The sequence below is a fragment of the Ipomoea nil genome, unplaced genomic scaffold (assembly GCF_001879475.1).
Source record: "Ipomoea nil cultivar Tokyo-kokei standard unplaced genomic scaffold, Asagao_1.1 scaffold1026, whole genome shotgun sequence".
Classification (NCBI taxonomy): Eukaryota; Viridiplantae; Streptophyta; class Magnoliopsida; order Solanales; family Convolvulaceae; genus Ipomoea; species Ipomoea nil.
Genome location: NW_017617454.1, coordinates 2,099,633 through 2,241,605, shown reverse-complemented (window position 1 = coordinate 2,241,605; position 141,973 = coordinate 2,099,633). Strand labels below are relative to the sequence as shown.

Below are 141,973 nucleotides of genomic sequence, written 5' to 3'. Positions count from 1 at the left end.
GGCCGCCTAAGCCGATTTTGCCGCCTAGGCACCCGGCCGATTTTTTGACGCCTAATAGTAAAATTGGAACGGCCTATGGGCGCCTAGGCCGGCGCCTCCGATTTTTACAAAAGTGAATATATATAGAAAACAGATCAAATGAGAACGTGCGCCCATAAGAGAAGTAGGAACCCATTGAAATGGTTTATTTGGATAGACCTAACAAATTATAAACAATTTTTAAAAAATGCGATTACATATTTGTAAATAATTCAAACTTTGAATTGCAAGTAAAATTTGTTAAATGTGCAAGTAACAGTTTCATAAAGTGCACACGTAAGTGTAAGTAAAATGTATTAAAAGTAAAACAATATAATATACACCGAGCAACAATATTAAGTACACCTAACGTTATCATTAAATGCACTATAATTAAGTGCACAAATGTAAAAGGGTAAAGAAATAAGGTCCAAATTGGTCACTAAATGTAATCTGAAAATGCAATTAGGCCACTAAACGAAAAAAATGCAATTAAGCCACTGAACACCCAAATGTATACAATTTCATCGGATAGCAGGTTATCATCCATTTCATCAGGTTACCTGCTTACGTGGATGGTGAATTGGCATTTTTAATAATTTTTAATAATAAATTTTAAAAATAAAAAATAAAAACGTCAGAGCCCCTTCTACCATCTTCCTTTGTCTTCGCGCGGAGACGAAGAAGGGGGAAGGGGGTGGTGTGAGACGAAGGACATGTCTCACGCCACCCCCCTTTCCCCCCTTCCTTTGTATCCGGTTGGAGACAAAGAGATCTCTCTTTGTCTCCAACCAGAGACGAAGAGATTTCTCTTCATTGGAGACGAAGGAGGAGGGGGGCGTTCTCTTTTTATTATTATTATTATTATTAATTTTTTAATTTTTATTGTTATTTTTAAAGTTTATTATTAAAAATGACAATTCATCATCCACATAGGTAAGCTGATGAAATTTGTGGTAATTTGTTATCAGGTGAAAGTGTTCAGTAGTCTAATTGTATTTTTTTTTTGTTCATTAGGGGTTACATTCAGTGGCCAATTAGGTCTGTTATCAGGTGAAAGTGTGAAAGTGTTTAGTAGTCTAATTACATTTTTTTTTTGTTCATTAGGGGTTGCGTTCAGTGGCCAATTAGGTAATTCAGTGGTGGTCTTTTCTTTAGTGACATAATTACATTTTTAGGTTACGTTAAATTACTTGCACTATTAAGTGTAAGTGATTGCACTTTTGATAAAACGAGAAATGTCATTAAACCATACTAGGCATGATCAACCAACAATACATCAAACAAAGCAAGGATTTGAACAATATCCCATTCGATATGACTTGTCTACACTTGAGAAGAAATCTTTATACTATACAATTTAACTTCTTCTTAAAAGGCATTTGTATACATAGTAGTGCAAACCTCATTCCCAAACCAATGTGGGACAAATGCTTTTCCAAAACTTTTTCACCTATATTTTCAAACTCAAATGGGTATATTTTGAAAATCAAATTTTCATTCACTCATTATCCATTTTGAGCATACAATATCAATTTCTTCGCTTTACTACAAAAAGTGCGAATTCACTTTGACCCGACCAAAATTAAAAGTAAAATCACACATATATTTGTACCATAAAATAACCACTTAAATACATTTTTAAGCTAAAAATTCCAACATTACCTTCCACGTACCACTTGATATGAGGGAATCACACGGGTTGAGTTATCCAAGAGTGCATTGTTCGCCTTATAGAGTATGACTTTGTTCATCCGCTCGTATGTAGCCAGCATTATAGCCATCGCTTGCTTTCTTCTTCTGCTTAGTTCATATACTTATACTAAATCAATTTTAGAAATATACTCTATGCGTTTATCCATGCCTTGGGGTAGTCTCTCTCTCTCACACACACACACATGTGTATATATATATATATATATATATATATATATATATATATATATATATATCCAGGATCATGTGCGAAAGACTCTCCAGATGAAAAATATGGACAAATTTTAGCCATTAAAAATTTATCTAGATCTACTGCTTTAAAAAAAAAATACACTTCGAATTACACAAAAATTATGCACTTGAAAGCACAAAAACATTCACTTGAAGACCAAAAAAAAAAGGTGCACTTTTAATGTCAAAATTTTGCACCCATAGGGGCACAAATATGTGCAATCGAAGCAATTTATAGTACCAAAAAAAGAAGTTATTCAACTTAAGTGTTATTGAAGCAATTGCCCATACAAATCATTTGTAAATCTCACAAATTCTATTAAAAATTTTAGTTATAGATTATTGAAAAAGAAGACAAAACATATAATAAACACTTGTTCATAATTGTACACTTGACGACACAAAAATACGCATTTGAAGGCATAAAGTTGTGCACTTGAAGGTAAAAATTATGCACTCGAAGGCATAAATATGTTCAATCGAAGCAATTTATGGTAACAAAAAGAAAAGTTATTCAACTTAAGTGTTATTGAAGCAATTGCACATTCAAATCGTTTGTAAATCTCACAAATTTCATTAGAAATTTAGTTATAGATTATTGAAAAGAATGCAAAACATATAATAAATATTGGCTCATAAATATGCAGTTGAATGCACAAAAAAATGCACTTGAAGGCAATTTTTTGCACTCAAAGTTATAAAGATTTGCTCTCAAAGAGGAAAATAAATTCTGAGACAGAACATATGCACCCGAAGAAGGGAAAGTATGCACTCAAAGAAGTAAAATGTGCATTTGAAGAAGGAAAAATATGCATTCTAAGAAAAATAATATATAAACTTACCTATTCAAAATTACAACAATACCACCACGTGTTTTTTAATTCTTCTTCATTTTGGACTGTTGATTTGGACTAAAGCTATGGTTGCGATTAACCATATTTTGTAATATATATATATACACACACACACACACACACATTAAATTTGATTTAAAAATCATATTATAACTCGACTCATCACGGGATTCGATTCGTACCCCTAATGTGAGAGAGAATCTTTATGCTATACAATTCAAATTCTCTTAAATATGGATTTATATTTATACTAGTGCAAACCACATTTTAATTTATAATATGGACAAACGCTATTTTAAAGCCTTCCCATCACCATTTTTTCAAGTCCAATGAATTTATTTTGATAATCAATTTTTCATTCACTCATTCTCTGTTTTGAGCATACAATATATTGAGTTTTTCGTCTCACTTATATGAACTCAAATCTACTTTGAACTGACTCATGTTAGAAGTCGACCCTACATATATTTGTACAATTGTACTACAAAATAGTCACTTAAAAAGTCATTGTGTGCTAACCTTTTCAACGTAATAAGCCACAACGGGGGCAGCTGCCCCCACTCCTCCCCCCCCCCCCCTCCTCCCCCACCAGCCCATTTATATATATTGTATGTATGTATGTATGTATAGGTGCATTGTATATACATAGTTAACTTATAAATATTAAATTTACATAAATATAACCAAATGATGAGTTAGTTTAGATGGTAAGTTATTTGGTTTTTCTCTAAATGTTATGAGTTCAAATCTTACAATCATGAATTTATATTGAGATCAATTCAAATTGATTTTTTTTTTTTGTAACATTGTGTTTTTTAAATCTCATTTTTTAATAGTAATATTGCTTTATAATATGTTTTCTATTTGAACTATTTTATCTAATTAATTATATTTCATATTTTGTAAATTTTTATTTGTAACATTGTGTTTTTCTAATTAATTATATTTCATATTTTGTTTTGATTATTATTATCTCATTTTGATGTATTTTAATTTTTTATCCCAATTAACAATAATTATGACCCGATCTCTAAGTATTTTTTTTCAAAATATCTCATTAATTTTTAATCTTTCGTTCCTACTGGTAAAGACTTATAGATCCACTTCTACCTTTAAGTCAAATATATATATATATATATATATATATATATATATATATATTTAATCTTTTTACATTTATCAATTTGTTAAATAGTGAATTTTACCTAACACTCTTAATCTACATTAAGTAACTCCACTTAATATATTAACATGGTCTTGACGTAATGATGTCACTTGTAAAATTAATTAACTCAATATATTAACATGGTACGGTGTTGATGTCACTTGTAAAATTTAAATAAGCGCTAGCTACTTTGCTAGTTTTTATTTGCAGTGCTGTAACGCTACAACACTACCCACGTTGTCCAAATGGGAAAATTTAATAGTAATTAATGATCAATAAAATGGTCGTTGTCAATTTGCCATGTTCGCACTAGCTAGTAGCTACATTTTACTAGATTTATTTTATTTTTTAATTTTTTGAAATTTGGGTTAATGTTAGGTAAGCTAAAACGGCAAATTAACACTTAATAGAAAGGACAGCATATTCGTCAAGTGTGGACCGTGTGGTAACATCCCTGATTGGATTTGGGACAACGAGTTGGCAGCGATTCCATCTCATGTATTTTATACTCCATATTTGACGGATATATGGACATAAAAGGGTTCTATCTGCGAAGTTTATCTATGAGAAGTGTGTTAGAGCGATGAGAACTGTAATGAATTGTCTGAGTCAGAAAAGACATGTAGTTTTCTGGATGTAAATTTTCGGATACGCAAATTTTAAGATAGAGTTCCTTTGACATACCTCAATACACGCTTTGCTTGTTCCCAATGGTTACCGTAAGAGTATGCATGTGTTGACAAAGTTGATTGACTGCAAAAGATAAATCTGGTCTGGTGATGGTGAGATACTGAAGGGCTCCAGTCAGACTTTGATATTGTGTAAGATCATCATATAAATCTGTAGAGTGAGCAAGAGATTTCGAAACAGGAATCGGAGTAGGTAGATGTTTACAATCAGACATACCAGCACGTTTTAAAATATCCAGCATATACCGTTGTTGAGATAAAAGGATTTCATCATTGCATTTAATGGTTTCAATACCAAAAAAGAAACTTGGTTCACCAAGATCCCTAATCTTGAAAGTAGCATATAATTTAGATAATAAATAACTTACAAGATTCAGATCACTGCCAATTACCAGAATGTCATCAACATAGACAAGAAGATAGACATAAGTGGAATTTTGGGAGCAATAAAATAGTGATACATCTGTTTTCGATGCCTGGAATCCAACAGATAATAAAAAGGCATGAAAACGGTTAAACTAGGCTCTTGGGGCCTGTTTCAACCCGTACAATGATCTATTTAGCAAGCAGACATGATCAGGAAATTGAGCATCAATATATCCAGGTGGTTGTTGCATGTAAACCGTTTCAGTCAAATTCCCATTAAGAAAAGCATTGTGAACATCTAGCTGTCTCACAGTCCAACCAGAAGATATAGCTAAAGAGAGAAGTAACCTGACAGTGGTGGGTTTTACAACTAGACTGAACGTGTCAAAAAAATCTTGACCGGGAACCTGATTAAACCGCTTTGCGACCAATCTGGCTTTGTATCTCTCAATCGAACCATCTGCTTTCCTTTTGGTCCGAAAAATCCATTTACATCCAATCACATTTTGATCATGTTTAGACGGAACCAGACACCATGTCTGATTCCGTAACAAGGCATTAAATTCCTCATCCATAGCCTGGTGCCATTCCAAGTGTTTGACAACCTGTGTCACTGTGTGTAACAAGTGGGATCAGTGGAGCAAACCTGAGCTGTCAAGACAGTAGGTGGTGCGCGGGACCGGCTTCGTGTTTCCATGTCATGAGTACGGATATTTGGCTGAGTCGCCCGTCCCCGTGGGTGCCCCCGTGGACGAGTAGTCACCGCGGAAGCTTGCTGGGCTGTCTCGGCTTCACCGGGTTCTGCCGGCAGTGTTGCGTCATTCGGCTCAGGCGCTGCTGGCAGCTGTAGTTCGGTCCGAACCAGTGCGGCTTGCTGTACTGGTTCGAACTGAATATTAGTATCGGGATTGGTCACCACGGGATGAAGGATATATGCAACCCACGATTTATCACGAGAAGCTGAGATTTTTGCATAGAGAGTTTAGTAGCAAAAGGAAAAATAGCTTCATCAAATCTGACATGCCTGCATACGAACACTTTATTAGTCTGTAAGTCCATTCATCTATACCCCTAAAGGACTCAGGATAACCAAAAAAGACACATGGAGATGATCTATAAGACATTTTGTGACGATTATAGGGACAAAGATGAGGATAACACAGACAACCAAAGACACGAAGAAACGGGTATGAAGGAGGGGATTTATGCAACAAAGAGTGAGGACTGCTGGAGTTATTTAAGATAGCATATGGCATTCTGTTAATTAAATAAACTGCAGTTTCAAATGCAAAATCTCAAAATCTATATGGAACAGACGCACGAGCCATGAGAGTGAGACCGGTTTCGACAATGTGTCGGTGTTTTCTCTCGACTCGGTCATTTTGTTCATGAGTATATGCACACGAAACTATGATGGATCCCTAATTTTGTGAGAGAGGAATGCAACTTTTTGTACTCGGACCTAAATCAGATTGGAGAGATTTGATCTTACGATTAAACAGTCTTTCAACAAGAACACGAAATTTGTCAAATATATCATAGAGATCAGATTTCTGTTTCATGGGAAAATACCAAGTACACCGAGAAAAATCATCAACAAACATAACAAAGTATCTATAACCATTAGAAGATAAGAGAGGAGTTGGACCCCAAATATCAGTATAGATTAAATCAAGAATATTGGAACTAGAAGTATTAATACGTGGTAATGGAAAACGAGAAGATTTACCCATTTGGCACGCATTACATAATCTAGAATTACAACGAATAGTACTACTAGACCTACTAACCGAACAAAAGGGAAGAATACGACTAAGAACATGATGATGTGGATGTCCCAAACGATCATGCCAGACAGACAGAGACGCACGAGCTGAAAGAAACGCGGAAGGTGATGAAGTAGGAACTCGTAGTTTGTAGAACCCACCAGAACTATTGCCCCGAAGAAGAATCTCCTTGGTGTTGATATCCTTCACAACAAAAAATGATGGGTGAAACTCAAAAAATACTTTATTATCAGCAGCAAATTTTTGAACTAATAATAAAGAGGTAGATAAAGTGGGAACATGAAGTATGTTAAACAAATGAAACGACCTAGAGGGGGTATGAATAGATGCATGACCAATATGACTAATAGGCAAACCTATACCATCACCGACACAGAGTGTGTCATTACCATTGTATTCGTCGAGATAGAGAGTGCTGTTATATATGGAGTTGCATGATTCGTTGCACCTGTATCTGGGAACCAAGTATGAGAGTCCGGTTACGAATCTGAAGGAGCTCCTTGATAAATTATATTGGCATGTGGATCCTGTTCATACTGTTTGTAACACATGGTCGCGATGTGCCCTAGGATCCTATAAAGCTGACACTTAGGTTGACGATTGTCGTTTCTACCTCCACAGCCACGACCACCATTGTCGCGACGGCCCCGCCACCACTGCCACGGGATTGCCCAAACTGACCGTCGGACTGCACGGAGCCACGCCCGCCGCCTCGCGACGAGTCGCCCTTACCGCGATGTTGCTGCCCAGATTTCTGGACGGAGAAAGCCGCCGGTGATGCGTTCGGTCCACCACTGCCGGCAACGAATTCCTCGGCGCCGAGAAGGTTCAAGAGCTCGTGTAGGGTAACCGGTGTGCCGCGAACGTTTAGAGAAGACACGAGACCTCAAAATTTGGGACGTAACCCCCTAAAAACGTATAGATTTTGTCCTTCAAGAGGGACATGTCGGACAACGAGAGTAAGATCTTCTTTGAGAACCTGAGCTCGACCAATATAATCCGCAACAGAGGCATCACCCTGCTGAAGAGTTTGGAGCTGCCCGAGGAGGTTCAATGAGCGAGACCACGATGATGAAGCCAGGGCAGAGGTAACGACTGTCCAAACCGCACAGCTCGTGTGATGCCCGATCGCCAGGGGCATAACTTCATCAGATAAAGAGGACATGAGCATTGAGAGGAGTGCTTGATCCTGACGAACCCATGCGAGGCGGTCAGGGTTCGGCCGCGGCAACGCCCCTTCCTCACCGGTCGAAATCGTGGCCGGCGGACAAGGGTTTGATCCATCAATGAAACTCATTAGAGCATGCCCGTTGAGAAAAGGAACAACCTGAGCTCGCTAGAATAGGAAGTTCCGATAGGTCAGCTTGACGCTGATAAAGTGGTGCGCGGTGGACAGGGTGGTCACGGTGGCAGTGACCGATGAGATAACAGCATTGAAAACGGTCCGTTCAGAGGAATTGACAGAACTGTCGGTCATGGGAATTAAACCCTAGCTAGCTGATACCATATGAGAACTGTAATGAATTGTATTAACCGTAATAGTTTACAAGAGTACATGACCTATGTATATATACAAGAGGAGATAGAGGGAGACTAGGATTGGGAATCATAAGTAGACTCAAATACATAGATAGAGTCCTAATAAGAGCATCTTCATTTGTTGAAATTTTGTGTGTGTTTTTAGGTTGCTAAGTAGGAAAGAGAAGATAGAAGAAATGTGAAAAGAAAAAACAAACAAGTTTGACAACTAAAAAAAAAAAAGATGTTTAACGCGCGCCCAGCTTGGCGTTTCTAGTGCGTCTCGAACCGAACCGAATTGCCATCCTAAAGTTAATTACTGAAATGGTTCCTTAACTATAGAGAAATTATCAATTTGGTTCCAAGTTAACGAAAGTCTAACGGCAAAACTAACGGAGGATCAAATTGGTTAAGATTTTTAAAGTGAGGAATTTAATTGGTTAAAAAAATAATCTAGAACCAAATTGATAATTTCATTATAGTCAAGAGACTATTTTGATAATTAACTCTTCAAAATATATCCAAAAAAAAAAAAAGAAAATGGTACAAGGAACGTTCCAGATTAGACATGGGACAACGTGCTGCTAATTGCTGACTTGCTGTTAGTTGTGGTAAGTGGAACGTGGCTAGGCAGTAGGCTGTAGGTGGTTGGCAGTTAATTAGGTTTCCGACTAACCTGAAAACAACTACAGTACTATCTAATCCATGATAGGAAAATACTTGCTGTACTCCCATTTTAAATTCCCAATTTGCAATCGTTATACCCTACACCACGGCGCACATAGCATTGTGCGCCGCGCGTCTCCCAAAACGACGTTGTTTTGGGGTCGTTTTGGGAGGCGCGGTAGGAAGTTGCTGGGATTATGTGTATTTGTTCATACAGTTATGTGTATTAGTTCATACAGTTATGTGTATTGATTCATACAGTTATGTACATTTTTTATACAATTATGTACATCCGAATCAGAAAATTTATGTGTATTATGTTAATAGTTGATGTGTATTATGTTAAAAGTTTATGTTTATTATGTATTATGTTAGATTATGTGTATTATCTTTTAAAAAGAGTATGTATATTTTGTTATATAACTATGTACATTCATGTATACAATTATGTGTATTCTAGTATAACATTATGTACATTTTTGAACAACGGTTTTTTTTAAAGAAAAAATTACTGCCATTCACTGGGGCGGGAAATTTCAAAAAAAAAAATAAAAATAAAAAATTAAAACGACGTTGTTTTGCATCTGGGCGCATATTGCAACGCGCGCCGTGGTGTAGGATATAAATTGCCCCCAATTTGTACTTCCTCTCACATGTTCTTGATGTAGACATTTTTCTGTGGATCCACATGATGAAAATAACCAATCTTGCTTTGCCACCTCAGGAAATATAAATGAAGGAGTAGAATTTTTGGGAGTCTATGTAGTAGAACTCCCCTTGATAGTGTGGCAAATTATACGTACCATGAACTACGGTCCCTTTGCAATATGAAATATGAATACTGATCCAAAATGTCATTTATATTATATATATTAGAGTTAATTTCATCGGAGATTCATTATTTTTTATGGCCATTTTAAATTTAGTCTCATATTAATTTTTTGCCATGTGACATTACAGATTATTATTTTTTGGACACTTTTAGTCCTTCTCATGACTTTTCATATTTTTAGTAAGAGTATTTTTGTCTTTTCATATTTTTCTTTTGTTATTTTTCGAGTTTCAATCGGTTTAATTAGTTTAGAACTTTAGGTAACCTCTGATTTTTAGTAACAATATTTTTCAACAGTATTTTATTAAAGTTCTAAACCAATTAAACCGGTTGAAACTGGAAAAATAACAAATAAAAAATATAAAAGAGACTAAAATGTCCATACTAAAAATAGAAAAAATCATGAGAAGAACTAAAATTGTTCAAAAAATAATAGTCTGGGATGTTAAATGAGAAAAACAATAGTTTGGGACTAAATTTGGAATTGTCACCAAAGACAAAGGGCTTTTGGTGTAATTAACCCTATATACTATTATGAACTTATAAATAAATTGAATATCTATAACAGGGCGTTTGGTTGGAGGGGGGAAATTATGTGGGAAAAGAATTGTAATTCCATGGGAGTTGAATTACTGGGAATAAAGTGGGAATTTAAATTCCAGTGTTTGGTTGATAGGAATAGAATTACTAGGAATTTCAATTCCAATGTTTGGTATACATGGGAATTGAAAGGGAATAAGTAGTATAAAGTCAAAAATGTCCATTATTGTTGTTAGACATTAATTTTAGGTTAAAAAAGGAAGGGGTAATTTTGACTCATCACTATCTTTTTTTCCCAGGAATTAAAATACCAGGGGGGGGACATGGGATTTTAATTCCATGAAAATGGGGGAATTGCAATTCCATGGAATTGCAATTCCCTCCAACCAAACTACGGAATTTAATGGCCTTTGGAATTAGATGGGAATAAGTGGGAAGGGAATTTAAAATCCCTCCAACCAAACGCCATGTAATATGTTAATTGTAATATATATATCTATATCTATATATATATATATATATATATATATAATTTATTAATTATATATATTATTGTAAAAATCAGTCTAGGCACCTATTAGGCGTCTTGCGCCTTTAAGTCGTCTGGTCAACTTGGCGCCTAACTCGGCTGAGTTTTTTCTATTCGACAAAGAATATGATTTTTTTTTAAATTTTTTAATTAATTAATTAATTATTTATTTATTTTTTATTTTTGATTTGATAGTCTTGAAGTAAATGAAAAGCTTTTTTTTTTTTTTTTTTTTTTTTTTGGAATTTATGTGCCTAGACTATATATTTTATAATTTAGTATTTATGCCTAAAGGAAATGAAAGGTCTTCTATGCTTTGGTATTGAAACATTAAAGTAAATAAAAGGTCTTTTATTCTTTGACATTGAAGTGTAAAATAAATGAAAAGTCCTTTATGCTTTGATATTAATACCTAAAATAAATAAAAGACAAAATATGTTAAGTAAAAGTGCTTTGATATTAAGTAAATTTTATTTATATACCTTAGGCGCCCATTCACCTCCCGATGAGCGCTTAGCGCTTTTTATAATTTTGATTGTATGTACATAATATGTTAATCATATATACATAACTTGGACGGGGATAGTGAACCTTAATCTATAATATAATAACTGCTATCTAATTCCTTGATTGTGTTAGTGATAGATCATTCTTTGGCCCACTTTAGGCCCACAAATTCTTACCAGGAAGACTGTGTTAAGGCCTAGTTCTCTATAATGTTGCCAAGGCTTACGAACTTCCAAAAGGTAAGCCCCAACAAATTAAATCAAACAATCTTTGAAGTTTGAGGCTAATAATATTATCAATCGTTATACCATACACCACGGCGCGCATAGAACTATGCACCGCGCGCCTCCCAAAATGACGTCGTTTTAGGGTCGTTTTGGGAGGCGCGGTAGAAAGTTGCTGTGATTATGTGTATTTGTTCACACAATTATGTGTATTTGTTCATACAGTTATGTACATTTTTTTATACAATTATGTACATTCTTTTTATACAATTATGTACATCCGAATCAGAAAATTCGTGTATATTATGTTAAAAGTTTATGTTTATTATGTATTATGTTAGATTATGTGTATTATCTTTAAAAAGAGTATGTATATTTTGTTATATAACTATGTACATTCATGTATACAATTATGTGTATTCTAGTATAACATTATGTACATTTTTGAACAACGGTTTTTTTTAAAGAAAAAATTACTGCCATTCACTGGGGCGGGAAATTTCAAAAAAAAAATAATAATAAAATTAAAACGACGTCGTTTTGCATCTGAGCGCACAGTGCAACGCGCGCCGTGGTGTATGATATAAATTGCTTTATATTATGGATCATGGTTGACATTAAAATGTGGATCATGGATAAATTTAATTATGGATCATGGTTCGTGTAGTGTAGTTTATGAAGTATGTATTATTTTAATTAGAGCTTTTTGCACTTTTGGTTCCACGACTATGGTGTCACTAACAATTTTCATTCACGACTTTTAAAACTTATAGAATTGGTTCACGACTATAACTTTTTTAGCAAATTTAGTCTTTCCGGTGCATTTTTCTTTCAATTTTTGCCGAAAATTTTTACTCTCCATTTTAACATGATTAATATTGTATTTTCCATCTTACAAACTAATGACATAAATAAATAAATAATTAATTAATTAATTACAGCCAGTGGTATTGTGATTGAAATTACTCCGTAAAAGTCACTTAATTCCAATTCCACTTTCAGTTTCACCCTCCTTGTAAACGCCAAAAATTTTTAGCTGTTTATTTATTTATTTATTTATTTATTTATGTCATTAGTTTGTGAGATGAAAATGACAATATTACCCATGTTAAAATGAGGAGTAAAATTTTCCGGCAAAAATTGAACGGAAAATGCACCGGAAGGACCAAATTTGCTAAGAAAGTCATAGTCGTGGATCAATTCTACAAGTTTTAAAAGTCGTGGATCAAAGTTACTAGTGACATCATAGTCGTGGGACCAAAAGTGCAAAAAACTCTTTTAATTACACTTTAGTTTCATTTGATAATATTGTTTTATTTTCTGTACACACTAGTTTCATTATAGTAATACCAAAGTATAATTTTAATTTTATTACAGTTTCATTTGACAATATATATTATTGTAAGAGTTCTATTTTGTAGTTTCATTTTCCACTCAATAGTTTAATTATAATAATGCTAAAGTATTATTTTAATTACACTCCACGTTCATTTGACAATATATATTAGTGTACGGCTCTAGATTTTAGTTTCATTTTCCATATACACTAGTTTCATTTTAATAACATTAAAGTATTATTTTAATTATACTATAGTTTCATTTCACAATATATGTTACAGAATGATCTCTGTTTTTTAGTTTCATTTTTCACACACATTAGTTTTATTTTAACAACACTAAAGTATCATTTTAATTCTACTAGAGTTTCATTTAACAACCATTGTCCACATAGCACTATGAACCATGGTCCACTACATAACAATTGTAAATATTCATTATATATATATATATATATATATATATATATATATATATATATATAGTGAAGGTTAAATTTTTAATATAATAAAAGTTCAATTCTAAGTTGTATACTAAATAATGAACTTTCAGTACCCCAAAAAAAAAAAAAAAAGGACATTCGAATGTATTAAAAATTAACTTTTCGTATATTAAAAATGAGCTTTATGTCAGTGGTTCATATTACTATGTGAACCATGATTCATGATATAATGATTGGAAGTTTGAACATAAGAAAAGTTTTAGCAAAAGAAGTTTATTCCATAAGTGCATTAAAGAAATTAGGAATTCTTCCTCTCTCAAATGGCAAATTATTACATAGATCAAGGTCCACTTTGCATTATGGATTATGGTTCAAAACGACATTAAGATTATGTATTTACAGTTATCATATTATTTACCTTCAGTTAATCGATTATGTATATGCCAAGCACCTTGTGCTCAGATGGCATGTAATGACCTCTCCTATGTGGGAGGTCATGAGATTGAGCCTCAGTACAGGCGTTGTTGACTTTGTATGCTACATTAGGTTGAGAAAGTATGTTTGAACAGATATTACAATGTAATAGAGTCAGTACACAATTTATTAACTTTACCTAACTGGTATATAACATGTACATTATTTATTAATTGAATGCACATAATACGAACTTCCAAAAGGTGCTTAAGTTTATAGCTTAAGGTGCATCACTTTCTAGTTTAAGGTGCACATCTTACAAACTCTAAGTGCACAAATTTTAAGCTTAAGGTGAATGAATTTAACGCTTAAGGTGCACAACTTTGATTCATTAGGAATATCAACTTCCATACTCTAGGTGCATAAATATAAAGCTTAAGGTGTATTATTTTACAATTTAAGGTGCATAAGTTCGAAGCTTAAGGTGCATCAGTTTGAAACTTAAGGTGCATCACTTCAAAACTTAGGATGCATCAGTTTAGTACTTAAGGTGCATAATTTCGACACTTAAGGTGCATTAGTTCGAGACCTAAGGTTCATAAGTTCAAAGACTTAAGGTGCATTAGTTCGAGACCTAAGGTGCATAAGTTCGAAGATTTAAGGAGCATAAGTTCGAGACTTAAGGGGCATCAGTTCAGAGTTTAAGGTGCTTCAGTTTGAGACACTTAAGATCATTCGCATCGATATTGCTAGGAAGCTAAGCGCGTTTTTTGTTAAAACTTCATTCATTTGAGTCGTTGATCTAGATGAACGGCTCAAATCTCACCCCATTTTTCACCTGGGGAACCCTTTGCATGTGAAGTATGTATGTATGTGTGTGTGTGTGTGTGTATATATATATATATATATATATATATATATATATATATATATATATATAATATAATGAGCATGATTAAATGAGAACAATGTCATCTTGTAAAAAGTAAAAATTGATTCCAATCGTCCATAATGATTTATCAATGGTTGAGAGTTTAAGTAAAAAAAAAAATCACGAGGTTAATTTTATAATTATTGAAAACTTTTAAGAGCGGAGTTTATTTTATAATTATGCAAACATGAAACTCTAGTAATAATAAGATCTTAGCATCATGATTTCTCAAAAGGGACGGTGAGGATATATCCATACTTTTTATATGGGGAGGTGTGCGTGTGTTTATTAGTGGTTGAAGATTTTAGTAATAAAAAAATAAGAGTGAATTTTATAAATATTACAAATTTTGCAATATTTGTAAAACTAATTCTACTATTTTTTTTTTTTTAAAACAACCATCAACTGTTGATCTACGCAAATAGATTGATCAACTTCGTTTTCACTTTTATGTAGGCACATTGATCTTGTTTAAATCAATGTCTAAGATTAACAAAATTAAAAAAAAAAACGTGGTGGTAATTTGGTAATTTTTGCATCTAGGTCAAATTTAAGGTTCGTGGTTTGTGTGCTTAATGTGAGTAGTTGTTGAAACTTAAGGTGCGTGGTTTGTGTGCTTAATATGAGTAGTTGTTGAAACTTAAGGTGCGTGGTTTTTGTGCTTAAGGTGCGTGATTCACTGATTTGTGTGCTTAATGTGAGTAGTTGTTGAAATTTAAGGTGTGTCAACCTGAAGATTAAGGTGCGTGATTTTTCTTCTTAATGTCCGTTGTTTTCATTTTTTAAGGTGCGTGAATTGTTGATACTTAAGGTGCGCCATTTTAAAAACCTTTGGTGCGTGGTTTGTGTTCTTATGGTGCGTGATATGTGTACTTAAAGTGCGTGGTTTGTATACTGAAGGTGCGTCATTTTCATACTTATGGTTAAGTTGTTTGGTTCTTTCCAGAGACACCTTTTTTTTTTCTTTTTTTTTTTTTAATTTTCATTGATTTGAGTAGTTGATCTAGATTTGATCAACGACTCATATTAAACCGCACGTCCGCACTTGAGCAAATTACCGCACCAGAACCCCTCCCTATATATATATATATATATATATATATATATATATATATATATATATATATATATATATATGAAGCATCCAAATGGGAAATTATTTCAAATATTTATTTCAATTTGCATTGCTTCAATTATATTTGATGACTATACATTTGAACTGAGAGATATGTGAATTGTATTTAATTACTGTCATACTTATGGATTATCTTGATCATAGTAAAGAAGTAAAGATTTATTGGAGGCAATTTTAAAGTTAGTAGTTACATATGTGTTTGCATTCCAAAAAAAAAAAAAAAAGGTTATATATGTGTTTAAGCGTTTAAGGTAAATATTCATGAAGCTATCGAATAAGAGGTAATTGTCATGATCGGAGTTATATAATTAGGGCTATATTGAATTCACTTGATCAAAATTAAACTTGTATGATTAAGCATATATATTCACAACCAAACGAATCAAAGTGAATGCGAACAAAATTGCTTAGTATACTCATAACTTCACTACTACCAGGTGTCATATTTTTACACCCCTCCACCTGCCAAAAAATAATTTGTTTTTCTTAGTTTTTTTTTTTTTTTTTTTTTTTTTTTTTTGGAGCAACGGTTGTTGGGCATAATATAGTATAAATAATACAATTTGTAGTTCAATTATCAATGTAAATTTTTAATTGAGACGAAATACATTATTCAATTTGATATTAAATACGTGAAGATTGTGAGACGGAATATTTCGAAGTTTGGCCTGAAGTAATTCAAACTAAGGAGTATATATAACCAATAAGTTTATGTTATCTTACTTGTTTGCCTTTCCTTGGTATGAAATGAAATGCAGAAACTATTATTTATAGAATTAGGTGCTATTATAGTATTAAATCTTTCATTTACGTATAGTATATTTTGAGAAAACATACTTTTATAAAAAGATGCATGTATGTACACGCATGCAAATGAAATTAAAGTGTATATCTTTCTTTTTTTTTTTTTTTTTTTTTTTTGGGGGCATCAGACCAGCTTTTTTTGTGTAATTTTTTTCCTCTTTTTCCTTCTTCTCTTTCCCTCATCTCTTTCCTACTTGACTTTTTAAATATTATGCAAAAAACTAACTCATGTAAATGCTCTTATCCCTTGGTCATCCCCATCTATGGTTTTTTGTGTGTGGAGTCCATTATAATGTGGATGAAAGAGAAGCTAAGAGAGAGAAATTTTGATATACCCAACAAGTAAAGTTTTTTGTGCGCTCGCCAAGAGAAAGAAACATCAAAAGGCAACCGGAGCTCTACGCATAGCAAACGCCAGCCGGCTGGTGCGTTAATATATATATATATATATATATATATATATATATATATATATATATATATATATTTTCGGGCGTTAGATAAGCTTTTTTTTATCCCCTCTTTTTTCTTCTTCTCTTTCCCTCATCTCTCTTTTACTTGACTTCTTAATATTGTGCAAAAAATCAACTGATATATATACTCTACCATAAATAAATATTAGAAACCCTCTTTCAACCCTATTTGCCAACTTTCACTTGGAATTATAGATCACCCTCATAAGCTTGCTTACAAATAGTTTGTGTTTTTAAAAATCATAGTAAGTAAATGTCAAATGTTAAAGCCACTTTTCACAAAACGTATAATTAAGAAGTAAGAAGTGATCATGTGCAGGGGGGATATGAATGATCCATAAAGGCTTTCAATATATTGAGTGAGCTAAAGTCAATTAACTTTTTGTCATTTGGTATAAAAACACACGCTAAAAGGAAATGATTAGCAAACACAAAAGACATAAAACATGAAGCCCACAATCAAGGTCAACTTTTACTTTTGTTCTTTTCATGCTTTTACTTAATGTGATACATTGGATTAAAAGTCATACATTTTGGAGTTAACCATTAGGATATGTGTATATCTTTTACTACAATTTCACTGAGATTCAAGGTAGGGGACCATCCTCATTTTTTTTATTTTTATTATTATTATTATTATTATTATTATTATTATTTTTTTTTTTTATCATTGCCTTTCACAGCATATATAGCTTGTTTACTTTTCCTTGTATTATAAAAATATAGTGGTTAATTGTCCTTACTCCTAAGTCCCCTGGCCACCCACCCCCAAGCACCAATCATTATACTTGGACCATGATTTACCTTACAAAATGAACCACAACCATTGACATAATTAAGATTCACTTTTAGTATATTGAATATTCATTTTTAATTTACTAAATGTTTATGTTTAGTGTATTGGGGGTTTATTATTAAGTATATTTTTAATATAGTAAATTTCATTTTTTGTCCTAAATTTATAGGTGACAGTTTACTTTTAATTTTTTTTTTAATCAAAACATTCTCTTTTGGTCCTAGTATTATTGTGACATGACTAATTTTGGTCCTTTATCAATAAAATTGTTAAAATTTTGATCTTTTTAATACAAAGTGTGTTGACCCGTTATATATTTTATGTTTATTTTTTGAAAAAAAATCATAATTGAAGAGCGAAATGCTATTGTATTTAATGCAATTCAATGATTTTTTTGATAGATGATCAAAATTGGTCATGTCACATAAATACTAGGACTAAAAATGGATATTCTGATAAAAAAGGACTAAAATTAGATTGTCACCTATAAATCTAGGATAAAAATGGAATTAACTCTTCTTAATATACTAACAATAATAATTTATCAATTATCTATATTGCAATGTGGAGTATGGACTATGGTACGGTCCACAATAGAATTTACCGGGCACCACTAAAATTAGTTACCCTACAATTTATGGGAAAAGCATGAAATAAGAAAATCAGTACCAAAATATATACTGGATGAAGCAACTAACTCGGCATGTCAAAACGTAAGATGAGTTGTGGAATGACGTAATTAATATTAGTTTTTCATAATTATTATAGATGAAAATTGTTATTTGCCAACAAATTTTATCACATATCATATTGAGACGTTTCAGAAGATAGTTGTACCATTAGATAAAATGTAATACTTCAATCATTAAACATTGCTGTGAACTTATTGAACAAAATTATAGAGGTTCCATTATTGATGCTTGTAAACTTCTTATTGGCTCTTTTGAATTCATTTCAATTTGACATGTTCTTAGATTAGTGAATTTGACAATTCACTTGTTTGCTCGAGCTTCTGGTTCTTAGTCTGATTTACCACTCCTCCTATTTATATTCAGAATTTATTTTCCCAGTATTAAAAAAATTGGTCACCTTATCTTCGAAAAAAAAATATAAACACTAACAAAAGAATTAACTTTATTATACCAGTAACAAAGGTAACAAAAGGCCGGACCAAATATGTCATTTCTATTTTTTTAAAAAAATGATAACTAAGTGTCTCTTGGGGCTTAGCGTAGTTGATTCGTCGCCTGACTTAAAGTTCATAACGGTAGGCGGCATTAAATCTCGCTCTAGGAGCGAGACTTGTGGGCTTAGGATTAACCTGACGAAATTGGAATTACCTAAATGTTTATTTATTATTATTATTATTATTATTTTTAAAATCATAACGAAGAGACCAATCTTACACCACTTGTAACTACAAGTCACAAAATAAAATAATTCCCATTTTAAAAGTATTGTACTAGGTACAAGTATACAACACAACAACATTATAAAGAAAAACTATATATATATATAATCCGACAAAGTTGGTAAGATTATTGATTGAATAACCACAAGATTATAAGTTGCGACTCTTTATACACCACAAGAGTGATTGACTGACTTTTTTATTTAAGCCTGCTAATTATTGGTAACCCCAAATTCGACTCTCAGGTTGCCACCTTGGCAATCTAAATCTGTTGGTAAATTTCTGTTTAATGCTTTGGGTAAATAGTAAAAAATTGGTTAATATTGTGTGTTGGGATGAAAGAGTGAAAGTGAAAATCATGGGAGAGCATCACGCTGGGTTATGGGTGGGCCTAGGAGGGTTTGGGGCTTAGAGACACAATAACCATCATTACTTTTTACAGATCACCCGTATGGGCCACTAACATATACTGCCGAATACCCCCCCTTCCCCATAAACGCTTTTTGCCCTTTCTTTATTTACCAATATATAAACTTCCAAATTTACAAAATTCCATGTCAAATCATTACCAATTACCCCTCGCAAAATCCTAGAAATATTCTACTCCGCGTTGTATTTTACGAGGCTGTAGTAATTTACTTTATACAGTAATTAATAAAATTAAATTTGATTTTCAAAAAAAAAAAAAAAATTAAATTTGGTACATATTTAGGGTAGATTTAGAAAGTATGAAAATAATTTATGAAAAATATTTTTAAGAAAATGAGTTATTTTTTAAAATTTTTCAGTGTTTGATTGCACATTAAAAAAATTATCTTTATGTATTTAGTTCCGTGAGATGCTAATAAAGATATACATTTTACTTTAAATGTTGTACACTTTAATTTTATTAGGCAAAATTATCCCTACTATACAGTAAGTATATAAATCTAAAATTGTATAGTATACACAATATATATACAAGCGTGTATAGCTGTATGATCGAGCATGCATATAATCATATATTGTGCACTGTCCCATCCCCTAAAGAAGTTTTGGTTCATCAAAGCACAATAAAGATTTTGGCCTTTACAAAAGGGGGTTTACCATATCTTATGGTTATCATAGCTTGTCATCATAAAAATGATTCAAAAAATATTGTAAACCCAATAGCCCCAATCATCATTCTTTTTTCTCATCATTTTAAAATTTAAACCAAAGGGGCGGAGGAGAATCTATAATCCAAAGAAAATAAAGGGGGGAAAAATAAAAAGGTAAAACAAGAAAGATGATGATAGTCGATAGATGATCCATCAATCAATGATATGAAAAAAGGTTACCACCTTTCATGAGATGAACATCACTTCCCCATATATTCATCTCTCTTTTCACCTTTCTGTTTCGCTTTTCCTTTCCTTTCTTACGCTCTTTCTTTTTAGGTAAGTTTTACTGTATTCAAGTTTTTTACCCGATATTATATTGTATTCAATAATATAGATTTGTTTCAAAATATTCATTGGGCCAAATGCCCTTTTAGGAATTAGTTTCACTTTTGTTCCATGATTACTAAGCTGCAAAAACAAATATTTATAAGTTTTATTTGTTTCACATTTGGTACAAGTTTTTCATTTTTTATTGACATATTTAGTTATTTTGAAATCCTTGATAAGAAACAACTTGAATACGTCACATTTTCATATCAAAACTACACATTCTTTTGAAAAGTATAGAGGTATTTGAGCCCGCATAATTCTGAATTGAAAATAATTTGACACCTTATGATTGTTTTCTACGTTAAATTTGATAAAAATAAATTAATATGACAAAAAAAAAAAAAAAGAGATTGTGATGTATCAATTATCAAACGTGGCAAAAATAATATTTGTGGAGTAAAAATGAAAAGAATTCAAAATTATTGTGCCCATCAAAGTTACAAAAGTAGAATAAAATCTATTGCATTTTTGGGATGCTCATAGTGTTTTCATAGATATGCAGTGTGTGACGGTATGTATGTAGCACGCCACGGAACTACTTGTTACTGATGGACAATCATACATACACAATTTGGGAGTACAAGTCTACAACAACACTGTCAAAGTGTTTTTACGGATTTAACTCATTAGTTCAGTAAATAGTATTTGAGAAAAGTGATCAAGATTCAAAACTCATTAATAATCACACTGTGAGAATTATATTTAAAGTAGACAAATTTTTTGTGCTCACGTTACTGTAATCATGGTTGTAGCAGGCGCTAGTGGAACGATAGAGTAGAGGCTAGCACCTAAAATGCCTAGATGCATGGGATATATAATTTTTAAAAATTAGCAAGGCCTACTCGACTGAGTTAACTCGGCTAATTCAATTGAATTTGGCTGATTTCATTGTCAACTCGGCCGAATTGGCCGAGTTAGGTGCCTAGATGGTCAGCTACTTAGACGATCGTCTAGGGATAATTTGCCTCAGTCTAGAAACGCTTAGCGCTTAGACAGATTTTTGTAACAATAACTGTAATTTACATCTTTCTAAATTGTCTATTGAATCGAATTAGATTCAACATTTTGAGGAATTTTACAACAACACATACAATCTCGCACATCGTTGTGCGCCATTCCAACGCAACCTTAATTTATTGTCGGACAACGATCGAGAAGCCTAACACACACGTACGTACAGCATTAAATGCGCCATTCCCTTGGCTTCCTTGCCTCCCCATGCCTTAACCATCCCGACCTAATTTAACGCTACCGTCAAACTGTTTTACCCCATCCTATATATTTATTTCGTACGTACCATGTAAGGTTAAATCCTACTTTACATTATATATATATATTTTTTTTTATATTTTCATACATGACGGATTTTGAGCCAAAGTTAAATATTGTACTTGATATATATATCAAAGACTTTGTGTTTAAACGATATAATTGTAGCTCTCCAAAATAGAATGTCACATGATAATACATTGTAACATAGTAAATAGTATCAAAAAAAATATTATACTTTATATTGTCGATTTATAGTTTGATATGTCTTATATTTTCAATAGAATATTCATAATTCAGAATAGTACGTATGTATATTTATGTCAGTATGACAGTATGTGCAATAGTTAAAGTTAATTTTTGTATTAAGATGACAATATATAATATATTAAACATTTTGGTGTATTTCAACTGGATTTTTTTTCCTATACTAAACTAACATATGAGTCTTACATATACAATGTTTTAACATCAAGGCTAGGCTCCACAGGTAAACATGTAATCCAAAATCTAAGGGCGTGTTTGGTTCGCACATGAGAATCAAATACTTGATAATGGTAATGAGTTTTGGTGAAAGTATTTTACATGTTTGGTAGGAGGGTGGACTTTGATTATTACCAATATTGATGTTTGATAGTGTATGACTCTATAATGTGAATAAATGTTTTACAAATACAAAAACAAAAATTTAAGGTAATTTATCCTAATATAATGACATCCAAAGCATCAATATGAACAAAAATCTAAAAGTGTTAATCCAAACTTAAAAATTAGATTACCAATTGATGGAATGATACTCCCTTTTAATTAGGGAATGAGATTTTTAATTGAAGGCTCCGGGTAATTAAATCTCATAATTGTGTTTTAAAAAGTTGTCAACCAAACACTAAGTATAATTTTAATTCTCATTCCTAAACCCATGAACCAAACACACCCTAAACTTGTATAAAAGCCATTGAAGTTAAAGTTATAACAAAATAAAAAATGTATTGGTGTAATTATTTGAAGTGTTAAGTTGTATATTTATATTATATATAATAAATTAGTTCTATTTTTACATTTCTTCTTTGTTTATTGAATTTATATTGTTATTTTCTCCTCGTATTTTAATTTGTTACTTGTTATTGAATATTTATTTAATTATGTAATGCATGGTCTTTTTTTTTTTTTTTTTGTTTGAAAATAATGCATGGTATTTGACTATTCATATAATATAATATAATAATACACTCAACAACATTTAATATTAAATGTTCGTTATATAAAAAAAAAAAATGATACGGAGTAATTGGCAAGTCACGGATAAATAATAAAGCAATAGGACCAATGTCATATATGTATACCCTATAAGAATTAGTTCAGTACTACAAATCTACAATAATAGGGAGGCCTTTTTCTTTAAGGAAAATTTCTCCTTAAAAAAATGATATAAATAATGTGCAATTAAGGCCACTTCATTTAATTCTGATCTGTTTCATTTACAGTAACAATTGACACTTCACACTTGCCTATGTGAAATTGTGATGTTGGCTAATTATGTTAAGTCTTCGGACTATCTTTTAAAAGACAATGCTATAATTTTTATCATATATATAATATATTTTAAAGTGATGATACATTCTCTTCTAATTTCAAATCTTAATATGCATCTCCTTCCCAGCAATTTGTGATTGGTTTTGTTTATACTTGAGTAATGAGGGTTTCAAAAAAAAAAAAAAAAACTTGAGTAATGAGTAAATTCATTTTTTAATGCAAAATAATATCAACCAATTACAAGTATTAAATAAAGGTTTTTTTTTTTTTTTTTTTTTTTTTTTTTTTTTTTTTTTTTTGGCCAGGTTAGTAGTAGGTGAAATAAGGGTGAAAAACTAGTATTATTCATAATTTTATTTGATAGTCAAGTTTAATATACTTTTGGTCTCTCGACTCTAATAATATTTTCACTTTTAGTTTTAAACTTTAATTTTTGTTATTTGATAGTCAAGTTTAATATACAAGTTGATGCATACCGTGATTTAAAGAGTTAATACCCAATATAGTCATCGATTATAGTGATTTTTCTTGATTTAGTCCTAAACGACTTCCTGTACTTAATTAGGTCATCGAATTTGATAATTTTACTCAATTCAGTCATCTATTAAGATAGTTTGGTAATTTCACATCTATTAATATCCAATTTAGTCTTCAAATATAATAATTTACCCAAGTTAGTCATTGACTATAATAATTTTACCCAATTTAATCATCAACTATAGTGATTTTTCTTGATTTAGTAATTCAATTCATTCTAACAGCCGATAACTCAATTGAGTAAAATCATCAAAATCGAAAACCTAATTAAGCACAAAAAAATTGTTTAAGACTAAATCGAAAAAAACTACTATAGTCGAAGACTAAATTGAATTTTAACTTCTGATTTGAATATTCCTCGGAAGGACAGTCAACGTTATTTAATGCTAATAAAGAGCAAAGCAAGGACGAAGAGCACATATTACTTACAGTATATAAATATAAATAAATACTCCTTTTTTTTTCTGGTAAAATTAAATAAATCCATTTAGATGGTAGAAGCGTTATTAAATTTTATTTTCAGATTTCAGACAAGATATTGCGGCGCAAAATTAACGATCCCACAAATCTCGCCGCCAATCACTCTCCCATATATATTTAATTTCTAGTCTCCGAAAGAAAACCATATGAAATATTGACCAGAAGAAATAATCAGACTACACCAAATCCAGTTTCGGTGGATTTTTCCTAGATTTAAACATAAAATGCATGTATTTATTAAGCATGGTTTCACGGAATGGAAGGTACGAGGAATGATTCCCATTTTTATTTTTTTAAAAAAGATTCAAACTCAATGTAAAGCTAATCAAGAAGAAGATATATATGAATGTAAATAAATAAAGAAATACAGAAAAATAACAGCATTTTACTATTGAAGAAGAGAAGGATGACAAACCAGCTCAAAAGCTCACAATGATCGCTATGACTCTCTTTCTAATTATCTGCCCATAATGCTAATGTATATGATTAGGAATAATAATAATAACAGTAATCACATATTTACATACGGTTAATGAAACAAGAGGTTTTTTTTTGGGGTTTTTAATGATGTTTTGTGATAATTAAGTTATGGTTAAGGAAAATGATGAAGAACATGCACTAGTTAACCTCTTTTTTCTTTTGTTCCTCGTTTTGATCATAACAATCATGATGATGATGATAAATGTGTGTTGCATATAACTTTCAATGGTGCAATCATTTCAAGTCTGAAGAACAAATCCACGACTCCGTCATACCTTCACCTCTGCCCGACACGTTTTCCGGCGCCTTGTCTCCTAGGAAGTTCGAAGAGGCGGTCGGAATATTGTGGTTGCCGTTATTTTCACCATTGTTGGAGAAGTGATGATGAGGAAGTTGATCATCATTAGCGGTTGGTCTCAATCCGCCGCCACCCCAACCGGTTTCGCTCCTCCGGGAACTGGCGGCGACGGCTTGGTCCGGTGATATGAGGCTGGGGAGGCCGGTGAGAGCGGTGTTGACGGAACCGAACTCGTCCAAAATGCCCATTTTGCTTGGCGGGATTTCTAGTGAATCTCGGGGGTATTTTGGGGAGGATTGAAGGAGAGATGAGAGGATGGAGTTGTGTGGAATGGTGAAGAGATTGTTAGTGCTGGATGAAGCCAAAGAATCGAGAGGCGGCGGCGGGAGAAACGGTGGCGGTGGCTGTTGAATCTTCTGGGGAAAAGGCCGTCGGAGATAAGGCGGTTGGGAAGTGTTCAAGTGAGTTCCGGCGGATCTCAGGGCCGATGGAGTGCCGAAAATATCGAACCGGGTTCTCGGGAACGGCGAGGAAGTAAAAGGCGGCGCCGGGATCCCGGTAAATTCCTGAACCATGGCTCGGAAATTGGTGGTGTCCGTGGTTAACACTGTAGTCGGCGCTCTCCTTGAAGCTCTAGACCGTTTCTTGGGGTTACGCATAACACGACCGTGATCTTTCCCCGCCGCCGCCGCATCCGCCGCCGTAACACTGCCACTAGCATGCGCCTCCGCCGTAGACGGGAATGAAACGCCACCCACCCCCACCCCCACCCCCACCTTCTGATGAGCGGAAGAACCCGCGGAGGGCAAGACGGCGGGGTTGATCTGAGGGGAACATGGGTCGGATCTTAGGGTTCTGGACCAAGCCATATCCAAATTGAGAAGCGGGATTGAGTTTTGGTCGGAAAACGTGGGAGGCTGTAAAGTGGGATCGAAATAGTTGGATAATAGCGGGCTGAACATGGCGGTTTGCGGCGGTTGTGAGAGATGATGAGTAATGTGTCCGGCCGCCGCCGTTTTGGTCATGAAAGCCGAGAACGAATCGCCACGTGAATCGTACTCCTCATCGCCGCCGCTCGACGACTGTAGACTCCCACTATTCCCAGAATCCATCTCTCTCTCCTCTCTCTCCTCTTCTCAGTAGACGAAAAAAGCTAAGACCAATAAACAGAAAATCAAAAAACACAAAAAGAAGAGAGAGAGATTCAGAAAAAAGTACTGATAAAAGAGTAATTAAAGCTCACCGAAGATCAGACTGATGATGATGATGATCTGCAAACAAGGTGACAGTACAAAGCAGAAGAACTAGAAGTAGTAGAAGAAGAAGAAGAAGCTACAGTAGTCCTTTCCATGCGCTCTTTTTTCACCTTTGTCTCGATCTCAACAAAAGCATTCACACCTAGACAGATGTATATATATAAATATATATATGTCTGTGCTTCTCCGTTACTGATACTTTCTTTGCCAAATTTGGGTTGCAGTTGAGCTCCCTCGCTAGGGTTTTCTCTTCACCATCAGAGAGAACAAGAGAGAGAGAGAGAGAGAGAGAGATGGGTTTTAATCAATGAACCCTCAAAAAGAGAAAGGGCTGGAGCTCAAAGGGTTGAACTTGAACTCACAGAAAAGAGATCACGGTGGGGTCGCCATGGGAGAGGGAGTGTGTAGGTTTTGAGAGAGAAAATGGCGAAGAGGGTCAAATAGAGAGAGAGAGAGGGGATGGGTTTTGTGGCTTAGAATTGCAGTGTGAAAACTGGGAAAAAAGATCAGAGGTTAAGTATGCGTAGACCTGGATTAGCTTTTTGCGAAATACTGCAAATAAAAAATGGTAGTAGGATAGGGGCAAGCGTCGAATACTAACAAAACCACTACTATTAATTAATTATTAAATTAAGGCTTCAAATTGAGTAATTAGCTTTTCTTTTTCTGCTTTTCTAGCTACGTGATAATGATAGAATGAGGTGGGTATGATGCCATTTTGGACAAGATGGTTGAAAGGTATACGACGCAAATTGCCCAGCCACCATCCATACCTTATACGTATGTATATATATCTCCTGCCCCTCCCAAATACCCTCAACCCCCCCCCCCCCACCCCTCCCTCCTTCACACAATTAATTACAATTTTTTTTATTTTCTCTCCTATATCATATGTACATCTTCAATAAGATTATAGAATAATTCTATAGTACCTTATAATAAGAATGCCAATGGTAATAAATAAAAAAACACTGTCTGAGTGTTTGGTAAATAGTTGTTAACTAGCTGATTAGATTAGTGAGTTTCACTAGTTAATAACATTAGTTGTAGAAAAAGAGTTTGGTAAATTAGTCGATAGCTGATTACATGCAAAATGACTTTTCTAAGAAGCTAATTGAAATAGCTACTCTAACTAGCTTTTTGAATTTTAGTATTTTGGATCAATAAGGTGTTACAAAAAGCTAATTAACCAAACACTTATATAATTATATTGATTGTTTAATCAAGTCAAACAACTAATAGTGGTCAAATAAACTAAAATTAACGCTAACTATGTTACCAAACAAGGCCTGTGACTTTTTATAAATGGTTAAAGTGAAACTATTTAGGGCTCGTTGGTTCGCGGAAAATATTTTAAGGGAAGTGGAATTGAAATTCCATGGAAAAACAATTACTAGGAAGATAAATTTCATTGTTTGGTTGGTGGAAAAAGAATTACTGGGAATACTAATTCTATTGTTTGGTTAGATTTGGAATGGTAAGAAATAACAAATATAAAGACCTATATGTGCCCTTACAAATTAATAAGAGTAATATAATTAAGAAAGAAAATAAGGGTAAAATAGTCAAATCATATCACTTTTTCTTCCTATCTCTTTCATGGAAAACAAAATCCTTGGTCCAACCAAGAATTTTGTTTTGTTCAAATTTGAAGAATTTATTTTCCAATGAAAAATGAATTCTATGAACCAAACACCAAAAAACAACATTTTCCTCCACTTTAAGAAGAATATTTTTTTTGGAAAACATTTTTCCATGAACCAAACATCTCCTTAGTGTATCTACAAAATACTATTGCTATATTTCTACTTATAATAGTTGATATTCTATTATTCGACAATTCTTTTTTGTTATTCAAAATGATGTGCTAAACATTTAGATTATAGTAACTTTTTAAATTGAAAAATATAATTATAATTTCTTCACGTTAATTGTAACCAAATAAATTTTGTCAACCGTACCACAAACTAAATATCTACTACAAAAAGTAGTGTTCAATTGTCACACTGCACATCACAGAGAATATAACTTCACCAAAATATGAGGAAAATAAGAGCAGTATTAGGTGGGGTTTAATTAAGAAAGAGTACGTGTTAAATGCATACATTAAATTAAACAACGGGCGATAGGTTTCAGCAATGACCCTTGAGTTAAGCAGAAAAGATTAGTTGGGTGTACTTGGTATCTTAAATAGGATTAGCAGATGTTTGACCAAGTCAATAATGTCTGTCTGAGAAAGGTTCAAGTGGCCGGGAGGTTATTATTGAGAACCTACAGAGAATCTCTCTTCCAGTCCTCCACTGAAACGTAGGTGGATAAAATGATTATAAACCTGTTGTCTCTTTGCAATTTCTACATAGCCTTCATTTCCCCCTCCAACTTTTTTTTTTTTTTTTTTTTTTTTGGGTGATGTTTTTTGCTTTACTATTTTTTGTTATTCTTTAGATGGATTGGTCGGTTGAATAACATATATAGTGATATAGAATACACACTGAGTAATTATATACTTAGCAAGATGAACCGTTTAGATCTCTCCGCTTGTTTTACCTGACGCCTCTTTTTACTTATTTGAACCCTCTCTCTCACACACTCACACTCTCTCACACTATATATATATATATATATGTGTGTGTGTGTGTTCATATGAGAACACATTTCTATATAAAAATTATTGTGGTTTTATGATTTTTATTTTACTTTTAAAATTTAAATTTTGGTAATTTGCAGAGGGGTAATTAGGGTATTTACGCTTATTTTAAATATGCATAGTATTTTATATGGTTGTTATGCATAATTTAGGAAATGAATTTATGATAGGTTTGTATTATCTTGTTTATGTACTCTTCTTTTCGCATGAAGTTCTTTATCAATTTTACTTCAAATTTTTCTTCTTCTACATATATATATTTTACTCAACCATTGACTGAAGTTCATTTTTACATTTTTTTAATTGTCTATTGTTTGAGTATAATATTGTCTATATTTATAATTGACCTATGTGTAGTTTTCGCGGGCAAGGTACTGATGCGCACTATGGCCACTGTAGGTGTGCATTTGCATTTTGGACTGTCACTCCTCGCTGCTGAGTTTTCATAGTATATGTGTACCTTATCGTGGATTAGTGTGCACTTTGTGTTCATGTGATGTGTGTGCGCATTATAAACTTATCATGTGTTTGTGGTGTACAGGATGTGTATGTGTGTATTTCAATGTGAATGTGTGCATAATGTAATGTATAAGTGTGGCATGCGATTATAGTGATATTCTATGGTGTAACGATGATGTGCATGAGTGCACATAGTCGCCCAAAGCACAACACAACATCTCATGCTACTGTCGTCTGCTCCATATGTTTGTCTCACTAAATTAAAGCACCGAACATTAACAAAACAATCAGATTTTCTTATATTTAATAATAATAATAATTTATTATTTAAATGAAAGTATTTAATAATATAGAAACTCTTATTTTGTCGTAGAAGACTTAAATTTAAAATTTTACTTGGACTAATTTGCCTCTTAATTGATATTTGTGTGGGGATTTGGATTGCTGATTATGCACAAAAATTTAGGGTGTTAACTTTTAATCATAGTCGTTGATCACTTGTTTTTATAGCTAAGATTTATCCAAGTTTTATGTGAGAGGGTGTTTTCATGTGAGCGCAAGTATATATATATATATATATATATATATATATGTGTGTGTGTGTGTGTGTGTGTGTGTGTGTGTGTGTGTGTGTGTGTGTGTGTGTGTGTGTGTGTGTGTGTGTGTGTGTGTGTGTGTGTGTGTGTGTGTGTGTGTGTGTGTGTGTGTGTGTGTGTGTGTGTGTGTGTGTGTGTGATCATATCATAGCCACTTTCCTCATAAGAACATGAGAACTAATCTGGTGCATTAAAGAAGATAGATCTATGGATGAGATTAATTGGGGAATTAAAAATGCACGTGTGCATATTAAGCATGTGTTATGTGTGCATATCCCATTTGCACACAACACATGATTAATATATCCACATGCTTAATATGCACACATCATAACGCTTCATATGCACACGCACGTTTTTATTCTTCAATTAATCTTATCCATAGATTTATCTTTTTTTAATGTACCGGATCGGTTCTCATGTTCTTACGGATTGAGTGGTTCTCATTGGAACATCACCATTTATATATAGAGGCATTATCAAATAAGGGCATGATCCTCTTGTAACAAGCAAAGACCAATCCCACCCGCTCATCATGGTTAATCAACAGATTATGATTTTTGTAAAAAAAAAAAAGATTAATTTTATAATTTTTAAAATCTTTTAAGAGCGGGTTTCATTTTATAATTATTACAAACTTGAAAGATTAGTAATAGTAAAATCTTAACATTTGATTTATTGATATAGAGGGTGTGGATATATCCACACTTTTTAGAGAGAAATATTCTCACCTTTAAAAAAAAAAAAAACATATGGCCAAATGTTTTTCCTATATGCTAATGTATAAACACAATGTCATAATGTAATGAATTCAGGTGACAAGTGGTTGAACTCCTTATACACACGTATATATTCTATGGGGTTGACATTATCTTTTCAACATTTTATGATGTTATAGACTTTTTAGTTTTGATTGCTGCCTTTAATGCTAATACGTGAAATTTTGAGTTCTATTAATCAATTAAGATGTTACGTAATATTAAAGTTTGAATTTGACTATTTTATTGAACTTTTGATGCAATTTTAATTTATATGATTGTAACTTTAAAGGTTCTTATTATCAATTTGGTGTTACAATAAAAATAATTTTTTTTTTTTTAAAAAAAGGTCACATGAATAAAACTCTACATTCTGTGATCATGAACTCTAGTCTATTAGGTAGAAAGAGACAAATAGACTTTCTTCAAAACCTACCTCACACATTCACGAGTATGTATAAGATGTATTTATCCATTTATTTGAGAATATTAAATCACCATTGATATACTAGTTGCTATTTTTAGCTGTGTTTGGTTGTTGATGATGTAGAAAATTTGTAACTATATTATTCTATTCATTGATTAATGAAAAGTGAAATAATATAAGATTGATTTATCGTGAGAAAGATCCATACGATATTGTGCTCGGACCTTTCAAATAAATTAAAGAAATAGATACTTGAGAATATTTTATATATTACTCCGTATATTTTTAAATATATATTATAATAACGCAATTATCGAATGTTTGAAAATTTTCATGAAAACAACAAAATTATATTTATGTTGTTGTCCAATCGTTATACCATGGACCAGAGTTCACACTGTACTATGAATCACGTTATGAAATTCTGTATCTTAAGAATATGAATTCTATACTTTGAACAAATTAATAATTGTGTCTTATGTTATAAATTTATGTCTTGTATTATGAAATTTTGTATCTACGAACACAAATTATGTACCTAAGTCATATTTGAAAAATAAGTAAATATATAACATGTACATTAATATAACTCGTAAGGTGCACAACTTTTTTTCCTTATGAATAACGACTTTCAAACTCTAATAAGTGCATAAGTTTAAAGCTTAAGGTGCACAATAGTTCAATTTTTTTTTTCGTTGGGTGCATCACTTTCATTTGTTAGATGCATCGCTTTTTAGATTAAGGGCAACAACTTCTCAAGTAAGGTGCATAATTTCAACCTTTAGGTGCATAACATTGAACTTAATATGCATAAGAGTTAATTCCACCAGAGGTCCCTTGTCTTTGATGACAATTCCAAATTTAGTCCCAAGACTATTGTTTTTGCCATTTAACATCCCAGACTATTGTTTTTTGGACACTTTTAGTCCTTCTCATGACTTTTCCTATATTTACTAAGGGCATTGTTGTCTTTTCATATTTTTCTTTTGTTATTTTTCCGGTTTTAACCGGTTTAATTGGTTTAGGACCTTAGGTAACCTCGAATTTTTAGTAATAATATTTTTCAACCGGATTTTAGTAAAGTCCTAAACCAATTATACCGGTTGAAATCATAAAAATAACAAAAGAAAAATATGAAAGGACAAAAGTACCCTTACTAAAAATAGGAAAAATCATTAGAATGACTAAAAGTGTCCGAAAAATAATAGTCTGGGATGTTAAATGACAAAAACGATAGTCTGGGACTAAATTTGAAATTGCCACCAAAGACAAAGGACCTCTGGTGGAATTAACTATATGCATAACTTTGAAAGTTTTCCGGGAAGTGCATTTTTCTTAAAAGAAAAAATTCCTTCATTCTAACCAGTTGATCTAGATTTGATCAATAACTCAAATTTTACCATATTTCTAACCAGTTCCTTCATTCTTTCGCACTTAAACCATCCTCTCTCTCTCTCTATATATATATATATATATATATATATATATATATATATATATATATATATATATATATATATGTAGAGTTGGGACGGATAGAGATACATATAGATAGTAGGTACATGTGGCATTAAATGTTCTAGGACAAAGTTTACCTAAATCTACCGAGATAACGCAGGATGTTGCTTGTCGATCTTAAACTACTACTGTAATGGAGTAACATTTTTTAAATATTAATATATCCGGGTACTATCTGTTAACCATTTATCTCGTCATTAATTATGTTCATAATAATTATATTACTATTATTTCTATTTTTTTTTTGTACTAGCTCTAATTAATTTATATGTATAATATACGTATTCATTTATATACTTCATATATGTATATTGATGGGATTCTCCATCATTTTCATCGATTCTGCACCTTAAACAAGGAGTGGATCACAGTGATTTCTGTTTTGCATCCTGGCCGTTGGATTCAGTAGATTCCCCCTTGATGTGCAATTTCCAGCTCGATCTTACTTTGCCTTTCAAGTACTGAAAAGGTATAATGGCAAAGGAATAAAGAGCATGGCTGCCTGCCAACATTTCTAAGCTAAAATTATGGCTTCCATTTCCGAATTCAGCATTTTCCCCAGTATATATAACTTTTTTTTTTTTTTTTTTTTTTTTACAGGTGCCATTTTGAAAAGGATATGGTTAAATACTTTACTATATATATATATGCACAGATCTAAGTGAATTTTATGAGTAATTTGTAAGGTATGTTTCGCAAAAGTTCAAAAAGTAATATAATGGAATACAATTGGACAATGTTGCTGGCACTCACTAATGACTAATGTGTGTTCATTAAATTAATTTATAGTTAACAATATGAATCATATTCAAAACATTGAGCTTGTCCATGTGTTTTAGGAAGGGAATTAATGTGCTGACTACTTGGCCAACTTTGTTCAATCTTTAAACTGGGGAACAACGATTCTGTATCAGACTTCGGAGAGTATCAAGGTCTTGTTGGAGAAGGATACTAGAGACATTGTTACTAGAATATTCTACTAATCTGAGACCTTTGGGTCCCTCTGGCGTACCAAAAATAAAAATAAAAAAATCAATAACTAACAAAATCACAATTTTTAAAAATACAAAATTGTAATTTTTTTTGGTGAGCAGGAGGGGCTAGGAGGTCTCAAGGGTTAATAAACTCTTCTTGTAGCAATGTTTTTAGCATTGTACTCCAGGATGTCTCTCACGTCGTCAACTGAATGAACCAGCATCGTTGTTCCCCAATAGCTGCCTTGCCCCATGTTAGCTAAGCAGTCGGCACATTGATTACCCTCGTGAAAAACATGAACAATCTCACCCTCACGAAATTGTGAAATTTTGAGTCTCCTTAAATTACTAGATTTAGTTAGGAAAATATTTTTTTTTAAAAAATTAAGCAAAGTAATGCTAAAGATTCACATTTTCATTTCCTTAAAGCTATTCACGAAATCTTGTCCGAATGCCAATTGCATATTTGGAGGTTGATACGAGCGGTGGCTGAATGTCAACAAATTCTTTAATTTAAGCAAAAATTGATAGTTATTATCAGAAAGCGCATTCTGAGTGAAGTCTGTCTTGTAATTTTAGTTGACAAATACTAAATAAATTAGTCTAACTAGATTACTCATAATTTACTAGCTCAGAATAAAAAGACAAATACACCATAGTAACATATATATATATATATATATATATATATATATATATATATATATATATATATATATAAAGGGGCTACAAACATGATGATTTGGTATATGAAGAATTGAAGAAGCAAAGCTAATATATATAAGGCGAAGGTATTGCAGAAATGGCAGTGCGCAGAATATATTTATATATGTGTAACAACACTACAGCAGCAGTTTATAGTTGGGACAGGAATCATTAATGCATTGAAAATAGATTGGCACCCATTCCTTAGAAAAATGGATAGAAACTCACCAACCGACCGACCAACGAGCCACAGATTATGTTTTCACATCACATCTTGGAATTGGGTTTCAATCTCCTAATCACAAAAAAGTGAATCTTACATATGTATACACACACATTTTTGTCTCTCCTAAATCCTAATTACACCTTTTTTCATTTCTAATATAATTATTCAAATCTTGGTATACCACTCAACATTGTTGACTATTCCCATGTGACTTCTAACTCAACAATATTATTATTGATACAACTACTTTTAATAATATACATTTGTAAAAGGCAAATGAATAGAATTATTCTTTGAAGTAAAAATACTTCTTAATGTGAAACATTAATTAAGATTGGTTAATTATCAAATCAGAATAAACTTTGGTTGAATTAGATCGAATATTTAACTAATCACGTTGTGCCTAAAAATATTTTTCTCTTTTAAAGTTAGGGTGTTGCGCAACTATAACATTTTTGACAATTACTTTGTTTATGCGTATAAGAAATAATGTCTTGTACGTATTTATTGTTATTTTTTATAATACTATTAACTATGTTACAATACAATATCTGTCCATACATAATTTCTCAACCTATTAAAGGTTGATGATCAGAGTTATGTCGTTTGACCACAAGGTCGTTAGCTTATATTTATTTTTATAGTTTGACAAATCTAAGTTATTCCAATGTTTGTTCATTAAAAAAAATCTGTATTTAATGAGATTTGAACTAAAAAATTCGAATTAAATAAGATATTTTATATGTCATTTCAACTATATAACATGGAATTTCAAACAATTTTTTTTATAAGTTGATTACATAAAAGAAGGATAACAGATATACATGAGATTTACATTATTGTTTAAAGAATTTTCTTATCATATGTCTCTAGGGAATAAGAAACAAATATAAATCGAATCTACATCATATTGTTAATCAATCATAAAAAAAAAAAAAAAAAAGTAATAAAATCATACTATAGAACACGTAAGTTTCGAATCTTTTTTAACTTTCGTCTATAATCACTCATAGATATATAAGAATACTAGCCTTATTCGATCTTAATTTAGGTATTTAGTCTAAAAACATACATCAATCTTTAATGTATACCATTATATATATATATATATATATATATATATATATATATATATATATATATATATATAATTGAACAACACATAAATGATTACAATATATCGTGCAAATAAAATTCCTTTATTCCCCAAATCCGAATTTCTTGAAAAACCACTCATACAAGAATATTTATCAGACTCCATTGCCCTCTTTTGTGCTAAGCTTTTTCTATGGTGGCTTCTTGGTTGGTTTTATTCTGTGCCAACCAATTACCAATCACAATACTTGTGGAAGAAATGCAATGGCTGTGAAGCTGCTTTGCCCACACAGGGAAAAAGGAAAGGGAAAAACAATAAAGCAAAATGAATTAAAGTATTTCAAAATAGATGGTATATATGGGTAAATTTTTGGGTACACAAGAATGTATCATACATAACACTTAGGAATTTGATTGCGTGATTTTCGACAGTGAAAGTTGGTCGAACAATTAGTTTGGTAATAATATATTTTCAAGTTCAATTCTCCGGCTAGGGTCACAAAGTAAGTTTCATCCAGAGATAGTGACAACAAACTTTTATGTAAATCAAAGGAATTTGCATGATTTTGATTTATAGTTATATTTTATTGCAATAATAAACAATTTATTATTTTCTACCTCTTTTTTCTTTATTGGTTTACATTTTTGTCCTTCAATTATATTTGGAATTAATTTTCGTTTAAATTGTTTAAATTATTTATTTAATTTCATTGCTTGGCATCTGGGGTAGTTTTGGAATGCACATTTCGGTGTATGCGAAAAAAGAATATATAATCCATATTTTCATATTTTCCATTTTTTTAATAGTTACATATACGAAGAGGAAAATGAAGAAATGAAGAAAAGAAGAAGAAATAAAGGAAAAGAAATATGGAGAAGAATATAAGAAAAAGAAGAAAGAAGGAGAAGAATAGAAGAAAAATAAAAACAGAAGGAGAAGAATAAGACTAGATAGTTCATTTATTTTTATTTTCGCTGGTAGAATATTATGGAGAAAAATAGCATTTTCTAATTTAAAAAAATCCATCAAAATTTTTATGCCAAAATAAAAACCCATTTCAGCCCACCGTAGTGCGAAACAATTGTTATATCATGGATCAACGTTCATATTGCATTGTAAACACTAGTAAAAAATTTATGTGTCTGCAATTAACATATTTTGTATTTGTATTTAATAATTTATGTAGTTATTTACAAATTGAAAGCAAATAACATGACAATTACACACATAACATGATAACTGCAGGTACAAAATATGTTAACGACAGACACGTAAGATATTGGTTATCATGTTATGTGTGTAGCTAATATATTTTGTACCTACAATTAACAATTTATGTGTCTGTAATTATCATGTTATGTGTATGTAATTATTATGTGATGTGTCTTCAATTTGTTTACAGATACATAAACGATTAACTGCAGGTATATAATATGTCAAATTGTAAGTACGAAATTTAAAAATTATTTTTGGATTAGCGTTCACAATGCAAGGTAGATCTTGGTCCATACTATTTTTTGCGAGTGAGAAAGTAATCGCCTAGGCATTGTTGGCCAAAAGTTTCTGTGCACTGGGTTAGAAAATTGTGTTAACTTTTCACTCATTATTTCCTTATATCAGTGGAATTGGTTAGAAGGTGAGTCTAGAATTCTCTTCACTTTTTGGTAAAATGAAATTGGAGAGAAATTTCAATGGTGAAAGTAATTGTTATCTAAAAGTTACGGAGTATTAAATTAGATAAAAAAAGATTTTGTACAATATATAATTTAAAATATTTACCAAATACGTAAAAAATAATCATTTAATATGTAATTTCCAAACATAAAAACAATTCGAGCCATATACAACTTACATTTGCTAGATATAGTGAAAAGTTTTCCGTGCAGAATTCATGTTAGTACGTAGCTGTATGGAGTCTAGCAGTAATTTATATTTATAAACTTCATTTCCTAGCGCTATATGTATTTGCTTTATATTTTTGAAAAGTTTTTTTTTTTTCTTTTTCAAGTTGGCATATGATAAAACATGTTGACGAATATATTAATAGATTATGAACTTAACTGATATTATTGATAATCAGCTTTAAATAGCATACAAGGGAGAGAAGATAGTGAGTAGTTAGCATGTTGTTGTAACAACCAATCTAACAATGCTACATAAAAAGAATGCAACTAGATTTAATTATATACAAAATATGTCAGCCACAGATATCCTTAACATATATTGGGTGTAGCCCAACGAGTAAAGCCTAAGCGAGGAGGCTATAAGAAGAAATGGAGGCCGGGATCCTGACCTCAAGTTCGGCACGGGACGCGATTAGAGACATTTTTTCCTTCTCTCTTCTATATCACATTTAGCCCTATAAAAAGCGAAGTAAAAATTTACTAATGAGGATGCTCTTATGCAGCTTCTTTCCTTCAATTTGATCATTCATCATTAATTTTTTATTATTATTTTTGATGAATTTATTATATTCCTTCCCCCTCTATATGTTGCTTTCCTTGCCATGAGGAAAAGAATAAATGTTTGAAGAAATTGCAATTTCATGTCGGATGAGAAGATAAAATTGAGTAACTTTATGGTTAATTAGTTGGTGGACTTCTCCGGTGAGGCCGTGGTGGTCCAGCAGCCGCGGCGGCGGCGATTTTTGAGTGATTATTATGGTAAAGACAATTGGATTACATTACTTAGTTGTTTGCTAAATATATCCTTGTATGCAGACATGGCGGTTTATTATTTGTCGAGAATCGTTGCCAAGTCAATGCTAAAATCACGGGCCAAATGCTAATGTTGACGGGTTGAGTAAAAATCGGGTAATTTGGATGGCTCTTTAACAGATTAAGGGTCCGTTTGGAAAGCAGGAAAATGACTTCTGGAAAATGGTTTCTGGAAAATGAGTCATTTTCCGGAAAACATTTTCCTTTTCCAGTGTTTGGTTGCATTTGGAAAACTGTTTTGGTGTGTTTGGTTCATTTTATGGAAAATGAGAGTAGAATGGTATAATTAAATATTTTAATTATTTTATTCTAAATTAAAAATTTATTTTAAATCTTTAAAACAAAAAACAAAAAAAATAAAAAAATAAAAAAATTATGGCTTCCGGCGGAACCCAGTTCCGTCGGAAACCAAGGGTGGTTTCTGGCAGAACTGGGTGGCAGAACTGGGTTCCGCCAGAAACCATAAATTTTTTTTTTAAAAAAAAAAAAATGAAAGAGAAGAGGCGGAAAACGACTTCCGCCCAAATTTGGCGAAAGTCGTTTTTCGCCAAATTGGCCTCATTTTCTCCAGTCAACGGAAAATGGATTCCGTTGACTGGATTTTCCAGGTGTAGCCAAACACCAAAAACTCGGAAAATGACTTCCAGAAGTCATTTTCCGGGTTTTCAAACACAGCCTAAATGGAACTAACGGAGAAATTAATGATGTTTTTTTTAGTAAATTGTGGTGACTGCAATTACAAACAACCATTATTTTAGGCCATTGGTATTATTCTAGAACCTTTGCGTGCGTTTGTTAACTGATTTATTTTAAATACAAATTTTTTAAAATCAACACAGACAACGGTTTAGTAAAATAGTTAGTCTTATCGGTCAATTTTAGCTAGTTTAATTATTATTAGTTGTTTGATTTGATTACACAACCAATATGAATGTTTGTTTGATTAATTAGCTTTTTGTAACAACTTATTGCTTCAAAATACTAAAATTTAAAAAGCTGTTCAAAACGATTTTTTCGATGAGCTTTTTAAGAAAGCCATTTTGTATGTAATCAGTTATCAGCTAATAGCTAATTTATCAATTTTTTTTTACAATCAATTAATGCTATCAACTAGTCAGACACACTAACCTAATCAACTAATAATTATTTATTAAACACCCCCAATATTTTTACTTGTGTATTATGTGTGTTGGTACAATATAAACCTAAATGATAAAATATTAAATATGAATAAATTGGAAGAAAACAAATGGAAACAATAGTTTCTTCGGCCTTAATTTGTAGGATGAGGAGATAAATGAAGTTGGATGATTTACTTCATTAGCTTCATTAATTGTTGGATAATCAACATTTAATATCTTTCTTAAATGTATAACTATTGCCTTAGTCATCTTGCATTCTTGCAAGATTACTTTTTTTTTTTTTTTTTTTTTTTGGGTAAAGGGGTGGGGAAAAACCCAGCACTGGCAAGATTACTTTAATTGGGTTAATTTCATGAATTGGATCAAAATATATAAATCCTTATATCATGGACCAGGGTTCACAATGCACTGTGGACCCTAATGCATATGTATATGTCTTATGTTGTGAGTTTGTCTTTATGTTATGAAATTTTGTATTTTAAGAGTATGAATTATGTACCTAAAAGAAATTAGTAAATGTATCTTATGTTATAAATTCGTGTCTAGTGTTGTGAAATTCTGTGTCTATAAATACAAATTATGTATTCTCAAAAATAAACACAAATTTTGTACCTAAATTAGATTTGAAAAATATGTAAATATATAACATGTGTATGTGTCTTGTGTTGTGATTTTTTGTGACTTATATTATGAAATTTTGTACCTTACAAATATGAGTTATGTACCTCGTCGTTTCAATCAGGTATATAATGCTATGTGAACTCTAGTCCATGTTATAAATTGTCACAATATATCATTTGGGCCTTTTGGGTCTATACTATCATGTATATTTATCTCATTTCAGAAATAAAGAATGAAAAATAAAAAACTAAATGAAAGTTATAGTATTTTTTTATAAAATATATAATATGTAATGTACAGTAATTTAATACCTCTCGCACAGACTATTCTTAAAGAAAAGTATTACTACTATTCTCAAATTTTTACTTTCTTTTACAAAATTTTGATGTTGACATTTTCATTAAGACAAACAAGATAATAATAACTACTCATTAAAAAAAAAAACTCAAATTTCAAAATAAATTTCTTTAAGATGCCAAGTCAAAAATCATTGGTGCAAAAATTTGTAGTCAAGAAATGTACAACACCAGAGCGGGACAACGGGACGAGGTATGTTTCCAATAATTTAAGGCACTGAAGGGGCAGTTGTTGACTGTTGATATTTAGGAAAATAAAACCCAAAAAAGAAAATAAAAAATGGTGTTTATGGTACGGTGTTAGGGGCCAGTGGTGTGTACAATAATAGGGGTTTTGTGAAAATTCATCAAAGAAAATAAATGTCAAAGGTTTGACCGGATCCTAGGCTCTGAATGTCTATTCATCTTCATACAATAAAACCTGCCATTTTACGACTTGACTCTGTCCTCCAATTCTCTTGCATTTATGTAACTGCACTCGGTAGGTTTAACTCTGCAGATTCTCGGAATTGGTTTTTATGATTCATCAACATATAATATATATAAATATAAATTTGCACATACTTTAATTTGATATATTCATATAATGTTGTGAGGTCGGATATCTGTGTTATCCAATAAAAAAATTATAATATATAGACCTAATTATATGGTCTAATTTTGATGAGTAAATTATTATTTGGATCATGGTCTACAAGCTGTGTGGATCACGGTCCAAAACAACGTCGTTGAATATTATGAGAAAGAATAATGTATATTATGTGTTAAAATAATCTACATTACGTATTAGAATATGAAAATTTTGGAGTAATAATATACATTATGTTTTAGAATAATATACATTATGCTTTAGAAATAATGTATATGTGTTATAAAAATGTATATTAAAGTAAATTGCACGAAAAATACACACAAAATAACATCTTTTTTATACCATGGTCTACACGGCAAATTATGCTCTGGACCCGTGTCCATATTGAATTGTGGACACGGGCCCAAAACGACGTCGTTTTAAAAAAAAAAAACGCGTCATTTAGTTAAAAAAAAAAAAATTCGCGCGTGTTTTGCCGTTAACGGCGTTATTTTTTTTTTTGATTATGAATGTACAGTTATGCCGTTATGAATGTACAGTTATGCAATTATGAAATTATGAACACAGAGCTCTAACATTATGAACTTACAATTATGAACATATATAGTGATAAAATTATGACCATGGAGCTTTAAAATTGTGAATATAGAGCTTCGAAGATTATGAATGTACAGTTATAGAGTTATGAATCTACAGTTATGGAGTTATGAATCTACAGTTATGAGATTATGAATCTACAGTTATGGAATTATGAATGTACAGTTATTGATCGAATTATGAACAAAGAGCTCTAACATTATGAACTTACAATTATGAACATATAGTGATAAAATTATGAACATAGAGCTCTAAAATTGTGAACATAGAGCTTCGAAAATTATGAATGTACAATTATGGAGTTATGAATGTACAGTTATGAAGTTATGAATGTACAGTTATAGAGTTATGAATGTACAATTATAGAGTTATGAACGTACAGTTATGGAGTTATGAATGTATAGTTATTAACATATAATAATAAAATTATGAACATATACTTCTATAACAAAGTGATCTGAAATTATAAAAAAGAAAAAAAAAAAAAAAAAAGGAGATAACAGTGCCTAACGGCACTGTTACCCGTGTCCAGCAAGCATGCTGGACACGGGTCCAAGGCATAACGATTGGGTCTACACAATAACTATTGTTTTTATGCTATTGGGCCTTGATCGAGACCTGAAGGCCAAATATGTCAGTAGATGGAGATAATAGAAAAGGTCCACATTTCTAAAATACTCTTTGAATGGGCCGACCCGGAAGCTTTTCAATTGTTTTACTGTGGATTAGAGATACATAGTGCACTGTGGACTCTGGTTCACTATACATAATTCATGTTCATAATATATGTACATAAACACGATATAATGAACATGAATTTTGTGTATTATGAACATGAATTCTTTGTATTATATAGTTGAAGACAACATAAACACTTAACGTAATACACAAAATTCATGTTCATTATATCGTATCTATGTGTATGTGTATTATAAATATGAATTCTGTGCATAATGAATTTAACGGGGTGTTTGGTTGGAAGGAAGGAATTAGGAGGGAAATGAATTGTAATTTGGTGAGAAAAGAATGGAATGGTAATAAAGTAGGAATTCAAATTACGTTGTTTAGTATGGAGAAATAGAATTTTGGAGTTGAGAAGGAAAGAAATAGTGTAAAGACTAAAATACCCTTGTGTAATAATAATAGTAATAACAACTAAGGGTAGTAGTGTCATTTCATTTGTTTTTCCTTTTCTCAAATTCATTGAATTGCAATTCTTGGGTGCACCCCATGAATTGCAATTCAACAAAAGGAGTGAATTGCAATTCTGTGGAATTGCAATTCCCTCCAACCAAACAATATAATTGGGGCATCCATTGAATTGCAATTCAACTACAACGAAATTACACAGTGAACCAAACGCCCTATATAAATTCTGTACATTATGAAGTTAAATTATGTGTATTGAACCAAACTTCACAATGCACTGTGTACCGTGGTTCACGATATAATTTGCCGAAACTAAATCTATGACTTGCCACCACGTTTCAGCAAAGCAACCAGGTGTCGTCGTGTCGTTTCTTCTTCTAAGCAAAGACCCCTCATGCTGCTGCCACCTAAGAGAAACCAAAAAAGAAATAAATAAATGCAACCGAAAACAAACACTCCTTATATGTATATATGTATAAGCTAGAATGATCCAAGAGGAGGGAGTAATAACAAATAATTAATTAAGTAGTAAAGGATCGCAGGAGGATATTGAACTAAAGATGAGAAATTTGTTGAAAAATGGATTGATGATGAAGAAGAGCACTAGTGTACGAGGTTCATTCAAGAAAGCTGCCGGGGAATCAAAGGGATCAGAGAAGTTTCCCAGTCTAGAAGGCCACCCAATTGCTCAAGAACACGCCGAAGAAGCTGTTGAGTCTCACGTAAACAGGTTGAGAATCCAATCTCAGAAGAAAGAGTTCAGAATCTACAGATGGAGCCCTGATAATCCCAACCAGAAGCCATTTCTTCAGTCATTTCACGTCGATCTATCCTCTTGTGGCCCCATGGTTCTGGATGCCTTGCAGAAGATAAAGGGCGAGGAGGATTCGAGTTTGAGTTACAGGAGGTCTTGCAGGGAAGGGATATGCGGGTCGTGCTCGATGAACATAGACGGCGTCAATACCGTGGCGTGTCTGAAGCCAATAGACACAGACACGAGCAGGGCGACGGTGATCACGCCTCTGCCGCACATGTTCGTCATCAAAGACTTGGTGGTTGACCTCACTAACTTCTACCAACAATACAAGTAAGACCACACCACACATATAATGTATTTATAGGCATCTAATCCCTGTACTATGGCCAGAAGCAATTTCCTTTATATGAGACAAACTCATATAATGACATATAATGTATTTATAGACATCTAATTCATCCCTGTACTAGGGGCCAGAAGCAATTCTTTTATATGAGACAAACTTATATAATGACATATAATGTATTTATAGGCATCTAATTCCTGTACTAGGGGCCAGAAGTAATTCCTTTATATGAGACAAACTCATATAATGACATATAATATCTAATTCATCCCTGTACTAGGGGCCAGAAGCAATTCCTTTATATGAGACAAACTTATATAATGACATATAATGTATTTATAGGCATCTAATTCTTGTACTAGGGGCCGGAAGTAATTCCTTTATATGAAACAAACTCAAACTCAAACTTATATAATGACATATAATGTATTTATAGGCATCTAATTCCTGTACTAGGGGCCAGAAGTAATTCCTTTATATGAAACAAACTCAAACTCAACATGCTGCAGGTCAATTGAGCCGTGGCTGAAGACCAGAAAGGCGGCCCCGGAGGGAAGGGAATACAGGCAGACACCGGAGGAGAGGAAAAGGCTAGACGGGCTGTACGAGTGTATATTATGCGCCTGCTGCTCAACTTCCTGCCCTTCTTACTGGTGGAATCCTGAGGAGTTTCCCGGCCCGGCAGCGTTGCTCCACGCTTATCGTTGGATTTCTGACAGGCCGGTTTATTTATTTATTTGTTTTTTTTTTATATAAATGTATATTTTTCTTCAAAAATAGCAAAGCTGATTAGTTTGGCACAAGTTTTTACATTGTCTATATGTATGTGGTGCAGCCGAGACGATTATGCAGAAGAGAGATTGCAGGCGATAACGGAGAACCAGAAACGGTTGTATAGGTGCAGGACTATAAAGAACTGCGCGGCGTGTTGTCCCAAGAGCCTCAACCCAGCAAATGCCATAAATAAGATGAAGACTAGGCACCTTACCGCATACCCAGTGGAGAAATATGAAGCGGAACCAGAGCCTCGTTATGGACAATCTTGAATTTTTAATTCATCTTTAACTTATGCTATATATTGTTATGGCACACTGGTAGCGATCATATATATTATATATATGACAGATTGACAGTGCATCTAAATTGAGTTTTTATATATATATAGTTGTTGAGGGTGACAGGCTTTTATAGATGATGCTACTTTTAATTAAAATTGTGGTTTTCAATATCTTTTGCTTCCTCTAAATATTTAGATGATTTTAATTCTTCCATCACCGAGATTCTAGCTTTCCCACAAAATTCAAAACCCACACAAAAGTGATCCAAAAAATTGTAGAACTCGAACTAAAAAAAAAAAAAAAAAGAAAAACAAAAGAAATAAAAAAAATTTCCATTTCAACTATACTTTTCTCTTTTCTTTCTACCTCATGCTCACCATCTTCTTCACCCGAAGATACAGAGAGAGGGAGGGGGAGAGAGAACGGAAGATTATTTCTTTCCTTATTGGGCATATAAGGAAAGAAATTTTATTGTTTTACCCAACTCCTAGAGGGGTATTTGCTAATTTTCCCAAACCCCATAACTAATCTATTCCCCTCTCTCTTCATAAACACACTTTTTTTTTCCATAAGATAAATTTAACACATATGCACGACCTTTCCATGCATGCATGGCGGTGAGAATTCATTCAATTCCATCTCCTTTTCACTGTTTTGAGAAGAACTGAGTCTGGGAAGGCTTAGAAACATACAATTAATGATTAATCAAAATCTTGAATGTGTGTGATATGAGAAACTCTCCTGAGAAGAAATCATCGGGTTGTGGGTTGCTAAATGCGTTTTTCAGGCGCAGGAGTAAATGGCATAGGAGGTCCAACTCCACAGGCTCACTCAAAACGCACAGTGCACACAATGATAATAATGACAGAAATTCTATGCAAAGAATTCCAACCAACTGGGATGCTTTGAATAACACCCAGAAACAGCCCGATAGAATCATTGCTCGCCCTGGCCCGAACCATTCCAAGCCGGCTGCTCCTCACAATCACCAAAACCAGGACAAGAAAAGCTCCACTGAACGCAGGAAGGTCCCAGAGGGGACGACGGGGATTTCAGGGGAGCTGGACAGCATGATCTTTGATCATCAGAGGTCAAAGGCGGCCAGCAACTTAGTCCGGGCTTCCTCCGGGAATGTTATGTTGTACGGGGATCTGGGGAATTTAAGACAACCTGGGAGCAACAACATTGTTGTTACCTTGGCTCCTGTGGAAGAGCAGCAGAATGGGAAATATGGTCATGAAGAGGCTCCCCCCTCCCTTATTTCTACCACCATGGATCCTGAGGAGTTGAAGGTTTTGGGGAATGAGGATTACAAGAATGGGAGATTTGCAGAAGCCTTGGCTTTGTATGATGCAGCAATTGCGATTCATCCCAATAAGGCATCTTATAGGAGCAACAAATCTGCAGCTCTCACTGCTTTGGGGAGACTTCTTGAAGCAGCTTTTGAATGCAGAGAAGCTATTCGGCTTCAACCACAATATCAAAGAGCCCATAATCGTTTGGCAACTCTATATCTCAGGTAATGGGGTTAAATCCTTGTCAAGTAATCACTGCCAAATTTATGGATGTGCTTATAATAATGTACTGTTACTTTTGCTATAATTTTTCAGATTAGGTCAAGCAGAAACCGCGTTGCATCATTACAAACAGGCAGGGCATGAAGCAGATCCTGATGTTCTGAACAACGCTAAAAATCTTCAACTTCATCTCTCCAACTGCACTGAAGCTAAGAAGCAAAGAGATTGGAACACCCTTTTGAAAGAAAGTAGCCTAGCTATATCAGCAGCTGGTGCTGATTCTGCACCACAGGTTAGCCAACTATTCATCAAATTATGCATCGCCATCTTTTGTTTGAGTTTTCATATCACGTTGACTATATTTGATAGAGCTTATTTTGGAGCTTATAACTTATTTTAAGTTACAAATAAGCTATAAGCTCTGTTTGGTATGGATAGTTTAAAATAATAGCTTATTTTGAGACACTACCATTGCAAAATAAGCTACTAGAGACTAGCTTTTAAGCTTTTAGCTTAAAGCTAGCTTATAAGTTAGGTATGCCAAACAAAGCCCTTATTTCTTTTTTTCTTTTTGTTGATTAGATATTTGCTCTGAAAGCTGAGGCACTGATAAGGCTCCATAGGTACCATGATGCAGATGAAACTTTGCAGAAAGGCCCGAAATTTGATGTTGATGAATGCACCAAATTCTTTGGCCCTGCTGGTAATGCAACCATGCTGATCATACAAGCTCAAGTCGACATGGCTGCTGGCAGGTTAGTACTAAGTACTAAATAAATAATGATGTAAGAGATGAAGAGAATCAGACAGCAAATGTGTTAAATGAGGTTTAAACTCGAAAACACTTTGGCAGGGTGGATGAAGCTTGGAAGGCAGCAGAACAAGCAGCTCGGCTAGACACTAATAACAAGGAAGCAAGCATGGTGGCTAAGAAGATGTGCGCTGTTGCAAGTGCAAGATCAAATGGCAACGAACTGTTTAAGGCAGGAAGGTTTTCAGAGGCTTGTATTGCATACGGGGAAGGACTCGAACATGACCCCTACAATGCTGTCTTGCTGTCAAACCGATCTGCCTGCCGGACAAAGCTTGAACAGTACGACCAAGCGCTCGAGGACTGCAATGCTGCCCTTACTTTCCGACCATCTTTCATCAAGGCTAGACTAAGAAAATGCGACTGTCTCCTCAAGGTATAGTCTCCACTTATCCTGTCAGTCAGAGTCTAGCTAGAAAACTTGTTATAATATGATGATTTGATTCATTGATATATAGATGGGGAAGTTGAAAGCCTGTATACAAGAATGTGAGTCTTTGATGAAAGAGTGTCCAGAAAATGAGGAGGTTTACAGCATCTTAGACGAGGTCAAGATACAGCTCAGTAAGGTAGTAGCATGACAGGATCAACTCCCCTGTAAGTAGCTTCTTATATAACTATAAGGGCACAATATATATCATATTATATATACACATGTTGACAATGATTTCATTAGGTGGATATTGAAGGCTAAACTCAAATGGTTAGAGAGTTGCAGATAATGAAGATGAAAACCAAGATGTCTGGGATAGCCAGCTCTTAAAGTTGAACCAGAGAGCGAGACTATGAAGAAGGGAAAGGATCCTTTCAAAACTCATGTTAGGGAATAGGATTGAATAGATTGGGCTGGGAATGAAAGATACTCAAGGATTACATTCACTTTTCTGCTTAAAATGTAATTATATTTAGTTTTGGATGGTTGTTAGGGAGGGAGGATTAATGAATTACATAAGAAGATGTAATTACATTACTTCTTATATTCATTTAGTATTATGTTTTTTAACCCCTTTTCTTGTAGCTTCCTTAGCCAAAGACATCATTGTTAAGAAAACTACAGGGTTCATATGACCTTATACCATTAGACCATGTCACCAACTCCATCCAGAATATGAGAACCATGGCTAAAGGTTTTCCTTATCAAATTATTTGTCACTATACACAAAAAACAAAACTAGAAAGAGTACAATTTATTACACATCATATTCATGCCAGTAGATTTCATTATGAACAAATTGTGCAAAGCATACGACGAAAGAATTCTAGCCTGACCTTGCACACTCGATGGCCGCTATTAAATCATCTAATTTCGCTCCGGTCACTTCTTTGACTATCTTGCCAGACTTCAGAATCTTGAATGTAGGAACCACCTTTATGCCTAGCTCCTTTGCTAATGGCTGTCAAAATTTATCGACTATAATTATTTATTTATTTTTCCTTAATAAGTGAGGTGAAAGTCAGAAGGTGTAGAGCACATACCCTGTTATCCTGGTTGCAATCCAACTTAAGAAAGACAACATCAAGATACTTTGCAGACAGTTCTTCATACTTGGGAGCCATAACCTTGCAAGGACCACACCTACAGATAGACATAATTAAATAAATAAAAAACAAATGCATTAAACACATCACAGAACGTTGCCAGATTCTCCCAATACAAAACACCCTGTTATTGTCCAAAACCAATTAGATGTTTTACAATTCCACACAAGATTGTAATGCTCGCTTCATCTTAGATTACAAAAAGTCAATTTTACACACCATCAGTCATATTATGTTGGATAAATTATTACTGCTTGGCATAATTTCGGACCAGCATATATTTGGACCAACCTTATCCTTGTTATATTTCCTTTTCTTTTTGAAATTGTAGTGTCCTCCCATGGTACTTGTGGCTGTTGCTTCCTATACGGCGTACATGTGGACATCTTTCATTGAAGAATTGTGGAGTAGCTTCTTTAGTGGATTTGCATGCTAAATTAGAGTGTCTAACTACACTATATAAAGCCATCCCATTTACGAGAATGGATCATCCACTTTCAATCATCATTTAATTCCCTTCTTAATTATTCATTCTATGTTCATCAGTCTGAGCTAAATAGTAAAATTCAGGTTCTAAGAACCTACGTTTACAGGTGCACGTAATTGTAGCACTGTGTTAACCTTGGGAAGCAATATCAGTTTTATACGATTGCACCGTTCCCAAAAAATTGCTCTTAAGGCAGTGTTCTTGAACACGGCATGTTTCTAAACACCTAGCCAATATTTATAGTAGCACAACAATACTTTCCCAACATATTATGCATTTTAGGATCCATTTGGAAACCCGGAAAATGACTACTGGAAAATGTTTTTCGAGTTTTCAGTGTTTGAATGCAATAGGAAAATCCAGTCAATGGAAAACATTTTCTGTTGACTGGAAAAATAAAGCCATTTTGGCGGAAAATGACTTTTGCCAAAATTTGGGGAAGTCATTTTCCGCCAAAATGTTTAAACATACAATTCTACTCATTTTTCCAGAAAATCAACTAAAGACACCAAATTTTCCAAAATGCAACCAAACACTGGAAAGGAAAATATTTTTTGGAACTAGAAGTCATTTTTCTGCTTTCCAAATGGACCCTTAAATTTGTTAGAAACTTGGGCTAGGGTTATTCAATTGGGTTATAATGCACCTGGGTTAAACCATACTAAAAAATTGAATCCATTCAATTAGCAAAAATTAAATCCATCCAATTAGCTAGTTTAACTTATAAACCCTTATGTTCTATCTTACTTTATCACTCTTAACAAAATTATTCCCTAACAAAACCTAATTTTTCACACTATCAGTCATATTATGCAGCTACTCCACTATCAGAGCACAAAATTAGATTAGGAAATGATTAGACTAAACTAAACTCATAACTGTATTAAGTTGAGAGGCCACTGGTTCAGATTACCTCAGAGCAAGATTTCTCGCAATCATAACAATAATTTTACAGAAGGATTCTACACGGAACAGTAAGAGGAGGGATGATAGAGTTACCACTGAGTGTACATGTCGAGGACGACGGCTTTCTCACCAGCGGCTTCGACGATAGGCCAGAAGGTATCTTTGTTAACCTCGGTGACCTTACCCAACGCGGGAGTAGTAGTAGCCGTAGCTGTAGAGTCCAAGCTCGCCTTAACCCTCAAGCTCAGACGCCGTCCAGCTTTCAACGCCGCGGGGTTGTTGTATCTACGATCCACTGCGACGCTGACCACAAACTGCTTGGTGGACCTGCTCGAAGAACTCAACATTACCGGCTTTAACGCCGCCCTATCAACTTGAACTTGTAAAGCCATTACAGATTCTTACAAAGACAGAAATTGTATATACACAGAGAGAGAGATGCGCGGCGGCGAGGAGCTTAAGAAGAGGTGGCGGAGAGCGCGGATCGCTAGATACGTTATGCGAAAGGACAAATATGCCCTTCGGATCTTTTCAATCTTGTGGCAGGGCTGCGTTTGGGAATTAACTTCGTCTGACTAGGAAATAAGCTCTGAAATCGCATATTCGGATTGGATTTTCTGTGATCTTCCGATAAATAAGACCGAATTTTTTTTTTTTTTTCTGGTAATAATAGTTAGATTATCAAATATAAGTGTTTTTAAATTAAAAATTATTAATTAAAACCTTTTAAGAAGTTTTGCTCTCGTAAGACACTAATTTTATGCAGGTGCAAAACGTGGACGTGAGTACGTGACACAACAAATTATTTACTTTAAAAATGAATTGGAAATTATATTTTGGTCCACAAAAAGTGGTATTTGCAGGAAAACATATTTATATATTTATTTTTTGGATTTTTCCCTCTCCTTTTTATGGTTCAGATTTTAGGAGTACTTTGCAAGTGGGTTAGGATAAACAATAAACGAGAATAAAACTGTTTCGGACCACAGAAAATTGAGTCAAATATATGTAATTGACCTGACTAAGCTCGTAGTTATCAAAATTATTGCTCTAAAACACTAAAATTTAAAAAGTTATTCAGAGTATCATTTCGTATGTAAGCAGTTAACAGTTAATTTATCAAATATTTTTTTTATGATCAGCTAATCAATCAATGAATTAAACTCACTAACTCAATCAGCTAACAGCTATTTACCAATCCTTGTAAAATAAAATGCACGCAATAAAAGAAAATTGAATAAATAATAAAACCATTCATTACATAAGAAAACAAAATATCATATTATTACTACTACAACTACATTTGGTTCTTGGCAGCGTCAGTGACGAGGGGGAAGTAAGGGGTTTTGCCAATGATACTAGAAACAAGCCCATAAAGAAAGCAGCCCACTACGAAAAGAAAAAGCCCATTATAGAGCCAAATCGTTAGCTTGAGCCCAATACCACTCTGGCCCGGAGAGAGGATCCGCTGCAGCAAGAGCGGCACCACCAAGAGGATATCGAGGACCAAAGCCTGGAGGGCGTTGAAGCGGGCGTAATGGCTCAGGCTCTGGTTGCGGACGATGCCCAAGTAGAGGGCGAAGAAGGTGACGAAGCTCGCGAAAGGGATGGAGCGGTAGAGGGAGAGGAGTGGGAGGATGGGCTCCAATGGGATGGCCAGCGCTGGGAATTGGGCGAACAGGAATCGCCCGTATTGGAGGCCGTTGAAGAAGGGGAGGAAGTAGGCCACGGCGGAGATTAGGCGGTCTGTCGCCGGCGTTGTGCTGTAGGAGGCGGTGATGGGGGCCGTCGTGGTGGGCTTGGGTGGGGATCGGATTTGGGAGAGTTTTGGTAAGATGGGTTTGAGAGGATGGGGGAGGAGGAGGCGGCGGTGGTGATAGGAATGGCGGTCGCCGGAGGTGGCTTTGGTGGTGGTCAATGGTGGTCTGTTCAGCGGAAGAGAGAGGCGGAACAGAATGGTGGAAGCCATTGCGAAAAGGGTTTTGGCCGTCTTACTCTCAGGGATTTTGACTGTATTTATCAAGAATTTGAACGCTTCTTCTTGAGATTTTCTATAATACAACTTAAAGAGCTAATGGTACAAATATCTATTGCACTGGTATTTTTCCCCTGACTTACTAATATTCATTTAAATTTATTTTGATGAGTTAATACCATCTAAGGTCCTTCGAGTATAATGGTTTTGCCACGTTTAGTCCTAAACTTTCAATTTGACTATTTGTGGTCCTTTGACTTTCAAATTTAACCATCGTGGTCCAAGTTAACCACCCATGGTACTTCAAGTTTCGAAATTTAATCAGTGGTGGTCCTCTTGAAAGGACTATGGTTGGTTAAAATTTAATAGTTGAAGGACCATGGGTGGTTAACTTGGACCACGAATGGTTAAATTTGAAAGTCGAAGGACCACAGATGATCAATTTGAAAGTTTAAGACTAAACATGGCAAAATCACTATACTTGGAGGACCTCAGATGGTATTAACCCTTATTTTTATACATTTGAACTTTTTTTGAACTTTGAAGTCATATTATGCCCCACAAATTGAATCAAGTTTTGGTGTAAAATCTTATGCAATAGTATTACTTCAAAATTCAGATTATTAGTTCGATTTTAATTCAATTTTATGAGCATTATTAATTTTCATGACCTGAAACCATAATGGTTAATTATTGGATTTTTTTTTAAAAAAAAAAAAAAAGTAGATGTGTTTTTTTTTTTTTGTTTCGATCGAGAGGAGGGGTGGACCCTAGCATAACTAATTGCTCTTACTGCGCGACAAAGTAGCATGCAAAATTTCACGATCAAGCATGTCTTCCATACCATATGGGCAATAATCAAGTTTTCTCCTGTTTGCATTCATCATCATCCCCAAAGTAAATGTGTTTTGTTTGAATTAAAAAAATTGAATTGATAATTGCACCATAACATTCATATTGTTTTATATAATTCTTCTAGTGACACGAAGTGGCTTTCCTAAATGAAAGCTTATGGATTCAATCCTCAATAGGGCAATATTGTCCCTTTGTACCTCAATAGGTTGAGAAAGTACCTATGAAGAGATTACATTGTAACAAAATCACTAGTACTCAAATATATATCATACTCAAAACGAGCTGAGAGAGCTATTTTTTTTTGAAGGGTAAATGCCATTTATATTAAGCAAGTAAAGCCGTTACAAAATCAGGAGGCAAGCCCTCCCAAACCATAGAGTTAGCCTGAGTACCAACGGCTGTCGCTAACGAATGTGCTAAACAATTGGAAGTACGAAGAACATACGAAATAGAACAAAAAGTAAAAGAACGCATCAAAACTCTACATGCTGAAACAGCTAGTCCATCGTCGAACGATAATTCGACGTGGACATCATAAAATGGGGAGAATACAAAAATACACTTGAATTAATTGTTAGCCAAGCTCAAGAATCTATAGTGTATATATATATATATATATATATATATATATATATATATATATGTATATCATACTCAAAACGGGGAGCTATTAAAGGTATATGTTCATCATAAAATGGGAAGAATACAAAAATACACTTGAATTAGTTGTTAGCCAAGCTCAAGAATCAATAGTATATATATATATATATATATATATATATATATATATATATATATATCATACTCAAAACGGAGAGCTATTAAAGTTATGTTCATCATAAGATGGGAGAATTCAAAAATAAACTTGAATTAGCTATTAAAATTATGTTCATCATAAGATGGGAGAATACAAAAATAAACTTGAATTAGTTGTTAGCTTGCTCAAGAACCAATACACTGTACAATCAGGTAGTCTGCACGATTTTAGCGGGGTAGTCTGCACGGGTTTAGCTTATTGGTTCAATAGACAATATTTGGAGCGAGACTAATGTTCAAAACTTGACATGCCAGTAAAAACATTATCCATAAAGCAAACAAAGTGTGAGGATTATGGCCCGTCTAGTGAGTAATTAAATAAACATGATTTATATCCTCCTAAATACTTTGTTAGGTCAAGAAACTTCATTGGGGCAAGCTATATCCATTTTATACAAAATTAAATACAAAAACCATGATCCATAGAAATGGTTACTATGTGAAAAAAATGAGTTCCTTTTTTATTTTTTATTTAAAAAAGAAAAGTACATAGATAGATATACGTGATCATACACCTCACTTTCAAATTCACTATACATTATTATCAACAGGGAAATCGTGTTCTTTGTACCTTGTTTTCATTCCCCTCTTACAAAATTGCCAAACATCCTCGCAAATAGCAGGTGCAATGCAATGGAGCAGTCATACATATCAATATATTCTTGGAGAAAAAAATAAGAAACCAAAAGAACCTGTGATGTATCATAGTCTCACTTTGGGCATTCTTCCACCAGAAAGTAAATTAGGAAACAGCTCTCCCAGTGCCAGAACTTTGCATCATTAGTTTCCTTGATTGACCCTGCAATGAAATTCAGAGCAGAAAATTGCTGTATAAGCCATGACAAATACACAGGAAGTAATTGATGAAAGAAATTGATTCAATTCAATGTTCTGATCAGCAACAACAATAAAACAATATAATGTAATGATAGAAACGAAAATTTATAGGTTAGAAAATGAATTGAAACCTCAATTTTCCGGCCACGATCACCGAACAATATAAGGTTCCCCTGAGGTAGCCGCGGCAACAACGAAAGGGAAGAGGACACCAGCTTCTCAATATCAAGGGCCCTGCAATCCGGTGGGATTTCGAAGAACGACAGAGAAAACTGCTTTGAAACGACGGCGGCATCAAAATAAATCAAGCCGGAGCTGGGGATATCGACGCGTATCTCGTTAACAGGGAGCCAGAGGAAGAGATCCTGGGCTGCGACACCGGAAAGGTGCGAAATCATGCCGAAGCTGAGGGTTCCGGCGACGGTTACGTTGTACCAGACATCGCTCTCGAACCGCGCGGCGCAGGAGCGAGAGCGGCGTAGCTCGAATCGTCTGGACGCGTGGTCATAGAAAAAATTGGAAATTCCCTTTGGGAATATGCCTGCCGGGAGAGCGTTGGCGATCAGGAGATCATAGATGGATGGAGACGCCGAGCGGCTTACGTTTTTGGGTTGGATTTGCGCAGACGATTGCGATTTCGTCAGAAAAATAAAGAAAATTGTAGTAAAAGTGTAAATTATTGAGAATGTCCGCAACTTGGGATCATAATTTGAAGCCATTTTAGAGCATTTGGAGGGTGGTTTCTCTATCTTTCTCCGCCGTTCTGGGTTGAGAAATGTGGAGAATAGTTATGGATTTTCCTTTGTTTTTTTCGTTCTTCCTAAACAAGGAATTTGAATCATTTCCTTTTATTCTCTTCTCCATTTACTTTACCCGAATTAATCAACCAATAAATTTTCACTATTATACATAATTATATTTAATTTTTAAACATTAAAATTTTATAATTAAGTATATAATTATGTAATTTAATCATTTTTAGCCAACTATACTCTCATGGTCCAAAGTCACCAACAATTTGCGTATAGAAATTGAAGGTCCCGCCAAAATCTAAAACTTTCTTATGGAGAGCCTTATGTGATATCTTCCTACAACAAACAATTTACTTATAAAGAGGATGGAGGTGAATCTAACATGCCCAATGTGTGGTTTAACTCATGAAGATGTTATGCATTCACTTGTTACTTGTGATTATTCTAAAGTAGTTTGGAATATTACGAAGTTACATATCACAAATATTATAGATGATTCTTTTCCAGTATGGCTCATGGGTGCACGGGTTAATTTGACAGAGGAACAATTTTGCAAGTTGACTGAAGTGCTTTATCACTTGTGTGGAGCGCTCGGAATGCAACCGTGTGGAACGGATTGTCGTCACGACCAGAGCAGCTATGGAGGCGGGCTGCTGCCGCGTTGCATGCGTACGCACAAGTCCATCATCGCACTCCTCGGCAACAGCTGGAAGCAGCAGAAACGGAAGTATCTCGTGCTCAGCCGCAGTGACCGTTCAAAGCGACGACAAACGCCGCAGTGCTTTGTCGATGTGGGATACTTGCAGGCCACCGGGGAGGCAACGTATGGTGTGGTGCTGCTCAGGTCGGATGGCTGGTTCAAAGCGACGACAAACGCCGCGGTGCTTTGTCGATGTGGGATACTTGCCGGCCACCGGGGAGGCAACGTATAGTGTGGTGCTGCTCAGGCCGGATGGCTCGTTCAAAGCGACGACAAACGCCGCGGTGCTTTGTCGATGTGGGATACTTGTCGACCACCGGGGAGGCAATGTATAGTGTGGTGCTGCTCAGGCCGGATGGCTCGTTCAAAGCGACGACAAACGGCAAACTCCCGGGCTGCTTCTCACCCTTATGGCGGAGGCACTCGCTTGCAAAGAAGCTCTATCTAGGATCAGGGAACGAAACGAATTAGATGTGGATCTCCTCACATATTGCTCAGAGTTACGAAGTTCTTTGCACTCAAGTCCTACGACTATCTTATCTTACGTTGGGATGGTTGTGGACCAGTGCTAGGCATCAATATCTTTATTTTATTATTGTGCATTAAATGTTGTGTCTAGATCAGTTAATTTGCATGCTCATACTTTAGTTTCGGTAGCTTTTGATCAGGAACAAACTTTGTATTGGAACTCTATTGCTTCGTTCATTCATTAATATATGACAATGTTTTTGGCTTTCAAAAAAATACTCTCATGGATTCCGGGAAGACACAAATACAATGTTCCTTCCAATAACAATAGTTGGCAGGAAAATTGAATGATAAGACCAAATGTGGTTATACACAAAAATTGAATGACAGAGACCAAATGTGGTTATACACAGTCGCCAAGCACCTTGTGTCACAGAATCGAACTCTGGTGATGGAGTCTTAACTCGTCTCGTTTGGTTGCAATAGATAGAGAAAGTATAGAACAGATACTACCTACCTTGTAATAGAGTGAATTGTATTCAAAAAAATAAAATTTAAATAGTCAATTACTAAATTATAACGAGTTAATACCTAAAATGGTCCTCTGACTATTAGCTAATACTCGATTTGTCCTGAAGAATTAAACATACTCAATTTAGTCCTCTTAGTTTTCAAATGGTACCCTATGTGAGCTGCCGTTAAAATTGTCGTCTATACACCCTTAATTTAAGGGCATAAGCGTCATTTTAATTGAGGTCAAACCCTTTTCTTCCTCTGCTCGCCGACTGTTCAAAGGTCTTCCGCCGCACCTGGCGAACGTCTTTCACTCGGCAGTGGAGCAGGGATGCTGAGAGACTACATATTAACAAAACGCAATGCAATTGCAAATTCTAACAGGAAAAGCGAAGTAAAACATGAGCATAGCTTCCAATTCTTACCTCTCTCTCCGAACATCCTTCATGAGAGACACCATTTCCTGTACAAAATCTGCGAACCCCTCAACCTCGTCGTCATCTTCGCGAGAATCATACAAACCAGCATTGTACAGAGTCCTCCTCCTTGGATCAGAAAAAACTGTTCAACACGACAACACCCAACACGTTAGCATTAATCACTAATACTCAAATCAAGAAACCAAAAATATTTCCCTCCCCGTTAACTACCGAAATACGCTTCTTGAATCTACCGAAACCTCCGCTTGGCTTCCCCTAAAAACGACGGTTCTTCATCCACTTATCCGGGTGCCATTGCATAGCGACTTTTCTATATGCCCATCGTAGTTCCTCGTCGAAATACCTTTCACTCACGCCAAGAATGGTGTAATACGAATGGGACGACCCCCCACCGGACTCCATTTTTGAAACAACTCTCTCTGTTCAAAATTACAACACAGTAGAGTGGGTATCAAAGATTCGATGGATGAAAGGGTATATATGATAACAGGAGGCGGCTGAGCGGCGATTGTGGGGTCGGTGATGGGTTCCATACAAAATATCTAAGGGGACCGTAAAAATGAAAGCTTGAGGAAGAATGGATGGAGGTCGGGGAAGTTTCAGAAGGAGAAGAAAATAGAGGTTTGAACTTTGACGCCACTTTTGGTCCACGTAGTTCTGGTGAAATCTGGAAGATATTTTTTGGGTTTGGGAGATAATTTGAATGGAATATTCTGGGGATTCAACCACATGAGGTGATTTTGGTGATTAGTAGACGGGTAGCTCAGGGATGCCAATTGATTCTCGGGTTTGCTCTTTGACTTGAATGACTCTCCCACCGGCGGAGATACCTCTGGGCTGAGTAGCGGCGAGAATATGAAGAAACATGTTTGACCTCAACTAAAATGACGCTTATGCCCTCAATCTTAGCGGTGGATAGATGGCAATTGTAACAGAGGATCACATTAGGTACCGATTGAAAACTAATAGACTAAATTAAGTAGGTTTAATTCTTTGGGACAAAATCAAGTATTAGCTAATAGTTGGATGATCATTTTGGGTATTAACTCAAATTATAACCAACACAATTAACGTGGTGGTTCAACACCTCGTCCCTTAAAGATTAGTTTTCTGGCTCTCGGTTAGAGGGATAAAGAAAGTATGTTGAACAGATATTACATTGTAATAAAATCGATAGTATTAAATATATATATATATATATATGACACCAAAAAAACAAAATTCATTATTTCAAAAGTACGAAGAGGGCCGAATATGAGAACTCGGGCCCAAGTCCGGAACAGCCCATGTGACATTGATACAAAAGTCCAACACCACTCTCTCACATGACAGCTACAATTCCAGCAGTTTCAGAGGCGCCGACGGGAAGAGACTTAGCGGCATCAGATTCACAAATGTTTCTGATGGCGGTGAGCTCATACGGCGACGTATCGGTGGACAACCACTGCTCCACCGTGAATAGCTGTTGGTAGCACGCCTGGTGGACTCCGGTGACGGTGACCTCCACGTAGTTACAGTACCAGCCGTGGTGCGGGCCGGTGCCGTCGGAGGTGAGGTTCATGTAGCAGACCCGCCGAGACAGGCACGGCCCGCGCCCGCTGAAGATGTCCAGGTTCCCCCTCTCGAAATAGTTGTATCCCGGGCCCATAAGCCCGCCCCAAGTCTCCAGGTTGTTGATCCTGATACCATACCCATCGGCGTCGAACAGAGTCAATGTAATGTTCGAATCTGTCCCCGCTTTCACGATCGATCCAGTTCTCACAAAAACCGTGTACACACAATCCGGTGGCTTAAAAGACCAACAAAAACAGAATGATCGGAGGTGGTTAAACTCGATCGCATCAATCCGTTTGATCTAAACTTATAAAAAAGAGATTAGAGGGTGAACTTACAGATCCAAGAATGGAAGAGACGGCGATGGAGAAGAAGATGATGAAGAAGAAGATAATTTTCATGGCTTCTTGAAGTTTCTCTGTTTGTGTATCAGGAATGGGTTTGTGAGAGTGGTGAGCTTGACAAGTGCAATAAGTGGAGTGGATTATGGATCAGAGTATGATTCGGTCTTTTTATACAGAAAGATCGGACCATAGTTGGGTTTTTAACTTTTTTTTTTTTTTTTTTTTTTTTGTTTTGTTTTTTTAATTAAATTTACAACTCATCAATCATCAAAAGTTTTTGTTTTTTTAAGAAAATAACATTATTACCAAATTTAACAAGTACTTAATGTATAATAATTAATAATTTACTTACTTGGTTTTTCATATTTAATTATAATATATACTCATAGAGTCATAGGTTAATGGCAATTTATATCATGTACCAAAGTCTACATATATTATGGATCCTTTATCAAAACGACGAGGTAATTTATACTCGTAAAGTACATAATTTCAAAGTACAATTCACAAAAAATCAGACCGCATGACACATACACATGTTATGTATTTACTTATTTTTCAAATATGATTTAAATACATAATTTGTGTTCATAAGCACAGAATTTCACAACACAAGACACATAAATAAATTCATAACATAAGACACAATTATTTATTTATTTTAGGTACATAATTCACACTCTTAAGTTATATAATTTCATAACACAAGATACAAAAGCTCACAATATAAGAGACATACATATGCACCAAGGTTCACAGTGCACTGTGAATTATAGTCCATTGTATAAGGATTGGGCAAATTATGCTGTGAGCACAGATACAGTTCTATATTTACAATTTCTATAATGTAGATGAGGCTTGATCTCATGTACTCCCACATGAGAGTGATCACTACATGTCATCTGAATGCAAGGTGTTTGGCAAGATTTGATTGTAGTTATTTATTATTTAATTAAATATTAATGTATAAAATTTATATTTTTAAAAATTGCATCTTCTTATTATTATTATTATTATTCCATACAAAAGCTGAATTTACAAATATTTAAAAATAATCAAATAAAAAAAGTGTTAGATCGATTAATAATAGTAAATATGACAAGTAAAATATTTTATATAATCATATAAAACTAGACTTAGATATTAAAATTCAACTCAAATATTAATTTAATTGTTGCCTTGTTGGTTGATAATATACATATGCTGATAAGTCAGACAAAAGATTAATGATGATGAAAAAAACATTGTTCTTCCCTTTCATAATTGCATTCAAAACAAATCATTTTCAGGATTTTGGATGCAGCAAACACATCGATATGATATGATATGGAGTAGCACATGAAAGTAAAGTATAACTCTAGTTATTTATAACTTTTTAAATACCTTGTATATTAAAAATATAAGTTATTATAAATTTTTATAAATGATAATATTTTTATCGAACAATGAAAGTAAAATTATTATTTTATTTATTCAAATATTTTCTATTTATTATAAATTTATAATTGACATTTTCTTTATATTATTTGGAAAATGGTCAACTTGACCTCTTAAGTTAAACATATAGTGCAATTGAGTTCTTAAAATTATATTCAAACTTCGATTGCTAGGGACATTGGGAATGTAAGTATATCTCATGTCAAGAGGTCAGTGAATCGTGTGGCTCATGAGCTTGCTCGGGCAACAGTTTCTATGTCTGTCTCGGGAGTTTGGACTGGTGTTCCACCAGTTTGTATTGCGCACTTGGTTAATCTGTAATGGAAAGTTCTTTCTTGAGTTCAAAAAAAAAAAAAAAATTTCTATTCAAACCCTACAAAAGTAACTTGTTTGGAAGGTTGTTCTTTTTAGACTAACACGTGTTTCTTTGTTGATTTCTAAATGGCTTTTTGTGCTTAATCAAGTATTTATTTTTTGAATGCTACTAGCTCTATTAGATTGTAGTATATATTCATATACTTTCTACTTTCTCAACCTACTGAAACACAAAGAGCTAATAACGCCTCCACTGAGGCTCGAACTTACAACCTTCTAAATGGAAGTCCAACCCGGGTACCATTAGATCACATAGTCCTGGTGATTCAATTGAGTTATTTGTTGAGACAATTTGATAATTTCACATGTATTAATACTCAATTTAGTCATTAACAATAGTAGTTTAACTAAAGTTAGTCTTTGGCTATAGTGATTTTACCAAATTTCGTCTCCGACTATAGTAAATTTTCTTAATTTATCATTGATTTTAACTGTCGAGAACTTAATTGGATACAACCATCAAAATAGATAACTTAATAAACATAAAAAATTATTTAGGACTAAATCAAAAAAATTATTATAGTCAATGACTAAATTAGATATTATCTCTAGTCTAAACTACGGAGTAATAATTACAATGTAAAATAAAAATGACCATGGTTGAACAATTAACTAGAGTAGGCGGGATTTTCTTTTTTCCAAAAAAAAAAAAAAAAAAAAAAAAAAAAAAAAAAAAAACTAGAGTAGGCGGGTTTGCAGCAGGCCGGGTGGCCGAGGCCACCAAACTCCGGCGACTTTTGTCGAATTTTAGCAACCGACAAAACTAAACGGCCGCTGTACGTTGTGCAGGTGCACTGACGCAGCTTTTTTTATTCTTGTTTTAAAATTTATGTAATACTCCGTAATAAGATTTTTTTTTTTTTTTAAAAAAATACTCCGTAATAAGATAGGAAAATTGCATTTGTGGTCTCTAAAGGAGTTCCTAGGTGAAAGATGTGGTAAGATCTCAAATTTGAGCCATTGACTCAAAATAATGAAAATTAAAAAAAAAAAAAAAAAGTGCACTTTCCGCTAACATGTATGCACTATGCAGTGTTTTAAACTAATGCACATTAAGATATAAAACTACACACGTTAAGATATAAAACTACGAACCTTAAGCTATAAAAGTATGCACCTTAACCTTAAAACTTGCACCATAAATTTCAAAGTGATTCACCATAAACTAGAAAGTGACACACCTTAAACTTTAAATGCACGCACATTAAGCTTTAAATATATACACATCAAGTTAACTTCGCACTTTAAGCTTTAAATATATATATATATATATATATATATATATATATATATATATATATGCACATCAAGTTTTGAACTTATGCAAAATTACCATAATGCCACCGTATTTTTCAAAAAAGTTTTCTTCATCTTTTATCTGCAACCTATTACTTCACATGATCCTTATATATATATATGTGTGTGTGTGTGCGCGCGCGCGCATACTCTAATGCGAACGGTCGTCGAGGGAAGAAATAAAAACCACTCATAACGTGGATCAAAACATTTTTTTAAAAAAATAACTTTATATATATAATCATTTAAACCACTTCCCCATAAATGTTTCTTCTATATGTAAACAAATACTCCGTAACTTTATAATTGTTGATTACATGTATAAAAACTATCAAGGTACAGAATATGATAATTACAGGTACAAAAACTATCAACTAGTACATAATATGTCAAATATAAATACAGAATTTAAAAGTTATTTTTAGACCATGATCTACCATGTAACGAGAATTCAAGAGTCAAGTCAATGGAGTACAATCATAGAACCCCTTGTCCTCACCTTACAATAAACCTAGTTATTATATAAAGTTAAAGCAGTTAATTAGATTATACTCTAACATGTGTGGAATAAATTAAATACAACATCTGCAATCAACCCCAACAATAGATTAATATAATCAACAAATGATGCAGAATATTAGTAGTAGTAGCAATATATAATTAATATATATCAAAAAGTTATAAGCAAACGGCATGCATGTAAAGCAGAATATACGAATGACTGAATGAGTAATCTACCATCTCCCATGCCTCCGTCAATTAATGTAAATCACACGCAGCATCTACTCTGCCAATCTAAAGGAACAATGCAACGTGCTCATCAATGGCCTTTCCAGACTCCATTTATTCACTCTCTCCATTCTCTCTCATCTTCTCCTCCACTACTTTTCCCTCCTCTTCTTCTTCTTCTTCATCAGAGTTCACTGGTAAGAAATGTCGTCGCATCATAATAAGACGGATTCAGAAGTGACGAGTAGCCTGGCGCCGTCGTCGCCCAACCGGCCGGTTTACTATGTGCAGAGCCCCTCAAGAGACTCCCATGACGGGGAGAAGACCACCAACTCTTTCCACTCTACGCCTATCATCAGCCCCGCCGGGTCACCGGGCCGCCATTCTCGCGGCTCCTCCTCCACCCGCTTCTCCGGCTCCCTCAAGCCCGGATCCCACAAGTCCAGCAGCCGACACCACCACCGCCCCCGCAAAGAATTCGACGCCATTGAGGAAGAGGGCCTTCTTGACGACCACCGCCGCCACACGGGCTTCCCAAGGCGGTGCTACTACTTTCTCGCTTTCCTTGTCGGCTTCTTCCTGCTGTTCGGTTCCTTCTCCTTCATCTTGTGGGGTGCTAGCCGGAATCAGAAACCCCACATTACACTCAAGGTATTCGATTTTTAACATTTTTTCCATGACAGAAAAGTAAAGAAGACAAGATTTATATTAGTGAACTCTACCCCAATCTGTACAATATCAATATATGATCTTTCTATAGTTGTATCTATAAAGGTTGTGTTACCAGTTTCACTCCGTGAATGTAGGCACATTATCCGAACCACATAAATCTTATCTTCTTTATCTTTTTGCCATTATTATTATTGTTTCTTGTTCTTGTTAATCACATTGTATTCAATTAACATCTCCGGGAATTCTTGCAGAGCATTTCGTTCGATCAATTTGGGATCCACGCCGGCATGGATAATTCCGGCGTTGCTACCGAGATGGTGTCGATGAACTCTACAGTCAAGCTTTTATTCCGCAACACCGGCACATTTTTCGGGGTGCATGTGACGTCATCGCCGTTCGATCTCTCCTTTTCACAGATCACCGTCGCAACCGGAGCCGTAAGGAACAATAATTTCCCCATCATCAAACAATCAAGAAAACAGTTCCCATTTCCATGACAATCTTGACTCGCTCTTTTACAGATTAGGAAGTTCTATCAATCCCGGAAAAGTCAGAGGACGGTGACGGTGACGCTGAGAGGGAGCGGTATTCCGTTGTACGGAGGGGGAGCCAGCCTGAGCAGCGACGACGGGAAACCGACGGCGCCGGTGCCGTTGACGCTGAGCTTCATGGTTCGAGCCAGGGCGTATGTACTGGGCAGGTTGGTGAAGCCACGGTTCGACAGAAGAGTGCAGTGCTCGGTGGTTATGGAGCCCAAGAAGATGAACGTGGCCATATCTTTGAGGAAATCGTGCAATTATTCTTAGAAAGAAGAAAAAAAACAGGAAAGAATATAGGCGGTTAATTGACGGTGGCTTTTGTTGTGTTTTCTGCCATGGAGAAGTTTCATGCCGACTTTGAATTGTGGTGGGGCCGGCGTTGACCGATGCTGCTTTGAATTGAATGCCCCAGTGAGAAAACACATGAACTCTGAGAAATTGTTTTTTTCTTGTCTTTTTTATTTTCCCCCACATGAAAGATGGAGTGTTGTCACTGCCACATTTCATTTTGGGAGAAGAATAATACGGGCAATCCCACTTAATTTGGTTAGACTTAGTAGTGATAATAATTTTCTTTTTGTCATTCAATTAATAATATTTGTTTTTATTAAAAAGAATGTTCAAATGGGTGGAGCACGCTTTTTGTAATAAAAGATTGCAGATTTAATTCTTATTAACTTATTTTTATTGAATTTAATGAAATTTACTTCTTTTATATGATTATAAGTTTGCATGCCAAAGTAAACTAGTACTCATTTGTCATCCTTTTCAATCCTACATACCAAATGAAGCCCAATAAATTTTTTTTAAAGGAAAGGAAGACCAATAATTTGGTCACTATGATATTAACGGAATCTTATTTAAGGACCACTGCTAAGACTTTTTAAAGCATTTTGGAGCGGTTCTCTTTTCTGCCGATGGGTCTTTTGTGACGGCAACGAATGGAGCCCTCCCGATTTGTGCTAATTCCCTTATGATTGAGTCGTTGGCATGTAAAGAAGTCCTCTCTTGACTTAGAGATCGTAGTATTGGTTCGGTGGCTCTGCACACGAATTGTTTGGTTCTTCACCGCTATATTACGTTTCCGACCGTCACGTCTAGATCTTATGCTGTGGTGGTGATTGATGATTGTTTACGTTTAATGTCTTTATTTCATTCATGTTCTTTATTTTTGGTGCCTAGACATTTAAATTTGATTGCTCATGCTTTAGCTTAAAAAATCTCTACTCATGCTAATTCGTTATATTAGGACTCTGTCCCCTTACTTTGTTATAGCTCTTTTGAGTTAATATATTCTAGCCGTTTTGCTTTAAAATAAAATAAAATTTGAAAGACTAAAGAATAATAATAGAAGGGTAAAACTAGAGTGGCCCATTCTTATGTGATACCCATTACTCAATTGCTCAAACCCATAATTGGGCTTCATTACCCCATACATTTCAAGTTATATTCAAGCTAAGCTGCATATGATGAACTTCCTTCTATTATGGGCTATACTGTCCACTGGCCTACAACCTCAAAAGGGGCAATTTATATCAATAGACGGGATCCACATAACGTTATGGATCTTAAATCAAAACAATGATGTACAAAATTTATATACGTAAAGTACAAAATTTTATAATACAAGACACATACACATGTTATATATATATATATATATATATATATATATATATATATATTCAAATCTGATTTAGGTACATAATTTGTGTTCATAATCATAGAATTTCACAACACAAAACACAGAAATTAATAACATAAGATATAATTACCAATTTATTTCATGTAAAAGATTTTATAACACAAAATACAAAAATTTACATAAGATACATACACATGCACCAGGGTTCACAGTCCACTGTGAACGGTGGTCCATGGTATAAGGATTGCTCAAAAGGAATCATTGAATGGTGGGAATCAAACCATCCGGGACTGTGAACGGTGGTCCATGGTATAAGGATTGCTCAAAAGGAATCATTGAATGGTGGGAATCAAACCATCCTCTCGCGGATATTCTCATCTCAAGGACAGCACGGTACCATCCTCCTTGCAGTGGGCACCCCAAGTTTGATTAGGGTTAGATTGGGTTTCTTAAACGCACAAAGGAGCCCCTCTCACTTTGAGAGGTTGCTCCCACACTGCCGCTAGTGAGACTCGATCCCTGGTCATTCTTCTAAAGTTTCACCTCTATGATCGGTTGAGCTACCCATACGGGCTAATTTATCTTTTCATAGACATAGGGGTGAGTTTATAAGACTCATGAATCATGATTATTCCGGCGAAACTGAAATATTTTATGCCAATAAAATAATAAAAAATATATAAAAAAATCAACTTGAGATTCTTGCCCCAACACAGAAGTGCAGCAGTGAGGTCGGTTGGAGGTTGCTTATAGCGTTGAGGCATTACAAAAAGGCAGCAAAAATCCCAACGCAACTTGATTGTGCAATTTGCACCAATCGTCATACCACACCTGATAAACATCAAGATAATAAAGCTTCTCCATTATCTCCCAACAACACAATTCCAATATAAAATAACAATCTTTTCGAAACTTCTCATACTTATCGTGACTCTATCATATCGCCGGCGTAACCATTGACGCAAAAAAGTGTGATAAAAAAGTGTGGAAAGATAATCATTGCTGAGTTGATTAGACTATTTATTAGCTGAATTGATTTGAACTGATTAGCTATGAGCAACTCAGACTGCTTTATGAACAACAGAATATATATATATATATACTTGTATAATCCAAACGAGTTTTGGAATCTCAAGATTTGGTGTTAATTTTTCAATTAATCAATCACGTCGACTTATTAAATTAGATGGTATCAAAAGTTATAACAATCAATCACGCTACCTAACAGAATTTTTTGAAAAGAAATTGGAACTAAAAGGTGTGTGGAAAGGGATTTGTTCGAATTTCTTGGGCGTTGAGGCATGACATTATGGGAGTTGCAAGTTGGGAGATGGAAGAATGGGTGTTAGTTGCGTATGACATCTGAAACAAATGGCCTAACAACAATTTGATTTCGATAGATTCAATTCATTCATTCATTTCACTGTAAAATCTGAAACTATTGACTTTATAGTCAAAACACTGCCACTACCCGCCAGCATCCTCTGTATCTACCCTCTATTTTATGTACATTAAAAAAACAAAAAATTTAATGAACAAAATTCACGCTGGCTGCTAAAAATATCAGAGCCGCCCAAAAAAAAAATCGTTGCAACTCTGAAGTTTTTGGAGGTTGACAGTTGACATTTGACATCATCTAACGTTGACCCACTCGTCGGAATCTTGAGACCAATTGGGGGATTGGTGGCTGACTATTCCCTGCAGCCTGTCCGCCGGCGAATATTCTGATTCCGGCGGGGGTAAAGATGTAATTGAGGATTGGAGGTGATCTGATTCCGACACCCAATCTGGGAAATCGAAAGGGCATCTAGGGGAAGGCGATGGAGCTGGAGCTGAAGCTTCCCTGTGGGTGTCATTTCTCAATGAAACAGTGGCGCCGTCGTCTTCGCCGGAAATGAAGGGATGATTCAGGAGCATCTCCGCCGTCCATCTCTTTCTTGGGTCCTTTATAAAACATTTTTCCAGAAAATCCTTGCCGTCGTCCGACAATTTACCGGGAATTTCCGGGATCTCTTCGCCGACCCCGATTCTCATCAAAAGCTCCGCCACTTCGGAGAACTTCCACGCCGGAGCTCCGCCGGCCATTTCCGCCACCGCGCAACCAAGTGCCCATATATCTGCCGCCGGACCCTGCTCACCGCCGTTCACCATCTCCGGCGACATATACATTGGCGTACCCCTCAATTCACACCCCAAATTCTTTCCCCCATTTCTCTTAGCCAATCCGAAATCCGCAATCTTAACTTCACCATTTTCGCACAACAGAATGTTCTGAAGCTTAATATCACAGTGAACATACCCAACCTTGTGAATATACCCAAGCCCGCGAAGCAGAGCTTTGCTATACCGCCGAATCTCCATTTCCGACAACCTATGATTCTCCGATTTCTTGATCTTATCCGCCAAAGCACCTTGAGAAGCAAACTCCAACAACACATTATACAACTTCTCGCCGTTCTCGAAACTGTATCCGTCTCCGAAACACCGAATAACCTCCTGGCAACCTCGGAGTTCATCCAGTACAGCTTTCTCGTTCAGCAACGAATCAAAACATGAAGCCCCGCACGACTTGACAACCATCGGCGGCGCAGCTCCGGCGATCCCGTGGCTTCTCGGCACCGCCAAGCTCACCTTCCCGAAACTCCCACGCCCCACCGTTTCGCCGCGAACCCAATCCATGGCACCTCTTCTAGTCGAACAGATCGTCGAATTCTGAAGCTCTGAAATTCCGAAGCTTTTTGTTTTCTTGAATGGAAAATGGTATGGGAACCAAGACAACTAACACAGAGTCTCCTATATGGAGTGGTATATATATACACGGCTGGAATTTCCTTTTTTTTTTTTTTTTTTTTTTTTGTTTAAAAAATAATTATTTTGACCTTTTTTGGGAGGGGGTGGGGGGTGGGGGGTGGGGGGTTAGGCTGTAATGAGAAATGAGGTGAACATACGTAGTGACGTAAAATGCGTGTAGGAGTAATATTGCAAGTAGTTTGGTAATGAAGAAAAACAGCACGTGGAGAAACAGAGTACACCAGTTTGGAAAACGTGGGCATTAAGGTGGGAAATCCTCGACTTTTCTCCTATTTACAAATTTCCCCACACGGATTGGATTATGACCTTTACCCACACTAAAAAACTCTTATGCTCTATTTGACAACAGAGCTTATTTAAGAGCTTATAACTTATTTTAAACTACTAATAAATTATAAATTCTATTTGGTAATGTTTTCAAAATAAGCCCATAGCTTCAAATAAGAACTTATTTTGGAACGTTTTCAAAATAAGGTAATAGTTTCTTAATTTTTTGTCCTTATTATTTTAAAGAAAAAACATCATTACCCTTTCCAATTAAAACTATTTTCCCTTCTCCTTTATCCGCAATGTTCACCCTAAATATTATTATTATTAGATGAAGGAGGTACGCAACAATATTCCTACTTCATTATGGGATGTTAGACCATGATTATGCTAGTTTTATTTTAAAATATTAATTTTTTTAAAGATAAAATGTTACATTTTAATACGTAAATAAACTAATTTAAATTTTATGAAGATGTCATTTTTTGTCTTTTTACATTTATCAACTTATCAAAAAGCTAATTTTTACCAAACACTTTCAAGCATAACAGCTCTTCAGTTTTCAACTCCTAGCTTATAGTTTTTAAGCTTCCAGTTCCTTTTCAATTTTCAACTACCTTTTCAGCCATATATATTAATGATTGAACTTTGATTTTGTCAGTTGTTGAGATTCGACTCTAATCAAAGTGAAAATTATATCCAAATTTGACTCAAAAGTCGCTATCAAATTAAAGCACCCCAAGAAGTGAGGAAGGTTCAATTGTGAATGGATTGATCCTAGAAGGGGAAGACCATTAGACCAAGTTTGAATGCAGAGGAAAATGCATGCATGAATTGCGGAAGGTGCATGCATGGCATGACTCATGGGGTGGCTGATGCATGCACGAAAGTCAAGGAAAGTTGATTGGTTTAATTATGCTAAGATACTAGATTAACATTAGACTAATGATAGTAATAATAACTAATAAGACAACCTTTTAGACTCACTGTGACGTTGGTGCTGAGGATTGTGGAGGTCTATGTTGATCTTAATCAATTTGACATTTCAATTCTACTGTTTCTAAGAGATTATTATTAGTGAAAAGTAAAATCAAGATTAGATATACCGCCATCAAGATAAGATCATAGGAAGATTCATTTGCTATAATTAAAGCTTGATTAGGAGTACCCATCAGTCCATCACACGTTACGTTCACACACCAAGTACAAAAGCCACACTTTAGGTGTGTTGGGTTCGCACATAAAAATCGAAATCGAAATAGGAATCAAATATTTAATAATGGTAATGAGTTTTTGTAAAAGTATTTTGCATATTTGGTAATAGAATAGAATTTGAATGATTACTAATATTGATGTTTGGTTACGTATGATCATATAATGAGAATAAAAATTTTAAAAATATAAAAATAAAAAATCATGCGCTTGTAAATTTGGACTCTGCTGTCAAAATTTTAACTGTATAATTGCACCAACAGTTTGCTTATCAACTAATCATATATTGCCAAGTTTTTTTTTTTTTCTTTTTATGTAATTATTAATTATATTTAAAGTTTTTAATGATCTCTTTTTTATCACATGATCTGAAACCCAAGATTTTTTCCAATCAAGCAATCTCGTCTCCTTTTAAAGAAAATCTATAACTGATGACCTTGGTAATATAATAATCCCTAATTAAATGTTTAAGCGCAAAACGTGAGATTAAAGTATATAAGCCAATCAGCCCCACCTCGATGTATGATTCACGTTGTACTAAATTAAAATGTTTATAAGTTGGAGGTCCTTTTCCTAATTAAATATTTCATCCATGCCCCTTTATGTTGAAATCAGTTGTGTAAAACATGTGATTGTAAGTTGTAACGTGGGCAGCAGACGACATCCAAGCCATGTACATTATGATATGTAGGGTTCCTAATTAATTAGGTGAAAATAAGGACCCATCCCCTATCACATGGGGATGAATCCCTATATTTACTCTTCTAAAGTTTACTTCACATAATGTAATATAGTATACTCCATAGGCAACAACGTATATATGCTTGTTGATTTTACGATCTAGACAATTGACGGTTAGTCGATTCAACTAATCGAAAACAAAGAAAATTTGGAAGTAATTGGGTGTTGTTATTGCTCTAAGTAAAAAAGAATCTGTCCTACAAGTCCTTTTCTTAAGGTATTTATATAGTTCAATCTACAAATTAAGGACTCGAAGTGAATATAAAAAGTAAATCCCTTCAATCAGGGTCACTAATTACAATGAAAGTAGTTAAATGAGATAACTAGACCAAAATAATAATGTGTTCAGGCTATTCTTGATCTAGGCTAATCACTTGGGCCAAGTCCAACCACCCGGGCCGAAGCCGAATACTACACCGTCAGTGTCTAACCTATCACTCATTCATTTAATTAAACATTTGACGATTGTTGTTTTATTAGGATCGATACAATATAAATCCTCCTAATTGTGTGTTTAGGGTTCTCTTGTGAAAATTAAATATGTAAATGAAATGTTATAAAGCGTTCATAGACATAATTCGGTAATTTTAGTAATGAGAATATGTCATTCCCTTTCTTTTATCGACAGTTGAATACAATTTAGCATGGAGTAGGTTTTGTGTGATACCGCTTCACGTAAGACGTATTACATAAGACTTATTTTATAGCATACAAGTCGTGCTAATTATTAACCAACCTTTTAATGACAAATAATCATACAAAGGATGGTATTAATGCCATATTAAATATAGGTAACGTCTGTCAACATTTTGAGAACCCTAGCCAAGGACCATGCGTGTTGACCAAGGGTCTCCAAAATTATGCTCTGCGAGTTGACACCGAGACCAGGACAAATACCATAAGAACAACATTATCAGAGAAGAATAGAGAGTTATTTCACATCTTTAATTTTGAGGTCAATATGCCAAGTTGGCAGAGAGAGATGAGAGAGAGAGAGAGAGAGGGTGGGGAGCTTCTGCAACATGTGAGTTATTTCTCTTCCCAAGGGAAGATAAATAAATGAGGAGAGAGCTGTTGCGCGCGCAGCAATTGTTACACTGGGTGCTTCAAGTGCGCCTGATAGGTCCATTAATTTTTTATTTTTATTTTTTAAAATTGGTTTTGTTTTTTTTTTCTTTTCTTTTTTCTCCTCTTCTCATATTCTCTTTCCTAAACACACTTACAAAAACTCTTCCAAAACAGGAAAATAATTCCACCAATGTGGATGCTCTAAAGAACTTAGTTATATTGCTAGTTGGACTTAAAAGTCATTATTGGAGACGGTAATGTGGGGGTTCGAATCCCACTGAAAACATGTATGAAAAAAGGTCCAAAAATAATGAAAAGTCTTATTGGATCCTTGTACGCACATGAAAACTAAGATCTGACTGATGGGTTGATTGCGCGACTCGCGATTTACTTCCATAGAAACTCTAAGGCAATTTATATCCTACACCACGGCGCGCGTTGCACTATGCGCCCAGATGCAAAACGACGTCGTTTTAATTATTTTTTTTTTTTTGAAATTTCCCGCCCCAGTGAATGGCAGCAATTTTTTCTTTAAAAAAAAAATCCGCTGTTCAAGAATGTACATAATGTTATACTAGAATACACATAATGTTATACATGAATGTACATAATTATATAACAAAATATACATACTCTTTTTAAAAGATAATACACATAATCTAACATAATACATAATAAACATAAACTTTTAACATAATACACATCAACTCTTAACATAATACACACAAATTTTCTGATCCGGATGTACATAATTGTATAAAAAGAATGTACATAATTGTATAAAAAATACACATAACTGTATGAACCAATACACATAACATTGTGAACAAATACACATAATCTCAGCAACTTCTTACCGCGCTTCCCAACACTACCCCAAAACGACGTCGTTTTGGGAAGCGCGCGGCGCACAATGCTATGTGCGCCGTGGTGTAGGATATAACGATTGGAACTCTAAGGACAGGGGCATGTGGGTTTAGGATTAGCTAGACAATGTTGTGATCCCTAAGTTTTTCTTTTTAAAGGCATAATGGACTTCGACACCGGCCACATAGTTTATAACCGGTACCGAAAGTTGCCTCAGTGTATTTAGTCCTCTACGGTTACCTCCAACAATGAAGTAATAATAATAATACTACGTAATAATTAATTTGTCGAAAGTTATAATCAGAACATAGAAGTAAAATAGTGGAGATTCTTTTATCTTTTGCGGCGCACCGGCAGAGCAGAGGGAGCAGAAAGCCGTTGTTTCCGCCACTTTTGCCTTGCCGGCCGTGATTTTTGCGCTACAAAGTGTCGTTAACTAAGGGGCGGCACGGAATGCCAGGATTCTTTTATTAGTTTATTCAACATTTTCTCCATGAATTGGAACGTGAAAGCTGATCGTTGAATGGAACAGTGATGTCAGTGATAGCTTTGGAGTGTGAAAGATTAGCAGAAATTGAGGATGCGGCGGGTGGCCGGAGAATTGAAATTGAGTACAGGTAAGCAAGCAAGCAACTTCACATTTTTCCTGGTTTTACAACTGTTGCAATCACATGTTGTCGTGTTCTTAATTACGTCCCGCGATTTTCACACACTATAACACGGCATTCCTGCTGTTTCTATTTTCTTCAAAAGGGATCAGAGATATCATGGAAAGGTAAAAGCTGTGATTGATTCCATCAGGGGAGAAGGAATTGAATTGGTTTGAATTTGGATTCTGATACTACTATTTGCTGCTGATGAATAATTCCCAGTTTATTTCTTGAACAATTTATGCTAAAAAAACTTGGGTTATTTGATTCAAATGCATCGTGGGGAAGGGAAACTGGAAATGTAATATTTTTTGAAAAGTTACCGCAGATTCTTCATGTTTTCCTGCCATTTTACTCAAATTACTCACCTAAAAAAAGAAAAAAAGAAAAAAAGAATTGCAATCTCTCCAAACATATCTTGGCCTGGCCTTACATTGATTTAACAAACTTCTTAATGGTTGGTCAGGTGATATTGTCAATGGTGAGATATACTCATCATTTTGATTAGGCTTGACTAGAGAATCCTTCTTGTCCATTTTCAATCGCGTCTCATATATCAAATCTTCTGTATATTACTTCAATTAGATGTGAACCGTCAATTATCAGCCTTTATGTGCCTATCATTGGCAATGTCTCTATTCCTTAGTGCATCACCATCAGCTTAGTTCTTCACGATTTTTGATGATCCAATTAGGAGAGAGAGGATGGAGGAAAAAAAAAAAAAGGAAGATCTGACATGGAAACAGGAGAAAAAACAAACAAACTAGGCAGCTAACGCGTCAGCAGGTAGGTGCAACTGGGCGCCTGCGTCTCCAGCACGTGGAGTAAGGCAGAGACCTTTGTTTCCATTTCAGTCGCAGTGGGCCCTACAAAATTCTTGTACTTGCAGGAGAAAAAAATACCAAAAAAATCCCATCTCCTATTTGTGCAAAAACTACATATACACTTGATTTTTACTATTTCAAAAACCAAAAAAAAAAAACATTGATGGTGATGCTCTTACGTTTTACTAACAATTTCCATAGAATGACACACATGACCATTGGTCAATGCATATTGTCCTTGGAAGTTGTCTTAGGGTAGTCTCTTCAATTTCCATAGATTGATTTATCCAAAAATATATTGGGCATGTTTAGTTATTGACGGATCTACTAATTTTAACGTTTTAACCATAGTCAAAACAACTGAAAATTCAAACGCTGCTTTAAACTCAGTGTTTTGGAAAAATTTATATTTTCATAATTTACCTCAAAATACCCAAAAATTATATTTTCATAATTTACCTCAAAATACCCTTACTTTTAATTATTAAAAAAATTGAGAAGCCTTTACGTTTTCTTAAATGAGAGCCTTTCGGCTTCTCAAAGCAACCAACAACATTTACATTTAGAAGAGGAATATTGCTCATCTTATATAGAGGAGCTTAAGAGTTCCTCTTCCAAACATTTTTTAGAGTAAATACCTAAAATAGTCCATCGGCTATAACTAAATTCAACTACATATACACTTGATTTTTACTATTTCAAAAATCACAAAAAAAAGCATTGATGGTGATGCTCTTACGTTTTACCTAACAATTTCCATAGTATGTATGACACACATGACCATTGGTCAATGCATATTGTCCTTGGAATTGGAAGCTATCTTAGGCTAGTGCATGTCTTCAATTGTCAACAAGTATTACACATATTTAAATTTTAATATAGCATATATAACTGTTCCGTTTATAATAATTATTAAACCGACATACGTTAATGATTAGTAGTAATGTGTATCAAATATCTGTATAAAAGTACAAATAAAGAGAATGAGAAGACACACCGTCCATATTAAAAATCACATTTAATTTCTTTGATTCATCATTTACCAGTTAGGCACAAGAAAAGTCTTCTAAGTTTATAATAAACTAATTTCAATAAAATCAACTAGTTTAGTGATAGGGATTAAAATTTTCAATGAACCTTAGTTACTAAAGATAAAATTTATCCTACTTAATAAATACAGAATATTAGGCTTACCGACATAATCTTCGATCATATGTATCAACGTAACAAAGTATATATTACAGAAGTCACATGTTTTTTTCTCCATAATATGAAGGAAAGTAGATGGAAATTCTTGTAAAGCGCCACCAAACTTCACCGCATGTAGACGACGGCGGTGCGACCGCGTATATGATGAAGCACGTGAGAGTGAAGCGCAACCCACCGAACAGAGGCCTGAGGATTTGGACAAGAGGTTCGGCCCGTCAAATGCGGTCAGTAGTGGTGCACCAGTCAGTTTCACACCTACATTGTCTCTTGGGAGTGTGGGTCCCTTAGCTAACATGATCATGGACCCCATTTCATCTGGGCCCACAGATCAGCCAGCCTTGATTGGGCCTCCTTTTCACGCCCCAGCCGTTATTCCACAGAGTTCTATACATGTACACTTAAATTTTACTTTTTTTTGAATACAATGTAATTTTTAATATACAAATGTATTATTTGATAGTATGGTTCATACAGCTGACCATAAAAAATAAACAAAATATTTTTTTTAGCATAGTGACATAAAATACTTATTTTCTTGTTTCAATTTTGTCAAATACTAGACAGAATATTGTTTTCACATGATGTAAAAGACACACCAGTTGGTGTAGTCACCACTAAATCAAAGAAGATCTGGGCAGCACGCAGGCATCACACTCAAGACCTAATGGTCCATGATGAGCATGAGAATTGACAAGCAAGTGAGTTTTTCTGTACGATTTTGAGCTGTGATTTCATGGGGGGAGATTTAGTGGGCATGCAAGCTCAACAAATAATGATTTGAAAGATTCTGTACATTGAAAAAATCTTTCAACAAAACGAATAATTTGTACTAGATGACAAAGAGAAAACCAATAAAAAAAAAGGGTGTCATTGTCACTAAAGAGGCCAGTTGGTAGCTTTGTTACTGTAACCTTTCCTGCTGCTAAGAAGCCACGGCTCGTGCCGTTTTAGAGTCAGTAGCGAAACCTTTGGTATGCAAACGACAAGATGATGTTCTTTAGCTAAATTTAATGTACATTTATGTATTCTATTTCTACGTGATGAATTGCTGCTTCTACTTTTGCCTTCTCCAACCTTCCATGTATGGGCGTCATGTCTTGTCGATCAGCGGCCCATTGATTCCTCAAACATGGGCTAAAGACTTGCCTGAGCTCCCCTAACAGGCAAATTATGCTGTGAAGGTGGGCACGGTTCCATATTCATAATTTCTATACCTTAGATTCATAATTTCTATAGTGTAGATTCATAACTTCTATACTGTAGATTCATAAAATTTATACTTTAGATTTCAATTGTTGAACTCTGTTTTCACAAATCAGAGAACTATATGTTCATAATTTGATAACTATACATTTTAGAAATTATAAATTTACAATACAGAAATTATGAATATACAGTACATATATTATGAATCTGCAATATAGAAATTGTGAATCTACTGTATAGAAATTATGAATCTACTTATTTAAATTATGAATCTACGGTATTTAAATTATGAATCTACGGTGTAGAAATTATGAATCTAAAATATAAATTTTATGAATTACAATATAGAAATTATGGATCTACAGTATAAAAATTATGAATCTACAGTATAGAAATTATGGATATTGAACCGTGCCCACAACATAACGTTCCCCCTTAACATGTATTTCATCAATCATTATTACATGGACCATGATCTACACAGTTGCGTGAACCATAAATAAAACGAATATTTTTTATATACGAAAAGTACATTATTTGTGTAAGTAAAGTAAATTATTTAATATACATACATCCCGTACATAATAATGTATTTTAAGTATATTAAAAATGTATATTATATTCATGGTCCACACAAAAATTTGCTGTATTCCATCATCATTGTTGAAAAATTCATCATTATCTTTTAACGTTTCTTATCGACATAAAAAAATGTAAATTATATCATGAACTATTAATGTCCATTTTTATGTTCTGAATATTCATTATTTGGTAGTATAGTGAATAGATGGTGTATTCGGACTCCGGTCGACTTTGTTCTTATGAATTGGTCGGACCACTGGCCGTCGACTATGGTGCAACATGGGTGGCCTTCAGAGGCCCAAAATCAGTACGAATAAGGCGGATGTCCACAATATGTAGCTTAATATGAATTTATTACCTGATATAATTCTATTTAATATTCCCAGGATAGTTGAATGCTACGAAGGAAACAATCCACGCAGTAATTTAGTGCGGATTGGTGGGACAAGAATGTTGATGATGGTGCCAAAGAATTTTAGTAATCCTAGTACTGAAAACACAGCAGGCTTTACGAAAAGTGAAAATGGGCCATTCATCGTACACACCAAAATGTCAATGAGCCTGCACAATGAATAGGAGAACAAGAAAGCGTAGGTGAACAAGGTTAGCCCAACAAAAATGTAAAGTGGTGCTCTATGACCTTTCATGAGCTGAGGAAACCATTCTTAGAGCATTTATACTAGTTGAATTTTACACAATTTTTAAGAAGTTTAGAAGAAAATAGGAATGGTTGAGAAAAAGAAAAGGAAAAACAAAGATATTTTTTTAAAAAAAATAAACACAAAAACTTCATTTCAGTCAGTTAGTGGAAAATACGTGTCCGGTAGGACGTGAAGTGTGCTTAAACGCTCTATGCTGGCGTTCTTTTTTTCTCCTGCGAAAAACATTGTTTGGCAGGAGGAAAAATTGGTCAAAATCACCTACTGAATTTGTTACTGTTCTAAAAATCATGCAAAATGCACTGCTATGGATGCTGTTAGGGTTGCTAGACACTTTTTTTTTTCTTCCAGTCTATATCTTATTATGTGACATTATTTAACTAGTGGTAGAGTCAGTCATTTTATAGTACGTGCTGTACGGAGTACCCAATGATGGAAATCACATCAAGAAATGAAATATATGAGAGAGAAAATTTAAGAGAACTATTTTTTCCATTGAGATGTGTGTGACGTGGTCGAGAGGAGTGACTAAACTTACTGGCCAATGATACCTGATTGTAATTTTGAGTTTGCATATTCAATTTTGTATTTTTTTTTTAATTTGAGTGACAAGAGAAATCTATTGTCACTATCTGTGAATATGTATGTGATAAATATTGCTTTGTCACCCTAATCGTCAAAGGATCCCATAAATCAAACTCATAGTTGAACATCTCAAATCAAAAAGGTCAATTGCTTACTCTCGTGAAAAGTCAAGTTTATAATAGCCTAATTAAGTTGGCCACAGTTAATTATCTATTTTAATTATACCATTTTCCCATTAATTGGTTTGTATACAGCAACAATTTTCAGATACATAATCTCTACTTGTCCAAAAGAGCCGAAAAGCAAAATGAGAACAAGAAAATGTAAAGAAACATGGATCTCAATGTCTGCCGGTCTCCGGTAAATTAAAGAACCATTCCGCTATTTTTCCGATTCATTCCACAATCTCCGGCGACAGTTTCCCACTAGGTTTCTTCTGCTTATCCGCTCGGGAGTCCAACCACAATACGTTTGAAACTTCCTCGGAGCTCCACCCGGCTTGTCGGAGCGAATCCGATAAACGATCCGCTTTGACTAGGAGAGCGTCCAGCACCGCCTGGTTGTCTAATAACGCCATTTCGCCGGCGATGAATGGACACGATGAAACTTGTACGATCTCGGAGACGTCGGATTCGTCCCACCCGCCTTGTTTCAACGCCGATCCGATCTGTTCTATGTACTTTTCTACCCATTTTGGCGTTTCGGATCTGGGCATGTCAAAGTTCTGGTCGGGTGACGTGGAGGACGAGGAATTAGACGTCTTTTGCCGCCAGTCAACGGCGGCGTCGCTCCAGAACTCCACCCATCGCGGCGTCAGTCCACGGCCTGGAGTGTCGAGACTTTTCCTTGATGACATGGCGGTCCGGGCTGCTGCTCTAGCTGAGAGACGCCGCAGACCCGCCAAGTGAGCCTGGTTTAGCCCGGCCATCTTCCGGTCAACGTCCACCATCGCCGCTGTTTCAAGAACTACTTTTAGCCAATCAAGTACAATAACGGTAACGGTAATACAGAAAAAAAAAAAAAAAAAAACTATTCTTTGTCCCTGTAAATGGAGAGGGAGACATGGAAATATGAAAAAGGAAAAGAATGTGATGAGATGGTAAAGAAAGCCCAGCTTTTATAGCAATGGCAGTGGAGTAGGGGCCGCCATGAGATTTCTCTAAGAATCTCTTTCTCCATTGCCAATTCCTTCTTTTTTAAAATAAATTTTTATTTCTGAATAATTAGGAAACCCGCAGCCACTATGAGACACTGGTATAGTCTTATAATTCTAACAGACAAATGATCACAAAAAAATAAATCAGCCTAGTAGATAAATCAGTTTATGTTACCTAACTGCTTAGTACAAAGTTAGCTACCAAATAGTTTGATTAACTTGGTTGGACTACTCGATCGGACTAATTTTAGTAATAGATACACATGCATGGTTTCTTCCATTTGACTAGAAGAACATGTTGCTAACTACAGAAACATGTGGATTACTTAGCCAATTAAGCAACCAAACACGTAATACCACACAGAAGACAACCGAAGCGCATCAAAGTTAAGAGGAACAACGACACGATTTTATGAACGTAGAGCTGCAAAAGTCAAGGCTAGAGATGCCGTTAAACTGTCACTAAACCCTGCAGCCATGAGGTTTAAGAAAAAGTAGAATGATTACAAGAACATGTGATCAATGTTAATTGAGAAGTAGCCAAGCACATATGTGCAGATCGAGCTGAGGGCGACGATGGGTGACACGATTTCCGACATGCAAAACCTGCTAAGTGCGTAGGGGCGCCTTTGAATTCTTGTCCTAAATCGATCTCTCCCACGTTGATAGTGTCGGGGAGTGTATGTATATAGGGATCCCGTTCTTGGTTTAAAGCTGGATTATTTGGGGCGTGTGGTTCAAATGGGTCGCTTTTCTAGTGAAATTGACCACAGAATTGAAAACTATTTCCCATTCGTCAAACCTAACCTAAAAAGCTAACTTGATTTGATCAATCACTTTATAACTTGATTTGATCAATCACTATATATATAATTTAAAGAGGGAAAGTATGTAATTGTTATTCAAATTTAGACTTTGATTGAAGTTAGCTTTGTGATTCTAATTCATCAAAACTCACAAAAAGTAAACTAATTTATTATATTGTCCATAACTGACTAATCACTACATACTATTTTAGACATTCAATAATTGAAACATGTGCTCCATCTCAACTAAAAGCCTAAGCTAATAGTTGGATACACAATCCATGACCTTTGGTCTGACTCTGATACCAAATTGAAACATGTGTTCCATCTCAACTAAAAGCCTAAGCTAATAGTTGATACACATTAATGGATATATGCTCACACAAATAATGTTATCCCTAAATTTTTGCGAATGCTAGTATCATATAGCTAGAGTTGCCTTGTATCTCAAAATATCGGAACCCCAGGATCATTGTTCCTGTGAATGGCCTATTCCCCTTATAGGGGAATAGCTATTACTAGGGCTACCCTATTTTATTATTATTATTATTATTATTATTATTATTATTATTATTATTATTATGTATAAGGGTAGTTAGGTCTTCACATATATATTCCATTTCTATTCCTTAAACCAACCAAACACTGGAATAACATTTCTAAAGTCTATTCCTTCAACGAACCAAACAATAGAATACAATTTCTATTCTATTCCTTACCTATTCACTTCCCTATGAAATAGTATTTATATTTCTTCAAAATTTATTTCGCGAACCAAACGTGTCATATAGGTGATAACTAATTGGCTGATCAATTTAGTTATGATTGTCCCATGTCACACGCAATACTTGGTATGATGGCATATGATAACATGAATAGATATCACTTAATAGTATTTTCTAATAGATATTATGGAGTAGAAGCTAGTTAAGTAGGAAAATTATACTATGGATCATAACCCATATTACAAGTTGAATCATTGATAAATGTTTATTTTTAATATTGTTGGTTTTACTATTTTTGCCTAGCTAGTTGCCAGCTGACGAACACAACCATTGAAAACGAAGAATGTGCTAAGGGCGAGCAATAGAATGCTAAAGACTTAATTAACGCAAATATTTTAGCACAAATTTGCCTTAAGCCTTCGAAATTCAGATATATTTAATTCTGTTCCAATTGCCTTCTCTAAATTAAAAAATCTCTTCCCCGATATACAATAGGAAAGTGTGGCAAATTAAGTAAGAAGTTTCATAATCCAATTTTAAGAAAGATCTTATCTAAATGTCGTGGATTCAAGCTTTTTTATACCTCGTTTACTATTTCTGAAAATCACCAACACCTCGTCAAAGTCGAGAGCCACTTGTACGAATAGCTTCCAAGAGCAGGAGCCAACCAACAACTTCTAGGCCAACTGCCCAATCACTAGTACCACCCCTAACAAATATATTCAATGTTTATTTCTAATGTACTAAATATTAATTTTTAGGTAGTATACAAAAAATTAAATTTGCAATACAGTAAAAATGAGTACTCAATATATTAAAAATGAATATTCAATGTACTATAATTGAATATGTGCATCAATAGTCCACATTATAATATGGGTAATGGTTCACGGTATAATGAATAAATTAAGTACAACACGTCAAAACAAGCCTCCAACAATAGTCAATATCTACCCTTAAAACAAATTAATGATCTTTATCGATATTCGATAGTATATACTGTATAGTATTCTAATTATGGTTATAATCTTAAAATTGATGTACACTAGAAGTTTAAAATTCAAATTTCAATTAAAATAATAATTGAGTTGTACCAAATAGTGTACATGATAGTTGGCATATAAAACTATGTACGATAATTTAACCCTAAACTCACACTCATTATTTGATGAGCGCACGGAGTAACTTCATTCTTATATAATATCTTGTACATTACGTAAGAAAACAAAATAGTACTCCCTCCGTCCCGAATTGGTTGTCTCAATTGTTTTTTGCACGCTTTTTAAGGAATTAAAGTAAATGTTATGTATTTTTCAATTATGCCCTTCACTTTTTCACTTTTGGGAATAAAAGCAAAAGTCATAAGGGTAATTTGGGAAAAAATATAATGATGGTGATGTTCAATTTTGGAAAGAGGACAACATTTTGGGACAAACTAAAAAGGAAAGTAAGACATGCAAAATGGGACAGAGGGAGTATTAGGATGACTTTGTGTGACTAACAAGTGACAACTTTTTTCAACTTTAGGAGGCTCTATCATGCTTTGATTGCTAATTGTATTGGTGCAGTATTGTAACGTTTTATTTAAATATTTTATAATTATTTTGTTGGTTCCAAGAAGAATTACTTACGTTCAAAGGTAATAGGGATGGAGACTTAATTAATTTAAGATGTATAATACCCACACTTCATTGTTAAGTAATTAAAGTTGGCAAGTAGCTCATTTTGATGGTATTAAGTATATGCCAGGCCAATTGCCATTTAGATATATATTCCCAACTCTTCCTTAAGTAACATTATACACACGTTACATGTCATTATTGCCAAGCATCATCGCGCTGGCCCCCACGGGTCACGGCGTCGGAGGAGGACTGGACGCTTTCTCACTTTTCACAGGGAACAAATATAGCCCACACGATTTTTCATTCGCTACCTTCATATCAGAAAGACCGCCGTCTCCGCCGGGCGCCTCCCTGTAAAAGGGGGCCGGGCCAGCGCGTCGTCCCCATGTCAGACGCCAAAGATGCATCATCTTTACTCCCGCCGGCGGAAGCTCCTCCCCTTCCGCCGCCGCTCCCTCCGGCGTCCCTCTACAGGCAAAACACGTGGTCGCCGGACACGTTCCGCGACGAGGCTTGGCGGCGCCGGAAGGGCAACCACGGGATCCGCCTGAGGGAGCGCAGCAAGAGCGTCACCAACGAAGACCTCGATGAGCTCAAGGGGTGTATCGAGCTCGGCTTCGGTTTCGACTCGCCCACCATGGACAAACGCTTGTCCGACGCTTTTCCGGCGTATGATCTCTTCTACGCAGTCAATAAGCGCTACAACAACTCCGTTTCAAAGTCGCAATGTGTATCATCCAACCTCTCCGATTACGGCACTCCCTCCCCCTCCGGCAGCCCCCGCGCCATATTCGGCCCCGGTAATTTCCTCAATCCCCTACCCATTATTCTTGTTATCTTGTTGGCTAGGCCCTCTTGGAGCCGAGCTGAGTTCAGTATTCTATCATATGGCACTGTATCTTTAGTTATGAGTTTTGATATACTAGTAAGCGCTTGATCATGACAATTGGTATCAGTCTCGTGCAGAAGAGTTCAGTATTCTGTCATGGCGGCATGACACACCTTTACTTATGAATTTTAATATACTGATAAGCGCTTGATCATGACAATTGGTTTCGTGCAGAATCGAGTTTAGTATTCTGTCATGGCAGCATAGCCCACTGCTTTTTTAGTTATGAATCACTACTGGAAATTATGGAATTTCCGATCAGTAATCTTAAATCAAGTGGAAAGCTTTGTTCCGACCACTTTTTACTTTCTATCACTTTCAGGTGGTCGAAAATTTAATAATTTTCAGCTGTGAATTTTGATATACTAGTAAGCGCTCGATCATGACAATTGGTATCAGTCTCGTGCAATTGACTATTGTTGAACAATGGATGCAGGGGAAAATCCACAGGCGGTGAAGACAAGGCTGAGGCAATGGGCACAAGTGGTGGCCTATTCTGTGCGGCAATCTTCAGTTTGATGACCAATTGTAGAAGATGAATGATCATATATTATAATCAAAATCAGAGGCAGAACAACATTTGACGAAAAGTACTACGTAGTAGTATGCCGAGACATGATCCTTTCGAGTAACTGTCCGCCGCCGGAGAATATCTTAGGAATGTTTCATAGTTATTCCTTAAACCGGCGTCCTGTGATGGTGCTCTACACACGTCGTTGTAAAGCAATGGGGAACACAACTTAAAGGCTTTTCTTTGATCTGTTTCAATGGTGTCTTTTGAATTCTAATTTTGTTGGTGTTTGAATCTTAGGCATCTGTGTATCTTACTCTAACCACTACTGATGATTATGTCCATGGCTTTTGGTGGCTTTGCTTTGGCTTTTGTTTTCCGCTTTTCATCGTTTCTACTGGGTTTAAGGTAGTGCTAGCTGCTACATTCGGTTTCATGTCTGCACTTTGGTTAATGGGATATGAAAACGTCAAAAGTTGTTTCTTTAATTGATTGCATATGCCTTGCACCGCATGTCCTGTCTGTAGAAGGAAGGTAGTAAAAATTATGATAACTTAAAGTTGGTTTTGTTCTAAAAGTCTAAGCTGATTGTTTAGTTCAACATGCTCTTTATGTGTGTGACTTGATTACTTTTGGACTCCAAACACCACGTAAACCATAGTCGGCATGACTCTGATACCAAATTGAAACATGTGCTCCATCTCAATTAAAAATAAAAGTCTAAGCTGATAATGAAATTACACATTAATAATTATATGTTCAACAAAAATAATAAGATATTGTTTTCTCCCAAAGTATACAGGTTGACTTCCCATAGAGTACACTTTCATCAAAGGTATAATGTTTTTCAAAGGTCTTAAAGGGGTTGTATAACAAATTTATTGGTACAATAATTAGGTTCTAACAAAATACGGGTACTTTTCAATTTTTGAGGTTGAAATATTGGTCACCTATGGGGAGATAGGTTAAGTTTGCCACTACTGTTCTAAATATCACATCACTACCTACCATTTGTTAGGATGGATCTGGTCATCAAAGCTCGTAACTCTAATCGGCAAAAGACAACAAAGAGTTAAATTAGTTTAGGTTGTCTAAATCAAGCCAAATCATGAAAGTCAATAGACATCTTCCGAATTTCAAGGGAACTTTGCTACTATGAATATAGATCACCATGACTCCATGAGCTAGCTTGATGGATTAGATTTTCCATTTTCTAGTAAAACATGATGAAAATAAAATCGTACGGATTAACATATAATCTAACCTAGTAAAGAGGTAACTCCTCGGTTACGTGTTTCTTTCAACAATTTGAACGTACTTATGCAAGAAAGGAGTACGATGAGATTATACTCCTTGTTCGTAAAGCTTCACCACCATAGCGCTTGTTTAAACCATGAAGCAAAAGCAAAAGAAAACCTCAAAAATGGGTTTGAAATATCTTGTAGATGGGGTGCAAGAGAAGTCAAAAGAACAGTACTCCGTACTCTATAAAAAATCAAACATGATTTTCAAAGATATTGGGTTAGCATAGTAAGATATAATGTTTGTGGTTTTATGGCTATTGCAATCAAGAACCGTCAGCACAACCGTTCTGAATATTTGCTAGAGGTGGTAAGAGATCACTATATTGCTTTGAAGTATGAGAAATTATAAACCCATTACACTTTATTTTTCAGGGTTTATGTACATGTATGCTTCCCCCCAAATTAGGAAAGTAAATCCTTAAGATTTGCTAATTGATTACAAATTGATTGAATTCTAAACGTAGTAAGTGTTGAGCATATATTAATGTGCAATTCAACTATTAGCTTAGACTTTTAGTTGAGATGTAGTATATGTTTCAATTTATTATTGGAGCCATGTCAAAGATCATGGATTCATGCATGGGTTCAAATCAAAAAAAAAAAAACTACAGTCCACGTGTTGTTTGGAGCTCAAAAGTAATTGGCCCTCACATGTGAGGGGTGTCTTTTTAAACGTTATTAATCCGATGATCAAATTCACTAATCACTAATTAGATAATCGCTAACTGACATCATGGATCCACCACCTATGAGCTTTCCGTCTTTGTTGAGTGATTTGAGTCCCATCAACGTCGGACCCATGTGTTCATTTGCTTCCAGCTTTAAACCATTGACTCACTCGATGATGTTCATTGCTCTCTACCATAATGTCTTGATCACAAACTCGGCAACTCGAAAGGATATTAGGAAAGTTGCAGTCCGTCCACGGAACCTGTAGGCCTCATCAATAGAGATTCACACCAGCCAACACATTGTCCCATTGCATTATACTGAAGCTATGTAATGTAATATATAATGAATCTTATACTTTCTAATATGGCATGACAACATTTCATGGCTCTTTCTATGGGTCTTACATTGATTACTGATAAGAATTCTGGTTGATATATAAATTTTTTGTCAAACTTATACTTGTAATTTAGTTTAGAGTAAATACTCAAAATGGTCCCTCGACTATAGCTAAATTCACAAATTGGTCTTCGACTTTCAATTTCAACCAATTAAGTCCTTAACTTTGTAATTTTAACAAAATTTGATCCTCTGTCTATTTGACCGTTTCTTGACTGTGATTTTTGATGATATATATGTAATTTCATGGTCCATCATCAGTTTTTTAAGGTTCTGGTTGTATTTTCAGACCGCACTGTTACATTCGAATCCAGTGTCGAAAGCAATCTACCAAATCCGGTTGCCTTTCTTCATCGTCCCTTTGGATTCAATGTAGTTGAGTTCATACCAGAGCGAAGAAGACGACGTGTTTCCGAACCGGTGCAACGTCATCCTGGAGGCCTCCACATGCTCCGACGAGAGCTGAAAGTTTTTATGGAGATCGTCGATCACGGTCAACAAACGGTCAAATAGATGGAGGACCAAATCGTGTCAAAATTGCAAAGTTAAGGACTTAATTGGTTGAAATTAAAAGTCGATGACCAATTTGTGAATTTAGCTATAGTCGGGATCATTTTGGGTATTTACTCTTGAGTTTATATGATGTAGGTAGGGTCTAACTTTAGAGTTACTTTTTGGACTATCATAATACTTACAGATTAATATGATTAAATTCCTCTCTCTTTATATGATGTATTATATATATAAATATAAGGACAAAAAAATTATGTTAATTATGCACAAAGACATGTTTAGACCACTTAAGTGTCCAAGGGATGTTAAAGCCTTAAAGGTGGTGTGTATCATTCCTTCATTTGATTTTCACCTAACTTACCAATAATGCTACAACATCCAAATTAAATCACCTTACAAATGTTTCAGTGTACAACAACAATGTTTTATACGTGGAGATGCAACAACATTTGAGAATAAGAGGATTTTTTTTTAGGGATAATTTCATATTATCCTCTGGCTTTTAACGACTAGTTACAAAATACATGAAATAATAACAAACGTAAACTCCTTTCATATGTAAATGCCTTTAGGTTTAATAATTGGTTTCACTTTTTTATAGGTCCCAGCATCCACCTCAACGCCTACTATCTAACTCAAATTCAAAAATCCTTCTTCCCAAACGTTTAAGTTATTTACTCCGTAATTTTCAAGTTTTTTGTGGACCCATCAATTTATAAAAATTATATTATAATTATTTTTTATTTATTATCATTCTAAAGAAGTATTATAATTGTAATTATAATTATTACTATTTATATTAAAATTAAACATGTCAAAATTAAATTAAATTTGTAATTATAAAATTTCAATTCAAATAATATGGTATTAAAATTATATATATACTACATTTACATTGCATAAATTCAAAAAAAAAGTAGAAAAAAATTAAAATAAATAAATAAATAATAGCAACGACCATAAAACAAAAGTTCAGCATCCCATCAGTCAAAAATTACCCCATCAATTTTTAGCTCTACAAAATCCTCTATAGAGGCATGATGAGTTGCTCTTAATAAATAAATTTTTTTTTTTTGACTGAATGTGCACGAAATAAACTCTGTTCGTATGTAATAGTTTGTAATAATTTCATTACTGACAATCAAAAATGACTCTTAGATATAATAAAAACTAAACTAATTCATTGCAACACGTTTAATTTTTAGTTCATCAAACATTATTCATAAAATAAATTTAAAAATATACTTAGTGGTGTCTGGTAGTTTGTTACCCGCTGGGATTAGCATTTTAGTTGCACTTCTAATCTGGTGGGGCCAATAAATAAGATTTCTTGCACTTCTAATCTGGTGGGGCCAATAAATAAGATTTCTTGCACTTCTAATATGGTAGGGCCAATAAATAAGATTTCTTGTCTTTTTTTTTTTTTTTTTTTTTTTTTTTTTAAGTCAACCATTGGGTTGTATTTATAGATGAATCAAAATAGACTCAGGAGGGACATTGTCCCAGTACATCGGTACTGTATAATTAAAAGCAGCTGCTGCTAAAGTATGAGCTAAGGTATTTTGCGATCTAGAGATAAAATTAACCGAACAATAATCAAGCATATTTAAATAGGTTCTGCAGTCTACCAGGGCGTAACCAAGATAGGATCGTGCCTGGATAGTAGCTGACGACAAATAAGAGAGTAGTGTCTGACAATCTGTGAAGAGGTTAACTGATTGTTCCCCCCGGTTCTTGAGCCACGATAATACTTCTTTGCATGCCATAGCCTCCGCCATAAGTGGTGAGAAGCAACTTTGCGGAGGTGCACAAAAAGCTGATATATAATTGCCAGTGTGGGTGAACAACATTGCTCCAGCGGTGGCCGTCATGGTCGACGGGTGATATCCGGCATCGATGTGACACCGTCTTGGTTGGGGTAGATGGTCTTCGGCATGTTGCGGTGGCGGCTGTTGTTGCATCAACACGGCAGAGCTGGCCGGTACTGTAACATGCGGCAGTAGCGTGGGATGTTGGTGAGCAGCACTCGGTTGGTCGGCAGTGGCATGTAAACACTGCCATGCCTTCATAACGGCTAAGGCCGTGGCTAGGACTTTCTTGGGCATTGGTAGATAAGCATTCCACACCGCTTCATTCCGGGCCCTCCAAATATTGTATAATATTGCAGCTGCAAACAATATTGCATCAGAATCTAGAAGGCTAGATTGGCTCCATATGGCTTTTGCATAGTCACACAACACTAATGAGTGCATTATATCCTCATGCCTTAAACCACACATTGCACATGTCGGATCAATTTCCACCCTCTTTATAAGTAAGTTAGTAGTGGTGAGTAATATATTACTCATAGCTCTCCATAGGAACATTTTCCATTTTGGTGGTATCTTGAGGTGCCATAGGGTGTTCCATTTATCAAAACCCATGTTAGTATTATAGGTACCCACTATAAGCCTGTATCCATTCTTCACCGAGTAGCATCCATTAGGATCTCCATACCAATACCAATTATCCTCATAATCCGGGGAGATGGGGATCTTTAAGATTCTAGGTATATCATTTGGATGAAAAATATCTGCTAAAATGTGGGGATCCCATGACCCAGTTGTTTGGTCAATCAACCCTGCAACCTTAGCATCTGCTAATTGTAGTGGCATCTCAGTTTGGACCATAGGATCCAACTCATCCTGGAGCCAAGGATCCTTCCATATTGAAGTCGATTCACCATTCCCAATACGTCGTCGCACCCCACTGGTAATTAATTCTTTAGCAGCCATAATACTCCTCCAGCAGTAGCTAGGATTATTCCCTATACTTGCCTCAGAAAAAGATAATTTAGGGTAATACCTAGCTTTGTACACACGGGACACCAATGAGTCAGTATTTGTTAGGAAACGCCAAGCCTGTTTCCCCAACATAGCCAAATTAAATGCCTTCAGATCCTTGAAACCTAGGCCTCCATATTTCTTGGGTGCACACAATTTATCCCTTGCATTCCAATGAATACCCCTGTTAGTTCCTGATCCCCACCAATATCGATTCATTGTTCGTTCAATAGCCGCACAGACCGATACAGGCAATAGAAAAACACTCATTGAGAAAGTAGGCATTGCCTGGGTACACTTTTCAATAATACCTCTTTACCTGCCTGCGTTAAGAGTTTCTTATTCCACGAGCTGATTCTTTGCCTGATCTTATCCTCAATATATGCAAAAGCAGCCTTTTTATTCCTCCCTACAAAAGCCGGTAATCCCAGATATTTTCCAAAATTTGGAGCTTGGGCAACACCCAGGATCTGCGCCACCATCTCCCTATCCCCACTGCATGTGTTCTTGCTATAACAAATACTAGATTTATGGTAATTGACCATTTGTCCTGAGAAGGTTTCATACCTGGCCAAACAATTTTTAATCTCAACTGCCTCATATTGCTTAGCTTTAAAAAACAAAAGGCTGTCTTCTGCGAAGAATAAATGAGAAATCGGTGGTGCTCCTCGTGCCACTCTGCAGCCATGAATTAAACCATTATCCTGTGCCTGTTGAAGTAGTAGGGAAAGCCCTTCTGCACATATAATAAAAAGATATGGTGACAACAGATCGCCCTGCCTGAGACCACGTGTAGGCGTGACTGGGTCACTAGGAGAGCCATTTATCAAAAACCTATAAGACACTGTAGTCACGCATAACATAATTCGTTCCACCCATCTCTCATCAAATCCCAAAGCTTTTAACATCCCTTGTAGGAAAGGCCATTCCATTCGGTCATACGCCTTTGCCATATCTAACTTTAAAGCTCCCCAGCCAACCGTTCCACATTGTTTCCTGTTCAGAAAGTGGCCCACTTCCGCTGCTATCAAAATATTGTCAGTAATGAGCCTATCCGGTACTGAATATAACTTAAACCCTCAGATAGCTTAAATGAGATTACTGAATATAACTTAAACCTAACCACGTTTAAATTATTTAATTTATTATTAAGAAATAAAAATAAGAGATATTTTTATTCTCCTCTAGTCCTCTAGATAGAGTTGTCAAAACGAGTTAAACCTGTCAAGTTAAGTTGTCTAGCCCAGCAATAAAAGCGGGGCGACTTTGATTTTTGGAACCCGCCTAGTTTATATATTATTTATTAAGATTTATTATTTTAATTTATTAGTTATTATTGTGATTAACAAGAGTTGTCAAAACGAGTTAAACCTGTCAAGTTAAGTTGTCTAGCCCAGCAATAAAAGCAGGGCGACTTTGATTTTTGGAACCCGCCTAGTTTATATATATTATTTATTAAGATTTATTATTTTAATTTATTAGTTATTATTGTGATTAACAAAGTGAAAATGGTGAGTTTGGTCCCTGAGTTATAACCATAGTGACGACTCAGTCCCTGTGTTATTATCATATCCATTTTTAGTCCCTCGGTTAGAGAGAAGTGGCAAGTTTGGTCTCTGACGCTAATTGTGCGTTGACAAAGTTAAATCCAAGTGTAAAGAAGTAAATTCATTAATAAAACTTGTATGTAATATAACTTGTCCACCACCACCCCCCCCCCTTTTCCCCCTTTCGCAAACTTAGCCAAAATACTTTCTCCCCAAATCGACGAAAGCCCTAAGTTTCTTATGTAATCAGCGAAGAAACCCTACTCTACTTCCGTTTTTCTGAAAAATCAAATTTCAATATTTCAGTTATATTTAAAAAAAAAAAAAACTTAAATTTCAATTTTTTGACAAATACAAAAATTTACTCCATAACGTGGACAAGCTTGGTATCTTTTTCCTCGATTAGCATAACTCAATGGCATTCTAATGGGTAATAAATCATCACATTTACATAAAAAATCATCCCCAAAATTAGGAAAAGATGAAGTACTAAGAGATGACATCCTATAATTAATGACTAAAATAGTTCATCAATACGTGGAATATTGATTATTTATTTAAACATATAAAATAAAGAAACAACTTACCTGTGAATTTCGCAGTTTGAAAGTGGACAAATTTGAGATTTCGGAGCTTGGGGAAGAAAAAGACCTTCGATTGTAGGTATAAGAAGAAAAGAATGAGTGTTGCGTAATGGGTTTCAACATAAGAAGGGGATTATAATTTGAAAATCCTATTTTACCCCTCTATTATTAAATTATTTTTAAATTTTTCGTTAGCTGCAAATGAAATATTAACGTTGAGGACTAAACTCACCACTTCGCTCATAACTGATGGACTAAATTCGGATACTATCATAACGTAGGAACTGAGTCGAAACATGGTTATAACTTAGGAAATAAAGATACAAAATATTTCCTTTAACAAATGTTTTAATATTTATTTAAACTATCTAAATTATTTTAGATTGCATTTATTAACTTTTACTCAAATTCAATATTTTTAGAACTTGATAGGGATAGTTATGTTGTGCATCCGTATGCACCATGCATGGTGCATACGGATGCAAAAACGACGTCGTTTTATTAAAAACGCGCGTCTCCCCTTAAAAAAAAGTTTCAAGTTCGATTCCCAGCAACAGCATTATGTTGTTCATTCATTCTGGAATTTTAGTTCATAGATTATGGAATTATAGTTCATCGATTCTGGAATTGTAGTTCATCGATTATGAAATTTTTGTTCATAGATTATGGAATTTTAGTTCATTTATTCTGGAATTTTTAGTTCATAGATTAGATTCTGGAATTTTAGTTCATAGATTCTGGAATTATAGTTCATCGATTCTGGAATTATAATTCATATGTTGTTGCTGTGAATCGAACCTGAATTTTTTTTTTTTAAGGGGAGACGCGCGTTTTTAATAAAACGACGTTGTTTTTGCATAATTTGCCACTTGATAGCCCTTGTCATGGCCGGCGGGCTTAGGGTGGGATCTGTGGGCCTACCATTTTAGGCCCACAATACGGGTAGATTTTAAACTCCCGCTAACTAATAACTGTTATATCGTACACCAGGGTACACAATGTATTGTGCGCTTTAAGAATAAAAATTTTTTGTTTTGTATGTACATAATTGTATAGTAAAATACACATAAATTTTTAATATAATACATATAATCTAACACAATACATAATACACATGAACTCTTAATATAATATACATAAACTCTCAGCATAATATACATAAATTTTTAACATAATACAATAAATTCTCAAGACACTGTGCCCTGTTGCACGATATAATTTGCCGCTAAGTAAATGGGGGGCTTTGATGGGTCTAATTACCCGCAAATTTACATTGACGGTTCTACTTCTACATAGGATAATTTGCATTTGTTGAAGATTGGCATTAACATCATTTTGATAACGACGATAAAATAATCAAAATTATTAAATTTCAAGTCAAAATTTGTATATAAACGTGATTTTTTTTTTTTTTTGTCTTTTTTGTTTTATTAATCGTGGGAGGATTACTCTCAAATTGAATGCTTAGTTGTTGACCTTCCACTTGTAATGGTTTTATATTAAAAAAGAATGATTTCATGCACTTTGTTAGGTTATTTTCATCAGGTGTTTTCTATGAGTATCCATTTTTATTTTATTTTTACACAATTAACGTATATATGATTACTAAATTTTTATAATATTTAGTTGTTCCGATCAATTTGTAATATTTTTCTTTTAGAATAATTTAGAAAATATCGCAATCTATGTTCGACTAAACCCTACCTATGCCTCAATGTTGAAAGGGACCCTGGGTCATCTCTCTCTGTTTTTAAATATTTTTTTAATACCTAAGTAAATTTGAATCGATAATTTTGAATTTGTTATTTAATATTGTTCCAACTTGACCATCGCAAGAAACCGATGGTGTTTGAGCATTAATAATAATAATAAGTATAAGCATTTTAGATTTTATATTACCAAATATTAGAATTAAAATTTCTCGTAATTTGTTCATACAAATCAAACACTAGAATTTTTTAACTTTTTATATTATTCTTATATTATTCATCTCGCATGAAATTCCAATTATTTTTCCCTTATAATTATCTCCTTCTAACCAAACGTCCTATTATATTTTGATTGAACCCAATAAATTATTGGTTCGTATATTCTTAGTTATATTATATCATAATACAAGTTTGATATAAATATCGGATATTTGAAATTTCACATATATCAGACTTTAAATTAAAGTAAAAATTATTTATATATGTTTAATTCAAAATGAGTATATCCAAAAATATTTCAAATATTAGTTCAAAAAAAATTATTAATAGTATCTAAATTACATTTCATGTGAACCTAATATGTTATTAGTTCGAATATATTTTTAGTTATGTTATATACAGATACAAATTATTAATAGTATCTAACCTACATTTTATGTGAACTTAATATGTTATTAGTTCAGATATACTTTTAGTTATGTTATATACAAATACAAATTTAATTCGAATATCGAATATAAAAAGTTTACATAAAAATTTTATTTAAATCAAACATATCAAAAAGTATTTTAAATATAAAGTTTAAAAATCACTCAAAATTAAATATGTTAATCTAAAAAGTAATAATAAGAAAGAACAATTTCATTAAATAAATTCGTCATAGTTTCTGAATTCTTCACTTTTAAAAGGAAAATACTACATGTACTCTTATTCTATACTCTGAACTTATACTTTTATACTTAAAATATTGATATAGACACTTTTATAAGGATTCACATGAAAAATGGCCAATCAAATCCCATCACGTCAAAAAAATAAATTTAAGGGAGTAAAATTTAAGAACACATGAAATAGATCCCTTTTGAAATGCAAAAATCGAAAGTCAAAGTGGGACATTCCACAGATTTGTAGTCTTTGTCACGCCAAATGCGTTAAATGTGGAACTGGGATGTTCCGTGGTTAATGGTGGGCCCAACCTCGTACGACAACTGGGTAAAGTATCGACGACGGCTACGTTAGATGCGTAGAAAACCAAGAAACCATGTCACCTCCTCTTCTTTCTCAACATTTCTAGAAGCTTAATAATTTCCCCTCTTATCTTCTTTCTATATATTCTGCTTCTCAAAGATCGCCGCCGGATTGTCTAGAACAATACTTTGTCTACTTTCAGAGTTGCAGACATTTCGGAGGAGGAGTTATGATCGTGTTGTTGCGGGGAAATAGCGGCGGCGAGGAACAAGAGGCGGCGGCGAATTAATTAATGGAAGAAGCTACGATCACCGTCGTCCGTTCTTGCGTTTTCATCTTCGGATTTTACTGCTGGGGCTGGGAATTCCTCACCGCTCTCCTTCTCTTCCGCAGCTCTTTCTAAATCCTTAATTCTCCTATAAATTTTCTGGGTAGCGCTAGAGTGTTTTTTTTTTTTTTTTTTTTTTTTGGGTTCCACTTCAGATTCCGCCTTGCGGTTTAAGTCGCCGGAGAATAGAATGTCGCAGAGGACTGTTCCGGCGCCGTTTCTGACGAAGACTTTCCAACTGGTAGACGACCCGACCACCGACGACGTGGTGTCGTGGAACGACGGCGGCGACACCTTTGTGGTCTGGAAAACGGCGGAATTCGCCAAGGATTTGCTGCCGAATTACTTCAAGCACAACAACTTTTCCAGCTTTGTCCGGCAGCTCAACACCTATGTAAGTCCACATATATTTTTCTCAACAAATTCTTAATCTTTGCTAATGAATAATCATATATGCATTAGTTACAGTATTAATGTATTATTATGACTCTGGCATCATCAATACACAACAACCTGTCTACTGAGAATAATAATAATAATAATCTTGTAATGAATCCAAACAAGTTGCCTTTTGTTTAAAGACAATTGATTGTTTTAGGTGTGAACATTGACTGTTTGATAGCAATTTTGGTCACATGCTGAAGATAATTCTACTCAAATGGTCAATCAGAGTGGTTGAAGAAGCCATCATTTTTATGCCATTTTGTATATCATTACTAGAGAAATCACCCATTTCTTTGGATTACGACGGAAACCCGTAACTACTACTTGGACAGTATGTACCGGTAAACTCAATCCCTGTGACCCTAATAGGCAGAAGACTATAAGGAGGTAAATCAACCGGCTCGAACTAAAAAGGCTAATAAGCTGCTTGCACAAGCAATAAGCTGCTTGCACAAGCAGTCAGCTTTTAACTTTGTGGTTACCAAGTTAACAACTTGGATCGTATCAATGCCAGACTCAATTCCTGTATTTCCCCCACCAACCATCCTTCTAGGTTTCATTGTATACTAAAATGACAACATGTGAACTGCAGTAGGCAGTAGTCAATTTAAGACACTTTGGATTCATGTAGGTTAGCTGGTTAGGTGAACAAAATCAAAGTTGTGGAAATTTAGCGATGTGAGAACACATACAAGAATCTCCCAACCTGTTTAGGCGCTCCGATTTCTGTTTCAAGAAAATTCTTTGTCAATACTTGAGAATTATGGGCTTGACTGCATGAAAGCAATTTCTTTTTTTTCCCAATAATACGGCTTTTAGTTCCTATGGGGGTGTTTGGCAATTAGCTTTAGCTGATAGTTGATTGTGTTAGTTGTTTTGATCAGCTGATAGTATTAGTTGGTTATAGAAAGGTGTTTGATTATAAAAAGAGATGAACTCTAACCAGATGACCATATATCGTGTTCTGACAGGGCTTCCGAAAGATTGTGCCAGACAAATGGGAGTTCGCGAATGAGAATTTCAAGAGAGGTCAGAAAGAGCTTCTCACAGAAATCCGACGGAGGAAAACTGTGGCGTCTGCACCCGTCACTGGAAAATGCAACTCCTCGTCACCCGAGAACTCTAGCGACGAACCTAGCTCGAGTTCCACCTCGTCATCGAACACGAAGAACCCCAGATCAGGGAAGCCACAGTTGGAGGATTTGACAGATGAGAATGAGAAGTTGAAGAGAGACAACGAGGTGCTGAGCTCCGAGCTCGCGCAGACCAAGAAGCAATGCGACGAGCTCGTGGCTTTCCTGACTCAGTACGTTAAGGTCGCCCCCGATGAGATCAACCGCATCATGACCCAAGGAACTCGGTCCAGCCACAGCGGTTTTGATGGTTCATCAGCTGATTTAAACTCAAATGACAGCCAGGACAGCGACAACGAACATGGCGAGAGTTTGAAGTTATTCGGGGTGCTGCTGAAAGAGAAGAAGAGAAAGCGGAGCTTCAGTGGAAACATCGAATTTCCCAGTGCTCATAGGAAAAACGCACCATGGATGAAAATCTCTTCAGCACCTGGAGACACCAGCAAGGTCTGTAACTGATAGAATAAAATAAAGCTGTTTTGCAACAAGTTTGTAGTTCGAAACATGAATCTTTTCGCAATGTTGTTTAATGCTATACTATTCGAGGATGTGCATTAGATAAATATTGCATTGTCATTTTAGCTAGGTAAAGTAGTATAAGATTGCTTATAACTGATCGACTTAAATTACCAGAAATGTTTGATTTGATCTCTATAGTTCAATTAATTCCCATTATAGATCAAAGTGGAATCAAATTTAATTTAAGGTCGGCGGCTATGCCAAAACAAGGTTAATGTTAGGCATTAAAACACGATACTATATATACCTGGAATCATGAAAACTGTCCACAAGTTATTTCCTTAGTTGCAAAGCCAACGGTTTCTGGTACGAGAACTCAACCTCAAACCAACCAGAGGGAAAGATTATATTCTCGTATTTGACGCATTATCTGACGACATTCTTGAAAAACAGGGATAGATCAGAATCCTGTTCAAAGTGGATCCATCGTGCAGGAATAAGAATAATACTTACTAAAGTGGAGAATTTCAGTTCTGGGTTGCATTATTCTACCGCGTTTCAAACCTTACATATATGATATATGAGAGCATCAACCCCATATCGGCATAACAGTAAGAGAGAGAGAAATTAAAGAGAGAGAGAGTATCTTGATATAATAATGTCGGGTTTCCTCAACTTCCGCGGTAGTTTCTCAAGAAAGTCGTCTTCGCCGGCGGCGGCGGCGGTTAAGGAAAGGCCGAAAAAGACGGCGACATCCACGCAGGTTTTCCAACCAAACATGGACGACATGAGAAAGGTGTTCAGCAGGTACGACACCAACGGGGACGGGAGAATCTCTATGGAGGAGTTCAAGCTGGCGATGCAGGTGATCGGCGGCGGCGGCACGGAGGCGGCCGGGGCGTTCGAGGCGGCGGACTCCGACGGAGACGGCTACATAGACTTCCAGGAGTTCATCGCCGTCCACAACCTGGGAGGGGGGATCAGCAAAGCTGACATCAAGAACGCATTCACGGTGTTCGACTTGGACGGGAACGGAAAAATCAGCGCCGAGGAACTGTTGCAGGTGCTGCGGAGGATGGGAGAGAGGTGTAACTTGGATTCTTGCCGGAAAATGGTGAAGGGTGTCGATTCCGACGGCGATGGACTGATTGATATCAAGGAATTTACGAAGATGATGACGGCCGCCGGCACCACCAAACGTTTCTAATTTATTTGTTACGAGGATGTTTTGTGTTTATGCAGACAAACTTCAACAACTAAGGGAGATGGTTTACTTGTTTCCAGTCAATCTCGATGGAACAATAATTGAAGTTAACATGCAGATTGGTTTAATTTAGCCGTAACGTTTTCCTATTTAAAAATTGTTAGGGTACGAGAGTATGTGATTTGAACTTGTTAGTATAGAGAACTAGAGAAGAACCACAATTTCGATCAAGTGCGCTTGTACCCAAGCTCAATTTTAGCATAAAGTATTTGATACTATATGACAATTGAACACCTTGTGATTTTTTTTTTAAATATTATATGAAAATATTTATATATTTTGAATATAATTGACATTGAGATTACAAGTTTATACGTTACACGTTTGAAAAGGTATAAGAGTAGTTTCTTTTGAAATTTTTTGTTGGTTTTTGTGGGAAAGAAAAAAAATCATACATTAGTTTTTGACAAATGAAAAGCATGATTTTTCATTTGACTTTTTCTCTTACAAATCAAGGATCTTTGTGGCACCCGATCAAAAGCCAAATGAAGCATTCTCCAGCACGGTCACTGTCAATCTTTTCGAACCCCAACCCTAAGGGTCTCCCACATCCCACTAAACATGAACTACAGAGGCTAGACCTTTACTTACTGCGCACAAGGAGTCCCCTCACTTTGAGTGGTAGCTCCGTCATTCTTCCAACTTTTCACTTCTATGACCAGTTGAGCTGTCCATGCGGGTAAAATTTGCTACTCATGCTCTAAGTGATGTTTGACTTACCACTTTGTAAACTTTTTAAACAATGGGTGCAAATCCTTCAGTTCCATAATAAAAGATTTGTTTACTTTTCATTAACACACTTTTATTTCCTAGTTATTCTACTTTCAATTTTTACATTGTTTTGTAATGATTTGATGGGTGGGGACGAGGACGCTGTCCTCATCCTCGTCCCTTGTTCGTCAAGAAAAGCTTGGGGGCCACAAGGCAACAAGAAGGGTTTGATGACACGCAATCAGATGAGTGTGGTGGGTGACACTGAATTTGTTCCTCAGTCTTAGTAGGGTTCTTGTGCTCGACTCGATCAATAGAAAATTTCAGAACACAATTTCTTATTTTTAGATGGAGTAATTATTAGGATGAAATTTGGTTTCCATGTATAGCTTACAACATTCAATGTTCGTCCTTGTATATAAACCATAGAAAAGGGATTTTAAAGGGTTTAATTTGAGATCCTAGTGATTCAATTTAGTTACCTTCTTCGTTTTTTGAGTATTCTTAATTACTTGTTTTTTAAGTGTTCATATTATTCCACATTTGATTGCTAAGTCATAAATCAATAAATTTTTCATTGTGGACGATAAATTCATCGTCTGAATTAATAAGTATTTGGTTCCAATTTAAATGAATTAAAGTGTAGAAGTCAAAGCAATGCCAAAGCCAGGCCTATGTAGGCCACAACATTTGCATCCATCTATATCTCTACATACTACAATTCAATGATATCATTATTATGAAATATGTCTCAATTCTCTTCTCTGAATCATTCTGATTCTCTTATCATAGCTACAACCATTGACGACAACTACCTCTGATCTTGACAAATCCAATAATGTCACCTCTAGCTAGCTAGCTACCTATTATACCTAACATTATTATTGATTTATTGCTTCTTAATTTATGTCTTCTAATTATCTTTCACCAACACAACAAGTTGGCTTCATTTGGCGACATGAATATCCCCACACACAAGGATGGGAGCTGATCTGATCAGCCACTCTCAATTTCGTTTTCCTGCATTATATATACACCATAGAGCGATGGAGACATGTGCTCCAATAGTAATATCTTTAATATTTGATTGGTCGTATGTAATTACAGTACCAACGATTTTGTATCTTTTGAGTAGTACAGTGTAATAAAATTAATTAAACAAAATGATGTTTTTGGTCCTCTAACTATAAAGTTTTTTTTTTTTTTTTTTGAAGAACCTAACTATAAAGGTTTTAATGGACTCAATCCTGCAATTATATATTTCTCAAGGCTAAACTTGCATTGTAAATTTATCTCAATTTTATATTTCCCAATATAGAGATCATACTATTGAGAAAAGCATTTCAGTTTTTCAAAATTTTTTGTAACTTCAACTCATATAATTTTTTCTTTAAAGATCGACGAGGAGAGGGGACCCCAAATGAAAGATGCTAGCTGATTTTCTTCGCTTTACGAGCACTTCTGATCTAGCACGCACTTTGCCATTATTGAAAATAGCCCCTTCAATCCCAGGGAAAGGACATTAACTTCCATGCACTCGATCAGCCCATTGATGAGCACTCAACACCTAAGGTTGCAAGGATATCAACAACCTTACATAACTGTGAGTAGCGACTACCCAAAGGTGCACTCTCGGTAAAATTTATCTTGTTACCCTAGATGGTAAAAAATTTACAATAAGATAAATTAGTCTAAGTTGTTTATATGTAATCGGCTCAAACCAATAACTAGTTGAACTTACGCATCTCATTTCTCCTCAATGCATGCATGGATAAGAGAAATGTGTGAGGGAATGAGAAAACTAAAAATGAACCATGAGAAAATAAGTTTTGAAATTGAAACTAGCTGTTACTAAAGGATGAGGGGGCCGGGGAAAAGACTATTACCACAAAAACTATATATATTTATAGAAAAAAAAAACAAAAAATAATAAAAAAATGGAAGCACTTAAGCTTCCCCTATGTGGTAAATAGTTTAATTTAAACCAAGCCTATTTGTATTTACTATAATATATATTTGTTGAGCTGCAATTTCTTGTAATCTCTGAGTCCATATAATATATTAATATTTGTTAGCTTCTTTTGGGAAGTTATTGACAATTATTAATTGTCATTACAGAATGAGATATGGGTAGAGGTTGGAGCAGCAATGTTTGGGCTGAAGTTGGAGAGAAGAAATTGTTTGGGCAAAAGTTGAAGGGTAGAAGTTGGTAGAGATGCTCTTTGGGTAGAGGTTGATGAGAGGAGATTGAGAAATCAATTTGGTTTTTTGAAATCCCTTTTTGGCAGCAACTATAAAAGGAGGCCAAATTCATTGTTTCTTATCACCACTTCTACACACTATACTACATTCATTCTTTTTTGGATTTGGGCTGGTGCTCATTCGGCAGTAGTGCAGAAAGGAGAGAAACACAACCATTTTCTCTCTTCTTTTTATCCTTGGTACATTTTATCGTGAGTTTTGCCTAAGCTCTTGGGTGCTTTCTTCATCAAATATTTGTAGAGGTCAGTTTGTTTGTTTCAAACATCGTTTTGCGTATTCGGGTAATATTTGTATTCTTTTCACCTTGTTTGTGGTGGTTGAATATTTTGAGTATGAGATACTATTTATTTTAGCCTGTGAACGTGATAGAATGTATTTGGCCTAGAGTTGTTATATTTGATGATTTTTGGATGTTTGGCTCGTGGAGTAGTAAAAAATTTTGTACCCAAAATTTATTATAGTGAAATATTTTGTTGGTGGTGGTCCGTGATTTTGGGATTTTCCACGTTAATAGTGTGTCTCTTGTGTTACATTTATTTTGAACTATTGTGAATTATCTCGTATTTATGCATCATTTCAGGTCTGTGATTTTCATTGTCACAGGAAGTGAGATTTTTTCCCAACAAATCGATTATACCCTTAGAATTGGAGATCTAAAGTGGCATTTTTACTAATGGTTGTTGAAATTTTACTAGCGGAGTGAGCGTATTTATGGGTCTAAGGTAAAATGATGCAGAAACTACTGTTGCATGCATGATGGTGCCGAGCTAGAAAAGGCAAAGAAAATTGAAGTGACATATTTGACTTGTTTCCCTAAACGCCATAGAACAGCAAACAGGGTTGCCAGATAATATACACTCAACGTTGAATGCCAAACCAACAAGTGCCGACAAACAGCTATCTCCTCAATCTGCATGCAGCCATTCACTCAATCCCCGACATATATTTTCATATATCCTACTTCTCAACTTCTTCTACATACATTAAATCGTCGATTAAAGTTGTTTCACTGATGGGGAGATGTGGGAGTACATTTTGTGTAACACTGGGTATTTACCCAACTATAAATACAAACATCTGCTGACGGGTTGGAATAGTGGCAGTGGGTCCCCTTAGAATATATATGTAGAGCTTGCATGTGTAGGGTACCCGGGTAGGGATCGGATGTGATTGACTCGTCGGTCCCGCTACTCGACTCCATTCTTGAAGGAGTCGATGTATAGTAGCTAGGAGTCTTTTTCATTCTCTATTGGATAACTTTATTCTCGCAATGAATCTGTTTAATTAGAGCCTGCACTAACTTAGTACTCAAATTGAGACCCTAACTCTTTTACAAAAGTTAGTTTAAAAGCGTTGGTTCAATTCTGAATTAAATACTAAGCACGTTATCTAAAGGAGGCTGGGGATGTAGCTAGGTTCATATCATACACGTTGGTCTCGGATTATATGGTGGGCCTTATGAACTCGACTCAGGGTCCATGAGGAAATAAATCGAGTCAATTCAGTTTCAAAAATCAACACTAAATTGTACACTTTAATTTGCTCAAAAAGAACCCGGCCAACTAAAACCTAAACTTCTAATGTTCTGACAAGAATCAAATCCCCTACCTTACCTCCCTAGAAACAAGTTCAAAAGGAGACTTCTTATACAATAGACAAATGCTTTGGGCATGTGGAGTCATTTTTCATATGAACTTCACTCTTGACAAGAGTTGGTTTAAAAATAGATATTTGACCTAAACATAAGTATATATTACTCTATAAAAATTAAAAAGTCAGTGTAGGATCGTATCCGCTTGAACTTGACTTGATAACATCTTTTAATAGTCATGTTGGTAGAGACTAGTCGGTCCAACTACTCAATTCCATTTTTTAATTAAGGAGTCGATGTAGGAACCCTTTTCTTCTGATCTCCTTTGGAAGACTTTATCCCAACAATATAATGATGAACTTGTTTAACGAGAGCATTAGTACTCAATTTGAGACCCTAACTCTTTTACAAAATCTAGTTTAAAATTGTTGGTTCAATCCTAATTATATACTACTCACATTTTCTAAAGGAGGGGATGTAGGGTCATATCACACTAGTTGGTCCCGGATCATATAGTGAACCTAAATCGAGTCAATTTAGCTTCAAAAGTTAACACTAAATTATATACTTCTGCAAACAAAGAGCTCAACCTAAACCCCTAATGTTCGTGACAGGAATCAAACCATCCACCTTATTGCTAGAAACAAGTCTTACACAGAGACTTCACATCTACTAGATCATGCTTTGAGCATGTGGAGTAATTTTTTTTTTTTATAAACTTCACTCCTAAGACGGGGCTGACAAGAGCTGAGTTTGTTTAAAATTAAAGATTTGACTTAAATTTACTCTATAAAAAATTTGTATATAGATCGTATTAGGCCGTTCGAACTTGACTTGACTCGATAACACCTTAAGAGAGAGGGGAGTGGAGGTGGGGGTAGGGGTAGGAGTAGGCGTATGTGTGGGGGGTGGGAATTTATAGTCCTTAAACTTAATCCTAGCTAGTATAGACATCCCTCTAGCTAGCTTCTCTTGGCATGTTTACACAGAATGTACAGCCAAAACACAGAACAAAAATCATTTGGGGCTCCAACCAGCCCACGGATCTCCTTCTCCAATAACTTGGTGGAATTCATTGCCAATGGCAACAACGCTCGTTCTTCTTCCCATCATAATCTTCAGATGATTAAGAACGAGAGGTACGCCGCCGCCCCTGTATCTTCAGACTTTGAATTCTCAGTCGCCAATTCCTCCCTGATGAGCGGCGCCGATGAGCTCTTCTCTAATGGAAGGCTTTTGCCGTTTAAACAAGCTGCAGCCTACTCCGGCAACCACCACGGCCGGAAGAACACTCTCAGAGACGAGCTGCTTGCCCAGGATGAAGACGATGATGAAGAAGAAGGTGATTTCTCTCTAAGGCCGCCCAAAAGTTCTAACAAGTGGAAAGGACTTTTGGGGCTCAGAAAATCCCATATTGGGTCCAAGAAAGTTGACAAGAATGAGGAAAAGACTGATGAGATTCATGGCAGCAAGACTTCCCAGGTATTCCAACATTACAGACTAAAAAATTTCATTTTTTGGCAACCCATTTAAGTTATTTGATAAACACAAGATTACAAGTTCGACTCTCTATATGAATGGCCTATTGCAATTCTTGATTTGAACCGACTCTCTGTATGAATGGCCTATTGCAATTCTTGATTTGAACCGGTTATAGGCAACCTATACATGACGGGATTTACCAGTGCACATTATCGGATAGTGACTGCTGGTTTCCCTGTCACCTAAAAAGATTCAATTTTGCATTGTTTCTCCAATTTCTTTTGACATTTTTGCCTGAAAAACATGGATTTTTTGCAGGAAACATTGCATGGTGGAGGAGCAAGCATTGGTTTTAAAGGCCGAATTTGATGGGTTCTTACTTTGGGTAGTATCAGTGTAATTGCAGTCCTGCAGGAAATGGGATGACTTGTGTTTTTACTAGCAAGTTTAGGTAAAAACATTTGATCTTCATCGGATCATGTTAGTGGCTAATTGATGTCAGATTAGTATGGTGGTGTAGTTCTTAAAGCTCTTGACCTTCCTTAATTTCATCAAAACCTTGTACTGCACTTGTTCATTGTAGAGATTGTCTGATCTTATTGTCATGTTAATGCTCATCCCAGTTTATGAATTATGAAATTGTCTGAGCTTGGGCTTCACCATTTTCATGCTTCAGTAAGTAATCTCAGTAAGGATTCAGGTGAAGAGGGGGTAGGGTCAGCAGTCAAAGATACAGCTAAGCCTCAAGGTACAGAAGAAGCACAACCTTCAAAATAAAATCAAACTCATTTTTTTTTCTTTTGATAATTTAGGTTATCCGACATTATCGTATTATAATTTGAACCTCATGAATCTGTCTTAAATTTTTGAAAAGATGAATCGAACGAACTTAGTTTTGAAACTAACACTAAATTAAATACTTCTATACATGAGTTCAACTCAAATTCAAATCTAAAACCGAGATCTTTTTGTATGTCTTTTTTGGGTTATGTTAGGACTATAGGGTCAGTAGCAGGGTATTCATTAATTCCTATTTTGATGTATCTAGATTGCTCACTCGTGCTCCATCTCTTATAAAACTCTTTTGATGGAAATTCTATAATTTCCTAGTCATACTGTCACATGACAATACCTTGGGTTTGAAAATTAATTTAGATTTAGTTTGGGATGCATTCAGAACAATGCGCAAATTATTAATCGTTATGCTGTGAGTACGTGTCCACCTTACATGGTGCGTATAAATCTATATCTATAATTTCTATATTGTAGATTCATAATTTCTAGACTCTCGGTAATCTAAAATTTATACTTTATATATAATTTTTAAAATCGTAGGATCCATAATTTTTATACTGCACTGATTTGTGAAAACATGGTTCAACGATTGGAATCTAAAGTATAAATTTTAGCTCATCGAGATTCTAGAAATTATGGATCTACAGTATAGAAATTATGGATATAGATTCGTGCGCACCACGTGCATGGTGGGCACGTGCTCACAGCATAATTTGCTGCAAATTATATTATGGATAAGAGCCTACAATGTGCATTGTGATTTATAAATTCTGGTTCAAAATAATGTTATTTTATTTAAATTAGTGGGATCTTTTTTTTTTTTTCCTTACGGTTAGTCAACGTTTAGCTTTGTTGTAAATATATAAATAATATGTTAATTGTAGATACATAATTTTACATTTGTTAGTACATAATATGCTAACTATAAATGTATCATACCAAATAATTCTAAGTTTCTAACATTGTTTTACAAGTTCATAATATGTGAATTGTAGATTAATAAACTTAAAGGTTTATAAATTGATTGTCTGACATGTAATCATGATTATGGTATAGTTTAAGAGATATTTGGTTCAAAATTAGCAAGTTTTTATTATGAACTTAAGGTATTGGTTTTATAAACATGTATAATTAACAAATTATGTACATGTTCTAAATTTATATGTGAACAATACATAAATAAACTTAAACTAAAGGGGGAAATTTCAATTTTGGTCATATGACTATAGATACTTTGTTAATTTCAACACCGGACTTTCAAAAGTGTCAATTTAGTACCTTGACTATGCAATTTTTATCAATTTTGGTCACTCCGGTTAAATTTCGCAGAAAAAAACTTAATCCTTCATTTAGTCTATAATTTGAGGGGCAAAATCGTCTTTTGAATTATGGTAAAATCATCTTTTTTCTGGCGAAATTTGACCGGTAATTTGACCGGAGTGACCAAAATTGACAGAAATTACATGCTCAAAGTACTAAATTGACACTTTTGAAAGTCATGTACTAAATTAACAAAGCCCCTATAATCATATGACCAAAATTGAAATTTTCTCTAAACTAAAGGTTCATAAATCGAGTGTTTTTACGTGTAAACATGGTTATGGTATAATCTAAAGGCTTATTTAGTTGAAAATTAACAAGTTTTTATTATAGGCTTAAAATATTTATATTACAAACATTGGAGTGCAATTAACAAATTACGAACATATAGTACCAACGTTGTTTCTGATTGCACCACAAAAGTCACCATTTATATGAATTACAAAATAGTGTCGTTTTAAACTAAAGATGAACCTAGTTCACGATATTACGATTGCATAGGCTGCTAGTTTGCCAATCAGCCAATGTTTCTCCTCTTCCCTTGTCCAAAATCCTAACAGGATTTTTATGCACTTAAATGACTCTTATTTCCAAAGTACAAAAATCCTTGATTATAAACTGCAAATGGGAAATAACTATGAAAGATAACTTCTTCATGTCAATATAATACAACATTACAACCAAGATAACAACACAGATGATAGCGAAAACACGCTAGCATCGCTATTCGATCTTCTACCCTTTTATCTTCAACTACAAAACAGTTACCATTCAATTTTACCAGGGCGCATTAATTTCTTCGTCGAACATGATTTCAAAGCTCTCGGCTTTGGATCTCAGAGCCTCGATGTCAGCACTGTATACCTTAGAAGCTTCTTTCAGCTCGACGAGCTTTATTTCAATGGTTTTTATCTCTTCCTCGGAACGAGCCAGCCCGGTTTTAGCTTCCCAATACCTCTTCGCGTCTGAAGCGCCTTCCGATTCAAAAGCGAGATTCAGCAACTGTCGTACACGATCACGCAGGAACCCAACATTCATGCCCAGAAGCTCGAAGGACTTCAAGGACTTGTCCCACACTTCAAATTCTGTCCTGGCAGTGGTGAGCTTACAAGCTCTAATGGCATCCGCAATGCTTACAACTTCGAAAATCATGCCCGCAATCAACTGGCCGTAAAGACCCGACAGGAGACGGTCGTGAAGGAAAGCGTTCTTGCTGCAGCATAGCTCGTAGTATTTTCTTCGTATGTGGTCGGGGATTTCGGAGTCTAAGCATACACCATTCACCACGATGGTGAAGTCCTCGAAACTTTTTACGTCTCCGAAAGACGCAGCTAGGGTCAAGGCTTTGGAACCCTCGAAAACCTCGGAAGCAACCTCGTCACTATCGTTACCAGACTGTTCTTCCAACTGAACAAGTTGCGCCTTATGTTTCTTCCTCTGCACCACAGTCAAAGGAAGCGACTTCTGGCGCTTCTTTCTTTTGTTGTTAGGATTCGTTGCTTCTGCTGCTTCATACAAATGATTACAACAAAAGTGTGATGAAAAGGTTCAAGATCGAATTTTTCCGGTAAAATATTGTGGAGGCAAGTACCACTACTGGAAATTATGGAATTTCCGACCACCTGAAAGTGATCTTAAATCAAGTCGAAAGCCTTGTTCCGACCATTTTTGGTATCCGGAAAAACCTTTGTTGCTATTTCCTACCACTTTTTGCTTTCAACTTGATTTAAGATCACTTTCAGGTGGTCTACGCAACCATTAAGAAACGATAATAAGATCTTTAAATAAACCCACGAACAGCATCGAGGAAATGGACTTACCTGCATCACTTTGCTTTGTAAGGACTTCCAAATTTAGAAGGCTAAGAGCTCCATCCACGTCAGTTAAATCGTTAGTCCTTATTACATACACCTACAAATTATGAATGTATAAAGTCAGACGAACCTCTACTAAAGAATATCAAGTAACGATATGCATACTATTCGAATTTCTTTAATGAACAAGTAATAAGCAAAACATGAGCCGATGAATAGAAAATTCCAACATCACCTTAAATCGGTCCGGCCCAGTTAATTGGAATATCAAAACGTCCCCTTCAACCAACTTGTGAGCAGCCACAAATTTCCTCCAACCTGCACTAAGTCCCGTCTTCTCTGCAATGTATTTGATTTCAAATTCTTCCCCGTTTTCATTTTCAACGACAACTGTAGTGTCCTTCCTTGACAGATATTTCTTGCAGAATGGCACGGGCAGGCCCTAGTACGAAACAAACAACATCCTATGAATTAGTAAAACACTAAAACCCCAACTCGCCACCGGATTAAAGCTGAAGTATTCGACAGATAATTACCATCCAAAAGCAGCTGCCAACATGTGATCGGACTAGCAATTTCAGGAAAGTTGGATACTCTTGCCCTAGGCTCGACTGAACCTCCTCGGCACGAATCAGGGTAGGCGACTTGACTTGGAGAGGACTGCCACACCCATCACTCGGAGTTTTAGTGTTTCGATAAAAACACAGAAAACCATAGTTTTTGCATAAACAAAATTTAGAATGTTTATGCAATCTAGTGTGGAACTAACCTTGGAGACTTCCCCTTACCACCAGGACCTTCCTGCTCAAGAACAGAAAGAATTTATTCATTTATCCATACTTTTATCCACCAAGAAGACAAACAAAAGTAATCAAGTAGTATACACAGATTATATTTGGATTGATCAAGATAGCTTCAAAGATTTAAACTTGACATAAGAGTTCATAACTTCAGACAGGATTACAGGAAGACAGTTTACCCAAATTTTCAAAGACTGGAGATTTCTGGGTAAATCAAAGCCAAAAACATTTCATTTTTCACAAATTTCTGGGAAGATAAACAGTAGAATAAAGCTCACATGGCTAGACTGGGCAGCAGAAGGCTGCAATTTCTTCTTCCTCTTCCTGCTGAGTACCAATGGCGAAATCTCATCAATCATCTCCTTCGGCTTCCTCTTCCTCTTACCCTGCGAAAACCAAACCAGATCCGTCACAAAATTCAGCAAATCTAAACCCCCAATTTCAAAATTTCTATACACAGAAAAGCCAGAGAAAGAACACCAGATGCTGGGGATAGGAATTGAGAGGAGATGGAGAAGAGTTGGGTATGTTAACAAGGCTCAAATTCTCTTCATTGGGGTCCCGAGTCGCATCTTCTTCTTCTGGCTCAGCTCTTTCGTCTTCCACAATTTCCTTCTTCGGCATATCTGGGTCGCCGCGGTTTTCTTGATTCAGAACCACCTTTATCTTCATCGGGTCAAGATGCGATGCCCTCTGGGTCGCTGTGAACTCACGAAAGATTCTTGCTTTGGGTTGATTTCACCGGCGAAAGTGTAAAACAAGAGTCGCTGGCTGGCTGGCTCGCTGTGTAGATGTGTGTCTGACGGACAGCGCGAGACGGCAGTTTCCAATGTTTTTAACGGCCACGATTTAAAGAAACCCCTTTTTTACGTAAATCTAATGTCGCAATTCTGGGTCTGTCGTGCCACTGTTCCAGCACTTCGTATTTGAATCATCAGATGGATTACGGACCAAACTCCATTCATCAATCTCGTAATCAACGAAACCTTGGATCAAGTATCAAGTATCAAGTGACTTTCATCCTCGATATAATTATGTGTTGTAAATTTGTATTCAAATATTATTAAAATGTTAATAATAATCGAGCTTAAGAAAGTGAAATGACTTTCGTACTCGATACAATCATGTGTTAATTTGTATTCAAATATCATTAAAATGTTAATACTAATCGAACTTAAAGAAAGTATTAGTAAGAATCAAAATCATGACAAGTATAATAATTATATGGCAAATTATACTGTGCATTGTGCACACAGATGCAAAAACAACGTCGTTTTGATTAAAAACGCGCGTCCCATTAAAAAAAAAATCAGTTTCGTTTCCTGGCAACAGCATTATATTGTTCATAATTTGAACTATATATCCAAAATGCATGAACTAAATATCCTGAATGAATGAACTAAAAATCCAGAATGAATGAACTAAATATCCAGTATGAATGAAAAAAAAAATCAGTTAAATGAATGAACTAAATATCCAGAATGAATGAACTAAAAATTCATAATGAATGAACAACATAATACTGTTGACGAGAATCGAAACTGATTTTTTTTTTAAGTGGGACGCGCATTTTTAATCAAAACGACGTCGTTTTTGCAACCGAACCATGTGCACCATGCATGGTGCACACGGTTGCACAACATAACGATCCTATCCCACCTGTTTAAGGCAAATTATCGTGTAGATCATAGTCCACACAATGTTATGTGGACCATAACAAAAAGTACATTTTTAATATACTAAATGTAAATTATTTTTGTACTGAATATACATTATACAATATAATATACACTCAGAACAAAAATAATGTACATCCCCTATATACAATGTACATTATTTTACAATAGACAAAATATGGTCCACAACTTGTATAGACCATGGTCCACACAATAATGATTGCCTATTTAATCACAAGTTTTTTTTTTGGGCTTCTTAAAGTGGATTTAGTATTTGGGTTAAAGTTTGCCTAATTTATATGTACAGTCCAATGGTAACTAATCATGTCGTTACATTAACTTATATTAAGTTCACAACATGATCAATTAAATTGAGTTACAATACTGTTTGTTTGTTTTTTTTTTTTTTTTTTTTTTTATATATTTCTCTCCTTTATGTAAGAAAAAAATGTTGTTTTTAAGTATAGCAAAATAACTACCAAGAACCAAGTTATTAAGTTCTCTAAACCATGTTTCATGATGTAATTAGAATCCACGATATCCAATATACTTATATACCCATGATGATATGGATGTCCAAAGAATGTTTGAAGAGTAGGGTGTCATGACTTATGTTAATTAGTTGGTAACAAAATTTCAACCATTTTATGTTATTTATATTTGTTAAAAAGAATTACATTGCCTTTTTTTTTTTTCTCCTTTTGCGTGTATGTGGAATTGCTTAACCAAGAGCTATCTAATTCTTTCTTCTTGTTTGATCTTCCCCCTAAAATGCGGAAAAAGAATTGGATTTCCAACCATTAAAGAATAAGTTGACCAAGAACCCTTCAAGAAATGTACTATAATATATTAAGAAAAAAAAATCAAATAAAGTTTGAGACTTTCCTATTATAAGGAGTGTTTAGTACGAGAATTATCTTATATTGTTATTTGGACCTATCTTTTTGGATGATGTTTTAATTGTTTATGGTCCTATAAAGATGTTAATCATGAGAAATTATTTTTTTTTATTTTTAACTCAAAATAAACGTGAATAAAGAAATAGCGTTTTTAAATTATTTTTTTTTTTAAATTTAAAAAATCAAACTATAATTTTATGGTAGAAAATTATGAGTTTGCACCATTGTGCCCAAAATACAATGGTAGCATGTTTATAAGTTGTCGGTCAATTTCATTGAAATGGACGTGCCGTAACATTTATTGTTTACATTATCTTATGCTACAATTTATCTACGCAGCTGCATCATTTTATAAACTTTTAATCTCTATTCAATTTCCTTATGCTAGTCAATATACATAATTATTAAAAATATATTAAACGTTTTTTTTTCACATGTGGTTAGAATTACGAACTTAAATAAATTGAATTTAAATACAAAATTAGAATAAGAAACGTATGAACTTGGCTGATCATGACACAACCACTTTTCCTGCTTAACATTTTTTCTTTATTTTATTTTGTTTGGGTGGATAAAACATAACTCTCGAAGTTAAAAATTATGAATTTGATCCTTATTAATACATCTCGAACGAATGACATAATGATTGAACAAAATAAGAATGAAAAAAAAAACTAATTAAAACTTAAACCTCTATAAATAAGAATGAAAAAAAAAACTAATAAAAACTTAAACGTCTATATATTTTATTTTGTGTAAATTACTGGGTCCTTTCTCTGTCTGTCTTACGGTCTGAGTTCACCTGATTAATACTTGTTTGCTCCTGAAGCATGATAGCTAAATTCTAAGAATTGTCCCCACAAAGAAGCTCATTTGTCACTTGAGGTAAGTCTCTGGGTTCAAACTTAAATCTCTATAACTCTATTGTTTGTAGCACGAATTGAACCCGTACCGGGCATATAGGGAGTATTGATTTACCGTACTCTTAAAATTTTCAAGTCTTTCTCTCCGAGTGTGTATATATATATACACACAAACCGAACAATAATTCATTTCAGGCGCGTACTTTTCTTCTGCCTAACGCTATTGCCTGTTGGGTTCATAGCTCTGGTTTTGTTGTGTTTATTTTTTGTCACACCATTCAGCCTAAACCTCCTCTCCCTCTCTATGTTCTCTGTTGGGATCTTTTGCAGCTCTGAAAAAGACTCATAAAGACTGTACCTTTTTATCTCCAAACTCAGCGGCAGCCATTATCTGAAGAAGAAGAAGCAATTGTCTGTTTAAATCGAGCAAAGACATGTCAAACAGCCTGCAAGATTGGCTCACTGGTGTTTATGTTGTGTTTTCCTTCTGCGCCGCGCTCTGTCTGGGCGCTCTCAAAAGTTCGTTCCCTATAAAATCTTATTTTTATCTTCCTTTTTCACCTTTCTGGGGTTTCATCCTCAACCTGGATTTTCCAATTTGTTTGCTGTTTGGACTAAAAATGGAAACTTTTTTCTTGAATTTCCGTGCGGTGTTTTGCAGGTTTGCTGGTGGGTCCGATTGCTGGGCTCATATTGATCATAGGGAATGTTGGGGTAATTCTTGGGCTCTTCCCCGCACACGTTATATGGACTGTTTACGCCCTTGTCAAGTGAGCAAACAAAACACTGCTTGCTAATCCCATCCATCAAAGAAGAAAACTTTTTCATTTCAAGATTTAATTTGCAGGACTAATAGGTTCGATGCGCCACTGAAAGTTGCGTTCTTGTTTGCCTTGCCGGCTTTATTGGGCATATGGCTGGGCTTGAGCATAGCCGGCAGTGTTCTTGTGGGAGTTGGCTATGGATTCTTCACGCCATGGGTTTCAGCTTTTGAAGCTTTCCGACACGACAATCAATCCAAACGCTTCTTCCATTGCATTGTGGTAATTTTCCGTTCTGGTCGGTCGGTCGGTCTATCCCTGTTTCCCATTCTTGTTTGGCGTCTGTTTTTTTTATTCACAGTTTTCACATTTCAAACTTTTATTAAATTCTCCGAATTACGTCACTGCTTAGGACGGCACATGGGGGACGATCCGAGGTAGCTGCACTGTCGTCCGAGATTTTGCTGACATATGTTACCATTCATATCCTCTCTACCTGAAAGAGCTCCGGGAATCGCCTGCCTCACTCGAACTTCAACCTTTCAAGTAAGTAAATCATATTGACCCGCACCGGCTTAGCTTAATGAACCAGTATGCAGTATTTGAGAGAGATCAAAGTTTGAATTTCAGTGGCACTAGTGTAGGGATTATGCCCAAAGTGTGCAGATCACTTGTGGGCACTGTCATTGGCCTTGTCTAACTGAGCTATTGAGTCACCGTGATTTACATCCTCTCAAATGTCTCTAGGGCCCTTAGGCCTTGACGAGGGAAATCCATAGCCATTAGCCTGAGGGTATGCATTAGGTAAACTCGTCTTGTGATTCTAATCGTCAAAGGATTACAAGAATGTAAATCAGTTTAAGTTGTCTATAGTGACTGACTCAAATCAAGAAAATCAATAGACAACTCTTACTATTAGTCAATTTTGTAACTTAATTTGTGATAACCAAATTAACATCATTATCAACTTGGCTAGGGTTGTCTTAATATCATAATATTTTTTTCTAGTATGAATGAGACATAACAGAAAATTAGCTGAAATTATCAAATAGGCAGCCAGCCGCCCAAGAAACGGATAAAATGTTTCTCTAGAATTAGAATAGGCAGGGGAATTATGAGTTTTGTCAAAAAGTAGAGATAGCTTGCAATTTATGACATTATTATCTTTGTCTTGAGTTGTGTCTTTTGACAAGTGAAAACTCGTGGGCACCATGTGGAAGTTGTGTTTGACTGCCGCTAACACCTGATGTCACAACAAGGGTTTCTAGAATTGCCAACCACATTTTCCTGATATTTTAATGATTCTGTCAAACTTCTTTAAATGTTTTTTAAAAGAAAACTTTGACCAGACCAATGGCATCTGTATTGTGTTATAGCTAGTTAATAAGATTCAGTACAACTTTAAAATTTGTTGAATAACAAAAAGAAACGTACATACATTATCTAAGGGTGTGCACGGGATAAATCCTGCAATGTTCTGTGCAATGAAGATTCTATTCTTACTATGAATTTGGTTGGGATTCATGTGATGCAGATTTATCCATGTACCAGGATGCATCATTGTTGGGGTGTTGGGTCTGATTGTGGAGATTCCTCTTTACACAGCAATAGCCATAGTGAAGAGCCCATACATGCTGTTCAAGGGATGGTACAGATTGATACATGATCTTATCAGCAGAGAAGGTCCTTTCTTAGAAACAGCATGCATTCCGATTGCTGGTTTGACAATCTTGATGTGGCCGCTTGTTGTTATTGGCAGCATCATAATGGCGATTTTCTCGAGTTTCTTCATCGGGGTGTATGGAGCTGTTGTCGTGTACCAGGTTAACATGTTCTCTATTTTCGTTTGTCTCGACTGAAAGTTTAAACCGACGAAACTTATTTCTCCTCCATTGTTGTGTTCATACCAGGAAAGGTCTTTCAGGAGGGGTGTTGCCTATGTAATTGCAATGGTGGCAGAATTTGATGAGTACACTAATGATTGGCTGTACCTTAGAGAGGGATCTGTCCTCCCAAAGTAATTATTTTCTTCTATCTCTTTCTGCGGTTTTCTGAGCTTCATTTATCACTCTGCAGAATTGCTAATCATTTTGATGAAACCCAGGCCTAAGTACAGAAGAAAGAAGGTTTCTGAGCAGACAGAGTTCTCTACTGTGAGAAGAAATCGTTCGATTCAAGGTAAACTAAACGCGGTTTTCAGTGAAGCACCTGCAATGCTTGTTCCGAGTTTGACAGCTTCAAGATCAGTTAGGGAAGCCATTCAAGAAGTGAAAATGGTTCAGGTATTCATTCTTCCACCTGTAGTAGCTTTAAGATTGCATATGCTTTGCCCAGGCAGCTCAATTTGATTCCTGAATAATTGATTATAGGCAAAAATACATTATCGAGTCTAGGTAGTACTCGCACTGCGAGAGTTACACATAATGTGACGGGCTCTTTGTAGGCACCAGACATTGATCTTTCCAGGTCGCTAAGTTACTATGATTTACCCATCTGTTATATCGTGCACCAGGGCGCACAATGCATTGTGCGCCCGTCCTACCCAAAACGACGTCATTTTGGTGCACTGTCCAAAAAAAATCTCCTATTTTGAATACACATAAACTCATAACAGAATACATAGAAACTCATAATTGAATACACATAATCTAACATGATACATAATATACAGAAACTCTTAACTGAATACACATAAACTCTTAATTAAATACACAGAAACTCATAATACAATACACAGCAACTTTTAACTGAATACACATAATGGGGTTTGGGCCGTTTGAACGGATCGAGTGATGTCAGCAATTGAAACGTGCGCGTTTTGTGCCTGGGCGCACATGTGGTGCACGATATAAATTTCCCCCCTTTAGTGGGTAAGATTGAAGATGGTTTGGTGGCCATCCAGCCAAGGTTACAAGTTCAACCCCCAGCAAGAATGACCTATTGGCCATTTTGATTTGAGCCGAATAGTTAAGCTGGTTTAGGCTAGACTCACAAGGCGGGATTGTGTTGTTCTTCCGATCTCCGAAATGAGTACATTGGGATTTCAACTGTGTTACAGGTATGGCAGAACATGATAAAGACATGCGAGATACGAGGCAAAGAATTGCTGGATTCAAACGTGATAACCGCAGCAGATCTTGAAGATTGGGTGAAAGCAAAACATGTAAGTGACGCCGCCATTGTCAATGTGGGCTTGCCTTGTTACACATTCTTGCAGACCATACTATTCTCCATCAAAGCCGGATCAGATGGTCTGCTGCTTCTCGACAACCTGGAGATCACTTATCTCAACAGACCCCAAGACAGGCTGCTAGACTGGTTCTTCGAACCAGTCATGAACCTCAAAGAACAGATCAAAGTCCTACGTTTGGAAGAAGGCGAGATAAGATTCCTGGAAAAAGTTGTTCTTTTTGGAAGCAACACAGACCGCTTTAAGGCCTGGGAAAATGGAAGCTTGACTCCACAAGAAACCCTCAGAGCTGCCCAAATCGAAGGCATCAGCCGCAGGTAACAGCTCTTATTAATAGCTTAAAATAAACTATAAACTCATAAATAAGCTCTGCCAAATAAAACATAAACTCCATTTATGTTTTATATATTATTGTGGCAGAATGGTGGGGATGATAAGAAGTGTATCGAAGTTTCCGACTTACAGACGAAAGTTCAAACAGATCGTGAAAGGGCTGATTCTGCATAACATTGCAGCAGAGAGTTCGTCAAGATCCATTCCATATTCTGTGCCGAAAGCGGGGTCCACGAGATCGGTGTCCTCGACAAGATCAACTGGATCTATTGAGATTGTATAGACAGAAGTTGTCAAGCTTTTTTCCTGTTTCGCATTGTAATTGAAATGGTTTGATAATTGAGTTTCTGTATACATAAGTTTAACGTATGAAGACAGTGATATCTGGAAAATTAATGGAAGAGACAACGACAAAGAACAGAACATTCTTAATAGGGAAAACTCCCGAAAACATCGGGATAAGACCTGGAAAGCCCGGCAATCGTTATGCTGTGCATCCGTGTGCACCATGCATGGTGCATACGGATACAGAAAACGTCGTTTTGACTAAAAATGCGCGTCCTACTTTTAAAAAAAAAATCAGTTTCGATTCTCCTCAACAGCATTATGTTGTTTATTCATTCTGGAATTTTAGTCCATAGATTCTGAATTTTTAGTTCATTGATTCTGGATTTTTAGTACATTGATTCTGGATATTTAGACGGAAATCGAAAATGATTTTTTTTTCATTCATGCTGGATATTTAGTTCATTCATTATGGATTTTTAGTTCATTCATTCTGTATTTTTAATTCATTCATTATAGATTTTTAGTTCATTGATTCTGGATATATAGTTCAAATTATGCACAACATAATGTTGTTATTGGGAATCGAAACTGATTTTTTTTTAAAGTGGGAAACGCATTTTAATTCAAAACGACGTCGTTTCTGTATCCGTGTACACCATGCACAATATAATTTGCCAAAGCCCGGCCGGTGGGCCGATATGGCAAAATTTTTATGGGCCGCACATTGGACAGTTGCCTGTTAATTATTCTCAGGTGATTTGCGGGTTAATATATAAAAGTAAAATTTCAAATGAATTTAATGTGAATTGTTAAATGGTGAATCTCAAAATTAAATTGGTCCAATTTATTTCTTTATAAGTCTAGAAGCATATTTATGAAATTTATGATATAAATTGACGAAGCTATACAACTATAACAGTACTACCATTAATTTTGATTTAATGAGTGACATGTTACTATTAATTTAAGAAGGATTGCTCTTAAATAACTAAAAATGAAAGTAATGAATTTAAGTATGATTATCTATGTATTATTGATAGACTACTTTTTCTATTTACGTCTAGTTAATGTTGAAAATTTTGTTGTTTCTTATCATCAAAAAGTAGTTAAAAACCTAAAATTTTTATCACAAAGAGTCTTTTTTTACCGCTTTATGGGCTCGAATTATTACTACTACTACTAACAAGGCTCGTTGAAACAATTGGGGACGTAGCTAGAACATCAAGTGTGTATGTAGTTGTTCAACCAATAGTGGTTGAAAAGACAAAATAGCTAATTTAGACATTAGGAAATTCCGCATTCATTAATTATCCGGTGATATGTACTGTAAACTATACATGAGAATTGAAGTAAATCGCATTAGGAAGATATATATTGTGTGACGGGCTCGATTAAAAGAGTGTGTACAAGAATAATACTTATAACTTTTAAATACAAGTGTCATGTTCTACTCACCCAATTACGCATTTCAAAATAAATTTATTATTTAAATATTTAAAGTTGTCGGTGTAACGATAAATGATTTATTTAAACTTTAGTGTCATGAGGTGTTATGGATATAAACCTTCTAAGATCCATGACAAACTAGGTACACACTATATATGGAATGGTGCACTAATGAAATAATGGGACAGACAAATGAGGCATAAATTATGATCTAGAATTTTATCTAATTGGGTAAATGATGATAAACCTTTGGTCCACATTATTGGCAATATTTCAAACTGGGAAATCTGGGAATTCGATGCCTTCATTCATATTTTTCATTTTAGGGTTTCTTTTTACTATTTGATCACATCACCAGATCCAAGAAGAATGCTTGCGTAGTACAAAATGATGTCTGAGGTGTTGTTGCTACTCACTCCATTCTCATATCTATCTACCTATCTACATAACCAGATTCCTTCATTCAATCAATTTACTTAGCCAAAGGTCCACCACACACACATACAAACAAATTTATCCACAACTGTGAAGTAAGGATGAAATAGAAAAAAATACGATGGTATTTGATAAATATTTTAAAATTTAAAGTGCATCGTGAACAACTACACACAAAGTACATATGATGACGTGTAGAGATGCGCTCAATAGACTGCACTTCACACATCTGGTTGCCCATTTGAGGTGTTGCTTATTATGTACTTTGTAGTTTGAATTGGTCGGTACACTTTAAAGTTTGAGATAGTTACGATTGTTTTCCCTTGCTTTAGAGCCTTGATCATTCCCAGAGACCTAGGTGTCAGCTAGCAATTGATCCAATACCTATATTTAGTAGCGTTACATTATTCTTTTGTTTTCGCCCCTTAACGTGACTATATATATGTGTGTGTGTGTGTGTTAAGAAAATGGTCAAATAGGCTCTCGAACTTTAGTTAAAAAGTCAATTAGTGGCAAATTATACTATGAACACCCACCATGCACATGGTGCGCACGAATCTATATCCATAATTTTTATATTGTAGATTCATAATTTTTATACTGTATATCCATAATTTCTAGAATCTTGATGAGCTAAAATTTATACTTTAGATTCCAATTGTTGAACCATGTTTTCACAAATCAGTGCAATATAGAAATTATGGATCTACTGTATTTAAATTATGGATCCTACAATTTTAGAAATTATGAATCTAGAAATTATGGATCTACAGTATAGAAATCATGGACAAAGATTCGTGCGCACCATGCAAGGTGGGCACGTGCTCACAGCATAACGATTGTCAATTAGCCCCCTCAACTTTTTAAAGGTGCAATTACACCCATCAACATTTTATTTTCGTGCAATGAAGCCCAAAAACAGGTTAATGACCTGCTATCCCATGTTATTAGGGTTCCGGTCAACCTCCGGCGAAATTTTCAAAAAAAAAAAAAAATGTCCGGCGACAATTGTGAAATTTCAGGCAAAAAAAAGTGACCGGCGAAATTTCGCAAATACAGCACAATGAAATGCACCGCAACACAAAACACACCAAAAAAAATGTACCACACCTAATTGTGCATTTCCGAACACTTTGTGGTGTATCTATGCGTACTTAATGGTGAGTGACCGCATGGCCGCATATGAAGCGCATATATATATATATATATATATATATATATATATATATATATATATATATATATATATGCGTGCTAGTTTCCATTATTGGCTACATCCTAACAGTTGTACCAACTTACATTTTTGGGATCCCAAATCACAATGCAATTTGCAAATTGGAGTTAGTTTGTGTCAGCTTGTCTTGAGTTTTACTCATTTTTAAAGATTTGTTTAATTACTCGCGTGGCATTTTTAATTAGTTGCGTAATTTATAACTCATTCAATCATCACATGCACTTGTGTGATTGAGTGCCTGTCATATACTCCTCATTACGCATTGATTTAGAAATTCTTTATTGATTTCAGTTCATTAAAAAAAATGAATAGGTCAATATTCTTTTAATGATGACTTAGTTTTTACTGATTGTTCCTTCTTTAAGATTTTAAATAATATTAGATCCGTCTATCATAGGTAAACAGTATAAGAGAAATTTCTCATTTTAAAATTTAAATAACATCGAATACGTTTATCATAGGTACACAGTACAAGACAAATATCTCACATTTCAAATTAAAATTACATTTGATACGTTTATTATAGGTACATAATACAAGACAAATTTCTCGCATTTGAAATTTAAATAACATTGGATACGTTTTTCGTAGGGTGCACAATACAAGAAAATTTCTAACGGCCGGACAAAAGAACATTGGATACGTTTATTATAGGTACACAATACAAGACAAATTTCTCGTGTTTGAAATTTAAATAACATTGGATACGTTTTTCATAGGTGCACAATACAAGAAAATTTCTAACGATCGGACAAAAGAACTAAATTTAATGATTTCTTTGGTAAACGTGAGACAGACTAGTAATTAGTGATGACAGAGAAAAAAGTTATGTTAGACTAACTACCAGATAAACATTAGAATCACATCTTATTATATGCCTCGCTGGCTCTGAGTCTAAAAATTAGATATATATAATTTGTTCATGATTTCTCGTTTGATATGATTAGGGACGTTATGTTTTTTTAATTTGTACGTTACGGATCGGAGGGCGGGAAAATGGGTGGTATACAAGAAAGGGCACTCTAATCATCAGTTTAGGAATGATCATTAGATTTTAATAATTTTAATAAACAACCTAAAAATTCTCCGCCCAACTTTTGTCGACATTGAGGAACTAGAAAGTAGCCAAGTGCAAAAAATCTAGTGGCTTCCGCCCCCCCCCCCCCCAACCCACCCCCAAGGGGGTTGGGGGGTGGGGGGACCTCAACTCCAACAAAATTTCTTCCGGCCCCAACTCTTTCTCATTCATGGCACCAAAACTTATATTCCAGGTCGTCGAGGACAAGCCCACTGTCCATCTCCTTTCCACCACTACTTTTTTTCACCCTTTGGTTAAAGAAAACGAAGACTCTCTAGCTTCCCTTTTCCCCTCATTGTTTGTACCGCTACTATATTATAAAATAAACGATATATACACGCACGGTTAACTTAAAACCATGCAACTTAACGGCGGAATGGTAGTCCGTCAAATTCCAGTAGACGGAAACAAACCTTCCCGGCCCACGTGGGCTTAGAAGTTAGATCAGTTCACCGTTGTTAAGTTCAACGCGCGTATGCACGTAACTTACACGGCAAGGCTGTGTGTATAGAACGAACTATAGATACATATATATACATACAGGCCAGAATATAATTAATGAAGTAGAAGAAATGCAGGCGATTACTGATATAGAAAGGAATTGAATTGATATATATGATCGACATGAAGCTCTGATCTGAAGCTAGTGAAAAACATGTTTTCACAGGGAGATGAGAAGAAAATGAGATCAGAGCTCCAAGTTTGATAACTAAAGGGAGATCGATCTATCTATCTATCTACCTCTAGCTGTACATATATAATGCGACCACGAAATTTAAAGGGGGAATGTTCAATAATGGAAATGCGGTAAATTAAAGCTAAGATCCGAATAAGGAAAGCCTAAATAAATATGGAAAAACTGGCTGTCCGCTGCTATCATAGATAATAATTTACTGCGACGCTAGATCAGACTGACTTCATCTCCTGATGAATCTTCATCGGCGACCTTCATGGCCGACGACGCTACAGGGATTTCATCAGCTGATTCTTCTTCTTCATCAGCTACCTTCATGGCCGGCTCTCCTAATAATTTAACCCACTCGTAACGGCCTTCCATTGGCTCCTCATTCTCAAAGTCGAAGTTGTACCTGAAACAATGTATATTTAATTTGCAGATTTATGAGCGACGATGAGTTCTGATATAGATATATATAAATTTCTATGCAACTCTAACAAAATCGAAAAACTATCCGTACTTCTCAGAAAATTCTCTCAGACGCTTTTGTTCCTCAGCAGCGAAGAATTCAACATCCGCAGCAAATGGATAGTTCTTCGGGATTGATTTCGAAATCAGACGAAATTTAAACGGCCTCGGCGGCACCAGCCTGGCGAGGAACGGCGGCATCTTTTCACTGCAAAACGACAAATTAAATGCAACCTGAAGGACGACAGGATCGGAGAATTGAAGAAAACAACGAGATAGATATTGGAATTGAAGGGGGAAGAATCTAGTGATGAGCGTACGTGCGGCCAATCAGAACCGCTCAGTATTTAAATTTCAAAATTGAAGAGACGTGATTCATCACGTATTCTCTCTCAGTGGATTTCGAAAGTTAAATACCGCGATCAAGGAATGAATTGAAAATGTACCTCTCTGCGATATCGGGATTGCGTTTAGGCGTCCTGAAGCCATCAGCTTCCTCCTGCATCCAAAATGAATTTAATATCCAGACATGCTTACAATCAACACAAATTCATCCATTCTACGTTAGGTACGTTCTACATACAGTTATATATGCAGCATATATATATACATATATGTGTGTGTGTGTATAGAGTGATATGATCGAGGCGGTGTATGTGATTAGTTGTACGGTTTGATCATGAAATCAGAAGAAATTCAGAGTTGACGAACCTCTAGATCTACGAATTCCAGGTTTTTCAAACTGAGCTCGCTTGATTGGTTGATAGCGTGATCGAGCCAGCTCTCCGGAGCAACCGAATTTTCCAGTTGAAGCAGCGCCGGCGCCGGAGACGGAGACAACGGCTTCAATTCACCTTCACCTTCACCTTCACCTATCTTCCTCCTCTTAACCACCTCCATTTCCTCGCCTGCATCCACTTCTTCTCGAGCTCTCTTCGTCTTCACGCCTATCTCCGCCACCTCCTCCTCAGCTCCGTTTGACATCGTCAGATACTTCCCCATAACACTCCTCGATGTCTCGATCTACACCTTTATTAGTATTATTTTTTTATTTTTTTTTTTTTGCAGTCAGTATTCGAACTTTCTCTCGCTCGAATGAGACTGCAGGCTCTGAGAATATCTCCTTTCCGCTGCTCTTATATCAAGCGTTGGGATGAGAGAGAAGAGGTGTGATGATTATGGTGACAAGGTGATGGCAGCTAAGGAACGGTTTGGATTGCGTTTCTTTTTTTTTTTTTTTTTTTTTTTTTTGGATTGCGTTATTAATAAACGGGTTTGTCTGTCCTGTGGGCCAGGGGCTAACGTCGTTAACAATAACGGGGGTCATGCCGTCCATGTTTTTCTAACGGGGCAACTCACGTGCCGTTATCCAGATCAACGCCAGTACGGCGTGGGGCTTGAGCCAACGTGATGACAAAACAAAAGCGCCGTTAGCCACGTAATCTCCTCGTTAATCGGGCTTTAGCCGGTACCACCCGAGTAGCGTGTGAGCTTTGTTAGGAAAACGGCGTGGATGGGGTGAAGCCTTCGCTGGACGTTACTCACGGGTTTAACGTTCTTACCCTCTTCTCTAATTTCGTGAATAAGTTGGGATTAAGCAAACATAATTGTGTTTTATCTCCAGAATCCACGCTGACAGCCACTTTACAGATTATGTACAACGTTGTTCCCATGTTGGATCAATGTAATTTCTGTAATACGAGGTAATCTCACTTTTCATCCATTAATTCTTACTCATAATTTTCGAAATCCACCGCTATTCACTTGGTTTTAAATTTCAAAACAAATCCGTTGGCGTTAAATGTTTTGTTTAAACAACTCATCTTATGTAAGACTGATAATAATACACGTTTTTTTTAATACTAGTATTTTCGCCCCTGCGTTGCACGGAATGAATTTATTATAATATATTAAAAATATTTGAATTGACATATATTTATTTAAATTGGAACATCAAATATTATATAATACAATTGAAGATATGGTTTGGATATGTATTTTGATGTTATCATTGTTTGAATTTGAACAAATGATTGCTCAATTTTACATATGTAAGAAATGTAATTAAATATGGGGTAGGGTAAAAATTCTAAAATTGGAAATAATGTTATTATTGCCACCTCACTACCATTTCTGCCCATGTTTTCTACCTTTAAAAAAAAAAAAAAAAAAAAAAAAAAAAAAAAAAAAAAACAACTAAGACAGACTTAATTTAATAAATTAATTTTGGGATTTCCAATATTTATAATATTTCCTTTTGAGTAGTGCTTTTTGGTTTGATCAGGCTTGTAAATTTAATTAATGAAGTTACAGAAATGTTTGGAACACATCCATCAATGAAGATATTCTAGAAGTGATTACATATATACTACAATTGTTATTCATAAGTAAATTATTTTCAGTTCGTGATCTGATGATTAAAAAGGTTAAAAAAAATTAATGTCTGTCACATGGAAACACACATTAACTCCTATACAACAATAATGCATGGGAATTCAAACTACATATATAGTATATTCTAGTCATGCAATGTCTGGCGACTGGGTGCATCCGTGCATGTTATGTGCGGGTCTCCTGTCGTGGAGTACAACTCCTTAAATTGCTTCTTGACTACTATGTATATACCCTAATCAATTACTCCATAACTTCAACTTGTTGGAAAATGGGAAACTTTGTTAGTCAAGGTGTTTTTTTTTTTTTTTTCTTAAATTTTTGAAGGGGTTAGTCAAGGTTGTTAGTTGAGACACTATGAAGAAACTTTTTTTTTTCTTCCCCACAACAAAAGGTAAAATTTCTCCGTCTTTAGGACTTCGACCTGACAAGATAGTGGATGAGTAAATTACGGTAATTTAGTAGCACATTAAGTGGGAGGATCAATGCTAGGAGCCCATCACATTACGGTGTAACTCCTACACTGTAACTATTAGGAGCACATCATGTCCTTTAAATACAGCAATCATATTCCACTTATTCGTTTATCCATTACCCCGTAAAATAATATTTTATATGGACAGTTTATAGGCATTGATGGATGATATTAATTAAAGAATATTGAGGAGATATTATATAATATTATATTTAATTCTGTGCATATTACTATCATTTCACAGACGGGGGAATGCACATATGATAAAATAATCAAATTATATCTTTTAACATTTCATATCTTTTTGCTGTAAAGTGGAGTTCTGTCGATACTATACGCTGTGATGGCCCCACCCCACTCTCATCACATCCTTGTCTCCTCTCCCAATTCTTTACTACTCACTAATTAATTAAATAATTCTTTTTACCCCCTCTAAATTATTTTTTTTTAATTTTCATTTATTTAAAACATATATGTTTTGTTTTATCTTACTTTAAATTTCGAGAATTTTAATTTATTGTCCACATTCATGAATACAGCGTCTTAGGATTCTTCGAGATGATAGTAATCATTCTGAGTCACGAGGCTTCCCATGTATAAAGGGTATGTTACGGTCGTCGCTTTGACTGGGGCCAACACTACGTTACTGTAATTGGATTCTGCCATAATCTGATTGTTAGTTAATGCTGATCATAACTCGTGCAACATTTTTCAAACAATATTAAATTGGAACATCATTTGAGAAATTCCTTTCAATGTAGGACATGCCGATTATTGATGAGGTTTGAATTTGCCATCGAGTTTATATAGAAAGTTTGATTTTTTGGAATGTATGTATTTATTATAAAATATAAATGATTTGATGAATTATTGTTATCTAGAGATTACATATATATTCCTTAAAAGGAGTAATACAGCATATGATTTTTTGGAATGTATGTATTTATTATAAAATATAAATGATTTGATGAATTATTGTTATCTAGAGATTACATATATATTCCTTAAAAAGAGTAATACATTACCCTGAAAGACGAAGTTGGGTGGGTGAAATATGATTTTTTGTATCGGAATGTTATAAGTTTGATTTTTATCAACACTTTTTAAACTGGGTTGTTGCAGGCTATTACACAAAAGCATGGCTTATCCCGCGTACTCTCAGTTAATCAAATAGTAGATTGATTGCGGGTTTTTCTCGTCATTAAAAAAAAAAAATTATTTGGGATTCTTTTCAAACTCGGACTTGTACAAACATAGCCGGATTGTTGAATGGGGTTTTTAATTTCGAATATATGAACATGGCAAATTATATTATGAACCGTGATTCACATTAACAGTGATCCACATTTTGTAATGTGGACCACTAATAAATGTTACAGAATAAGAGTCAAATAGGCCATCCAACTACACACAAAATTATAATTAGGTCACTAAACTAAAATATATATATATATATATATATATATATATATATATATATATATATATAATTGGATCCTTGAACAATGCAAATTCATGCAATTTAACCTAAAATGACTTGTTTACTTGTAAATTATGCTGACGTGTCGGTCATCGAATTTAAAAATAATTTTTTATATTTATTTTAATAATTTTTAATAAAATAGTTATTTTAAATTTAAAAAAATAGCCAGAGACGAAGGGGTCCCCTTGGTCTCCATGGCTGGATGGAGACGGAGACGAAGGGGTTCCCATTGTCTCAGTGATCGACACATCAGCATAATTAACAACTAAATAAGTCATTTTAGGTTAAATTGCATAAATTTTTGTTGTTCAAGGACTGAACTGTAATTTTTTTTTTTTTGTTCAGTGACCTAATTACAGTTTGGTGTGTAGTTGGATGGTTTATTTGACCATTATTCTTAAATATTACAGTATTTTTTTAGTATACTAACTATTAATTTTAAGTAGTATATATACTAAAATTGAATCTGCAATAAACTAAAAGTGAACATTCAAAATAACAATATGTACATTAATGAACCTTTAATATATTAAAAATAAACTTATATATCATTGGCCTATTTCGGAATGTGAACCACGATCCACGGTATAATGATTGTCGAAAGAGTGATTGGGCATTTGGAACATGTTTGATGAACTAAAACCATAGGATTCTAGTTTTGAAGAAAGGACAATGTTATTCTAAAGAATAAAAAAAGTAAAAAAAAGATTATCTTATTTTTTAAAAATTGTCTTTAATTTCTTTCTAAATTGAAAAATTTCACAAAAAATCTCACTTTTAAAAAATACATACAACAGAATTTATTATTTCATTACCGAAAACACTTTTTAAAACTTTATGCATTTATTATATGAAAAAGTTTACAATGCATATAACGCACAAAGAAAGGCGAAATTTCATTTGTGCCCATTGTTGGAACACAATTATGCTCCAATACATAATTCTATAACTTCGAGTGATTAGGCCTAAGACCGACTTAAATGAGTTGGTTTATGACTAACCTTTAAAATATTTTAATAGTATAAATTCATACTTTAAAGTTATTCTCGCTTGAATATTTAATATATTTTTACCACAATTAAACTAAACTTATTTAGTTTAATGAAAAGAAAACTAAACTTATTTACTTAAATCAATATAAGGCTCCGTTTAGAAAGCAGGAAAATGACTTGAGGAAAATATTTTCTGAAAAATGACTCATTTTCTAAAAAATATTTTCCTTTCCGGTGTTTGGCTACATAATATAAAACTGTCTTTGTGTGTTTGGTTCATTTTCCAGAAAATGAGTAGGAAAATGAAAAGAATTGAATACTTCAAAATTTTAATTGTTTGATACTTTTGATAAAATCCTTATGTGCATAACACTCTTTATATATATATATATATATATATATATATATATATAATTTGTAGACTTTACTTATTTTTTTTAACTTTGAATTCAAAAAAAAAAAAAAAAGTCCGTGGGGCCCGCCAACCCGCATGGAGCGGCTATGGTTGCATGAACCCTAGCCTGCGAGTTTGGTGGGCCGACTCGCAAAAACCCGTAAAAAATTAGACCCGAAATTTTTTGCATGCGCACCCCTTGGAAAATGACTTCCCCCAAAACATACCTATTTTCATTTAACTAAAGCATCATTTTTCATTGTCCTCATTTTCCCCCCTCTTGCCAAACACCAGAAACTGAAAAACATTTTCCAGAAGTCATTTTTCGGGTTTCCAAACTTACCCTAAAAAAAAAAAAATCTCATTAAACTAAACAAGTCTATTAATCAGAATGTGACTCAATATGAACGGTGGATTACACTCAAATTAGGCATCAAACTCCGAGGCAAATTAAACATAATACCAATCAACTAAGTTTGTCCAGCACTTTAATCATTGCTTAGACAACATATATGATAAGGACAATTAACGTTATTATGGCTCTTTGATTGAAAGAATACTCGTATCAGTAAAGATAAAAACAAAAATAACCCCAGACAGTAGTCTAATGGTTAAAATACTACATTGAAGACTTGTTTCCGTCCAGTTGTTTCAATGTTAGGTAGACTTGATTTTACCCCTCCATGGGACTTAGAGTGTGAGTTCATGAGATCTAAGATATAGGTCAAACCAAACATATAGTTAGTCTATAGATCAATTTTAATTTATTTGATCACTATTAATATTTTTATTTGGTTAAAAAATCAATATAATTGTTTGGTTAATTAGCTTTTTGTAACACAAAAATGCTAAAATTCAAAAAGGTGCTCAAAACAACTTTTTCAATTAGTTTTTTTAGAAAGAAAGTTATACCAAACGGTTATCAACTAACAGCTAATTTACCAAACACATTTTTACAATTAGATAATGCTATCAACTAGTTATACCTTCTAATTAACTCAATCAACTAACCGCTAACAGTCATTTACCAAACAGGGTCTTAGTCCAAAAAAATTAAAAAACATGTATTATGAAAAAATAAAAAAAATAAAAAATATATATTTAAAAAAAAAAAAAAGATTCCTCTGACAAGTGAATTTGATCGGTAACATAAAGGGAAGTTTGCAAATAAAAAGGATACATCATGGGACCTCAATACTAAGGTGCGCACAGAAAACTAGAGCAGATTTTGAGGGATTAAATGTTTTTTTTTTTTTAGTTAAAAAAATAATTTTGAGGAGGCAATGATCATATAGGAAAGCCTATGGACTCCTTTAGCGGATGCTAAGATTTTTGCTTTAATCAGACACATAAGTGCTTTTTGCTACTTTAATCCAACATCTCAACTAATTACATGTACGATTGTGGATATGAATACTATGTTTGGACGGATGTCATATAAAGGAAAAGGAGACGAGAAAGGGAGAGAATCAAAGAAACATAGAGATATTAAATTTTAGGTAGATGATTATTTGCATAAATATATCATTTTTTTTTTAAATAATAATACAAGTGTGAGGGACCAATAAAGAAAATACTTTTTTTTTTAAGAACTAAATATATAAAAATTCAGTAGTACTCTATTGGATTATGACTCTTGGCAAACCTTTATCAAATTATCAATTGAGCACTAAATTAAATCTTGAAACATCATTATTGTAATGTATGACTAAATTCGGGAATTAATTAACTCTTGTAAGGTTTTTCTAATTATGTTAAATAGTATTTTTGATGCATCTCATCAGGATGGAGATAATGAGATTTGAAATCAAATTTATCATTGAAAAGAGGGTGTTAATGTGCCATTAAATTACACCCTAAATCCCTTATTAATTGTAGAATAAACAACTTAAAAAGATCGATGTTAGCGAATAGTAGACATATAAGATAATCACACCGTTTTTAACATGACTTTTTTACAAAATAACAATGTTTTCGCTAAAAAATCTACCATCCATGTTTTGATATTAAAACACATAATGCACTTAGACCTCCCATTATCGACTCAGTTCTTGATAACAAGCCTCAACAAAATTTATCTACCACCTTATTCGACTCACTCTCAACCATCACTTTTCATAATCCTAGCATCCCATAAATAATCCCCCAAACTAGCTAATCATGCTAACTAAACACAATTGCGCCTCAAGGTTGAATTGGAATCCCCAATCCCAAGGGGGCCAGTTCCCGGCCCAACAAAACATTTGAGAAGATATAAATTACGGTGACTCAACAAACATGGTCACATGTTGGTACATATAAGCTATAAGGGATCTATCCACTTTGAACGTAATCCCCACAATGTCGCTGCCGAAGTTCAAACTAACAATGGTCTCTTTTCTCAAATACTGTTTACTGAACCAGTGAGTTAAGCTCGTGTGGACAACAAACTTAAAATTTTACAATTATTACTAAGAGGTGATTAGTTAACTCAGCTAGGGTGGTCTTTTATCATCTTATTCTTTAATTAGTTAATGCTTTTTCTGGCAACTATTTTCCCTCTGAACTTCTAGGGATCGGAGAATTGAAGATGGTGCAGAGTGTACTATAACGAGAGGGAGGGCCGCCGTTGGCGCCAAAAAAATTTAAAAACACAGAGAATAGTTGTGTGGGTCAGTGGGTGTTACAAGAAGCTTTCCCTAGGCACAAGTTGCAAGACACATGCATGCACACAATTTCAACTATGCTTTTAAAAGATTAAGGTTACAAGTCCAAGGACTTGTTGTCATCTTTTCATGGCAACTCAAAAGTAGTAGAAACCTGCTACCTGTTACTTGTTGCTAAAATAAAGGGGGGGAAAGAGAGAGATGGTGAAAACCAGGAAAATAAAGTGGATGGATTAGGAATTGAATATACATGATCTGAATTACTGTTTCTAAAAGGAAATGTATCCATTTAGAAAGTATTACTCCCGGTGCATAACCTATATTTTTTTTTGGTAGAGGGAAGGGGCCAGGGCCCCAAGGGAACTAAGCAACACGTCTCGTAGCAACACCATTCGCATCGCGATCCAGGAGGTGGGTGAGCCCGTCGGGAGGATGGGGAAGGATAGAAACCCCCTCACGGAAAACTTTGTCCCAAGTTAGCTAGAAAATCCGCACACTGGTTGCCTTCTCGGAGAGTGTGAACAATGTCAAAGACTGGGAAGAACCGCATAAGCGCTTTACAGTAAAAAATAAGCGTGTCCACCTCCGGAGATGAACTTGTATAGCCCTTTAGAACTTGCACCACTGCCAAAGAGTCCACTTCTGCCAACAAAGTGTGTAAATTAATAAGGTAACAGTTTTTGTGGATGCCCGATTAACTTGGCTGAATTGTTCCTAGTATATATTACTCCTACTAATTGTACATATAGTTGTATTAACAAGATTAACACACACACACACACATATATATGCGCCCGAAATGGGTGGAGTGAATGAAGTTACAAGTTCGATTGTAAACCTAGCTCATTGCATAAGGTCTTTCTAGTGTGGTTACTTCTCTTGTATGAATTACAAGGTATTACACAAGGAGCTAGGTTTATCTTGTGCATACACTCAGATAATTACTATGAGTTTCCCTCATCATCCAAAAAGAGATTAACATAAATATATTGAGTATACTATTAAATACTCAAAAAAAAAAAAAAAAATTACATAGAGACATAGTTATCCCTTGGGTATTGACACATATAGTAGTATACAAAATTTAATATAATATTAAAGGAGGTATTTAAGAATAGGGAAACTCTACAACTCTTTTCAATATTTGTACGTGATTCTATATTTTTTTTTTTTTGAGTACTACGTGATTCTAATATAATTTACCCATTGTTACTATTCTTGAATTATGTATGTTGGACCAATGATAAAATTAGTTAATTAAGAGAGGAATGTAAAGAAATTGAGGAATTGAAGCATGTATATATGTAAAGAGATAGCTAGGTAGGGAGAAAAGAAACTGTGCTTGAATACTACTTTAAATTAAAGAGAGATTTCTTTTCATGTCCTAGACATGTTTTCATCGTTAGTGCGCAAATGGTCCACTCCAAAATATTATATATATAAATATATATTTCTTTTCGGAAATAGTAATCCCTAATCAGGTTAGGTCATTGCTCTTTAGGAACAGACAATTCTTGGTCCCTCTCCCTTTATCTTTATTTTTCTCACCCAAAATTAAGACTTTCTTCCTACACCTATCTACCTATCTACCTTCTCCCCTTTTCCCCTGCACAAAGCAACGCAAAAATGAACATTTCACACAGCCTTTAACACATTACCAGGCCATCTCTACCTGCGTGAAAATTTCTAACTTTTGGAGCAAAGTTTTGGTTTTTTGCCCCTTCCAATTGGCGCCATATGTAGTCAATGTTGGACGTGAGAAGTGGCACTCTGCATGCTACCTAGCTTGCTGCAGCAATTCATTTGTCGAGTGGTTTTTTTTTGCTCGGCTACCCATCTTCTATATTTCTCCAACCATGTACCAATTAATCATCTAACATATGCATTTGACTAGTTTGAGCGATTATAACAGTTTAACAACTCTTAGTCCTTAATGAAAAAAATAAAAAAAAATTATTGAAATTACTCAGCCGCCTAGGCGCCCCTTGCCTAACTAGCGTCTAGCGCTTTCTGCAATATGTATAATCGGGGCCCTTGTGCATGCATATACTCCTCACTTTCACATTCAAGGGACAAAGAGATTATTTGTGAGTGCATATCTTCGCTTAGCTTGCACGGAGGTGTCTTAGAGTATATCTCATTTTACCTATCATATATATTTATTATTTACGGATTATTATTTTTTATTTCCTTTGTTTATATTTTTTTATTTTTTAAATTTAGTATTTTGTGTTTAATACTACATTTATTATATAGTTTCTAAATATATAAGTTACTAAACTTAATACTTTGAAGAGTTGAATTGTAAATAACTTTGGTCAATTCTCATTAACCGAACATGTCAGGATCATGGTTTACTATTACGTCAAAAAGTTATAAAAACGCAAATTTAGTCGTTCTTTATATTTGGGTAGCAGTTAGCACCATGTTTCGGTGATAGGATGTTAGACTCGACCTCCAAGAGCTTACCAGGCCACTACTCTAAAAATTATAATTATTAACTAGTAGTGAATGCACAACTTTATTTATTTATTTTATACTTGCATAGTATAATTAGCACCACGTTTGGCTGACAAATGTTAGAACCGGTCCTCCCAACTTCTGTCTAGTTAAACTGAACCAGACACATAAAATGAAAATGATGAGAAAGCTAAGTATTATATATGATGTAAGCTCATTATATATGGTCGATGATAAAAGCACGGCTGGGTTTATTATTTGAGGGAGAAATGATGAGTGTAGCCTTCAAACTAACTACACAACATCCTAAAAGACCAAGACTCGTGTCTTATCAAGGATGTCTGGTAGCGAGGAAAGGAGCGGTGGTCCACTGAGTTGGGGAAAGATGAAGTCGCACTTGCACAGTTGCACCCACGTTTGCACACTAGCTAGCTAGTGTACGTGACAAAAGAGGAAACCATCGGTGGAACATTTAACGTTGTTCAATAGATAACTCATAAGAAATGGAACTGGTTCATCATCATCACCATCCTCGCTGTTATTTTTGTCCCATTGCTTCATTAAATATTCCTCCGATCCACAATTCAAATCCCACTTATTAATACCCTCATAATTACGACTTAAAATCGGCCCGAAATGATGAAACACAACATATATATGTCGTCGTTACGTTATTATGCATGATTACAGACATGTTTTTGATGAATACGATGAACAAGGCCTTGGATTCTTTGGGAGTATGATTGGGGAGAAGGACAAAGGTGGTGAGTTGAATCGCATGATCGCTTGGATTGTCATTTAGTTAGCTGAATCAGCAGCAATAATTGGGAAGTGATCGAAGTGCGGCATCCGGCCTGCCTGCAAGCTAGATAGAGAGTACACCCAACATACCATACCACTTCACGTTGCATGTCTTTTTGACGCGATAATAAACGTATGGATGGACTCGTACTTTTTCGTTGACATTTGACGGATTGGTTTTGCTTTAGCCTTATGATTGCCCCTACACCACATCTTATGATTATCTCATCTCAACTGAAGCATCTCTCCATCAACTAAAACTTCACATTTATATTTATATTCATATAATATGCTAGACATCCCCTCACTTGTGCGAAGAGGTTGTTGTAAATAAATAGCTTAAAATGACATGTTAAGTGGTTATTTTGTGGTATGATTATCAGTGGGGTCCATTTTCGATTTGGGTCGGATCAAAGTAGATTCGGGTTCTTCGTAGTGCGAAGAAGAGATTGATATATTGTACGCTCAAAACGGATAATGAGTGAATGAGATATTGATTCTCAACGTAAACCCATTTGAGTTGGAAAAATGAATGGAGAAAGTGAGCTTTTGTTCTACATTGATTTGGAAATAGGATTTGCACCCCTTTTTATACCAGAGTTCTTTTGGAGCTTGTAGAATTGTATAGCATAAAGTTTCTCTCGCGAGGGGGAGGTAATTTTATCAATTTTAATTTTTGAATTATGAATTTAATTCTCAGGTAGTGGCATGCTGTTATAGCTATTGCAAAGCTAGTTTAATGCTAGTTTTAATTGCCAAAGTAAAGGCTATTCATTCCTTCCGCCCCCCCCCCCCCCCCAAGGCAGAAGCTTTTTACAAGCACAACACACATACGTACACCTCTTTCAGCTTCAAAACACTTCTGCTTCTACTCCTTTCTTAAGCCTACTGTGTTCATAATCTTGCTCATGTTCGCCTGATTCCTTGTTTGGGTACTCAAACATTGAATCGTAGCAAGTTTTATCCTGGGAAGCCTAGGCCACAATGCTCCTAGCACTTTTCGGAGGTGACAAATAAGGTTTTAAGGAAAGAGTGATCGCTTGACTCTTGCTAAAAACCCAACACCAAACACTAGCCAATCTCTTCATCTTTCATTCCCCTTTTTCCAGAAAAATAATAATCTTATTTATTGGATTATTATTTGTTTTCTACCAACGGAATTCCAACAGAGGTTACTTAGCTTGACCGTTGGCACGAGCTATGTTGATTCTGATACCAAATTGAAGCATGTGTTCCAGAAGAGGCTTTCTGAAGATATACGCAAGTTGATTCTTAGTGAAAATAAAATTCACTTGACTCGATGCAACCTTATCCCGAACAAAGTGATAATCAATCTCATCATGCTTAGTACGTGTATGAAATTGACACACATATAAGTGACCACAAGACTGTCACACCACAACTTGGGCACTGAAACACGACAAACATCAAGCTCACGCATCAAGGAGACCAGCCACATGACTTCTACGCAAACATCTGTTAGGGCCTTATACTCCGATCCGCTTATGTACAAGACCGTGCTACCACGTTTTCTACTTCTTGCAAACCCACCCATCAGATAAGGTTGGAGCCAAGAAACACAGTAAAATCACTCGTTGATTTCCGGTCGATGGGACAAGTGGCCAAATTAAAATCAGAGAACACAAGCAAATCAACATAGGAAGACTTGCGTAAACGCATACCAAAGTGAAAGTTCCCTTAACATACCTCAAGACCCGCCCGAAGCATGAAAATCACCAGCACTTATAAATTCATGCGCACCCAAAAAATATGCGAGCTCTTGCAGTGTCACCAGTGGACCACAAAAAAAAAAAAAAAAAAAAAAAAAAAAAAAAAAACAGAGGCAATCAATGAGCGGAGTTCAAGTCGTAGTAGTCCCCGGAACACGTATAGGTTCTGTTCGTCAAGGGACATAGGACGGCCGACAAGAGCTAAATCTTCCAGTATCACTTTATCTCGTCCCAAATAATCTGTCACTGACACATCACCTATTGGAGCTGACCAAGAAGATGGCGCCAAGGCCTTCTCAACCGAGTCCTAAATATAATATATGGGTCTTCACCTAGAAGATGGCGCCAAGGCCTTCTCAACCGAGTCCTAAATATAATGTATGGGTCTGGCACAACAGCATCACCGGAGGACAGTCCTAAATATAATGTATGGGTCTGGCACAACAGCATCACCGGAGGACCGCCTCACTGGTGGAAAGAGACAAAGTCGACGGTATTACCTGTTCTATTAGACTCTAAGACATTGTAGTATGTGTTCAAACATACTTTCTCTTTCTCAACCTAATGAAGGACACAAAGTCAACAACGCCACCACTGAGACTCAATCTCATGACCTCCCACATGAAAAGGGTCATCACTACATGCCATCTGAGGACAAGGTGGTGCTCGGCAGTGACAGACTAATATGATTAAATGCCAATTGAAAAATTGCCACTTTCCATTCATAAATTATAGATAGATAGCACTTTTAAAAAATAATTTTTTTCCTTTCTCTCAATTATTAAGAAATGATAGTTTTATCCTTAATGTTTTTTTTTTTTTTTTTTTTGAAAACCAAAGGAACTTTAATTAACGCAAATGTTCAATACAAGAAGGAAATTAAATTAACCAACAAGAAGAATCAGTCTGAGAACAAGTAGCTCTTGCCAAAGCATAAGCAAACCTATTCACTGATCTTGATACATATTGAAATGACATTAAATCAAAGTGTCGTTGAAAAACCGGCACTTACGAATAACACAACCTGCATATGATAGATCTTGAGATGTGCCATTTAGCAGCCTACAAACGTTCACTTCTATAAACAAATTGAAAGAAAAAAAAAAAATCACTGTGACAATATAATTGAAAAATAAAATTTGTTATTTTCCTATAATTTAATATTTTAATACTCCGTAACAAACAGCGTTATTTTTATACAATTTAATAACAAATTATATTTTTACTTTTTATATAATTTAATGACAAAAAATGTCATTTTTTATACCTATAAAAAACATTAAAATTTATTTTTATTTTTAATCTTTTCCATGCAGGTAGGGACTGTTATCCGATTCTGACAGGCATCAGAAACCTTCCACTTCCAAAAGGGAGAAATTTAAGAAATATTCTGTTTCGGGTCCACGTATGCCCGAACGGAAATGCGAAATACAAACGGAGATGAAGTTGGAAATGGACGGATCGTCCTCATATTGGGCCTATTTGGGTAGTCCGGGTTGGGCTCATGGGCATCAGTTACAGTTTTACTTTTGTGAATTGGCTCTTTACTCTTTGTCCTGCTCACCTTCTCCGAGTCACGACTCACTGTGTTTTAGTTGAGGACTTGTCCTTAGCAGTTTAGGACTGTGTTTGGGACCGCTTAGATTGGAGTCTGCCAAACTTTATTTTTGCCCAGAAGAATCCGAGGAAACAAGGAAATGTCCAAACGATAAACTGTACTATTCATACTCCTGGTAATATTAGTCAAACACTCGGAGAAATTCTTGGTCGGATTTGATCTATGCGTAGAGGACAATTTTGTGTACGGTCTTGGTCGTTATTGCATTAAAGTATGGGGTGTGTTTGGTTTGGGACTTTGGGAAGATGAGTTGCATTAAATAAAATGAGACATGATCCGACCACATTAGGATATAACATGTCGTTAAGTATACTCAACGTTTATTATTGTGTCAAATCCTTTATATAATAAAGCTATATGGTTTGTGAAATAATTAATATTACAATTAATGCCACAACATCTTTTATTATTAAAAAAAAAAAAAGCACAACATTTAAAAAATAAAATAGCTATATATTATATAATCATATAAAAAATATAATTTTGAAAAATAAAATAACTATATATTATATAATCATATAAAAAATGTGTTCAATTAGAGTTTAAATTTACACATACAAAATTTAAAATTTGCTTTCGAAATGTAATTAACTTAGTTATTATTCGTATTGTGAAAATTATAATATAGATGAAATACAATTAAGAATAAATCAATATACTTATGTAAATTCTCTCTATAAGTTTATTTGAATATGTACATAATTAGAGATTATATTAACCATACAAAATTATAATTATAATTTTAATATTAATTTTAATTGTAATTTTGTATTCTATAAAAATAATAAATACTTGACCAATGGAAGCTCAAAAATATTATTATATTAAATAATTTAAAATATTTTAGTTTTTCTATTTTTTATTTATATTTATAATAACATAATTTTTTCCCGTGCAACGCGTGAGTGAATTACTAGTAATATAAAAGCACAATTGGTCAATTATATAGCAACTAATAACACACCTCATATTTCCTTTATATTTGTGTAATAGTTTATAGTTATCAATTATCATTACATCTCAAAAACATGTCATAATAAGATACTAGATTTGACCCTCTATGGCAAATTATATTATGCACTGCGCGTCTTTTTTTTTGTTTTGTTTTTTAATGAAAATAAACAGTGTTTGTTTCCCCCGTTTCGCACCCTTTTGCAAAAAGTAACTCTGTTATTCAGTGTCATTTTGTATACACTGCAGTTTCAGTTCAACACAACTACAGTTTCATTTCAATATAACTATAGTTTCATTCGATATTTATAGACTCAAATATGTGAAAATGTTATTTAATTTTATTTTATATACACTATAGTTTCATTAAAACACAACTACATGATCATTTTGATATAATTACAGCTTCATTGTACAATATACACTCAAATATGTGAAATGTTATTCAGTTTCATTTTATATACACTGCAGTTTCATTTCACTATAACTACAGTATCATTTTGATATAACTGCAATGTCTGTTTAGATATACTATAGTGTCAGTTGGTGTTTAATACACCAAACAAGCGGACTCCGTTAACTCTAACGACGGGCCGTTTCTTTACTTAAAAAACGGTGCCGTTTTTTACCGCGGTGCATAGGTCTATAATATAACCATGGTTGTAAAAATCGGTCTAGGCGCCCGCCTAGACCCCGCCTAGGCGCTAGGCGCCTCTAGACTGTGGCGATTTTCCCCCTACGCGCCCGCCTAGGTTACCGGCCGCCTAGGCGTCCGCCTAGCACCTAACTAGGCCGATTTGGCCGCCTAGCGTCTAAGTTAGTCGAGTTAACTCGTCCATTTCGGTCGAGTTAACCCGATCGGCTTGACCTATTTTTTTTATTATATATATATATATATATATATATATATATATATATGTGTGTGTGTGTGTGTGTGTGTGTGTGTGTGTGTGTGTGTGTGTGTGTGTGTGTGTGTGTGCGCGCGCGCTCGCGCACGCGCATACATATATATAATATGACATACATACACTCGTAAACTAGTTTGATACTTTGAATCTTTGGATGATTGAAGTATTTGAGTATTTTTAATTTTTAATATTGTTTTAATGTTTTTTTTTTTAAAACCATTGTTTTGATGTTATGACTTATGAATTATCAGTAATTCATTTATTTGGATGTGTTATTTGATTAAATGTTGAAAACAACCTCATTAAATTGTCAAACTGCAAATCTACCACTGTTTTTTTGGCGCCCACCTAGCGCCGCCTAGATTCCGCCTAGGCGCCGCCTAGATCGCCTAGGCGCTAGGCGCTGTCCGGGCGCCCGACTAGCGCCTAGCGCCTACTGCAACCATGAATATAACAACTGACCCTCTACACTTTTGGCCAACACTATTCACACATTACCCATATAAGATTATAGGCCCAAGAAGTTGACTTTAATGTCAATTGAAGTTTAATGGGCCTTTGGGCCTCGTTTGTGAAAGAAGTCCAACTGATTTTTTTTTTTTTTTTTGGCATAATGTCTAAATTGGCCAAGTAATTTGAAAATCAATCGTTATGCCATGGAACCATGGTGAACACGGTTCCAACGGTGTTAGTACACCGTTATCTTTTTTTTTTTTTTTTTTTTTTTTTTTTTTTTTCTTAATTAATTGCGTGGCTTTTCTTCTTCATTTTCACATTTCGCGGTTTCACTTTAATTTGAGGTGAGCAATGATTTCGTATATTCATAAATTATGAATTCATGCCTGCACATTCACTTTGGAACTATGCCTACACATTCCCGTCCGAAATTATGGACATTCATAAATTATGAATCCATGCCTGCACATTCACTTTGGAACCATGCCTACACATTCACTTTGGAACCATGAGATTATGAATTTTCTGTTATAAGATTATGAATTTTCAGTTATGAGATTATGAATTTTCTGTTATGAGATTATGAATTTTCTGTTATGAAATTATGAATTTTCTGTTATGTGATTATGAATCTACATTACATTCATAATCTCATAACAGAAAATTTATAATCTCATAACAGAAAATTCATAATTTAATAAATATTTTACTTTTATGCGATTATGAATTTTCTGTTATGAGATTATGAATTTACATTACATTCATAATCTCATAACAGAAAATTCATAATTTGATCAAACGCGCGCCGTTAACTCCACATTCGCGATTTTTTTTTTTTTTACTTAAAAACGACGTAGTTTGGACTTGTGTTCACTATTCACGGTGAACACGTTTCCAGGGCATAATTTACCTTTGAAAATGGCAAATTATGCTGTGGAATCGTGTCCAATTTTACAACGGTGTCGTTTTCGTTGAAAACGACGCGGTTCTAATTTTTTTTGAAAATATATTTGTTTTTTACTTACCGTTAATGACGTCTCTCTCTTCGCAATTGCACAATTTAGAAATATGAATCTACAGTATAGAAATTATGAATCTACAGTATTATGTTTGTGAATTGTGAAGATGTGATAGA

At 34.9% G+C, this 141,973-nt stretch overlaps 18 protein-coding genes across 25 annotated transcripts; 8 read left to right on the top strand and 10 right to left on the bottom strand.

Moving 5' to 3' along the window:
* Nucleotides 1-25,042: 25,042 nt before the first annotated feature.
* On the bottom strand, nucleotides 25,043-27,279 carry LOC109180151. The gene is made up of 3 exons (XM_019329622.1): nucleotides 26,696-27,279; nucleotides 25,742-26,604; nucleotides 25,043-25,690 (listed from the first exon to the last, which is right to left on the bottom strand). The coding sequence occupies exons 2-3, from the start codon at nucleotides 26,565-26,567 to the stop codon at nucleotides 25,392-25,394; spliced, it is 1,125 nt and encodes a 374-aa protein (XP_019185167.1). The 5' UTR covers nucleotides 26,568-26,604; nucleotides 26,696-27,279; the 3' UTR covers nucleotides 25,043-25,391.
* A 16,437-nt stretch (nucleotides 27,280-43,716) lies between these two features.
* On the top strand, nucleotides 43,717-45,716 carry LOC109180542 (succinate dehydrogenase [ubiquinone] iron-sulfur subunit 3, mitochondrial). The gene is made up of 3 exons (XM_019330173.1): nucleotides 43,717-44,378; nucleotides 44,904-45,113; nucleotides 45,230-45,716. The coding sequence occupies exons 1-3, from the start codon at nucleotides 43,852-43,854 to the stop codon at nucleotides 45,438-45,440; spliced, it is 948 nt and encodes a 315-aa protein (XP_019185718.1). The 5' UTR covers nucleotides 43,717-43,851; the 3' UTR covers nucleotides 45,441-45,716.
* Nucleotides 45,717-45,742: 26 nt separating this feature from the next.
* Nucleotides 45,743-48,569, top strand: LOC109180245 (inactive TPR repeat-containing thioredoxin TTL3-like). Its single transcript, XM_019329732.1, has 6 exons — nucleotides 45,743-46,971; nucleotides 47,063-47,261; nucleotides 47,552-47,724; nucleotides 47,823-48,156; nucleotides 48,239-48,349; nucleotides 48,489-48,569. Exons 1-6 carry the CDS (start codon nucleotides 46,181-46,183, stop codon nucleotides 48,567-48,569), a joined length of 1,689 nt encoding a protein of 562 aa, XP_019185277.1. The 5' UTR covers nucleotides 45,743-46,180.
* A 316-nt stretch (nucleotides 48,570-48,885) lies between these two features.
* LOC109180545 (thioredoxin F-type, chloroplastic-like) lies at nucleotides 48,886-51,245 on the bottom strand. The gene is made up of 3 exons (XM_019330178.1): nucleotides 50,806-51,245; nucleotides 49,257-49,356; nucleotides 48,886-49,174 (listed from the first exon to the last, which is right to left on the bottom strand). Exons 1-3 carry the CDS (start codon nucleotides 51,102-51,104, stop codon nucleotides 49,040-49,042), a joined length of 534 nt encoding a protein of 177 aa, XP_019185723.1. The 5' UTR covers nucleotides 51,105-51,245; the 3' UTR covers nucleotides 48,886-49,039.
* A 681-nt stretch (nucleotides 51,246-51,926) lies between these two features.
* On the bottom strand, nucleotides 51,927-52,731 carry LOC109180543 (protein TIC 20-II, chloroplastic). The gene has a single exon (XM_019330174.1). The coding sequence runs from the start codon at nucleotides 52,679-52,681 to the stop codon at nucleotides 52,010-52,012; it is 672 nt and encodes a 223-aa protein (XP_019185719.1). The 5' UTR covers nucleotides 52,682-52,731; the 3' UTR covers nucleotides 51,927-52,009.
* A 2,067-nt stretch (nucleotides 52,732-54,798) lies between these two features.
* Nucleotides 54,799-56,053, bottom strand: LOC109180544. Of its 2 annotated transcripts, XM_019330177.1 has the most exons (3): nucleotides 55,820-56,053; nucleotides 55,327-55,786; nucleotides 54,799-55,157 (listed from the first exon to the last, which is right to left on the bottom strand). In XM_019330177.1, the coding sequence occupies exons 1-3, from the start codon at nucleotides 55,912-55,914 to the stop codon at nucleotides 55,101-55,103; spliced, it is 612 nt and encodes a 203-aa protein (XP_019185722.1). In that variant the 5' UTR covers nucleotides 55,915-56,053; the 3' UTR covers nucleotides 54,799-55,100. The 2 variants fall into 2 exon arrangements, with proteins under 2 accessions (XP_019185722.1, XP_019185721.1); XM_019330176.1 differs by having other exon boundaries at nucleotides 55,327-56,053.
* Nucleotides 56,054-59,270: 3,217 nt separating this feature from the next.
* Nucleotides 59,271-60,097, bottom strand: LOC109180168 (PLAT domain-containing protein 3-like). Of its 2 annotated transcripts, none has more exons than XM_019329651.1 (2): nucleotides 59,961-60,097; nucleotides 59,271-59,857 (listed from the first exon to the last, which is right to left on the bottom strand). In XM_019329651.1, exons 1-2 carry the CDS (start codon nucleotides 60,021-60,023, stop codon nucleotides 59,390-59,392), a joined length of 531 nt encoding a protein of 176 aa, XP_019185196.1. In that variant the 5' UTR covers nucleotides 60,024-60,097; the 3' UTR covers nucleotides 59,271-59,389. The 2 variants fall into 2 exon arrangements, with proteins under 2 accessions (XP_019185196.1, XP_019185194.1); XM_019329649.1 differs by having other exon boundaries at nucleotides 59,271-59,860; nucleotides 59,961-60,051.
* Nucleotides 60,098-63,976: 3,879 nt separating this feature from the next.
* LOC109180419 lies at nucleotides 63,977-65,634 on the top strand. Its single transcript, XM_019329974.1, has 3 exons — nucleotides 63,977-64,454; nucleotides 64,727-64,912; nucleotides 64,997-65,634. Exons 1-3 carry the CDS (start codon nucleotides 64,008-64,010, stop codon nucleotides 65,279-65,281), a joined length of 918 nt encoding a protein of 305 aa, XP_019185519.1. The 5' UTR covers nucleotides 63,977-64,007; the 3' UTR covers nucleotides 65,282-65,634.
* Nucleotides 65,635-68,034: 2,400 nt separating this feature from the next.
* On the bottom strand, nucleotides 68,035-69,438 carry LOC109180418 (mitogen-activated protein kinase kinase kinase 1-like). Its single transcript, XM_019329973.1, has one exon. It carries the CDS (start codon nucleotides 69,336-69,338, stop codon nucleotides 68,292-68,294), a length of 1,047 nt encoding a protein of 348 aa, XP_019185518.1. The 5' UTR covers nucleotides 69,339-69,438; the 3' UTR covers nucleotides 68,035-68,291.
* A 10,296-nt stretch (nucleotides 69,439-79,734) lies between these two features.
* On the bottom strand, nucleotides 79,735-80,289 carry LOC109180244. Its single transcript, XM_019329731.1, has one exon. The coding sequence runs from the start codon at nucleotides 80,287-80,289 to the stop codon at nucleotides 79,735-79,737; it is 555 nt and encodes a 184-aa protein (XP_019185276.1).
* A 3,537-nt stretch (nucleotides 80,290-83,826) lies between these two features.
* On the top strand, nucleotides 83,827-85,537 carry LOC109180423. The gene is made up of 2 exons (XM_019329981.1): nucleotides 83,827-84,449; nucleotides 84,975-85,537. The coding sequence occupies exons 1-2, from the start codon at nucleotides 84,035-84,037 to the stop codon at nucleotides 85,055-85,057; spliced, it is 498 nt and encodes a 165-aa protein (XP_019185526.1). The 5' UTR covers nucleotides 83,827-84,034; the 3' UTR covers nucleotides 85,058-85,537.
* LOC109180242 lies at nucleotides 85,385-91,709 on the bottom strand. Its single transcript, XM_019329730.1, has 3 exons — nucleotides 91,076-91,709; nucleotides 89,563-90,950; nucleotides 85,385-85,570 (listed from the first exon to the last, which is right to left on the bottom strand). Exons 1-3 carry the CDS (start codon nucleotides 91,707-91,709, stop codon nucleotides 85,385-85,387), a joined length of 2,208 nt encoding a protein of 735 aa, XP_019185275.1.
* LOC109180420 (heat shock factor protein HSF24-like) lies at nucleotides 85,613-98,274 on the top strand. Of its 2 annotated transcripts, XM_019329976.1 has the most exons (4): nucleotides 85,613-85,617; nucleotides 86,507-86,510; nucleotides 96,288-96,506; nucleotides 97,528-98,274. In XM_019329976.1, the coding sequence occupies exons 3-4, from the start codon at nucleotides 96,303-96,305 to the stop codon at nucleotides 98,146-98,148; spliced, it is 825 nt and encodes a 274-aa protein (XP_019185521.1). In that variant the 5' UTR covers nucleotides 85,613-85,617; nucleotides 86,507-86,510; nucleotides 96,288-96,302; the 3' UTR covers nucleotides 98,149-98,274. The 2 variants fall into 2 exon arrangements, with proteins under 2 accessions (XP_019185521.1, XP_019185520.1); XM_019329975.1 differs by lacking the exons at nucleotides 85,613-85,617; nucleotides 86,507-86,510 and having other exon boundaries at nucleotides 95,960-96,506.
* Nucleotides 98,275-98,752: 478 nt separating this feature from the next.
* LOC109180421 (calmodulin-like protein 1) lies at nucleotides 98,753-99,436 on the top strand. Its single transcript, XM_019329977.1, has one exon. It carries the CDS (start codon nucleotides 98,807-98,809, stop codon nucleotides 99,353-99,355), a length of 549 nt encoding a protein of 182 aa, XP_019185522.1. The 5' UTR covers nucleotides 98,753-98,806; the 3' UTR covers nucleotides 99,356-99,436.
* Nucleotides 99,437-104,934: 5,498 nt separating this feature from the next.
* Nucleotides 104,935-106,075, top strand: LOC109180422. 2 transcript variants are annotated; one of them, XM_019329980.1, is made up of 3 exons: nucleotides 104,935-105,458; nucleotides 105,777-105,852; nucleotides 105,888-106,075. In XM_019329980.1, the coding sequence occupies exons 1-2, from the start codon at nucleotides 104,967-104,969 to the stop codon at nucleotides 105,825-105,827; spliced, it is 543 nt and encodes a 180-aa protein (XP_019185525.1). In that variant the 5' UTR covers nucleotides 104,935-104,966; the 3' UTR covers nucleotides 105,828-105,852; nucleotides 105,888-106,075. The 2 variants fall into 2 exon arrangements, with proteins under 2 accessions (XP_019185525.1, XP_019185523.1); XM_019329978.1 differs by having other exon boundaries at nucleotides 105,777-106,075.
* LOC109180415 (uncharacterized membrane protein At3g27390-like) lies at nucleotides 105,312-118,310 on the top strand. 2 transcript variants are annotated; one of them, XM_019329969.1, is made up of 10 exons: nucleotides 105,312-105,318; nucleotides 114,023-114,144; nucleotides 114,287-114,395; nucleotides 114,473-114,668; nucleotides 114,799-114,932; nucleotides 115,921-116,209; nucleotides 116,297-116,403; nucleotides 116,491-116,668; nucleotides 117,445-117,893; nucleotides 117,997-118,310. In XM_019329969.1, the coding sequence occupies exons 2-10, from the start codon at nucleotides 114,060-114,062 to the stop codon at nucleotides 118,190-118,192; spliced, it is 1,743 nt and encodes a 580-aa protein (XP_019185514.1). In that variant the 5' UTR covers nucleotides 105,312-105,318; nucleotides 114,023-114,059; the 3' UTR covers nucleotides 118,193-118,310. The 2 variants fall into 2 exon arrangements, with proteins under 2 accessions (XP_019185514.1, XP_019185513.1); XM_019329968.1 differs by lacking the exon at nucleotides 105,312-105,318 and having other exon boundaries at nucleotides 113,814-114,144.
* LOC109180416 (B3 domain-containing protein Os01g0234100-like) lies at nucleotides 108,074-122,437 on the bottom strand. 3 transcript variants are annotated; one of them, XM_019329970.1, is made up of 8 exons: nucleotides 122,428-122,437; nucleotides 110,668-110,962; nucleotides 110,466-110,573; nucleotides 110,157-110,188; nucleotides 109,924-110,047; nucleotides 109,623-109,829; nucleotides 109,394-109,484; nucleotides 108,074-109,081 (listed from the first exon to the last, which is right to left on the bottom strand). In XM_019329970.1, the coding sequence occupies exons 2-8, from the start codon at nucleotides 110,857-110,859 to the stop codon at nucleotides 108,351-108,353; spliced, it is 1,485 nt and encodes a 494-aa protein (XP_019185515.1). In that variant the 5' UTR covers nucleotides 110,860-110,962; nucleotides 122,428-122,437; the 3' UTR covers nucleotides 108,074-108,350. The 3 variants fall into 3 exon arrangements, with proteins under 3 accessions (XP_019185515.1, XP_019185517.1, XP_019185516.1); XM_019329972.1 differs by lacking the exon at nucleotides 122,428-122,437 and having other exon boundaries at nucleotides 108,074-109,075; nucleotides 110,668-111,108; XM_019329971.1 differs by lacking the exon at nucleotides 122,428-122,437 and having other exon boundaries at nucleotides 108,074-109,078; nucleotides 110,668-111,103.
* A 534-nt stretch (nucleotides 122,438-122,971) lies between these two features.
* Nucleotides 122,972-124,731, bottom strand: LOC109180181 (cyclin-dependent kinase inhibitor 4-like). The gene is made up of 4 exons (XM_019329668.1): nucleotides 124,246-124,731; nucleotides 123,981-124,033; nucleotides 123,587-123,742; nucleotides 122,972-123,478 (listed from the first exon to the last, which is right to left on the bottom strand). The coding sequence occupies exons 1-4, from the start codon at nucleotides 124,534-124,536 to the stop codon at nucleotides 123,292-123,294; spliced, it is 687 nt and encodes a 228-aa protein (XP_019185213.1). The 5' UTR covers nucleotides 124,537-124,731; the 3' UTR covers nucleotides 122,972-123,291.
* Nucleotides 124,732-141,973: the final 17,242 nt, after the last annotated feature.

Excerpts from the sequence above, each read along its gene's own strand:
- LOC109180151 (XM_019329622.1), bottom strand. The coding sequence starts at position 26,567 with ATGGATTCTGGGAATAGTGGGAGTCTACAGTCGTCGAGCGGCGGCGAT. Across the intron at positions 25,691-25,741 it reads TCTCCTTCAATCCTCCCCAA|ACGAGTTCGGTTCCGTCAAC; the intron begins AATACCCCCGAG and ends TGGGCATTTTGG.
- LOC109180542 (XM_019330173.1), top strand. The coding sequence starts at position 43,852 with ATGAGAAATTTGTTGAAAAATGGATTGATGATGAAGAAGAGCACTAGT. Across the intron at positions 44,379-44,903 it reads AACTTCTACCAACAATACAA|GTCAATTGAGCCGTGGCTGA; the intron begins GTAAGACCACAC and ends AACATGCTGCAG. Across the intron at positions 45,114-45,229 it reads TATCGTTGGATTTCTGACAG|CCGAGACGATTATGCAGAAG; the intron begins GCCGGTTTATTT and ends TATGTGGTGCAG.
- LOC109180245 (XM_019329732.1), top strand. The coding sequence starts at position 46,181 with ATGAGAAACTCTCCTGAGAAGAAATCATCGGGTTGTGGGTTGCTAAAT. Across the intron at positions 47,262-47,551 it reads GTGCTGATTCTGCACCACAG|ATATTTGCTCTGAAAGCTGA; the intron begins GTTAGCCAACTA and ends TTTGTTGATTAG. Across the intron at positions 48,157-48,238 it reads AATGCGACTGTCTCCTCAAG|ATGGGGAAGTTGAAAGCCTG; the intron begins GTATAGTCTCCA and ends ATTGATATATAG.
- LOC109180545 (XM_019330178.1), bottom strand. The coding sequence starts at position 51,104 with ATGGCTTTACAAGTTCAAGTTGATAGGGCGGCGTTAAAGCCGGTAATG. Across the intron at positions 49,357-50,805 it reads CTCGACATGTACACTCAGTG|GTGTGGTCCTTGCAAGGTTA; the intron begins GTAACTCTATCA and ends GTCTATCTGTAG. Across the intron at positions 49,175-49,256 it reads ATTGCAACCAGGATAACAGG|CCATTAGCAAAGGAGCTAGG; the intron begins GTATGTGCTCTA and ends AAATTTTGACAG.
- LOC109180543 (XM_019330174.1), bottom strand. The coding sequence starts at position 52,681 with ATGGCTTCCACCATTCTGTTCCGCCTCTCTCTTCCGCTGAACAGACCA.
- LOC109180544 (XM_019330176.1), bottom strand. The coding sequence starts at position 55,914 with ATGGCTTCAAATTATGATCCCAAGTTGCGGACATTCTCAATAATTTAC. Across the intron at positions 55,158-55,326 it reads ATCGTGGCCGGAAAATTGAG|GGTCAATCAAGGAAACTAAT; the intron begins GTTTCAATTCAT and ends ATTTCATTGCAG.
- LOC109180168 (XM_019329649.1), bottom strand. The coding sequence starts at position 60,023 with ATGAAAATTATCTTCTTCTTCATCATCTTCTTCTCCATCGCCGTCTCT. Across the intron at positions 59,861-59,960 it reads TCTCTTCCATTCTTGGATCT|AAGCCACCGGATTGTGTGTA; the intron begins GTAAGTTCACCC and ends TGTTGGTCTTTT.
- LOC109180419 (XM_019329974.1), top strand. The coding sequence starts at position 64,008 with ATGTCGTCGCATCATAATAAGACGGATTCAGAAGTGACGAGTAGCCTG. Across the intron at positions 64,455-64,726 it reads AACCCCACATTACACTCAAG|AGCATTTCGTTCGATCAATT; the intron begins GTATTCGATTTT and ends GAATTCTTGCAG. Across the intron at positions 64,913-64,996 it reads TCACCGTCGCAACCGGAGCC|ATTAGGAAGTTCTATCAATC; the intron begins GTAAGGAACAAT and ends GCTCTTTTACAG.
- LOC109180418 (XM_019329973.1), bottom strand. The coding sequence starts at position 69,338 with ATGGATTGGGTTCGCGGCGAAACGGTGGGGCGTGGGAGTTTCGGGAAG.
- LOC109180244 (XM_019329731.1), bottom strand. The coding sequence starts at position 80,289 with ATGGTGGACGTTGACCGGAAGATGGCCGGGCTAAACCAGGCTCACTTG.
- LOC109180423 (XM_019329981.1), top strand. The coding sequence starts at position 84,035 with ATGTCAGACGCCAAAGATGCATCATCTTTACTCCCGCCGGCGGAAGCT. Across the intron at positions 84,450-84,974 it reads CCGCGCCATATTCGGCCCCG|GGGAAAATCCACAGGCGGTG; the intron begins GTAATTTCCTCA and ends CAATGGATGCAG.
- LOC109180242 (XM_019329730.1), bottom strand. The coding sequence starts at position 91,709 with ATGGCAAAGGCGTATGACCGAATGGAATGGCCTTTCCTACAAGGGATG. Across the intron at positions 90,951-91,075 it reads GAAACTCTTAACGCAGGCAG|GAACTAACAGGGGTATTCAT; the intron begins GTAAAGAGGTAT and ends GGTGGGGATCAG. Across the intron at positions 85,571-89,562 it reads CCTATCTTGGTTACGCCCTG|ACAGGACATGCGGTGCAAGG; the intron begins GTAGACTGCAGA and ends TTCCTTCTACAG.
- LOC109180420 (XM_019329976.1), top strand. The coding sequence starts at position 96,303 with ATGTCGCAGAGGACTGTTCCGGCGCCGTTTCTGACGAAGACTTTCCAA. Across the intron at positions 96,507-97,527 it reads TCCGGCAGCTCAACACCTAT|GGCTTCCGAAAGATTGTGCC; the intron begins GTAAGTCCACAT and ends GTGTTCTGACAG.
- LOC109180421 (XM_019329977.1), top strand. The coding sequence starts at position 98,807 with ATGTCGGGTTTCCTCAACTTCCGCGGTAGTTTCTCAAGAAAGTCGTCT.
- LOC109180422 (XM_019329980.1), top strand. The coding sequence starts at position 104,967 with ATGTACAGCCAAAACACAGAACAAAAATCATTTGGGGCTCCAACCAGC. Across the intron at positions 105,459-105,776 it reads ATGGCAGCAAGACTTCCCAG|GAAACATTGCATGGTGGAGG; the intron begins GTATTCCAACAT and ends GATTTTTTGCAG.
- LOC109180416 (XM_019329970.1), bottom strand. The coding sequence starts at position 110,859 with ATGAAGATAAAGGTGGTTCTGAATCAAGAAAACCGCGGCGACCCAGAT. Across the intron at positions 110,189-110,465 it reads CTGCTGCCCAGTCTAGCCAT|GAAGGTCCTGGTGGTAAGGG; the intron begins GTGAGCTTTATT and ends GTTCTTGAGCAG. Across the intron at positions 110,048-110,156 it reads GGTAAGGGGAAGTCTCCAAG|TCCTCTCCAAGTCAAGTCGC; the intron begins GTTAGTTCCACA and ends TGGGTGTGGCAG.
- LOC109180415 (XM_019329969.1), top strand. The coding sequence starts at position 114,060 with ATGTCAAACAGCCTGCAAGATTGGCTCACTGGTGTTTATGTTGTGTTT. Across the intron at positions 114,145-114,286 it reads CTGTCTGGGCGCTCTCAAAA|GTTTGCTGGTGGGTCCGATT; the intron begins GTTCGTTCCCTA and ends GGTGTTTTGCAG. Across the intron at positions 116,404-116,490 it reads GAGGGATCTGTCCTCCCAAA|GCCTAAGTACAGAAGAAAGA; the intron begins GTAATTATTTTC and ends GATGAAACCCAG.
- LOC109180181 (XM_019329668.1), bottom strand. The coding sequence starts at position 124,536 with ATGGGGAAGTATCTGACGATGTCAAACGGAGCTGAGGAGGAGGTGGCG. Across the intron at positions 124,034-124,245 it reads TGGAATTCGTAGATCTAGAG|GAGGAAGCTGATGGCTTCAG; the intron begins GTTCGTCAACTC and ends TTTTGGATGCAG. Across the intron at positions 123,743-123,980 it reads AATCCCGATATCGCAGAGAG|TGAAAAGATGCCGCCGTTCC; the intron begins GTACATTTTCAA and ends GTCGTTTTGCAG.